At 47.3% G+C, this 141,486-nt stretch overlaps 5 protein-coding genes across 8 annotated transcripts; 3 read left to right on the forward strand and 2 right to left on the reverse strand.

Annotated features, from left to right (window-relative positions):
• Positions 1–19,535: 19,535 nt before the first annotated feature.
• On the forward strand, positions 19,536–53,283 carry ZNF185 (zinc finger protein 185 with LIM domain; the record flags this gene model as incomplete). The annotated part of the gene is made up of 30 exons (XM_080352527.1): positions 19,536–19,560; positions 22,089–22,227; positions 22,803–22,862; positions 24,718–24,756; positions 26,210–26,284; positions 27,066–27,140; positions 27,755–27,835; positions 29,325–29,408; positions 30,418–30,456; positions 31,241–31,324; positions 32,877–32,951; positions 33,600–33,680; positions 34,129–34,197; positions 35,296–35,379; positions 37,691–37,735; positions 38,126–38,212; positions 39,064–39,147; positions 39,642–39,740; positions 41,582–41,680; positions 42,329–42,442; positions 43,358–43,438; positions 43,649–43,750; positions 44,720–44,881; positions 46,158–46,271; positions 46,535–46,624; positions 47,796–47,897; positions 49,322–49,390; positions 52,060–52,134; positions 52,494–52,596; positions 53,185–53,283. The coding sequence occupies 30 exons, from the start codon at positions 19,536–19,538 to the stop codon at positions 53,281–53,283; spliced, it is 2,535 nt and encodes an 844-aa protein (XP_080208653.1).
• A 4,558-nt stretch (positions 53,284–57,841) lies between these two features.
• On the forward strand, positions 57,842–84,135 carry LOC308045236 (SLAIN motif-containing protein-like; the record flags this gene model as incomplete). The annotated part of the gene is made up of 9 exons (XM_080352403.1): positions 57,842–57,903; positions 60,437–61,158; positions 72,374–72,510; positions 75,597–75,746; positions 79,004–79,144; positions 81,297–81,614; positions 81,806–81,943; positions 82,062–82,380; positions 84,069–84,135. The coding sequence occupies exons 2-9, from the start codon at positions 60,458–60,460 to the stop codon at positions 84,133–84,135; spliced, it is 1,971 nt and encodes a 656-aa protein (XP_080208529.1). The 5' UTR covers positions 57,842–57,903; positions 60,437–60,457.
• Positions 84,136–88,856: 4,721 nt separating this feature from the next.
• Positions 88,857–107,568, reverse strand: VAMP7 (vesicle associated membrane protein 7). Of its 4 annotated transcripts, none has more exons than XM_080352404.1 (8): positions 107,495–107,568; positions 100,744–100,902; positions 97,647–97,704; positions 96,945–97,082; positions 92,910–93,000; positions 91,622–91,689; positions 90,271–90,363; positions 88,857–89,132 (listed from the first exon to the last, which is right to left on the reverse strand). In XM_080352404.1, the coding sequence occupies exons 2-8, from the start codon at positions 100,887–100,889 to the stop codon at positions 89,064–89,066; spliced, it is 663 nt and encodes a 220-aa protein (XP_080208530.1). In that variant the 5' UTR covers positions 100,890–100,902; positions 107,495–107,568; the 3' UTR covers positions 88,857–89,063. The 4 variants fall into 4 exon arrangements, with proteins under 4 accessions (XP_080208530.1, XP_080208532.1, XP_080208531.1 ...); XM_080352406.1 differs by lacking the exon at positions 107,495–107,568 and adding an exon at positions 107,432–107,472; XM_080352405.1 differs by lacking the exon at positions 107,495–107,568 and adding an exon at positions 107,172–107,264.
• Positions 107,569–107,585: 17 nt separating this feature from the next.
• On the forward strand, positions 107,586–116,518 carry LOC308045238 (DNA-directed RNA polymerases I and III subunit RPAC2-like). Its single transcript, XM_080352408.1, has 5 exons — positions 107,586–107,698; positions 112,291–112,388; positions 114,253–114,329; positions 115,903–115,985; positions 116,314–116,518. The coding sequence occupies exons 1-5, from the start codon at positions 107,660–107,662 to the stop codon at positions 116,359–116,361; spliced, it is 345 nt and encodes a 114-aa protein (XP_080208534.1). The 5' UTR covers positions 107,586–107,659; the 3' UTR covers positions 116,362–116,518.
• Positions 116,519–122,811: 6,293 nt separating this feature from the next.
• Positions 122,812–130,855, reverse strand: LOC308045305 (endothelin receptor type B-like; the record flags this gene model as incomplete). The annotated part of the gene is made up of 7 exons (XM_080352528.1): positions 130,341–130,855; positions 127,025–127,137; positions 126,350–126,554; positions 125,526–125,675; positions 124,649–124,782; positions 123,914–124,022; positions 122,812–122,961 (listed from the first exon to the last, which is right to left on the reverse strand). Exons 1-7 carry the CDS (start codon positions 130,788–130,790, stop codon positions 122,812–122,814), a joined length of 1,311 nt encoding a protein of 436 aa, XP_080208654.1. The 5' UTR covers positions 130,791–130,855.
• Positions 130,856–141,486: the final 10,631 nt, after the last annotated feature.

The following is a 141,486-nucleotide window of genomic DNA, read 5'->3' on the forward strand; positions in this document are numbered from 1 at the left end:
GTATGTACTGCCCCTCTGGAAAGGAATGTCCTGTAGAGTTATGTAAACTGGTTTTAACATGGTTGTTTCTGGAAATGGTGGCAGTCTGGCCATGGCAGAAGAGAGGTTGGGGCAAGCTGATTTACCCTGGCAAGAAGAGACTACGGTACAAGCATAACTGCAGTTCACAGCTGGCCAAACCTGCTAGCCTGACCTGCTAGCCCAACCTTCGGCGTCACTAGCCATGAGCTTTCCTGCACTTGCGTCTGTACAGCTCATCTGCTGCAGGAGTTGGGACTCTTGAGCTTGGAGAAGAGGAGACTGAGGGGTGACTCATTCATGGGGATCAATATGGAAAGGAGGAGTGTCAGGAGGATGGAGCCAGGCTCTTCTGGGTGACAACCAGTGATAGGACAAGGGGCAATGGGTGCAAACTGGAACACAGGAGGTTCCACTTAAATTTGAGAAGAAACTTCTCAGTGAGGGTGGCAGAGCCTGGCCCAGGCTGCCCAGGGAGGTTGTGGAGTCTCCTTCTCTGCAGACATTCCAACCCGCCTGGACACCTTCCTGTGTAACCTCATCTGGGTGTTCCTGCTCCATGGAGGGATTGCACTGGATGAGCTTTCCAGGTCCGTTCCAACCCCTGACATTCTGGGATTCTGTGATCTGCTGGGGTTTGGCTGAGGGATCCCCTCTGCGACAGCTTCTGGACTTGAAGAACTGGAGAGCTCATCTGCTGATGTTTTAGAGTGCTGGCAATGTTAAATGTCCATTGCCCTTCTAAGAAAACCCAAACCAGCCCCCCCTCAAACACAAAAACTCTCATTGGAAAGTGCCCAGTTTGCAGCTCAGTCCTCAGTTTTTCTGCTTTTATTTCTTGGATGTGAATGCACCTCGTACATACTCTCCTGGATAGTTCTCCTACACTATGGTCAAACCATTTATGTTTCTTTTTTAAAATCACTTCTTGATTTTTTTTATTTTTTAAAAAAAAATTTTGTTTTTTAACCTAAACAGTCGGAGTCCTTTAAATCTTCTGTTGTCAGGCATTCTCTCCAGCCTGTGAGTGATTTCTGTGCCTGCAGCTTCCTTGTGTGATGTAATTCTCACGGCTCGCTGATCCCGATGATCTGCTCTGCAGTGCCCTAAGAATACAAGAGAGACAGATAAAGAGCAGTGAAACAAGCGTCGACCAGCGCTAACTGTGAAACATCTTTATCAGAGGTGGAAAAGAGATTCAGGACAATCCATTTCCTGGTAAAGTCAGACACTCCAGGCTGAAATTTACCTATAGATTTTACAAAATAATATCATTTCCTAACTGGAGGTGGGGGAAAAAAGGCTCTTCTGACCTGCTCCTCCCTCCGGCCCTGCTGCAGGAATGAGTGTGTGTCTCTGGGCAGGCTGTGTTGCTGAAATGGAGCAAACAGGACGTTCCTCCTGCCTTGGGCTGGGCTGGTTTCTCCAGCACTCCTGGGTGGCAGCTGTAATGGCACCTTTGGCTTGTAGCCCCAGGAAGAGTCCAGATCTGCAGTGGGGTGGGGGCATTTCAAACCAGACCCTCTTGGTTTTAAGCCAGGACAGAGGAAAACATGCCCCTTTTGGATTCTGCTTGTGGACTGATGAAGATAAGGGATGTTTTGTTGTTGATTTTCGTACATGCAGGGTTTGCTCCAGAGGTATGCAGGTTAGCTGTACTCCTTCCAGATGGGGCTGGGCTTGCCAGCAGCACTGAGTTTGGCAGCTTTCTCCTTGAAGCATCATAAGTTTGTCAGTATTTAACCTGTAGCTGCTAGCTTGGAAAAGCTGCTGCTTCTTGCAGTGCTAAAAGTTATAATTTTGTTAGCCTCAGAGTAGTATTGGACTGTAGTTGTTGCTATATATGTTAAGAAAATATCCAGTTTCACTCTCCCTATGTGCACACACACTCATATTGAGTGGATTCCTAACACAAATCTGTAGTCTTTATCCCTAAGCCTCTCCTAGAAGCTAGAGAGCTGATGCTCCTGATCTGATTGACTCGGTTAAGTTCCTACAGTGCAGTAAATTGACTTTCCCTGCAGACTTACTGGACATTCTTTTAGGCTCTGGTCTGGAGTGAGCCGGTGGTGCTGCATTTCAGTGGCCCTGTGACATGTTGCTCTTCAGATGTCACACAGCCCTGCCGCTTGCCGGCAAAAATACTCCTGCCTCTGGCCACCGCTGTGATTTTGAAATCATACCATGTCATTAAAAACTGAATATGCTCCTCTAATTATGAAGAAGAAAAACACCCATCAGGGTTTCTGTGCCTGCTGGTGTGACTGACAACCAGCTATATTTTGGAAAGAGTGGTTTATCTAAGAGCTTAAATGGGATAAAACCACAAGGACTTGCTAGGGACTGATTGTCCATAACTGTTGGAGCTGCTGAGCACCACAGATGTACGTACTGAGCTTTATTTGTTGTGTGGGAGTCCTGTGAACTGGGGTGACACGGCAGCCCTGGAAATGTCCTGTTCAACGTGAGTTGTCTGTGTGGTTGCCCATGGTTATTTTCACAGAATCCCAGAATGTCAGGGGTTGGAAGGGACCCGGAAAGCTCATCCAGTGCAATCCACCCATGGAGCAGGAACACCCAGATGAGGTTACACAGGAAGGTGTCCAGGCGGGTTGGAATGTCTGCACAGAAGGAGACTCCACAACCTCCCTGGGCAGCCTGGGCCAGGCTCTGCCACCCTCACCATCAAGAAGTTTCTTCTCATATTTAAGTGGAACCTCTTGTGTTCCAGTTTGAACCCATTGCCCCTTGTCCTATCACTGGTTGTCACCAGAAGAGCCTGGCTCCATCCTCCTGACACTCCCCCTTTCCATATTGATCCCCAGGAATGAGTCCCCCCTCAGTGTCCTCTTGTCCAGCTCCAGAGCCCCAGCTCCCTCAGCCTTTCCTCACACGGGAGATGCTCCACTCCCTTCAGCATCTTGGTGGCTGCGCTGGACTCTCTCCAGCAGTTCCCTGTCCTGCTGGAACTGAGGGGCCACAACTGGACACAAGATTCCAGGTGTGGTCTCCCCAGGGCAGAGCAGAGGGGCAGGAGAACCTCTCTGACCTACTGACCACTCCCTTCTAACCCACCCCAGGTACCATTGGCTTCCTGGCCACAAGGGCCCAGTGCTGGCTCATGGTCATCCTGCTGTCCCCAGGACCCCCAGGTCCCTTTCCCCTACACTGCTCGACTGAACCAAGAGTATGAAAAGCCTTTTCTAGAGGGGGAAGAAAAAGAAAAATGAAAAAAAGGAAGTGTGTTCCTATCCTGCTCTCCTCAATGGGAAATAAAAGACAAAGTTGTGTTTTAGAGTAGAATACCTGTATATTAACACATTTATACATATATAGTACATTTCCCATGGTATCTAATGTCTCTGGTGTTGTCCTAGTCCATGTGAGAAAGACAGAAGGTTCCTTTCCGTGTTTTGCCAGTCCTGGAAGACAACTGTTGTTGACATTTCCTTCTTTCCAGACTTTTTCAAGTGCTCTCTCTCTCTCTCTCTCACTGTTAACTGGGGAGCCCGCTCCCTGAGGGGGCCTTGGAGCATCTACTTCTTTGCTCCTCTTCAGCAAAAACTGTGGCTAGAAGAATTTCCCTGCTTTACTCTTTCTCCAGGAAAAGTGATGGTGTTTAGCAGCCGTGTGCTAAACTGTGACGGGGATGCAGTGTTTTAGGGATGTGACGTTGCCCTTGGTGATCCTCCCATGCAGACCGTGAGTCTCTGAAATGCATGAGCTTGATTCTCCTTGCAATTACATCAGTGGAAATGAAAGTGACTTCCCTGAAGTGAAGGGCTTCAAAACAGCTGGGAAAAAGACAACTGGAGCTGCTGGAAAGGGCTCGGGTTTAATTGCAATGATAAGCAATTAATTACCTTTCATACAAGGCACCAGCAGAAGCACAGGTGTTGCCACGACGGAGCAATGCTCTTGGGTAGAAGTAGCTATAGCAGAATACAGTCCATTTTATTCTGGTGCAAGCTGTCCCTGTGTGGCAGTTGTAACACTATCATAGTTCTCCCTTGGCTTTCCCAGACCAGCCTGAACTCTCCACTTGCTTTACTCCCCAGAAGCTGCATGTGGCCGGTGTGATGTAAAGCAGCAAGGAGGCAAACACTCCTTCCCTCAACAAGTGCTGCTGTGCAGCAGCTTTTTTCCTCTCAACTGCATTAGTCAGCAGCTGAAACTATGTAGGTAGTGTTTGCACCAGAAAACCGTGGCTAAATTGAATGAAATCAAATGTCTCCTTCTGTCCCTTCTCTCAGGAGTGTTGCGGCAGGATTAGTGGAGCGTGGAAAACCTTGGGTGGGACCAGTACAGATTTCAGACTGGAGCAGTGAGGGAACTGACTCCTGAACCGAGGAAGGCTGCGAAAGGTCAGTGCTGAATCAGTGGGGCTTTGGGTGACGTGGCAGCAAGTGGCTGAGCACAGAGGCTGGAGGTTGAGCAGACTTTAGAGTCAAGTTTGATGGGGATGGAATGGTAGTTCATGTGGAGAAGTGTCCTGCGTGGCATTTCTTCCTGTCTCACCAGGCTACGTGCTGTGTGGTGTCTTTCACTAACAACTTGCGCACCCAAGTTGTTGTGATGAAGGTGCCAGCTCGGAAATACATTCTCTGCTGTTCTACCCTGCCACCACACCCCTGACTTTAAGACTTGTCTTTGAAAGTTTTATACGTTTGCTCAGACCTGTACTTTCAAGCTAATAACAAAACTTTACTTAATACTGCGCGTATCTCCTCTTGGTTAATTAGAAAAGGGATTCTTCACTGTGTTCCTCTTCTCTGAGGAAGGGAGCGATGCTAATGGACAACTAATGTTTTAGCCTGCATATGTGCCTGTTCAACAAAAAGGTTGTCTGCATCTAGTAAAGCAACACTCAGCTTCTCTGTGTATTGTTTTAGGATGTCCTAATCCATTTATTTTGATTTTTAATATTAAGGTGCTTATAATATGTGCTTTTTTTCTTTTTGTTTGAACATTCATAGTGGAACATTGTGTTCACACTGGAAAAAAAGCGTAGTCCTTAGACCCTGGGGTGTCCCATCTGCTTGCTTGGCAGAGGACCTATTGTACCCGAAAGGCTGGCCAGGCTATTAGTCACTATTATTTCAGGAAGGAACCTTAACGAACCTTCAGCAAATGATGGGATGACTCAGGGGTTACTGAAAATAAAGCTGCACTGTCAGCTGGAGCCCCGAAACAGAGGATGCTTTACTGAGGTGGAGACCAGACTGCATTTTAAACAGCCCGCTTCAAACATTTTCAGTTTTCCTGAGTTGGACACCCCTCTGTGCCCACTCCAAGCTCAGGGTGCAGCTTTGTGACCGTTACATTTTCTGTGCTTTATCTCAGCCTCTGGGGAATGAAGCTCAGCTGAGCCTGCGCTGCTGCTGGTGTTGCAGCGTGAGTAGATCTGAGAGAACGATCTGGGATCGGAATAACAACGTTGACATCAGGGCTTTTCAGACGTTATCTTTGCTGTGCTGCTGGGAGCCAGGGATGGGTTATTGGCCCTGTTAGAGCACAGCCCAGCCCGCTGGTGGTTTGCTCACCGTCCTACAGCAGATCCATCGCAGAGCTGCAAGGAGAGTGCGGGAGCCCTTCTCTCCAGCATCTCAACTACAGACTGGACAGGGAAAGTGTGTGCTGGTGGGTGCAGAGGTGGGGATGGATACCTGGTTGGGGTTTCATCACCTTCTTACCAAGCTGGGGCAGTGCCAGGCTGAGGCTCTGTCCTCTCAAAACTGCTCTAAACTCACGTACCCAACCACCCATCTTTAGGAACTGGCAAAAAGTGGATCCAAGAGTGTTTGCTCTGTCCACTCAACAAAGCTGCGCCTCGAGGATCTCGGGGTGACCAGAGCAATTAGAAGGTGAAATAAACTGAAGCAGATGAGAGTACCCGGCAATTTCCTCTGCAGTGAGTAGCGATAATCACAGCTGTGTACCTCATTTAATTAGTTAGGACTAGACAATCACTGTTGAGTGCTACTTGCAGTGCGAGTTCCTGATGCTACCCTGGGTACCACCACTGCAAGCGGCTCTCTTGGACTCAAGGGCACCCTGCTACCTGCGTAGCAGGGGTTGTCTATGCCCATTCCTGTGGGACAAGCCTGTTTGAGAAGAAATTCCATGGGGTGAGAGCTGGGGGGCTGCTTTTTGCTGTCCCACTGCAGCAGGGGCTGGGGAACACCGTATGCGCTGGAGAATGCGAGGAATGCAGAGGAGAGCTTACAGGGAGGGGAGGCCGTGCAGTCCGAATGGAGAAACCTGTTTGATTCCCCTGAAGGGCAGAACACACCCAAGTCTCCTCCTCAAAACAAGGCTTGGCTTCCAGGAGCCAGCCCTCTCAGGTAAGCGCTCAGCCTCGCCCACAGCCACCTTTGCTGCCAGGGAGAAGCGGAGATACCGCTGTGAGCCCTGGGAGGGCAGAAGCGCTGGGAGATAGCTGGCAGGCTGCTCCGCGTTGGTATTTTTTGGGGAAGCCACAGCTGAGGAGCCTCCGCAGGTAGGGCTGGGCAGGGGGTTAGTGCTCTGTGCCTTGGGGAGGGTAGCTGCGGGACTGCGTGCCCCCTGCTTCACCTGCTCCCTCTGTCTTGGGGGGAGGAGGAAGAGGAGAGCTGTCCTTCCCTAACCTGCTGATGCAGGGCTCTGATGGGGATGAGGGAGACTTGAACCTTAAATCCTCCTCCTGCATGTGGAAATGAAGCTCTTTTCTGAAGGATGTTGGACCAAAGCGTGGATCTGAAATGGTACTTGAGTACCGCAGGGATGGTGTTAGTACCAGTGCACAAATGAGGCAGGAGAAGGGAGGTTTAGGTACGGGTCTTTGCTTGCCCCTGGCTGATGACTGAGTTCCCACCCTGCCCATCGCCCCATCTTTCTAAAATCTGTCCCCCTCTTAATTTACTGGGTAAAGCAGGGGGCAGGGCAGCAAGGTAACTGGGGAGAAGTCTGTGTGTGGGCAGGAGTGAACAGAGTCTGGACAACACAGGTAAAATTGGAGCCTCTGACCCTTGGAGGCTTGGGATAAGCTGCACCACGTTCTGCCTCTCCAAGCCAGGACCTGTGTGGGATGGCCAGGGCTGGAGACAGAGATTTTCCTCTCTCTCCTGCTCTGCCTTGTTTTGTTTCTCTCTGAATTTGTATGAAATCAGGACCCTGGAAATGAAGGGATGGGAGTGGTAAAGCTGGTACAGAGGTGACGAGCACCTCCCTCAGTCCTTGCTTCATCCTACCTCCAAGCTTGGTGAATGTCTTTTCCATTTCCCCATCCCCACCCCTCTGCTCAGCCCTTGGCTGCTCCAGGACAGGTCCCAAACAGGAGGACAAGCTGGGTTCAGCTGGACAGGTTGTTCCACCACAAGCTGGGGAGCAGAGCTTTCCTCCCTCATCAGACTGATCAGGACATTGTTCTTAGGCTTATTTATTTGAGCCATCCAGCCAAAGAAAAAGCATTAAATTTGTTCCCCCAAATTTATCATGTTTCAATTGGAAGTCCAAATTTCCACAAATGACAGATTTTAGTTTTCTTTTACCCAACCATTGGCTTTTCTCGGCAAAACTTTCCGACGTCAAGAAGCTTCAGTGAGATTTTCTGTCCTGCTCTGTTTGTGGGTCTGTGATGCAAATGCTAAGCTTGGCCTTTGCAAGCAAAACAATTTTTGTCCTTCCTTCTTGCTTTCATCTTTAGACATCAAGGCTTAAGGTCAATGGCATGTGGGTGCGGTAAACACCCTTTACATCCTTCCTTTTCAAATACAGAAATTAGTTGAGCAATTAGGAATTAATGCCTTGTAATTAGAGTAATGAACTGTATACCCAGTATAGTGAAAAATGATGTAGTAATTTTTGGCAGTAACAGTTTTTGTGTTTAGGGGTGGTCAAGCTGTGTAGCTCCCAGCATAACAGAGCCCCAAGATGATTTCGGGATAGGTTGGTTTGCATGCTGCTCTAATTAAGTTTATGCCATATTTTCCTGACTTTAATAGCCCACGTCTTTGCCAGCTTCATCTGGTCGGACTGAAATTTCGCTTTTGTGGGGTATGTGGTTGCAAGTGAATGAAAAGAAATTACAATTGTGCATTTTTAGCTTCACAGATGTTGTCTAGGACACGGCTGAAACGTGTTGCTGATGTTAGTGAGTTCTGTGCGGGTTTCCCCATGGCAGTCGCAGGTTTTCAACTCTCTTTTCCCTCTGCTTGGGGAAGAAGAGGTGTTCAGTGTCCCCAGGCAGTGGTGACCAGGATCCTGAGGAACCGTGGTGCTGGGCTGAGGCTCTTCGCAGAGATCCTGCACAGCTCTGCTGCAGCTGCAAGGGCTTGATGCTTCTGTTGTTCGTATTCATATTGTGTTGCACACCCTGAAAAAAGTGGATGCACAGTTTGGTGACAGTGATGCAGTTTAAATTACTTGACTAGCATCACGGCAAAGGCACAAAAGGTCACCTGAAGCAGAGTAACTGCCCGTCCTCTCCAGCTGACTCCTCAAACACCTCTAGCAGGGGTTTGTGGTGAAAAGAGCCTCTTGTAGCCTGGCTTCTCCTTAGAGCATCTCTGCATGCACCGAACAGGGCAGTGATGAGCTATGGTGTTGCACGAGGCTGGAAGTGTTGAGTTAAGTTTGCCTGGTCTGCTTCAACTATTGCATTCCTGATCGTTCGCGAGCTTGACTTTCGAAATCTCCTGGTGCTTCTAAAACATCACCAAATGTGTGACAGTGTCAGTGTCAGATAGCTACTGCATGGCAAAGGGGGAAGGCAAGAGTAAAAAGCTGGTCCTTCCGAGAAGCTAAGTGTTGTCTAAAATATGAGGACTCATCACTCTGCCTGTATGGATGCCCATTCCATTGGGGTTTAGCATTATAAACCTTTCCGCTGCTCAGGGGTGGTTACGTACGAGTTAATCTCCATTTGAAAGCTCCCAGCCATTCAGTCACTCCTAACACTGAGCCAATATCGGAACGCTATGAGCCAAGATGAGGACAATACCTGTTATTTTCCATTGAGGCTCAGCCCATGTCCCAGAGTGCGCCCCAGGCTGTGAGTCTGGCCTTTCAGAGTCTGACAACCTCCCGCTTCAAACGCATTCAGCCACCTGCGTGCACAAAGTGGGATGAGACCCTAAATTGCAGGTTGTGAGTTCACAGAGTGAAGCCTCAAGTGTATTCCCTGTTGCTGCTCACTTCCCCATGTGCAGACAGTGGGACGGAAGCGTCCATCCTTCCCAGGCACGGGACATCATTCAAGTTGGAGTTCAAAGGTGAAATAAATCTAGTTTTAAGAACACTGGCTCAAAATTGTCACAGCGACTGGACACAAAGTGCTGATCCAGCATAAATTTTCTTTCCTTACTGAAATGGATTTCAAGGGTTAACTTTGTCCTGGCAGGGTTTATGCTAGATCAGGTACAGTCTATCCATGCTGCTCTCGCTTCACAGCAGATCAGGTAACAGCTGACATAAAAGCACAACATGGGCACAACGTCTGCATTGTGTGCTCTGGCTAATGCAAGAGAAATGCAAGGATGCACCCACGCCTAATCCAGATCACTGGAGGGCAGTCTGACAGCGCACAGATCTGGATTAGCAATCCTGCAACCTGAATATGGCCTTTTTGGGGCAGGCTATCTTGTGGTGCATGTAACCTACGTGGAGAAGCTTCTCCTCCCTGGCTTTCCTTCCTGTGGGTTTGTAAAAGTTGGGCTTGATCTGCTGAGTGTTAAACCAAGGTCTCACCCTTCACCATAAGGGCTGGAGAGTAGGGACTTGGACCCTGATTTGAGTCTAGATGACAAAATTCTCAGCAGAGTTTAGGAGGCTCAAATGAAAAAGGTTGAAACCTTTTGCAAGCATTAAAATACATTTTAATTTGAGGACTGTGAAGGTCAGAACAGGCACCAATTATTGTTAGACCAGGATATTCTTCCTCATGACTGACCTCAGCCGTGTTTGTGACTGAGGGCCAGCACTCAGGTCACTGGCCAAGGACTTCATTAGGACACAAGTTCCCACCCGGTCAAATGAGTTTTGTGCTTTTACCAAGAACAGGAGGAGCAGCGTCACAGCACGGGTGGTCGCTGCTACAATAGCAGAGCCCAGAGCTGCGTCACTGTGCGCAGGACTTTGGGCTGAAGGAAAGTTCAGGACACAGTTTGTTGTCTGTTAATGCCCTTTTTGTTGAAGCGCCAAGAGTTTAAGTCCCCGCTGCACAAAGCGGGAAAGGCAGCAGTGCCTGGGTCAGCTGTGCGGTGCCCGTCCAGAAAGGGTCTGATGCAGGGTTTCCTGGCACACAGCATCTCCCCGTGCACTGTAGGGTGAGCCCAGTGCCCCGGACATCGAAGGGAGATCCCGTCCTAAGTGCGGGGAAGGAGGCACCGGGAACAGAGTGGCTATAACATGAACTCAGTGGCTGGCCTGGGCTGTGTGGACAGGAGCCTAAAGGTGCCCTTTGGCGCTCCCCAGGAAAACAGTATTTATGGGATCAAAGCAGCTCTGCTTCCTTTCCCAGGGCATTCATTTAGTCCTCAGAACTAGGTCCAACGTCAGGTCCAGCTCATCACCAAGATGAACAGAGGGCAGGGTGGCTATTAGGCGCAAAGAGGCTATTACCGCAAGTGCCCTACAAACTCCTGACAACAGCAGGCTAAAAAATTGTTATTAACATTTTAAAGTTCCAGTTGAGCCATCAAAAAGGAGGATGGCTGGCAGGTTTTTTTCTTTTCTGTGCATTTGCAGGTAATAGGAGCTGCAGTCAGCTTTTAAAGAATAGTAAGTGTTTCATCTCCTGGGGTATAATTACATCTTTTTAAGTGGCTTACATGGAAAGCAGAATCATTCTCAATTAAGTGATGGGCTGCTGATTGCAGGTACTTGGAGAATTCATTAGCAGAGTGCTGGTCTGGCTCTACATCAGCTCCTTCACAGAGGGCTGTATGAGTGGGCAAGGACATATAATCCGATCCCTCTACCAGTTGCATCTTCCACGGCCATGAGGACAGCAGTGACCATGGGGACAGACACGGAGATGGCTGTAGTGACTCCCCCATTCAGCCCACAGGCTGTAATCCATAGGGATCGCTCCCTGCGAAGGGTGATGGAGTTTGTGGTGCCTGAGTCACCTCTCGGCTCCTCTGCTGGCATCACCAAGGATGGTGCCCACTGTGGTGGTTGTGTGGGGATGTCACCTGCTCCCAGGCAGACAAACTGGGCTTGTCAGCTCATTTCAGGTAGCACAGCTGCTGGCTCGCCTGGCGGGGTGAGGGTTTTCACCCGGAGCTGCTCTCTGAAGCGCTGCTGAGACGCAGAGACTCTACCCATGGGCAGCAGTGCCAAACCTGGGAGCTGCCTTAAAAATTCAAAGGGGATTGAAATGCCCGAGGCGGGCAGGGGACACTGCAGCACCCAGCTGAGCTGGCTGCCTGCCTGCAGACAGGCGCACCCTGAAGATTGGAATCTAGAAAAGGTTTCAGCTCCCCTTTCCTTATTAAATAGCTTGTAATTGCTTTCATTCACGTGATGAGGCTCTTTGGAGTTAGTGCCTTCAGTGTAGTTAGTGGCAGACACTGTGCCCATCCTGCCTGCACTCTGCAGATTGACCCCAAAGTGGGGGCTCTGTCTGTCTAGCTCTGTAGCAAAGCTGCTCATGCACCCCAGGGGTTCCCAGACATAGACCTGCATGTGATTTCGAGGACCATGTTTGGTCAAGGGCCTTGGTGGTGCCTTTCAAAATCAGGGCTTTTGAATCAGTAGTTAGCACAGATTCAGCTGGCAGCTCCATTTGAAGCATGCAAATGAACACGATCTAATAGGATTTCAGTCCTGCACAGACAGAACTTTTATTTGTTATGCTGGGTGCTCATGTTGGGTGCTTTGTCAGCAGGAATTTAGCCATCGTGACACCCATTTTTATGTGTCTCTGGTTGCCTGGGACATCCCAGCGGCTGCTGTTTGAAAGCAGAGCACTAGTTACAACCAGCCAGTGTATAGGTTGAGGAACTTGCGGTGAGAGTGTTCTGGTTGTGTTGTACTAGAAACACGAGGCTGAGTTGGGCTGTAAATCACAGATGATTTCAAATATCTACCTATAGCTGTCATGTATTCATATTGCCTAGGGACGGCCAGCCAGTTTCCTATATCTTGATGCTACTTATAGGGAAGGGCTGGAGAGCAAAGCAGGAGGGGCTGAGAGGGACTGGCGTGGAGATCCCTCTGGCTTGTAAAATGCTCTACAGAGTTAAGAAATTATAAGCTGTCATAACCAGGCCAAATTCATCCTTGCTGCTCTCTGAAATCAGCCCTGCATAGCTGATAGAGAAGGAAAACCCAACTTATCACCAGAGGTTCTCCCAGTAATATCACTCAGATGATCAACCTCACCTTCTCTAGCACAGCCGGCACGTAGCTCCACCTGTGCTACATACCTGAGACCAGCTATCGCAGGGAGGGGAGAGGCAATTCGGGTTTAATTGCCTGGAAGCTGGTCAGATCCTGACTCATAAAGGGCTCATGAGAACCTGGGGAGAGGAGATGAATTTAAAAATCACTTTGTCCAGTGGCCCACATGTCACTTCTCCCCCATGTAGGACCATGGACCAAAGGAGGCTGAGGGGAAACCTTATCGCTGTCTACAACTACCTGAAAGGATGTTGTATGGACGGTCTTGGTCTCTTCTCCCAAGTTGCAAGTGATAGGATGAGAGGAAATGGCTTCAAGTTGCGCCAGGGGAGGCTGAGGTTGGATCTGGGGAACAATTTCTTCCCCAAAGGGCTGTTGGGCATTGGAACAGGCTGCCCAGTGCAGTGCTGGAGTCACCATCCCTGGAGGGATTTAAAAGGCATTTAGATGAGGTTCTTAGGGACATGGTTTAGTGCCAGAGTGAGGTTATGGTTGGACTCAATGATCCTGAGGGTCTCTTCCAACCAAAATGATTCTGTGATTCTATGATTTCTTATGGATACACCTTCACGTCTTGGGGACTAAACATCCTGGCTGTCGCCTTTCCAGACCTATTTTCAGTAAGGGCTTGTTCTTGCAGGCTGTGCGCAGGACCCTGCGGGTTTTAAGGATGAGAAGATGGAAACTCCTGCAGGCATTGATCCTGGGAAACAGAAGAAATTTGATTCTATTACCACCCATTAAGCCTTGTTACACAGATGAGCTTTTGTGAAGTTATTTATTCAGAAATTCAGTAGCTGGCTTGATTCAGCCTACGAGGCATCTTTTGCAGTGAGGTGCGTTTGCTCTCCAGGTTTGGGGTTTGTTCCTTATGGCTGTGGGTGTTGATAACCCCTGTGTCCCACGCCACTGGGCTTGGGGCTTACTGGGACAGCTCTTAGAGGTTCCCCTCATTCCCTTGGTGATCCCAGCAACAGGTTTCTCACAGAGAAACTCCTGCAAGAAAAGCACGTCTTCATTTTGTTTCAAGGTAAAAAGTGTGGTGAAATTGGCACATATTTGCCAGTCTATTTTTTTTTCTTTTATTTTTGGAGAAAAAAACAACAAAACCAAAACTCTCTCCAAATATTATTCTTAAGGCTTGCTGGAAAAACACAAGTGCCAGTGTTGTGTACCATTTGAAACATTCATTCAGAGCTGTGTGTGCAGAAATCCCAACCTGCAGTGACTCTTCTGAGTCCAAAGGAAAAGGAAGTATGTAGAATAGAAAAAGTATAATGTATTTATGCCTAACAGAAAGGATCCAGCATATACATTCTTGGTCTAGGTGTTTGTGCTCTGCCTTTGCTGGGGTGTTTGTGCCCCACAGACGTTACTGTGAACTATTGAGAAGGTATTAGAGGTTATATTTGAATTTGCACCTTGTTGTGCCCTGCATGGACAGCACACATGACTCTATGAGTCACAGACCTTTTAAAACAGATGAAAACTAAATTATTGTGGCTCAGGAGAAGCCTGTGAGAAGGTGCAGGAGGAAGTGAATTCTGTCCTTCGTGCTACCTAGATATTTTCCATAGACTTTGCATTTGACAGGCAGATCATGGATGGATGTACCCGTGTCTTCAGTACTGCCTATAGCGATGCCCAGCGGACCCTCCTGAGGAAGAAGTCACTCTGATAGGCAGGTTTTGGCACTGTGGTCAGTCTAGGAGGTTTTTTTAATTCCTTTTTTGATGTCTCTCTAGCATGTCACGCTCACAAGTTCATGTCGGTCATGTCTCTCTCACTGCCCAGGTGAGATCCCAACTGCTGTACACCACAGCTGCCTGTCTGCCCAAGTGCCAGGGCTCTGTCCATGTGGAAATCAGTGTATAACTGGGAAGGAATATAACTGCGAAGGAGTATAGTGCTTGTGCTGATTTTGCCCCAGTACAGAGTCAGGGCATGGCAGGAGCAGACCTGGGAAGTCCAGCACAGGGCAACAAAGATGCTGAAGGGAGTGGAGCATCTCCCATGTGAGGAAAGGCTGAGGGAGCTGGGGCTCTGGAGCTGGACAAGAGGAGACTGAGGGGGGACTCATTCCTGGGGATCAATATGGAAAGGGGGAGTGTCAGGAGGATGGAGCCAGGCTCTTCTGGGTGACAACCAGTGACAGGACAAGGGGCAATGGGTTCAAACTGGAACACAGGAGGTTCCACTTAAATTTGAGAAGAAACTTGTTGGGGGTGAGGGTGGCAGAGCCTGGCCCAGGCTGCCCAGGGAGGTTGTGGAGTCTCCTTCTGTGCAGACATTCCAACCCGCCTGGACACCTTCCTGTGTAACCTCATCTGGGTGTTCCTGCTCCATGGGGGGATTGCACTGGGTGAGCTTTCCAGGTCCCATCCCATCCCTGACATTCTGGGATTCTGTGAAGCCCCGTGGTGCATGCGCAGCCTCACGCTGCTCAGCAGCTCAAGAGATCAATGGGTATCTGCCTGGTGCAACTCCTGACTTGCTGGGACTTTTCAGAGGGAGATCACCTCTCTGAGCTGGTGTTTTGTGAGCCAATCTTGTATTAATTTCAAGATCACACTTTGTAAACATCAGGCCTGAGGCAGCTCTGTAGGGTTGTCCAGGGAAAGTGTGTTAAGGGAATGGTCCTTCAAAGCGCAGCCGTTTTGGAGTAAACCCAGCAATGCTTAATGGTGCGACAGAGCCCATGATAACTGTTTGGATCAGGAAGTGAAGAAGGATTATTGCTCATTTACATAACATACAGCTCTGTTTGGTATCTAAAGCAGAGTGACTTGGTGGCTGACTGTATGTCCTTCTAACAGAGATGTTCCTAGTCACACAGTAAAAGCACTTTGTATTAAGTGATGAATAAATAGAGGACAAAAAGGTGTGTCCAGCCTAGAAGAGCTTATTTTCTAACTACAAGAGGGAAGGGATGGATGTGGTTTGAGGCAGAAGAGGTTTTGGTCTCCATAAGAAGTGGAGATCTCCTCATTTTGTAAGCAAGGTGCATGTGTGTTTGGAAACAAGTGATTACAGAGTTGGGGAAGTCAGGGTGGATAGGGTTAAAAACAAAGAGAAAATGGGATTCTGCAGTGGTGGAGAGATGGAGAGAGGACTGTGGGACAATGAGAGACAGAAATGGTTTGGGGCTGGGTGGAGGACAGGAGCGGGAAAGGTCACAAATTATTCAGCTGTACCTGCTTGTCTTTCATCCAGTGCCTCAAAATCTGAGACCTGCCTGTTGGTGACTGGAGATATAAGGATCCCCGGGGTTTTGGGGGGGTGGCCACCTTTGTAAAAGTAAAAGAGGAAGGTTTGCTGTCGTGCTCATCTCAATGTTGTGTGCATTTCTGTGGTGCTACAGGTCTGGAGGTTTTTTGAGAATTTGTCCTGAAATGACAGCTGCAGTGGCGTATAGCTGGAGAATTTGCCCACAGGCAGCTCCAGAGATTTACAGATATCCCTCGGTGCTGCCAGCAGAGAGGTTTTTCTCTGCTCCCAAACTCATGGGCCATGCTCCCAGTTACTAAATGACCCTCACAAGGTGGAATGCTACTTTAGGATCCTAAAACCTCCAGAAATATTACCCACTCTGATGAAGCCTGGGGGCGCCGGGGACAGCAGGATGACCATGAGCCAGCACTGGGCCCTTATGGCCAGGAAGGCCAATGGTACCTGGGGTGGATGAGAAAGGGGTGGTCAGTAGGTCAGAGAGGTTCTCCTGCCCCTCTGCTCTGCCTTGGGGAGACCACACCTGGAATATTGTGTCCAGTTGTGGCCCCTCAGTTCCAGCAGGACAAGGAACTGCTGGAGAGAGTCTAGCGCAGCCACCAAGATGCTGAAGGGAGTGGAGCATCTCCCGTGTGAGGAAAGGCTGAGGGAGCTGGGGCTCTGGAGCTGGACAAGACGAGACTGAGGGGTGATTCATTCCTGGGGATCAATATGGAAAGGGGGAGTGTCAGGAGGATGGAGCCAGGCTCTTCTCAGTGACAACCAGCAATAGAACAAAGGGCAATGGGTTCAAACTGGAACAGAGGAGGTTCCACTTAAATTTGAGAAGAAACTTGTTGGGGGTGAGGGTGGCAGAGCCTGGCCCAGGCTGCCCAGGAAGGTTGTGGAGTCTCCTTCTGTGCAGACATTCCAACCCGCCTGGACACCTTCCTGTGTAACCTCATCTGGGTGTTCCTGCTCCATGGGGGGATTGCACTGGATGAGCTTTCCAGGGCCCTTCCAATCCCTGACATTCTGGGATTCTGTGTGACCATCAGGACTCTTTGTTCCAGTAATTGCCAGTGCAAGAGTTGAATCATCTGAAAGGAAAAATCTACCTGCTTGTGTGCAAAATACGACCTTTCAGGTTTAATTGCTTTTGATGGCTGAGGCTTAAAATGTCTCAGTTCTTGTTGAAATGTTGGAGTTGTTGTCTCAGGGTTCTTTATGTAAAATGAGGAGCAGGGAGTGTGACCTAGGTGCTGGGTGCCTCTGTGTGATTCTGTGGACTCCTTTGTTCCCGTGTGGGGCAGAGAACAGCAGCTCCAACCCCAGAAGTTTCTGCCAGTCGAGACGTCCTTGTTGTTCCCACTGGGTAGGTACAACATCCAGCAGCCAGGCCCGGAGCGTGATTCATCACTAGAAAAAACAGCTGGCGGAAAACATTTCCCAGTCCCCTAAAGCCAAGCCCAGCGAGCAGCACCAGCATGTTCCAGTGGCTGTTTGTCAAGCCAGAAATATCAGTGGAGTTCGATGGTGTTTGCTGCGGTCCCTCCCAGGGTGATGTGGGCCGGTTAGAGGGAAGGCAGCGCCAGAGGAAAAGGCTTGGCCAACACGTAGGTTCTGCCACATTTTTGTACACATGCTGAGTGCCACCCTTCATGGCTTCCCTTCCTCTTGGGTGCATTTGTTAGGGGAACTGCACGAGTAAGAAGGGCAGTTTCTGCATCAGCAATACACAGCGATGTAGTTTCTCGCAGGGCTGGCGTGCAGTGCTGTCACGGTCCACGCGGTGATGGACTGACTCTTACAGGTGCCCGCAGTACGTGCCAGGCAGACCTGTGGTGCGTGACTGGGAGCAGAGTTCAGTCCTGCACCTCCATGAGCTCCAGACCTGCCCGAGAATCTCTCCTACGCGTTCCTAAACCTCTGCTTATGCCTCTAAAAGATCTGTGCTGGGAGGTTAATCACCTCTCAGTTACGCTGCTAGATAGGTAACAGCTCTCCAGCTTCCAAATATCTGTTATATGACAGTGTGTAGCCTGTACCTACTTCTGCTCCTGATTTCGTAGAATCATAGAAGCATTTTGGTTGGAAGAGACCATCAAGATCATCAAGTCCAACCGTACCCTAAATCTGGCACTAAACCGTGTCCCATGTCCCATTTGCCCTGGATCGGGGCTGTACCAAACTCTTGGGGTAGTTCCTTTCCACCTCTTCCCATCCTCTGCTTGCTTCAGCTTTATTATGTCCTGGAATAGGAAAGAATTTAAGAAGTGTGGGGGCATCATGTGCACCTCTGAATTGCAGTTAGCAAGGTGGCTGTGGTCCGAACCCGCCTCGCTCAGATTCTGTAGGTAATGAAGCCGCATGGCTTCTCTGTGTGCAGGTCCAAGGTGCTGTGATTTCTTTTCAACCCAAAGTTGCCAGATTCCAGGTCTGTCAGCTGTGCTCCTGCAGGCTGCAGCCGCGTCTCCCACCTTTAGTATAAAGATACCCACGAAGAGCTTGTAAATACTTAAGTATCTGGGACAACACTACCCTTTTCATTTCTCTCTAAATAGCAGTGAATTCGCATGGGAAGGGGGATCTGGGAAGGAGGAGGAAAGAGGTGGGCTGTCTGCTGATGGTGAAAGCTGAATTAATGTTTGTGAGCGTTTGCAAAAGGAAGAGGGAGACTTGGGGTAATAGCAGAGAGCTTGCTTACAACCTCGGTGCAAACCGGAGGAGCGGATACACAATAGGTGGATCTTCAGCTGAGACAAGCCAAGGGCTTTGCCAAGAAGCGACGCTGTGAGATCAGTGCTCGGCATTCCCAATGGGCGTGTGGCTTCGCAGCAATATTGCAGGGACAAGCCCACCAGCAGATAATAACAGCCTAATTTTAGATTCACAGACTCCCAAATAGGGTTGGGTGGTTTTATTAATGAATAGCATAGTCCCTGAAGAATCCAGGTTCAGCAGATAGTTTTGGCAAGGAGAGAACAGGGGGTTGTAAAAGCCAGCCTTGATTTTCTCATCCCACATACCAGAAAAACTGTAGTGAAAAAAGAAAATAAACACTTCTGATAAAAATGTCATCAGATGCTGACTCCATCAGGTGCTGGATCCATTTTGAGGGGTTTTGCTCTCTTTTGTTTGTTTGTTTGTTTACAAATTATGTATATATAAAAAAAGTCTTGGCAGAATCTGAAACAATGGATTTCTTTTCCTGACTTTTAGTTTGTGGTTGGTTTTGATTCAACTACATCACCAAACAACCAACACTCTGCAAATCCCTCGTCTCAGATCATCTCCAAAGCTGCACACCCAGGAGTTTCTCCTTGCTGCTTTACCATGGTCATTTGAAGAAGGGGACCGTCTGCCTTGAGAAGCAAGAACTAACTTATTATTCTGAGACAGGCAGTAAGACATTCTCTCTGCTGTGTCTTGGGGGAATAACCAATGTCTCTGCCAACTGAAATTTCTCAAGAGCCTTTATGTTCTACTCCCGCTTAACAAAACCACTGAGGTTCACCCAAGCAGCCTCAGCTTCTCTGATTTACACAGATCCCAGGTCTGTCCCACCTGAGTGGCTCTGGGCACTTTTGCTAAGGTTTCTACCACTTTCCTCCCAGACCTGGAAGGATGGATCTGTCACGGCCAATCTGAAGACTCGGTAGTATGGGGAACACACCCTTTTGAGTTTTCCTCTCCTTGACACTGAAGGTACATGGCGAGGGGAGAAATCACAGCTCTGGTGTACATGCCGCAGTCTCCCCACCCTCCAGGCTCTGTGGCTGTGACACTGTTGTGATGATCTCGCTTCCACATAACTTCAAAGTTCTTTATATCAGAAGTACTAATCTGCTTTTTTGCTTTTTCGTTTCTTCCAGGGGCTTGTTGTCTCCAAACAATAACTGAAGGGGAAGGTGCTTCTGAGAACCATGTTGTCCCTGGGTGTCAGTAAAGGTAATTCCTTTCCATCCCAAGCTGCTGGGGATCTGTCTGCTGTCATGGCTTTCCTTTGCCCTCTTTGCTCAGTTGTATCTATCTGCTCTAACGTCTGCTCAACTCCCCTAGTGCAGTGTGTCCAAGGGTAGAGGACACCTCTTCTTTCTCTGGCACCCTCTCCAACCTGCAGCTCCAAAATTAGGTGCATTTGGCTGTAATTTCAGTATCCATGAAGGTATGGAGAGCATGTAGCCTGGCTGAGGTTTTGAGATGAGCTCAAGCCTAATAAACTCCCATATTATTATCTTTTCGAGACTCTCCTTAAAATTCTCTGTCTTTGAAACGTCTACTGAAAGTACAACAGCAACCAGCAGCCAGCGTAGCAGCTGACCAGGGTGGCTTCCCTGTACCTCTGTCTTACCCACACCCTCTAGAGATAAACCCCAAAAATCTGTGGGCTGGAGACCACCCCTGTGCAGTGTGCAATGTCCATACAGTAAAAAGAAGTCTGCCTTTATTATTAATAAACTCCTAATCATGTCTTATTATCAAAGAAGTGTGGAAAACATCATACTGGAGCTACAAGTTGCTCTGAGTTGTCCCAGGAACAAGACCAAGCTGTAGAAATCTGTGGCAGATTCTAAGGTTTAGTTTTTAAGCAGTGGATGCTCACAGGAACTTTAGATGTGAACAGATAGGATGGTGCTTCCAAATCCATAGGTAACCTGAAACAGTGATGCGGAGAAGAGTGGAAATGCCTTATTCATCCATTAGGCAGTAGATTTAATTCTTTATTTCAGTACTAAGAGAAGCAGCCCTTCTCTTTCCAGGTGCTCCCCATGAAGAGTGTTAGTGCTAGTCCCTAAACTGCACCTTGACATACACATGGCCCTGCATTCACTGTGCCTTTTAACTGCTAATTCCATGTGAGGAAGGACATGCTCTTCATTGCTATAGCTATGTTTTCCTTAGAGACGATCCAATATGACCAGTTGTTTAAAAAAATTAAAAATCCTACCTCTACTACATAACATATACTTGAAACACCTGACTGCGTTTCAGAGATTAATGAATTTACTGCAGGTCAGCTACTCGGTGACAACTATTTCTGGGCAGCCTTCTAGTCCATCACAAGCACAAGATATAGAGACTTAGCTGACCCTCCTTTCCTGGTAGCTAAATTGGATTATTTCATGTTTGCCACAGGCTCCGAGTGTGTAGGCAGGCAGTTCTCTTGGCTCGAATGATAAGATGTTGTAAAGCTGCAATAACTTGTTGATGTTGCTAAACCCAGGAGCTGTGTTGGTCCAAGTGTGATGAGGAGAGTGGTCTTGATGTTTTCAGTCTTTACCAGTCATTTCCAAAATGGCAAAAGATGGAAGATAGCCAGAAGTACATAGAAAAGATTTCCTTATCTGGTCTTCATCTTAAAATTTCCCCATGGGAGAAGAACTATTTCACACGGCATCACAGAATGTTAGAATGATTGGAAGGGACCTCGAAAGATCATCCAGTCCAATCCCCCTGCTGGAGCAGGAACACCTACAAAAATGCTGAATGGAGAATTTCCCAGTAAAAATGCCTTTTTAAAAAAAAAAATTTAAATAATATCCATCTACAATCAATTTGATCCAGTAGGATTTTGATACTCAAGGATGACCAGAACCCTTCACATCAGTCACCTGCACATTTTTTTCCACTGTGAGAGACTGTTCCCCTTTCCCCAGCCTCCCATCTCCACCCCTGCCCACTCCCAATATTTTCAGCTTTAATACTCTTCCCCATTAATCTGTGACCCTCTGCAATTTCCCACATTTTAATTTGATGTTTTAAGTGGCCATTCCTGGCTTCTCAACCAGAGAATGCAGTTGTGTTTCATCACCTCAACCAGAGACAAGTTGCAGAACGAGGATGGTGGCAGAGCTGCCGTAGGACAGCAAAAGAGAGACCATACAGGACAGAACTTTTCCAGATTTGAGCCAGAACCGCCTCGTTAGGGAGACATGGTTTGAGAATATGGTTTTGAAACAGAACTTTGGAATGGAAATAAGGAACCAAAGGATGTGTCTCCTCCAAGTCTGACAAGCCACCAGAGAAAGCTGGCATGCCTTACTTCTAACCCCCAACTCTGGGCTCGGCTTCATGTCCCAGATGAATCATCCTCTCCCACAAACCAGAAAAGCCTTACGCTAGAGCTGATATGATGGGAAATACTAGAGGAAACTCACGGCTCTGTAAATATGAGATCAGGCCACCCACTGAATGTCTTTGGTCTTCCTGAGAGAAAAATACTCATTAAACAGCATTCTGACAGGAAAGAAAAAATGTACAAATCTCTGTAGAGGGGTTATCAGAGTAAATTGATCCTGAAGTTTGGATGACAGCTTCTTCCCATCTTTCATCAGAAGGCTCATTCCGTGTTTGAATCTTTGATGGAAAGGAGACCAGGTGCCCCCTGCTCTCTGAGATCCACCTGCTGACACTGCAAATTCTCACCCTTTCTCAGCAGCCCATCATCTCCTCTCTCCTTCCTTTCCCTCTCCTAGGAGGTGTCATTCCACCCACGGATGAAGACCGCAGGAGGATCATTAAGCAGATGAAGGTTCGCACCACCCTGAAAGGAGATAAGAGCTGGATCCACCACCATAACTCAGACTCTGAGGACGAGAAGAAGAGCAGTTCGCTGTAAGTGTGGCCACCAAGGAATGCTCTTCTTCCCCTCTTCCCTGTGTACACTGTTCTCTAGCCTGCAAAACAAGCACATGTGGTGCTAGGATGTTTTGAGGCCTGTACGGTGCCAGGAAAAGATACTGCCAAAGGAAAGCAGTGCTCCTGTTTATTTATTATATAAAAGCAGGCTGGGGACAAGCTCTGAGAACTGGCCCTTCCTGGGAGCTGTGAATCCAGCTGCACAGGCAGATCTGAAGCCTCAGGAAAGCTACAAAGATATTTTGAAGCCAGATTGTGTTTCTCCATCTCTGGAGTGACAAACGAAGGGGCAGATCTTGATGGGAGGAAGTTTAAGGGATGAAACAGCCGGGTCTGCATCTCCCCCTGCAGCTCACAGGGCTGTGTCACACACCCACCCCTGAGCCAGGGAACACCACCATCTGCACCAGCTTCTCTTTAATTAGTAACAAAACCAAGCCCAAATCAGTCCTCTCTTAGCAACTCTCTCTGAAAACATCACTGCCATGTTCTGCAAGGCAGTTCAGCAAGAACAGAAGTTAATTATGTCATTGTGTTTTTTCTTTACTCAGGTCTGGACGTGTGGGTGGAGGATCCCCAGCCTCAACACCTGTTGCTCCCCAGAGTGACAGGTAATTGTGGGGACACATCCTGTTGCTTCCTTTCTCTGTTATCTGGTGGGGTCAGTGCTTGCTTTCACTGGTTCTCAAAAACATCTGCTCTTTCTTCACCTCCTTTCTTCTCCTCATAACCACTCACTGCTGTGCTTGTGCTGAAAAACCAAGTCCTTGAGGAGAGCCGGCATTGTCCAGCATAAAGTCCTACATAGTGTCACCTTGTAGACAGTGTGGCTTATTTCCTGCAAAGTCCAGATGCATGAATGGATGGATTGATACCTTTCATGCCTTCAAGCCCAAGATTCCTGGTGCACACCAGCTCCTCTGCTGGTGCAGTAGGTGTTTGCTCTAAGCCTGTGGGCTCCTCAGAGCAAGCAAAGCCCTGTGTGGGAGCTGCATTTGCTTCAGGGCCAGAGCATGAGGGCTTTTCAGGAGCCTGTAGGACTGGTGTCCTAAAATATGCAATCGTTGGAAAGGCCTTATTCGTATGTGAGAGCTCTTTGCTAGCTGCCGTGCCATTGCTGGGAGAGCATTTCCCTGTCCCTTTTTCTGTGCCAGCTCTTGTCACTTCTTGTTGCGATTAAAAAGGATGGTTCCTTGCTGCGCCTGCCTCTTTCTGCCTCCCTCTGCAGCACAGCGCTTTATCAGGTACAGGATAAGTCCAACCAGGGACATTTGTGACATTGGAAATGTGGCCTCAGAAGAGGCATCTTCACACAAATATGTGAGCGCCTCCAGTTGACAGAAGTTCAGTGACAGGGAGTCCAGGACATTCAGGATCTACTTATGCTTTCAAGTGACGACAGACATTCTGAATGCCAAGCTGGACATCTTCTCAGCTTCCCTGCAGCTCTTGTTGAAAGCTGAGTTCTCAGGGAAGAGCTGGGCAATGGGGCTGAGATGGGCTCCAGCCTGCTGGTCCCTGCTCCAAGGACCCTGCAGAAACAAGAGCCTGAGGCTGTGCTCATCACTCCTTGTCCTCCGTCTCATCCCATCCAGAGAGCTCCAGAGCCAGGCTAAGCCTGCAGTGAGTTTCCATTTCTGTGTCTGTAAAGGCAACTGGGTAAATCTGAGCTTGGCAGCTACCTCAAGCATGTAGTGATGGGCAGCATAAATCCACCTTCCTGTTGGTTTGCTCAGACCTGCTGGCAAACCCTGCTTGGAGCAGGAGGTTAGACCACAGACCTGCTGAGTTTTCTTCCTGAATTATCTTCTGATCCTAAGGGCACCTGGACAGGCAGGAAAAGAGGGGTTGGTATACGAGCAGGGGTGAAGGCAGCCAGTCTGAGCTCATTTAATGGGACCCAGGTCCTTGAGGCCCATCTTGGTCCCCACTGTGCTCTCAGGAAGACATCTCCAAGACAGCTCTAAGCAGGTTCCAGGGATGCTTCCTCCTGCCCTGGCGCAAGGGGCCAGATCCCCACCTGCTGGTGTCCCTTCGCTTTCCCTCCTGGGAGCTATGAGCACTCCCTTCCTGAGAATGGATCCTCAGACAAGTTAGTGTGATGATGATGCTTTCCTGCGATAAAACAACCAGGATCTCTACTATACCAAATCCCCCCTCTATCTGCCATCAATTGATGGACATAATTTTGAGCCAGAAAACACTGTCAGCCTGGCTAATTTTAGTTGGCTAACTCTAAAATTCACTTTTCTTATGAAAGTATTTTATAAAGCTCGTTCTGATGATTACTGATTTTTAAAGAACCCTCCCAAGGTTAATTTTGGTGCAGCAGCTGAGGTATCACCCAAGGCCCATTTAGCCAGATTTTGGCTTGACAGCTATATGGACAATTTCCTTTAATACTGGTGCTGCTGCTGTTGCTTTTCCACATGATTCTTAATTTACTAATGTCTGTTCTTTGCACAGGTCTTCTGCCTCCAAGCCTCCATCTGGTTACCTCATCAGGTTGGTATAGAGTGGCATATATTAATATTTGGGCTTTAGGGGAAGGAGAACGAGATCAGAAGCAACAAGCATAAAAAACATGGCTATCTCTTAGGTTCTCTGATTAGTTAGGAACATGACAATGCTGAGGGAGTACCTTGGTGAAGAGAGAGTCCTGAATATTTTGTTTAACAGGTAGTTTGATGGTGATTTTAACAGCAAATCTGTTCCCTGTACGATACAGTGATCACACATGGGAAGATTATCATGCTATAAAAATATTCCACTGTCCTTGTCATCAACACCAGTTATGGGACTTTTCTCAGGATGACTCTTTCAAGGAAGGACCTTCTGATTCTTGGTGTCGCAGAATCCCAGAATGTCAGGGATTGGAAGGGACCTGGAAAGCTCATCCAGTGCAATCCCCCCATGGAGCAGGAACACCCAGATGAGGTTACACAGGAAGGTGTCCAGGCGGGTTGGAATGTCTGCACAGAAGGAGACTCCACAACCTCCCTGGGCAGCCTGGGCCAGGCTCTGCCATCCTCACCGGGAACAAGTTTCTTCTCAAATTTAAGTGGAACCTCCTGTGTTCCAGTTTGCACCCATTGCCCCTTGTCCTATCACTGGTTGTCACCGAGAAGAGCCTGGCTCCATCCTCCTGACACTCCCCCTTTCCATATTGATCCCCAGGAATGAGTCACCCCTCAGTGTCCTCTTGTCCAGCTCCAGAGCCCCAGCTCCCTCAGCCTTTCCTCACACGGGAGATGCTCCACTCCCTTCAGCATCTTGGTGGCTGCGCTGGACTCTCTCCAGCAGTTCCCTGTCCTGCTGGAACTGAGAGGCCACAACTGGACACAATATTCCAGGTGTGGTCTCCCCAGGGCAGAGCAGAGGGGCAGGAGAACCTCTCTGACCTACTGACCACCCCCTTCTAATCCACTCCAGGTACCATTGGCCTTCCTGGCCACAAGGGCCCAGTGCTGGCTCATGCTCATCCTGGTGTCCCCAGGACTCCCAGGTCCCTTTCACCTACACTGCTCTCCAACAGGTTGTTCCCCAACTTATACTGGAACCTGGGGTTGTTCCTGCCCAGATTCAAGACTCTACACTTGCCCTTGTTATATTTCATTCAATTTTTCCCTGCCCAGCTCTCCAGCCTGTCCAGGTCTCTGGATGGCAGCACAGCTTCCAGTGTCAGCCACTCCTCCCAGCTTGGTGTCATCAGCAAACTTGCTGACAGTCACTCTATTCCCTCGCCCAAATCATTGATGAATATATTGAATAATGCAGGCCCCAGTACTGACCCCTGAGGCACTGCACTAGATCCAGGCCTCCAACTAGCAGTCCTGAGCCATCACCTTCCTCCTCACAGGACACACAGACACTGTTAGGCCAAAGAATAGCTGCAGGTCTCTTAATATGAATTCCAAACTCTGTCCTGCAAAAGATTTAACATCTCTTTTCTCCCCAGAGGGGTGTTCACAAGAACCATTGATAAGACCTCTTCTGTGCCAGATTCTTCATCTTCTAATGCAGCGCAAAAAAGGTATGTGTGTGTCTTCTTCCTGAAAACAAGATTTTAAACATTGTATGTGTATGTAGTCATCCTTTTACTTTGGCAATTGCTTCTGCTGAGCTCCACTAAATCCCTACTGAATGCTGTAAGACATGGCTGTTCATCTAACAGCTCCGCTCAGCACATGTGTGAAAAAGGCATCAAACTCCATATTTTCTTCACCATGGGATGGCAGTTGGCTGTGAAAGCACTGAAGGATTTGGGGTTAATTTGGCAAATAATTTTGAGCAGGGAACAAATCACAAGGGGACAAATCACAATGCTGTAATGGTTCATTTTTATGTTTTTTGAAACCTGCCTTGTGAGAAGCACTTAGTAAATAAGACCTAAGCATGGCTCTGATCTAAGCAGATGCCTTGTTGTGCCTCAAGTGAAACCCGTTGAAACCCCGTTTTTCCCTCTGTTTTGATTGATCTGGGGAGAAAGATGATGCCACAAGGTGTCTTCTTCCTCCTCGCTATCTGATCCTGGGATGGGGCAGCACTGTCCCATGGAGGGCTGTGCCCATATCAGCTCTGACAACTCACAGTGGCCCTGGGGAAGCCAAGCAGACCTCAAATCCCAGTCCAAGGCTGTGAAAATAAGGGAAGTGCTGCCTTTCCATTAAATATAACAGCATTCCCTAAATTCAGAGAGCGGATCTTTGGGATCACCCTGCTTTCCTCCATCATGCAGAGCATGAGCTCACCTGGGGAAGAGGGTGGCAAAGGGTGAGGGTCACGATAACAGCTGTGATTTGTGCTGTCTGCAGCTCTGCCGCAAAGGGCCACAGCCTGAGCCGTCCCCTCTCTGGCTACAGGATGACCACGGAGGATTACAAGAAACTGTGAGTGTGCCAAGGGAGCAGCACTTTCTGTCCGTGCGCAGGCTCAGCAGCGCCTGAGCCCCAGAGATGGATGCCTGGCCAGGCAGGGCTTACTCGGCTGAGCCCTGCAGAGCTTTCCCTGGAAACTGAGGCACTTCCCAGTGCTACCTCCAGGCTGGTGTGAGCCATAAAGTATTCCCTCAAGTGGTAACAGCCTCTATATGGCATGAATTTTATCCCTTGGTAGCAATGAAGGCAGAAAGTGGAGGATGCAGCCTGGGGATGTGGTCTGCAGCATCTCTGGCCTTTCTGAAGCCACGACAAAGGAGGGTCCTTGTGGCAGAACAGCACTGCTGACATTTCCTACGCTGCTTTTCACGTCAAAGTCCATGGCTTTATTCTGAAAAGCTGAGCATTTATCATGAAATAGCCTCTGGGCTTAACCCCTCTATTAAGAAAACAAAATCCTATGGGGACACATGTACCCCACTGTGCATGAAAAACACAAGTGTTTTCCACACTTGTGTGCAACACTTCAAGGGTCTGAACATGTTTCCCTTGCATTTACCTTCAGTTTTTATGATTCTGCCTCTGCAACAGTCTACCCTGGCTCTGCCCTTCCCTTTCTGTTTCAGAGCTCCATATAATGTCAAGCAAAAATCAGTGGACTTGGATGAGGAGGATGTGCCTTTTTCTCCAGATGAACACAAAAAGAGGTATGCCCTCCAGGTAACCACCTTTTTCTTGCAGGGACAGTGACAAGTGGACCTACTTTAGTTTAACTGTTCCTTACTGAGAGGGTCAGTTCAATGGTGATTACAGCTGAGCCATTAGGGCTGATTGCAATAAAATAATAATAAGCAGATATTTCTACAAGAGCGCATCTATGCCCACAGGCGACTATGCTCCCAACAAAATATAATTGAAAGCCTGACATGATTCAACCTGACAGCATACCCCAATTAATTTGGCAGCTGGAAATGGGTTGTGGAATCCATCCACTGCGTAGTGTCTATGTGAAAGGAAAGAGACGCACTGACGTGCTGGCAGTGAAGGGAGGAGCCACCTCCCAGAGCCTACGAGTGCATCTCTGAGTCTGGACCACTTGGGGACTACATCTGTGTCCAGATCCAGATGGGTCTCTCATTCTCATACCAGGAGCAGAATGTATTTTGTCCATGTGGTACATCTGCATCTGATGCAGCTGCCGTTCTTGTTGCTTTCACTCGAGTTTCTGAAGATACTTTTGACAGAATCTCAGAATGTCAGGGGTTGGAAGGGACCTGGAAAGCTCATCTAGTGCAATCCCCGCATGGAGCAGGAACACCCAGATGAGGTTACACAGGAAGGTGTCCAGGCGGGTTGGAATGTCTGCACAGAAGGAGACTCCACAACCTCCCTGGGCAGCCTGGGCCAGGCTCTGCCACCCTCACCATCAAGAAGTTTCTTCTCAGATTTAAGTGGAACCTCCTGTGTTCCAGTTTGCACCCATTGCCCCTTGTCCTGTCACTGGTTGTCACCCAGAAGAGCCTGGCTCCATCCTCCTGACACTCCCCCTTTCCATATTGATCCCCATGAATGAATCACCCCTCAGTCTCCTCTTGTCCAGCTCCAGAGCCCCAGCTCCCTCAGCCTTTCCTCACATGGGAGGTGCTCCACTCCCTTCAGCATCTTGGTGGCTGCGCTGGACTCTCTCCAGCAGTTCCTTGTCCTTGAACTGAAGCGCAAGATACAAGATACAAGACTTTTACAAATGAAAACTTGGTAATTTGCCCCCTGGGGACGACCAATAAAAGTTCTTTCAGAGATCTGTCCTTCTCCCGTGGTGCATCTGGTGGTACTGATGTCTGTATAGACACAAGCAGTCCATGTATGGTGTCAGCCACAAAGCCTGTGTCCCATTTTTTTTGTCCCATGTTATGAAATGTTGCAAACGTCCAGGTCTTAACTCTCCTGGATGAGGTGGGATTTTTCTTTTTGCCTCGTGCTTTACATCCATGTGAAAGTGCCATGTCCCAGCATGAATGATACTAAACAAAAAGATCAGACATCATTTCTCCTCTGGCTTTCTGCTACCCAGAGCCTAGGAGCTCTGTCAGGGTTAGCACAAGCCTCCCCTGGTTTGTTCGCCTGTCGCCTCTTCAAGGCTACAGCCGGCAGCAACCAACAGCACGAGCAGAATGTGACCCTTTCCCTCCCTTCCAGGACGGAGGCAGCCAACAGTGTCCTGAGGCGCACTGCCAGCAGGGAACGTGCTTACGTCCTCTCAGCGGCCAAGAAAAGCAACGGGTGAGTCTTCAGCGTGCAAGTGTGAGGCAGGTGACGGGGAAAAGGCTGTTGAAGGTGGTCCCACGGGGCTGGTGGCCTGACCCAAGGCTCTCTGAAGGTGATGGGTTCCTGTCCAGTGAGTGGAGAAGGCTTAGCTGCTATCTCTCCAGAAGTGCCCAAGATATCTGCAGGTTTCTGCCGATTTGGGGAAATCCTCCAGGAGTCTCAGGAAGTCTTTGTTACTGGGAGGGATGAAATTTCAGGAAGAGAAAAAACATGATAATCCCTAATTCCCTGGGGCCCAAAATCCAGACTTCAGTGTTCAGACTCAGTTCTTAATACCGCTCTCTCCAGTTTTGTTGCATGTAAGGGGGAAATCAGAAATAAACAACATAAACTTAATCCAATATGGATCATTCTTTTGCAACAGAGTTTGCCTTTATGTTGTGGTTGAAGAATAGCTAGATTTACAAGATCCTGATCTTTTGCAGTTCCCTTTCACTATAAATCCCTTTCCTCTTGACATAACTCAGGGTGACACAATGAGGCACCGGGAGATTGCTGGTGCGGGAGGATGCAGGGAGAGGATGCGCCAGCAGCACTCAGCTGTGCCCAGAATGAGAGAATCTCTCGGACAGGATTTGTGAAGGTGTTAAGGGTGTTTGCACTGGCTGGTAGTTTTTCCAGAGCTCTGAGCGTCATGTGGGCTGGAGGGAGGCAGGTCTGCAGGCAGGAAGAAAAACACCCATCGGGAAGGTGTAAAATGAAAAACACCCTTTGGGGAAGCTTCTTCACATGTTATAACTAGTTGCTCTTCCTATTTTTATTTCCTCTGCTCTGTAATTTGCAGAGGTTTAACATGGCTGGGCACTGGCAGCTCTGCCCAAACGGTGTTATGTGACCCTTAACGCGTTGCACCATATGGGTCAAGTATGGGTCAAGTATGGGTCAGAGGCTTGGGAGCTGCCCCAGCCCAAGGTGTGTCTTTACCTCCAACCTTCCAACTGTTGCCTTTATGCTTCCTTTACAGCAGCCCAACACAAGAATTTCCACCCTTGTTCGCCAAGAGGTAGGTTACTGACCCTCTGGAAGCACCGCTGCAGTTGTGCATTGTGTACTGCACCCAGGCTGCTGTTAAATGCTGGGACAGGAGATCCCAAGGTGTTTCAAAGCAGAGCAGGAACACTTCCCGTAAAGGGATGCTCTGGGTTGAATCATGCTGGCTTTTGAGAGCCCACAGTGTTGTAAACACCAAGAACTTCCTGCCCAAGGCAGTGGTGGAGTCACCATCCCTAAAGGAGTTTAAAACAGGCATAGATGAGGCTCTTAGGGACATGGTTTAGTGTTAGATTTAGGTTATGGTTGGACTCGATGATCTTAAGGGTCTCTTCCAACCAAAATGATTCTATGAGTCTATGAATATGGTACTGATGATGCTTTGGATTATGGGCAACCTGAAACAAGGAGAGACTCGTTCACTGTCTTTCTTCTTCCAGGGAAGGCTGGTTCTGGCCAATAGGGTGAATACTCTTCAGGCATTTAACTTCTAAAGCAGTCAGTATGATGGGGAAATGATGCCTAGGGTGCTCTCTGGAATGCAGGCATTCAGCTGAGGTTGTTCATAAACTGATTGTGACAGCAAAATGCCCCTGGTTTGGGCTGAAGGTCTCACTTCATTCAGCCAGTTGAGGTGCTCACCAGCAGCAGAGCACAGGGAGTGTGAGGAGAGGGAAAAATCTGCCTCAAGGGGAAATAGAGAAAACATAGCTTAAGGGAAAACAAGAGTACACTGCCTGAATTAGTGGGGAATAGGAAACAGTGTGATATTTGTTTCTGTTTTTGCCTTTTGAAAGAATTGAGATAGAAGAAGAGGAAGGACAGCAGAGGAGGAGTCCAACTGTGTCTGGATCATACAGGTGTACACCAGATGACAACAGGTATTTACCTCATCCTCAAGTAGTGTGTTGACTGTCTGATTTCAGGGAACACTGATTTGCCATCTTTACAGATAACAGCATTTATCTGCCAGCTAGCAGCTGTCTGAACACAACTAGAGATGAAGGTTTTTCAAAAGAGACTGCAGAAAATCCCAATTGCCCCTTTCTTGCAAGAAGGGAAACATCCCAAACGAAAAATGAGGTCAGCTAACTTAGTGAGACAAATGGGCAGGCACGGGAACCAGGCCAGAGTGTCATAAAGTACCCAACGGACAGTCCTGGAGGGTGACAAACTGCATTTAACAATGCGCCAACTCTAATGCGAGTTGTGTGGTGTAAACCTGCCACTGATTGCACTCCACAGCCCAACCGGTCCTGTTTCCACAAGGTGCTCCTGTGCCACAGGAAGGAGCCTGGCGGCACTTCTGGAAGGGCAGCTCGCAGGAGGTGTCAGCGCAGGTTTTGATGAGCTCACCTGCCCACCAGGCAGCCATCAAATTGTCATGATTTTCTTTTACTAGCTGTGCGAACTGACCCCATCACCTAGACACAAAATACTCAATATCTCATTATTTCCAGTCCCCTGAGCCAGCTCTCTGCTTTTGTTAGACTTTAGATTTAATTATTCTACCATGATAGCAACAGATAGGTGTGACCGGAGAGGTCTGAGAGGTTCATTATCTTTAAATTGATCTTTGGGAAATGTCAGTCTCGTTTTGAGCCCTCAGCTCCTTTCACAGGCTATGGAGCCCTGACAGACGGGCTGGAGTGTTCTGGCTGTGGTATGTGACACCTTGGGACAGGCCATCTCTGGTGGGAAGGAGCAGCAGTGACACTCTCTGCACTAGTCAGGAGCAGCTGGCGCATGGTGTGGGACTGAGTGGGACCAGGAACATTTGGCTGAAATGGAAATGTTTGCCCTAGGAGGAAGAATCCTTCTTTGTTTTCAGGCTGATTAATTTGAGATTCAACTTGCTGTTCCTTCTCAAAGGGGTTGCTTGGGGGCAGGCAGCAGTGTTATTAGCTTCTCTGCCACTCTGGTCCTTAGCGAGCCCAGAAGAGAGTCCAACACATGAGGCCTTTCAGCCCCAAATGTTTTCTCTTCAGGATGAAGGAGCTGCCTCATGAATTTTGGTAGCGTTGTGGTGCATGTTTGAGGTGGGGCTGGGAAGCATTTACCCTCCTTTCCTCACATAGTGCACATAGTGAAATCAGTTTTCTGAATGTGCTGAGCTTTAATCTATACATCCGGGGAAGCTGATTTTTAGTGCAAACTTAAACATTGGGGATAGAAATAGCTCCAGCTGCATTAAAAAGGAAAAGGCAGTTTCTAAAGACCAAGTATTTCAGCAGAAAGGCAGATACTCATCAGTGCAACAGCGCACAGGGACATCTGTGTGTGTGAGTCCCTGCACAGTGGGGTTTGGCCAGGGAGCAGATACAAGAGCTGTGGGCCAAAAAGTAGGATGGGTCCCCCACAAGGAGCAGACACCTAAAAAATCTGCTGTGTTTAATGCTTTGTTACTTTCTTTTTTCTTTGTTTTCTCCCCAGTACTAATGGGCTAAGAAAAACCAGTGTTGGGTCTTCCTGGAATGAGCCAAAGGCAACAGCAGTGTCTCCCTCCAGGTAAATGGCACAGCACAGCCAGGATTTCATGGATGTCTTTTGCAGCTGTACCAGCCCACATATAGCTGTAGGTCAGAGACTTCTCTGGGCACTTCTCTGGGAAGTGAAATGAAGCAAATTTGTCAGCCTTGACCATGGGAGACTTTTCTTAGATGCAGGCAGCTGTTTTAGAAAGGTTTTACGTCTGAAATCCATGTTATGTCCTGCAAGGATCTGACAACATCCTGATAGAAGTGCTCAAAACCTGGAAGATAAAAACCCAAACATGCTGAACTCTTTCTCACCAAATATGTGTAGTGGAATAATTTTCAGTTGCTTTCAACTTTGATTGATTGAATTCATGAGTATAGTATAAAAAATGTTGGAATGGTTTTCCACAGCACTGCAAACAGTGCTTTGGTTACTGACCTTGTTCTGTTATTCTTATTCTTTGTGTATCATTGGCAGAAGGTAATAGCAGTGTTTTTAATTTAAAAATTGCTTCTCAAAGATAACTTTGTAAGTGAATGTATTGGAAACGGTGATATTTGTTTTCCATTTTATTTATTCACAGAAAGGAACACTTCAACGCAGGCAAATTGTGGCTGGCTGCAGTGGGGAGCTGGTTTGTTCAGGAGTGACAGCTTTTTTCTTTGTCTTCTCTTGCAGCCCTGAAACAGGCAGTAAGAGACAAACAACCACGTCCTTGAGTGAAATTTCAGAGAGAATCTCTACTTCTACTGAAATCAGGTAGGTTTGTCAGCCCTGTGTCATCCTAAAGCTCCGCTAAGGACAGTGAGGGGCAGGATGCACTGGTGAGTTTGGCTCTGCTGGGTGGTATCTTCCCAGATATATGATAATTCTGGACATGGTGCGGTCATGGAACAATAAATACTATGGCACAGAGAATCTAAAAAAAGCAACACTATACAAAAGCATTAGCAATCTGGGAGGAAATTATCCAGATGGAAGCTGTGGGCCTCCCACAGACTGAACATTACCCAGTTCTTTGTGATAAGAATATGAGCCAAAAAACTGCAGACCTTTCTGTCTCCTAAACTCATCAGGCTTTCATTTTAATCCAATCCCTACACTGTACATAGAACACTTCCAACAAATAGCTTGCCCCACAGTTCTTATGCCTCACCTTGTGTCCCCTCACCTCCCTACCTAATTGTTCTTGCTATTTTGCTTGCAGAAATGTTGAAAACAGACAGGCCCCTAATGGGAAATCCTCATCTGAAACTGTGTCACAGCGTGGGGATGGGTAAGAAATTGAGAAAGGCTGATCTGTGCTGCTGAACCTAAGGCGTAACTCTGCTCAGCGATAGCGTATACCTGCTGGTGGTCTCAGACAGATGGGATCTCTCCAGTCATGGTCCTGGGCTGCTCTCCAAGAGCATTATCTGCTGGCTGAGCTGCAACTTGTCACTTTTCTGGACTCTTCCTTTGCCTCCCTCAAGGATTCTCCTCTCTGGCTCAGTCCATAAAGAGTCTACTTCATGCATCCTGGGGTGGATTAGAAGTGGGGTGGTCAGTAAGTCAGAGAGGTTCTCCTGCCCCTCTGCTCTGCCCTGAGGAGACCACACCTGGAATCTTGTGTCCAGTTGTGGCCCCTCAGTTCCAGCAGGACAGGGAACTGCTGGAGAGAGTCCAGCGCAGCCACCAAGATGCTGAAGGGAGTAGAGCATAGGAGAATTTCAGATTTTTCAAATATACCCCATATTAGCCGGGCTCTTTTTGTTCTCAGTGTTACCACTCTGAATTTTGGGCTGTATCTAGACTGAAGTAGGCAGAGTTGTACATATGGCCTCACCTTTTGCTCTGTTGTGCTTAAGCAGCTGTAGAAGGCTCAGATTCACCAAAGGGGTTTCTGTGGCACATATAGTTAATTGCAACTCAACCTCCAACTCCATCAGTGAAGATACAGCTGGAAATGTTCCCAAACCAATATCTCAGGCTGAAGCAAAGTCTAGGGTGCTTGAGAAAAGGTAAAGGCTGGACCTCTGTCATGGTCATTCAACTGAGGGCCATAAATATATCCTATATGTCATTGCAGAGCTGGCCTGGTTACAATGCACTTGTTGTGCTTGGGGTCACTTGGGTCACGTAGCTGCTCCTAATTGTGAGTCAGTCTCCCAGAGAAATTAGAGGATGCCTCATTACTTAAACCACCTAGAACTGGAGAGAGATTAATTGGCAGGGAAGGCAAGAGATGGACGCACCGTTAACAGCTCCGTAGGAGGGAGAGCTGGGTGTAGGGTCCGGCTGGTGCTTCTCCTAACTAAATGTTTGTAGGCTGGTCTAGGATGATACAATATAAACACCATCAGGTCATATCTCACTAGCATTTTCCTTTTTCTAGTGAGAAACCTCTGAAGGAAAAGTCTGAGTCGTTCCCATGGGATGAACCGGGGCCCAGAGAAACTGCGGTTTCCACGAACGGAAGGTAGAGTTAGTGTGAAATTCCTGCTGGCAAAATGTGGTTCAATCTGTGCTTTGCAGAACTGCAGCTCTTTCTCTAAAATTTTATTTAAGGAAGGGGACAAAAAGAAAATGCTACCCTCTTCCATACAATTGGTTGATATTTTGTTCCAGTTTTGTTTGTTTTTTGTTTTTTTTTTAGTTTCTATGATACAAAAAACCCCACAAGAAAAACAAACCTACAACCAAAACCAACAGCAAAAACCCCCACCCAACCAACCAAAGCAACTTTTATGGTTCACTTCTGCATTTTCCAGGGTTATTCCCAAATGTAAACCAATTCTGGAATGTAATTGTTAATTATTTAGGTTAGGGTTTTTTTACAGGATAGAGAGATTACACTCAATGTCTCTCTAGGCCTCCAACCTCCACCTACCTATTTACTTTTGCAACAAGAGACCCCCCTAAAAAAGAAAATCAACCAAAAACCAAAACACAAAAGGAAATTGCGCATCTTGTGTGGCAAACTAAATTTTCAGTGACAAGGAACAGTTGTGTCCTAACTCTAATATATTGTGGAAAGCAGAGGAAGATCCCCAGATCACAGTGGATCTCCTTCGCTTGGGCTCCACGCTGTGCTGCTCTCACTGCTGTCAGGCACATCTCCCTCTCTAGAAAAACCTGGTTTCATTTCAACTTCTGTGAATCTTAAGCGACTTCTCAGTGATTCACTGAAGGTGACTAAACCAGCTCCTGCCTGTTCCACGGCAACACGTGGCAGTCCCTACAGTCCATTTCACAGCTTTTCACAGGATTTCACAGGTTTACAGAATGTCAGGGGTTGGAAGGGACCTGGAAAGCTCATCCAGTGTAATCCCCCCATGGAGCAGGAACACCCAGATGAGGTTACACAGGAAGGTGTCCAGGCGGGTTGGAATGTCTGCACAGAAGGAGACTCCACAACCTCCCTGAGCAGCCTGGGCCAGGCTCTGCCACCCTCACCAGGAACAACTTTCTTCTCAAATTTAAGTGGAACCTCCTGTGTTCCAGTTTGCACCCATTGGCCCTTGTCCTGTCACTGGTTGTCACCAAGAAGAGCCTGGCTCCATCCTCCTGACACTCCCCCTTTCCATATTGATCCCCAGGAATGAGTCACCCCTCAGTGTCCTCTTGTCCAGCTCCAGAGCCCCAGCTCCCTCAGCCTTTCCTCACACGGGAGATGCTCCACTCCCTTCAGCATCTTGGTGGCTGCGCTGGACTCTCTCCAGCAGTTCCCTGTCCTGCTGGAACTGAGGGGCCACAACTGGACACAAGATTCCAGGTGTGGTCTCCCCAGGGCAGAGCAGAGGGGCAGGAGAACCTCTCTGACCTACTGACCACCCCCTTCTAACCCACCCCAGGTACCATTGGCCTTCCTGGCCACAAGGGCCCAGTGCTGGCTCATGGTCATCCTGCTGTCCCCAGGACCCCCAGGTCCCTTTCCCCTACACTGCTGTCCAACAGGTCATTCCCCAACTTATACTGGAACCTGGGGTTGTTCCTGCCCAGATACAAGACTCTACACTTGCCCTTGTTCTATTTCATTAAATTTTTCCCTGCCCAACTCTGGCCTGTCCAGGTCTCTGGATGGCAGCACAGCCTTCTGGCGTGTCAGCCACTCCTCCCAGCTTGGTGTCATCAGCAAACTTGCTGATAGTGCACTCTATTCCCTCATCCAAATAGTTTTCTAGGGTGTTTGCACCCTCACTGGAAAAAATTCTGAGTTTCACAAATCAAGAAAGGTTGCAAACTGCAAAGAGTGGTGGCTGTGCTCCTGTCCAGCCTGAGAAAGTGGAAGTGAGGGAGGAAAGGCAGAAGGTCAGTGAGAGCTATTTACATGCATGCTGTTGGCCACCCGCAGCCTGGAAAGAACAGAAACATATGGTTATGGATCAAACACCTGAAGTTCCCCATTTTGTCAGCTCCTGGGGGACATCAGGGCTGCTTCTTCCCTTCTGTGCGTGCAGATGGAGGTGCTGGTGTTGCAGCTGTGGGCTGTAGGACATCCCGCTGGGTTTGGAAGAGTCCTGGCTTGAATTTCCAGATGACTCCGTACCGCCGGCACCTGTCATATGTTGATGATGTTCAGAGTTACTAAATGCTCCTTTGTATCATACTTCAGGCACGCTGAATTGCCTCGAAGTTTCTCACCATTTTTCCTGTAGAAAAATACTGAGGAACAGCTCTGAGAAATTTTATGGATTTCCTCCTCTTTTTTATTAACTGCGCTAGAAAATAATTGTAGGACATTACACAAACCAAAGATGCTTTCTGAAGTTGCTGTCTCTCCTTTTCAGCTATCCTGAACACACAGAAGCCAACAATGGATTTCACCCACCAAAGTAAGTGTAAACCTATTAACAGTGAAAGATTTACTTTTCCTTCTTGATTTTAGAGTGAGTCTTTTCCTGACCTAATACTGCTCTAACAAATGTGTTCTGGGAGTGCACTTGCAAAGAGGGGGTAGACCTGATCCACCAGCTCCAAATGGACTAAGATCTTACAGTTCCTTCCCTTGTGCTGGTGTGAGCTGGTTGAACTTACATCTCTGCCCTTCAGGTCTGCTGCAGAAAATTTACTGAGCTAAGCAGGAAGGAGGAAAAAGTGTCATGTTTAGGACATGAAAATCTCATGTTTGATATTTTTGCTTCTTGCTGTGTTCTCTAACTTGCTAAGCTACCTTCCAAGACCCACAAAATGTTCTCTTTAACCAAGTCCAACTCTGGTTGCAGGGACAGACCTGCAGATGCTACAGATGAGCTGCACCATCAGTATGAGACCTCTCACTGCCTGGATGATGCAAAGTCTGAACATGCAAGGTCAGGGCTTGGTGCTGCTGCTCACGGTGCTGCTCACAGAGGGCACATGTGAGGTGGAGAATAAGTAACTTGTCCAGAGTAGAGCTGGAAGCAGAATCCAAACTGGGCAACAAAGCAAAGGGAGCCAGAAAACCCTAGGGTGCTAAACAGTGGGAATAGCATTCTGTATATTCACTGTTACACGTCGACATCTTTCTACAGAAGCAGCCTGGGAGTGGATTCAGCGGCTTTATCATTGCTTTTAGCATTGATATCAAAAGCACCTCCATTCCACATGCTTTTTAAAGCGTGCTTGCTTCCCTAACAATGTTGAAAGCGCAGAATCAGGCAAAAGTTGCTGCTGTTGACATCAAACACACTAGGCTTCCTGAAGCTGCTTTCTTCGCTTACTTTAGTCCATTATTTTGGGACCTGACTCCATGTATTGGCTTATTTGAGGTGAGCAAATGAAGTCTTCAGACCTGCTAGCTGAGGTGAGGAGGATCACAAGGCTCCCAGTAGGATGGTGTAAATTCCAAGACCTAGAGTTGCTGCTAGTAATGTAGGAAGGTCTTCCCCAAAGTTATTCATATTGTACTTTTTGCATGATCCTGTGACAGGCCAGAAAAGTCTTGTATCCAGCCAAGACATGTGAATTGAGGCCAAGTAACTGTGTTAGTTCCACTAACAGCCTCTGTTCTTCATGATTAGAGATAGTGAAAATGCTTTTTCTGAAGGAAAATCAGTTATCTGAGAAAATTACTTTCTGTTTCCTGGTCTCATATAAAGTGCAGTGTTGTTATTTCATACAGGTCTCCCATGAAGCCTTTTGGCAAGCTACCAAGCTGTAGGTTCCTTCCTTCTTTTCACAGGTCAAGCCTTCAATCTGAAGCCCTTTTTCCTCCTACTGAGAGAGCCCCTGTGCACCTAGAGGAGACAGAATATTCCTTTAAGAGGTAAGAGTGGGATAAATTTAGTGGGCGTATGAGTAATACTGAGGATTAAGGAAAATCTGAATGGGCAGGCACAGAAAGAGGCTTCGTTTCACAGCTTTTGTTCCAAGGACAAAGGCAACTGTGCTGAGGTTTAAAGCGCAGCTTGCAAAATAAACCAAGGGGTTTGCATTGCATCCCTCCTCGCTCTTCTTTGACATGAGCCAAGCACCCCAGCTTTTTTTTTCTCCTCTTGGTGCTTGTGTGCTTGATGGGGTTCAGTCACTGCCTTCTCACCCACTGACAATCCAGTGAAACGCTACAGCAATACCAGAGTGGCAGATGAACTACAATGAAATACAACTGTCATCTAAATGTGGTCCCTAGAGAAAAAACCTGGTGTAGGACAATAAATGGTACAGGTTGACACAAGCCTTGCCTGGTGCATAGATAGTACTTGCTAGTGCAATGATTCATGTGCCAGTTAAAGACGTAACAGGCCTTTCTTTGATTATCAGATCTGTCCTGGGCTACGAGGAGAGAAGCAGCCCCCAAGAGAGCAGGTACACCAGTCCCGATGTCCCAGCGTACAGCAAGCCTTACTGGAATGAAGCAACGTAAGGACCTGGGCTGCTAACCCCATGCCTGCTAATATGCTCTTTCTCATTGTTGAAAGCCTCAGAAATACCAGTTGCTCCGGAAATACCAACCACAAGAAGAAGAGCATAATAAGGGCCATTTGTCCAAGGTCTAGCCTCCTCCTCTCTCCAACAGCCATTGGAATAGTAAATTGCCTACTGCGTTCGCTGAAGGCTGTAACCACACAGCAAATGCATTTAACATTTCCCCGTTTTTTCCCCTGGCCTGGCTGCAGGTGGCACCGTTCAGCTCTGATCTCCTTTCAGCTCCACCTGTGCTGTGCTTATGAGCCTGGACAAAGATGTTTGCCACATCCTGTCTCAGTCCTGGGGTGGGATATGAGCATCACCCGCTTCTCCTCCTTTGCCCCCCCACAGGGAGAAGCCCGAGGTGTGGAGCGGGATAGGAGCTGGGGCAGTAGGACAATCAGGGTGCACTTCTGGGAGTCCCTTTGTGTGGACTGGAACAGCTTTTGAGTACTTTGGGTTTTGCACCCTAGTGCAGAGATGGCAAACATCTCTAAAAACTCACAGGAAAACCAGCCAAACAACTGTCATCGTCATCATCATCACTTCTACAGCACTGTGTGTCCTAAAACCTTAGTGGAGGCAGCCACAGTGCTCTCCCGAAAGGGTTCCTATCCCATTACATCAGCAAACAGAAACCCAAAGAGCTAAAGAAGTGTTTTGCCAAAAGACTTGCAGTGAGGGAGGAGTCACTTGACTCCCCCATCAGGAGTCAGCTGAAGAAAGCGGTGTTTCGCTCTGCAGTGGTTGTTCAGACTCCCTCTGTTGCTACGGGTGAGAAAAGAAAAGGATTTTTCTAGAAATGGTGAAAACTTCACCCCACCCCTTTTCGACACCTCTGTTGAAGGCCTGTTTCAGATGCCAACTGTACGTGGATGGCTGAATCTCATCGTGAATTAGCAGCAGGACTAGGAATAGGCCACATTTCTCCTCAGTCCAACATTCTTTGGACATCCATGTCTTTACCATTCTTCCTTGCAGGCATGACTTAGGTTTCCTTGGCTAATACTCCTCTCCTGGAACAGTATTGTCAGACAGAGTGGCCCCTGCTGTCCCGGGGGAAAAGGCAGAGCTCAACGGAGCTGCTGAGTCTCACGAATCACAGCTCCAACACAGCCATTTCCCAAGCAATTCTCTCAGATCCACCTTTGTACTTAGCATGCTAGAATAACTCCTTCTCCAGTAGATCCAGCTCTTCTCTGAGCAACAGCAGCGTTGCTGCTCCAGAGAGCCAGCGCAAAGTCAAAAAGCATCCTGAGAAAAGGGAGTCTGAGCTAGAAAGGCATGGGGAGTTGCAGCTGTGCTGAGTGGTATTGGATACGCTGAATGAGCAAGTCTGGCTACAGAGAAACTGCAGAATATTGGACAGAGAGGAACATTTCAAATTCAGCCTCAGGTGTTATCAGACACTGGATAAGATGTGATGTCTGTCCTGGCACACACATTCTGATGTACTATATAGCCTCAATAAATAATGCGATATCCTGCAGGTCTGCTTTCATGCTAAAAAGTAGCGTATTTGTATAGACAAAACACGGTTTGGACCGGTATTTTAAAGAGCTAATTTCAGCATGTGAAAATGCTGCTGCTTGACCCATCCATTGAATTCCAAGCAGCTAATCGGTGCTTCGTGCCATGCTGAGGTCAGCGCTTCATTGTGCTGGTTACAGCTTAACCCTTGGATTATCCTCCTCCAAAGCCTTGTGACTTTCTTTCTTCTCAGTGTGCATTGAACTGAGCTTTCAGGTGTTTGTGTTTGACAGCCACGAGTGGGGTTTCTTTTCCTTTGCCAGGTCTTCCCAAGATTTCAAAGAGGGGAACACCCCTAGAGAAAGGGGGCACGAGAGCACACGGGCCTCAGATGGCTATAAACCAGAGCTGATCCAGGGAGGGTAAGTGGTCAGTAGGACTTACCAACAGTCTCTATTCTCTTCATAATTCTTCATGTCTTACTCATTCCCAATGTAACTGAGACCAGAGAACAGCTCCTTTGCTTTGCACCCAGGAGTGAGCACTTTATGACCGCACGTTACACAGGGACTCCCACCCGCGCTGGTGGGAAAAGCCATGGGATGAGACAGAATCACACAGTGTGTGAAGAGACAGTTTCCGCACTGACAGCACATTACGTGGGTCCTTGGGCATCAGCGTGATTCTCTTGGTACTGCAGTAGCTTCTGCTGCCTGGAGATCTCAGCAAGTACTATCCAAGCATTTACAAATGCTGCAAAATCATGTGTGAGTGTGTCCTGAGGTGTCAGAAGCATCTGTCAGTCTGAGAAATTCTGAGTGCTTTCTCCTATGCCTAATGTTTTCCTTCTGCGACAATCTCAGATGAAAGGCCTCTAGTGGTGACCCTGCAAGCTAGAGTGGGATTTGTATGCATGATACCCATCAGACTGGTACCCGGGCAGTTTAGAATAGCTCTGGCCAAACAGTGTCTCCTGCTCCCTGCCTGCGGGCTCTTGTCCAGGGAATGGATGTCTACCCACCCTAGAATGTTGTTTTCTTCAAAGCCTTAAGCAAAGATCTTTATTTTAGGTTTAGAGGCTCAAATGACCGTACTGAGAAGGGACAAGAACCTCCTGACCATGATGTCCGCCCAGAGCCTCCCAGGTCCAAGGAACATACTGAACATGAGCCCAGCATGACTCAGTAAGGAATCAGATAATGACCCCCCCTGCCTTTTCCTGTAGGATGAGTGTTAATTTCTTGTGTGTCTTCCCCCACACATATACACCGATCAAATTTTCTCCCAGGCTCCCCTTTTGTGCCTGATTCTAGTGCTACTGAGTGAACCCCTTACCATGGTTTTATATGAAAGCCTAGGAGAAAACAACCTAATTAGTTGGAAGCATCAGTCCAGCTGGACTGCCAGGAGTTGCTGTCTAGACCTTACATTTGGAAGCAGAGACGTTGCAATAAGTATATAATAAATGCATCAAGAATAGTGTGGCCAGCAGGACCAAGGCAGTGACTGTCCCCTGCAGTGGGCACTAGTGAGGCCAAACCGCAAATCCTTGGGTCAGTTTTGGGCCCCTCACAACAAGAAAGGCCTTGAGGTGCTGGAGTGAGTTGAGAGAAGGGAATGGAGCTGGTGAGGGGCTGGAGCACAAGTGTGATGGGAGCGGCTGAGGGACCTGGGGGGTTCAGCTGGAGAACAGGAGCTGAGGAGAGACCTTCTGATCTCTGAACTGCCTGAAAGGAGCTTGGAGCCAGGGGGATCGGGCTCTGCTCCCCAGGAACAAGTGCCAGGATGAGAGGAAACGGCCTCAAGCTGTGTCAAGGGAGGTTTAGATTGGAAATTGGAACAATTTCTTCCCAGAAAGGGCTGTCGGGCATTAGAACAGGCTGCCGAGGGCAGTGCTGGAGTCACCACCCCTGAGGGGGTTTAAAAGGCACACAGATGGGGTTCTTAGGGACATGGTTTAGTGCCAGAGTGAAGTTAAGGTTGGACTCGATGATCCTGAGGGTCTCTTCCAACTGCAATGATTCTATGATTCTATGATCCTACAGTAATTCTATGTGCAGTGGCACTTCCACAGACTATAATGGTCTCTGTCTTGGCAGGTCCAGTTCTCTGCCTAGAGAAAGCAGCATTGCTCCTCCAGAGACCAGATGTGCAAGTGAATCTGACCCCTCCTGGGAAAGGTACGGAGCCAGAGGACCAGGCATGTCTTTACTGTAGTCTCAAACATCTTGTGTTCTCCCTGTTGCCCTGTTCTGGCAACTACTGCTCATTTCTTGGCTACTGAACTCAGAAACCAACATCATTGTGATATTACTGCATTTACTCACCGCAGTGGGCAGGTTTAGACACAAGCACTAAAGCTGCTAACAGGGTTTTTCCTTCCTGGCCAGGATCACTCCAGGTTATGAAGAACAAACCCACCCCACCACAGAGAGTTACCGTGACAGCCCAGGAGACTGGAGACACAACGAGCCCAACCCAGTGGCAGCCAGGTACAGTGGGACTGTCTCTTTGTTCCTCCCCATCATTGGCTCCCAAATCCTCATCCTTTGCCATTCCTGCTTCTTGATACAACCCTGGCTGAAGTTCTGGACCTGTGTAAATTTGCCCACCCAGGGTATGCTAATCAAATTATATTGACAAAAAGAATATTAGGTTTAGGATCCCACCCTACTGTGTCCAGCTCTGGGGTCCTCAGCACAGGACAGACATGGACCTGTTGCAGAGGGGCCAGAGGAGCAACGGAAATGATCCAAGGCTGGAACAGCTCTGCTGGGAGGACAGGCTGAGAGAGCTGGGGTATTCAGCTGGAGAAAAGAAGCTCTGGGGAGACCTTGTTGCAGCCTTTCCATACTTAAAAGAGCCCAAAAGAAAGATGGGGACAGATTTTTTAGCAGGGTGTGTTGTGACACGACAAGGGATGATGGTTTTAAACTGAAGGAGGGGAGATTCAGTCCAGATGTGAGGAAGAAAATGTTGCCCCTGAGGGTGGTGAGAGCCTGTCCCAGGTTCCCAGAGAGGTGGTGGATGAACCGTCCCTGGAGACATCCCAGGCCAGGCTGGACGGGGCTCTGTGCAACCTGAGCTGGTGAAGATGTCCCTGCTCATGGCAGGGGGGGCACTGGGGGAGCTGGGAAGGGTCCTGCCAACCCAAACTATTCTATGACTCTCTATGGTTGTTCATATTTCATTTCAGTTAGCAAATTAACTCAGAGAACTGCTGAATCTTGCAGTGTTTCATTGTGCTGGGAGTTCAGCTCATGCAGGTGAGGGGAAGGAGTGCAGTCCTCTGCCATTCCCTCTGACCCTAAGAACATATTAACACCATGGTGCCCCACGTTTTTCTTCTTGCCAGTAGAAAGAGGCACAATTCAGCCTCTGCAAATTCTGAACACACATGTGAGCTGGTCATAGCAAATACAGTCATTTGCTTTATGGTCAAATTGGCTCTAATTCTTTAGCAGATCTAACTTCAGCTCAAAAGAGAGCGCACTCAGTGCATATGAGACCCAGCATCCCACGCCACTGCGCATGGAGCACCAGCCCTTTCACACCGGCGTGTCAGCACCCAGTCACAGGATACCGTCCTATGTAGACAGCCAAGTATTCAGCAGCAGCAGAAGGTAATGGCTTGGGATGGGAGGTAGAGACAGGGAAAGCTGCTGGCATCAAAGTATTTGACAGAAACTCTGGTCCAGGTTGTACAATCACTGCGTCAAGAAGTCAGAACAGGATTTTGTTCCCAGAGGGAGTGACAGTATTGCCAGGTCTCACAATGCATGGAACAAGATAATTTTTTGGACATGAAGGGCTGAAGCTCATTATTGCTCCGTAACACTGCAGACTTCTTGGTAGGTTGTAGTCAAACCACCTGCATGCTGCCCAGAAACCTGACAGATGTGTAGAGACCACATCTGCTTCTCCTCTGTAGCTGCAGAAACGATGATTCAGAAACAGTCTGTTCTTTATTTCTCATGACCCCGAATGACATAAGAGACAAGTTGTATTATTATATGTATGATATACATATCTCCATTCATGTGATCTGAATGTAGCCTTCACCCTTTTAGCTTTTTTTTCAGAAAGTTGGTGTCACAAAGCTCTAATTTGCTTTTGGAGGCATTTGCAGACTAGGACTAGAAAAAACGGGACAGACATTTATTGTACTTCATAGCCTGTTATCACCCGCCCAGCACTGCGTGATGCTGACACGTCTCTCTGCAGTGCAAGAAACTCACACTCCATTCCTGCCCTTGGGTTTATATCATAGACTGAATGCAGTTCTTGCCCAGAGCAGGGTTTTTCTCGTCTTAAGATGAGCTTAGTCTGTCCCTCTTTCTCTCTTTAATGCAGCATTGATTTGCAGTGTTTTTCAGCATTGTTTAACATAAAGTTGCCTGAAGCTTTAATCAGGATCAAAGCGCTGATATACAATGTAAACATAATCTGTGTCCCAAGGCACTTGCAAGAAAAGAATGACCATAAACTATAAGCTCATTTTCCCTATTGAAAGAGCCTGAGCTCTGCCCACAGGTTAAAGCCATTCCAATAATGAATCTGTCTTAGAAAAGTAAAACCCTGCAGGTCTGACACCCCGATGGGCCAGTGGGTCAGCAGTTCACCCGTGCAGATGGTGCAGTGGTGGTTTTGGTGAGAGGGGATGGAAACAATATTGAAGCTATATCCATTTCTGAACTGCTTTGGTGTTACTCTTGAGTGTTAGATTTCGAGTCAGAGCTTTGTGTGCATCGTGCGGCTGCAGAACCAGCACAGGTGAAAGGGTCAGAGCAGGACACTGCACCGTGGTAGTGATCGCTGAGAAAAAACATTCCTTAGGCAACATGAGGACTCCAGTGACTCCTGGTACAACGTAATCAGGGCTTTCTGCTTCCTTGCCAGACCTACCACAGATGACAAAGGGAGAATTTATGATGGGAGAAGCAGCCCCAAGAATAGCAGATATGACAGTGCTAGTGCCAGGGGGCACTGTGAATTTAGCTCCATAGCTGGACGGTAAGGAGTCAAAGGGAATCCAGGCCTGTTAACCCAAAGAACAACCCTACTGCTACATTTATTCCATATCTGGAGTGTCCCGACTCACTTCTTAATAATTCCATGAGTCTAAGTGTGTGCGGTGAGGTGTGGTTTGCACGGATGGCTGTGGTGCATGGGTGATTTTGATGCTAAGCAGGGAAACAGCCGAGATTCTCACCACTAGTGAGAATCCCTCATGTGCACAAGTTCAGTGCTTGAGATTGTGTCACTTCCTTTCATAGCTACGACTCCCTTCCCAGAGACACCACCACTCCCCAGAGAAGCCACAGGGTGCCGTTCTACATGGACAGCTTAAACTATAACAGCACCAGGTAAATGGGTAGCCTTGACGGCTGTGAGGGAAACCTCCACAAAACTGCCGAGGAAGAGAAGCTAGGAAGCAAAGCCAAGAGCTGAAGGAGAGATGAAATGTTTACAGAGAGTGGGTGTGTGATCTAGAGGCACAGAGCTACTCTTGAACCATTCCTAGCAAAAGCTGCCCAGCACAGGGTCTGCGATACATCCATCTCTGGGGATTTTTCATCATGCAGGTGCCAGAACAGAGTGACAGAAGAATGAAGGGCTGGTTCCTGGCTGCCCTGACTTGACGAGAAATCAGCCTTTGCAGAGGCTACAGAAAACCAGAGCGCTAAAAGCGAAGAGAGGTGTCGAGAGAGATGATCATTATCTCCAGAATGTCAATGGTTAAATGACTGAACTGGTCCCAGAACAAGGCTGTTGGAATGGGTGGGAGGTATCCAATAAGGAATACCATTACCCTGGGTGTTCTGCAGCCCTTCACGGCAGCGTCAGTCCATCCACGTGTGGCCTGGCACTGTATGGAGACACCAGTGCAGGTCTGAGTGTTGGCTCTGTAAAGGGGAATATGTTGTGGGTGTGAACAGGAGGCACAAGATCCTTGGGTAAGCCTAGGACTGGCTCCAGGCAAGATCAGCTTCATCCTTGCAAGGCGAACTTAACAGGTCTCGCTGCTGAGTGAGTGGGCAGAGCTGTTTTCCGATGACATTTTAGTAGCCATAGATCTGCTGTCTTCTTCCTTCCGCAGCTTCTGAAATTATTTAGTTGGGGATGGTGATGCTGTGGATAGTTATGTTGGACTTTGGCCAACGTGTCCCACATCTCCTCCTCCCCTGCAATATGTTGTGTGCCGTTTTCTCTGTAGCTGCTCTCGTTCAGGCTATGTGATTCACTTAAAGTCTGTACTTACTTGAAGATCTTGCTTGATCTTTTCTCCCATGGCCCTATAAATGAGATTTTTCCAAATTACTTCTCCAGGGAAGTAGTGCAGTTATGTGGCAGATGTAAAAAGAGAGAGGAGCATTTCTGGTCCATGATAAAGATGAATTAATCTCTATGTTTAAGGGCCTTAATATTGCACCCTCCCAAACTACTCTTCTAGCAGTAGCGGCAGGTCTTGGTTACCAGCTTGGATCATCTCATGGCTCACGTTTCTTGTGCCCATGGACTCCTCTCTCTCAACAGGCTTCTCTCAGGGTCGAATGAGAGGATCTGCAGCCCAATTGCCACCTTACCGCACAGCATCCCATCCGCCTCTGGGTACCAGCCTGATTCCAGCACTGCCGGGTAAAGAGCAAAGGGTGGTCATGATCCTCCCACTGCAATACAGGTTTTGCATGCAGCCATCCTGTTTGGTGAAGATAAGCTAGGCTTTTCTGCTTGGCATCTGGGCCACGGGACATTTCTCAGCCACAGATGTTGCCATGGTGGCCAGAGCCACCCAAATGAGAGCTGGGCTGGGTACTTTTCTCCAGGTGCCCATTTTTAGAGATTGGGATGTAGCTTACTGTGTGAGTTGTGTTATTTCTCTTTAGTGTGGCAAAATTCTGAATATTCCATAACACACGGTAACTGGAGGGACACAAAGAGCTCCTCAAGCTGTACACACTCAGCGCAGACTCTTTGCCTTGTTGTCAGTCATAGCATGTGAGCAGTTTCCAGCAAGTGTATCCAATTTCGGTGGGCCTGGCACAGGACCCTGATCTCTTATGTACTACAGAAGACAGTGTCCCGTCACAGTGCAGCTATCAGGTCAGAGCTGTATTCTGGGATTTCTGGTTTCCACAGGCTCCACCTGAAAGGTGAAAACTACTGCAGTCTTTTATGCAATTTAGGGAGTGGATTCAAAGTCAGCGTGGTCAATATTTGTGTCCTCCTGGCCTTGCTACATCCTGGTTATCACACCACATGCCCAAGTAGGAGACTCATCTGAAATGCCTGGCATGGGAAGTGTCTATGCTAAGTTAAAAAAAAAGCTTTTCTTTTCTTTCCTTTGCTGTGACATGGCTTAGTTTGCTCATGTACAAGGGAGGATTAACCATAGCTTACAGGCAGCAATGAAAATGCACCATGGAGAAACAGCCTGATTAGTTCATGTCATGGCTGTGGGAAGAGAGCCGGTGGGCACAGCATCTCCCCTCGGTCTGTGACAGAGCTGGAGACAGACGGACAGATGGGGGCATGTCATTTTGAAATCAACATTGTAAAGAGGGAGGAATAGGCAAGAAAGGTCGGCTCTGGAGGCAAAAACATCCTCAAAACAAAACAGCAGGAGTTCATAATGGGTGAAAACGCTGGAGATATTCCAGTGACAAAACAGGCGCTGTGTGCTGTGCCAATAGGATTTTGATGTTAATGGGCAGAACCACAAGCTCTCTAAATACTTATTGTGTGCATAATCCTGACATGATTTTGAAAAAGACTTATCCTTGCAAAACAGGGGATAACTAGATGAAAGAGTTATATTATCCATCCCGTTCTTTTTAATTAACTTGATTTGTTTTGGTGGGTTAATTAGAGGGGTACATTAGGTCTTATTAGCAACAATGCTTGATATTTAGTATTTATTCAAGAACAACAGCATCTCACTCTGTCTTTTCACGCATACGTTACAAATCCAAGCGCACACATGTGGTCCCTCATGCTGTCTCTCATGAGCTCCAGCCTTTTCTAATGCAAATGCTTCTCGTTCTGTTTCCATCCCTTCCTAGAAAAGGGGTCCTCTTTGTGAAGGAGTACGTGAACAGCAGCGAGTTATCAGCCTCCCCACGCTACGGCAGGTACGAGGAGCGTCCAGACGCAGTCGTGTGTCTACATACGTGTGCAAAGCAACAACGTGTGGCCTTGCCAGCCAACATGCACCGCGCAAGCTCCAAGCTGGAGCCGTTAGCACTGTGTCAGCATGCTGTTGTGCTTGAGCTAATTAGCCCTGGAGGGATTATTACATTGGCTGGGCAGAGAGTTTTGCTAAGGCAGCAGCGCTGCTTTGGGGACCTGGACGGATATCACTGCAGTCCCATTGCGGCGACAGGAGAATTTCTGTCCCACAGCCCTTGGTGGAGGGGTGAACTTCCCCTCTGAGTGGGTTGGCAGGATGAAAACACTAAGCTGCAAGTTTTTAGGCTGCATATTTGGTAGTCAGGCTTCACTGTGCATTTGCACAGGGAGGTTATTGGAATTGGTGAGAAAAATGTGGAGGTTGAAGGTTCTCACTCAAAAAAAGTTACTTGTGTGTTAGAAAAAGCTAAAAGATGTCCTTTTCAAGCTTAAATCTTCAGGCTTTTTCATTCTGCTATGTAAACTAAGTAAAGCTACTCCAGGTTGACACCAATGTAACTGCAAGCAGAATTTGACCCAATGTGCCTTGTATTTACACTGATGGGGCAGCCAGTTAACACCCAGTTTGATGCCTCCCTTCTGGCATTTGTCCTCCCTCAGTGCTGTGTTGGCATGACAGGGGTAGCTGATTACACACCCCATAAATCTCCAGCCTTTTCTGTAGGTCAGCAAAGCAGATGTCAGCAACCAAAGATAAGTGTAGCGCTGCATCGTCTAAAAAACCACAGGCAAACAGAAGGCAGAGAGGGAACACTCAGCTGGGTGAGACCAAGGATGTGCTCTGTGCCTTTTCCTGCATAATAGTTCAGGATTTGGGAGGTTAGTAAGGCATGAAAATAGCTGCTATTTATAGGGTCCATATGTAAGCATCAGGACCCCAGTGAGGCCAGAGAAGTTTTACTAATGTGGTTTACTATTGTGTGTTTACTATTGGGGGCAGGATTTCACAGGTTCACAGAATCCCAGAATATCAAGGGTTGGAAGGGACCTGGAAAGCTCATCCAGTGCAATCCCCCCATGGAGCAGGAACACCCAGATGAGGTTACACAGGAAGGTGTCCAGGCGGGTTGGAATGTCTGCAGAGAAGGAGACTCCACAACCTCCCTGGGCAGCCTGGGCCAGGCTCTGCCACCCTCACCATCAAGAAGTTTCTTCTCAGATTTAAGTGGAACCTCCTGTGTTCCAGTTTGAACCCATTGCCCCTTGTCCTGTCACTGGTTGTCACCAGAAGAGCCTGGCTCCATCCTCCTGACACTCCCCCTTTCCATATTGATCCCCAGGAATGAGTCCCCCCTCAGTGTCCTCTTGTCCAGCTCCAGAGCCCCAGCTCCCTCAGCCTTTCCTCACACGGGAGATGCTCCACTCCCTTCAGCATCTTGGTGGCTGCGCTGGACTCTCTCCAGCAGTTCCCTGTCCTGCTGGAACTGAGGGGCCACAACTGGACACAATATTCCAGGTGTGGTCTCACCAGGGCAGAGTAGAGGTTCCCAGTCCAGCAGCCAGTGCAGGTTTGCCAGTCATGTCTCACAGCCAGTGGAAAATACATTGGTCCCCATGGTCTGGGCCACAGCCTGTGCCTCTCCCAGCTCCAGACCTGCTGATGGGACACAGTGAACCCCTGGGCAGCACAGCCGAGGCAGCCATGGCGCTCGCTGACAGAGGAGCCCTTGCTCCCCGTTCTCCTCTCCTGCTTCCCCGCTATTTATCCCTGCTCCCAGCTGACTCAGTCTTGCTTTTTCAGCTGTTTTGATGAGACAACCTGGCTCACAAAGGGGTCTGATGGCCGGCAAGGAGTAAGGTGGTGGGAGCATGTTGTCGGGAACATACCGGAGGAGGGAGAGAGCAGGAGGCAGCAGTGTCTTTCCCTTTGCTTTGACAAAGTAGTTAGGTTTTCTCATCCCCCTCCTGAGCTGCAGCTCACAGACCCTTCTGTGGGACTGACATCCCCTGTCCTCCTGGCACAGAGGGTGACAGGGTGGCAGAGCTGCTGTGTGCCTGTGCCAGCTCATTTCAGGGTGTGTATCCCCATTTCCCAGCCATGCTGCCCACATTCCACTTCTCCCCATGGGGACAGCAGCAGCCAGAGACGTTCTTCAGTGCTCTGAAGTCAGGTGCTGGGGCCACCAGCTCTTTGCTTGCTCCTTGCAAACGTTCTCTGCCAGGCTGAGCCCAGAGCAGGCTCTAGGTACAGACCTGAGGTACAGAAGACTGTGGTGTGGGGCAGGGAGCAGGATATTGCTGCCTCTATGGAGAACATGCAGTGTGAATACAGGATCATAGTCACAGAATGTTAGAGATGGGAAGGGACCTCAAAAGATCATCTAGTCCAATCCCCCCGCCAAAGCAGGAACACCTAGATGATGTTATACATAAATACAGCAAAGATGTAGATAGTGCTGCTGACAGCCCTGCTCTGTCCATCAGGGCAGCCCTCTCCATTAGGGAAATGCCTTTTCAGAGCTGGTTAGGAAGGACCAACCTTCTCTCCAAGGAACAGGCAACTGGGATGTTGCAGTTAGGACTTTAGGTTGGTGCTTAGTGATTCCATCTGAGATGCTCTTCCCATATATCACTGCCAAGTGCTGATATTTCCTTCTGTCTCTAGTGGCAGCCTTGTAGATTTCACCGATTCGGAGAGAGCACCCTATAGCTACCACAGCTACCTGTCTGGCGCTCCCCTGCAGAGGTAGGACAGTTTGGGGCTGCCTTGGGGGTTTCAGCAAACTGTTAAGCAGAAATGACTTTAAGGTTTTGCTTTTCTACAATATTGGTGTGTGTTTGGCGAAATAACAGCATGAACTGTAAATGGTCTTTGGAAAATACAGTGATATGGACTTAAAGATCTGTACTGCCCCACTGTTGTGGTCTCTGCATCCCTGGGATAACATGTGTCCCTCTGTGCTGTCAGTGGACACAGTCAAACACATGCAAAAGCAGGTTGCTCATAGAGAGCAGTGCTGGTGTTAGGTAAGAAACCTCTGGTACCAGCACTGAGACTGGAACCAGTTTGTGTTAAGAGGAATTCACTCTCCTGTTCCTTCACAGGTCCAGTGAACCTGTTTGCAGTTACTGCAGCCGCGAGATCCGAGACTGCCCCAAGATCATAATAGAGCATCTAAACATCTGCTGCCACGAATACTGTTTCAGGGTAAAAAAAACACCCTTAACTACTGACTGCCCTCTGTGTGCTGCTGTGAAATGGAGTGGTGGGAGGAGGAATCCTGGTGCGAATTCCATCCTCAGACTTTCAGAGTAACGTATATAGTGTGTGCCAAATCCTTGCGTCCACATCGGGACGAAACAAAAAGTCATGCAGCCATAGGTGTTGGTTGTGTACCCAAAAGTTTTTTCAGCTCCTCAAATAAATGTGTATTAGAACAAGAAGAATTCTTTATTGTCAGCGGGGAGAATAGCACCCACCCTCTTTCCTCATGTCCCTGTCCTTGTGGCAGACTTGCTGCTTTTTGGCCTTTATGCCCCACTGCAGGTCTTGCTGAATCTCTCAAGCTTTGCAACGTTTACAATAAAAGTCTGTGGAAATGGTGAGTGTGGGAGGAGGAAGCCTGCAGGGGCATTTGTCTGCTGTAGAAAAGTTTAGCCTCAAACTTGGTCACACTTTGGCACCCTCACATCTTTATAAAATAATAGAGACTGTTCATTTCTCAGCCTCTTCCGTGCTGTCATTATTGTGTGGTGCTTTGGTCACTGTCCAACCACCCTGTTTTCCCTTTGGCAGTGTGGAATTTGCCACAAAGCAATGGGAGACCTTCTGGATAAAATATTCATCCACCGGGACATTGTCCACTGTGACAAGTGCTATGAGAAACTCTTCTAGGTGAGTGCCCCTTCACGGTGTCAGCATAAATGGCTGGATGAGAGAACCCTCATGGAGTTTACTGAATGAAGAGCATTTAACCCGCACATTTACTGAGTGATGCATACAGGGATTTTCCTGTGGCTTTTCAGTGGGAAGCAGTGACCCTTGTTGCAGAATTAGCTGGTCCCAGGGGTCTCAGTTAGAACCAGAATCTCTGCCCATAATGTGATAAAGAGGCTGTGTTAGCTTCACGTGGGGGAGACAAGCAGAGGCCTGGCTTGAGCGGTGAGAGGAATGTCCCCTAGAGCTTGGGAGTCCTCTCTGAAGGTAATTAAGAGTTCCTCCTAGCAGGTAATTAATAGTTCTTCCTGTGTCTGAGCTCAGCTGCTGTAGGGGCAGCATGTCAGTGGCAGGTGTGGTTACTGCTCTGCATAAAGATCCTTTGAAGTGCAAACCACTGGGCAAACTAAAGAGTTGTATGTTCTGTTAACAAATCAACAAGGAAGTAGGTTGCATATGGTTTTGTCTGGTTATCTGGATGGGGCAGGAGTCACCACAGAAGCAACCAGAAACCCTCTTGCTGCACTGGGGCCAGGGATCACGACAGAGAGAAGGAGGGAAAGGGGCACCTGCCCCACTGCATGCGCGGCTGCTTTCTTTGCCTCTTAATGCAATGTGACTGCTCAGTCTTTTTTGTCTCATTCCTGCACATTCACCTGCTCCACTGACCTGTGTAACACTGTGTTTTGTGTGGTACCCAGCTCCTGCCTTCACCTTCTCTTTGTTTGCTTGCAGGGTTTTGCAAAGCTGGAGAAGGCAGCCAGGGGAACGTCCTCAGCAGCACGTGTCGGAATGTATCTGGTGGTTCCCGACTGGCTAAGAAAGCAGAATTCCTGCTATTCCTCTTTTCCTCAAGTTATTTTCCCTCATGTTGCCTCATCACAATGAATGAGTTTATCATCCGCTGGTTTGTGCTGCCAGCTGGGTACAAGTGCCAATGTTAACAGGAGCAGGCAGTGGCATCTACAAAGATAAGGGGGCTGATTTTCCAAAGGTGTCGAGTCCCTCTGCCTGGCTTTAACTTCATTAAGATTCCAGAGTGCTCCCTGTGTTGGAAGTCAGGCAGAACTCCTTAGGTCTATTTAAGCTATTACGAGAAACCTTTTCTGTTTTGTTGGGTTTTTTTTTCCCTTTCATTTCTGCAATTGGACTGCAGCTTAGTGTGTGTGAGCTGGCACAAAACAAGTAGATATGAGAAGTGTTAAACACTAAATCTGGATTCTTGGGAGGGTTTGAATTTAGTTCTTAGCAAAAGCCTATTTCTGCTCCTCTCACCCCCAAATTCTGCCTGGAAATAGTGTCTGCCTGATTTCCATTTGCTTTCCATGGGCTTTCAGGAGCACTTGCAGACTCACTTTACTCTAATTGTGTGTCAGCTTCAATTTCCCCTTCCTGCCTACTCCCCAGTGGGCTGCTGCGGCAGCACGTGTGTGTGCTGGCTGTTTGGGCAGATAACACTCTCCTTCACCTGATATTTTAATGTGGCCTCTGATGGCTGACATCCCATGGCCATACAAAACGTGCCAGAGAATGGGTATCTCAATTGCCTCTCCTGACAAGGAGCACTGCTGGACTGAAATCTGAGTTTCCCCCCACCTCGCCAAGGCTTGCTATAGTGCCTCTCTTCTCGCTGGAAATTATGTATATTGCAAAAGCTCACTCACAAAATCAAACTTCTAGCAGATGCTGTACTTACTAAAAGTCAGAATCACATAATTTTAGCCCTTAGTTCAGATGCTGAGAAAGCTCAATACTGAAACCTGAAAGTCAGGCTCTATGCCTTAACAGAACAGCTCTGAATGTAGCCAGAGAGTTACTGCTTTGAAAGCCCCAGGAATGTCCACAAAGCACCCAAGTCAGTTCTATAGCAGCTCTTACATGGAAATAGGTGATGGCAAAAGCGCTAATGCAGACTATTGTTAGCTAGATAATTCTTCCTGCACTTAGTCATGGAAGCTGGCACACACGCAAAAGCTTAGCAAGTGTTTTACGGTACGAGTGCTACTTTGCTTTTTTTAGGCTACTGTACCATACCTACATTTCTAAGTGACCAAGATGTTAAAGAGCGTCACAAAGCATCTCTTCCCCCCTAATTGCTCATTTCTGGTAAACCACAGCCAGTGGTTTCTTTCTGGTACCTGTGTCTGTGGTGGAGAACGACTGGTACAGCGGTGTTACACGTCTCATTATGCCACAGTTGAAGGGCAATTGTTTAAAATACCAAAACAGATGGGCCTGTAACTACAGGTGCACTTTGAGAAGATGATCTGCAGAAATAACTTGCAGAGTCCAGAGTTCCTGATGGGTGTGTGGCCTTGCGGGGAGCAGGATTTGTCCATCACACATTTTGCACTGTCTCTCCTCAGCATCGCGTTTCCCTGTAGCAAATGTTTAACCTCAGCATACAGCTCTAATAAACCGTCTTTGCTCACGTGAAGCTTCCTCACTGTTTCACGCGTTCCTGTTGCGTGCCCTTTGATCTGATGGTTAGTGTCGGTTTTTTGCTTCTCAGTGGCCTGTGGGCATGACTGTCAGTAAAAGTCACCAAACGCTTTGTTGGAAGATGCGGCAATGAGAGAGGAGAAACGGTACCAACAAGGGTGTTCTCAAAGGAAGGGATGGGTTCAGCAAACTGGCTCAGCAAATACACCATCTGATACTTCAAAAATCATGCAGAGGGCTGGACTGCTGCTCTGAGGCCCTGCCTATCCCTTCCTCACACGTTTCCTAGGAGCAGGCTGAGAACTGCTGTCCTGTTGGCACCAGGGTGTAGCATCATCACAAAAGGTTCAACAGCATTTTTTTCCCCCACATACACATGTATCACCCAAAAGGAACCTGCAGCTATTCTAAAAACAATGTGCTTTGTTTTGGCCTGAACTCTTAAAAATTGCTGAGCTACCCCCCCCCCGGCTCCACGCTCCTGAACAAAAAAAGTAATTAAAAATATAAATCTTCCTGATTCCTGGTATCCCCATGTATTTGTGGAGGAAGGGTCATCTGAATGCAGATTTCTCCAGTATCATGGATGAGGTCATGCTATTTTCTACAGACACGAAAGATCTTATTTCTGGGGACAGACCTCGACCAGGTTATTTCACATGAAATCACACAAATGTAGCAAAGGCTACGTGGTGGGTGCTGGTGAGGGAGCAGAGGTGGAGGCAAACCCAGCATCTCTGCACAGACCAAACCTTCCTGGAACAACTCTCAGGAGGGTCAGCGCCAGACTGGATGTTCCAGCCGACTCATAACAAAAAACATTGTTTATAGCACTTGTCCTTGACGACGGCAAGAAAACAGCTCACACTTATCACAAGACGCCAGCGGGTGTTATTTGGGTCCAACATACACATTTTGGAGGAGCATGTGAAAAGAATGATGACAACTTTATCTGGAATCTTGTGTCCAGTTGTGGTCCCTCAGTTCCAGCAGGACAGGGAACTGCTGGAGAGAGTCCAGCGCAGCCACCAAGATGCTGAAGGGAGTGGAGCATCTCCCGTGTGAGGAAAGGCTGAGGGAGCTGGGGCTCTGGAGCTGGACAAGAGGACACTGAGGGGGGACTCATTCCTGGGGATCAATATGGAAAGGGGGAGTGTCAGGAGGATGGAGCCAGGCTCTTCTGGGTGACAACCAGTGACAGGACAAGGGGCAATGGGTGCAAACTGAACACAGGAGGTTCCACTGAAAGAGGAGAAGAAACTTATTGATGGTGAGGGTGGCAGAGCCTGGCCCAGCCTGCCCAGGGAGGTTGTGGAGTCTCCTTCTCTGCAGACATTCAAACTGGATGAGCTTTCCAGGTCCCTTCCAACCCCTGACATTCTGTGATTTTGTGATTTATTGTCACCTGCTGAAATTATGGCCTGAAGAGATGTTTTATGCTTACCAGAGCTTCGGGATATCCCTGCTCATTTCTATTCTGCACATTTAATTTCAGGACCGTTTGCACAAGGAAAGATGCCTTTTCCCCTCACTCACCAACCCTGCCTGTCTGGGCTCATTCCCAGAGAGTAAAATCACAGAATCCCAGAGTGTCAGGGGTTGAAGGGCCCTGGAAAGCTCATCCAGTGCAATCCCGCCATGGAGCAGGAACACCCAGATGAGGTTACACAGGAAGGTGTCCAGGCGGGTTGGAATGTCTGCACAGAAGGAGACTCCACAACCTCCCTGGGCAGCCTAGTCTAGTGCTCTCAGTAAAGGCTTAGGAAGCCCCAGCAAACGCCCGCAGCCCCTCGCGGTGCACGCAGGGCCGGGCCATGAGGGGAGCGGCAGCCCGCACGCCCTGAAGCCCCCGGCTGTGACCGGCCCGGCCGCGCTCGCCCTCCCGGGACCCGCCGTCGCTCCACGTCTCCGCGCGCATGCGCAGAAGCGCGAGCCTCCCTTCACACTTTCCTTTAACCGGCCACGGGCGCGCGCGCGGCAGCGTCGCGCGCGCGCGAGGAGGCGGGGCCCGAATGCGCGCGCGGCGGCGGTTCCCTCCCGCCGTTACTGAGCGGGGCGGTAGCGGCGCCGGAGAAAGGAGGAGGTGGCGGCGGCGCCGCCGAACGGGCGCCCAGCGGCCATCGGTGGTCGCCGCAGGTACCGTGAGACGGGAAGGGAGGGGAGCTGAAGGGAAGGGAGAGGTTCCAGGTGACTGGAGCCCTCGGCTCGGCGGACACCGGCCGCGCCCGAGCCCCCCTGTGAGGGTCGCGACCGACCCTCTCCGGCCCCTCACAGCCCCGCCGCCCCGCTCCTCACGCAGCGCAGCCCCGCCACCGGGCCGCAGCGTCCTCCCGGCGGCCCCGCTCTCCACACAGCACCCGCTGCGACCCTCTCCCCGCCCTCACCCTCCTCCTCCTCCCCCGGTTCCTCCCTCAGCGCGGCCGTGCCCGCGCACCGGGAGCTGTCCAGGCGGGAACCTCCACGCCGCCCTGGGGAAGGAGGTTCGCCGCCCGCCCGCGGCGGAAGGGGGGTCCGTGGCCGCGCGGGTGTTCGCCCCCCAGCCGCATCTCCGCCGTGCTGAGGGGAGCCCGTTAACCGGCCGTTAGAAACCCGGATGTCTTTCTGAAAAAGTCCAAATTATTGTCTCCGACACAGGAATGGCTTGAAATGCGGCTTCCTTCTTTTTTTTCCTTTTTTTTTTTTTTTTTTCAGCCCATTATACAATGAAACTAACTCTTGCAGATTTGTATATTTTTTTTTTTCCCCCTCCTGCATCCTTGGAGCTTTATTTAGATTTTTTTAAGACTTACCAGTCGTGGGAAGGAAAATGCAGTTTTTGCTGCTTCTCAGTCTTGCAGGGGAACTGATTTTTCGGGTGAGCGATCTCATTATTTCCCCCTTCCTTGGGTCATTGTCTTTTGCTTTACCAGGAGAACTCTTAAACACTCCAGCGGTGCATCCTCAGCGAGTTACTGAGCATTTGTTTTGAAATATCTTTGGAAATCATGCTAGTTTGGTTGCTCATCCAGAGATCGGATGATTTAATAAGAGCGAGAATGCATGCAAGGAGATTTTTCCAAGTGGGCTTATGAGTAGGAATCGGGTTGCTTGGTAATTACAAATTCATCTTATTTTCCCCAAGTCAGAATGACTTCAGTGATGCTTTTTACAGGCATGATTTTGAAATCTGTGTTTAAAGTGCGATGCGGTCAGCTCTGCTCACCTGTAGCTCTTCTTAAGTGCTGTCCGTGTTCATTATTAATTCAGATATGTCTTAAAATTTTCATCTTGTGTGTAGAGAACCAAAATTAAAAAAGCTGTCAAGTAAATCCAAACAAACAACAAAAACAGGCAAACAAAACCGTATTTTTTTTAGGAAATTTACTCAGTGCTGTTATAATAGGGAGATGCTGAGGTGTGTATGCGGGGGTGTCTGTATTATTAACCTTCCTTGCTTTGTGTGCTTTACGTGACATTTATTTTTTGTGGTTTCCTCTATCTGCTGGCAGTTAGGCCTTAAAAACAGGAGAAATTTTCAGACAGCAAAGGGAGGAAGGAAGAACATGTAGAGCTGTGAAAAATCAGGGTTCAAATGCAGTTGCAAAGCCTGCATCAAATCTTTTAAATTTTGAATTGGCTGTGTTGTCTGTCTCCCTCTTCTGTCTGTCAGTCTGTTTGCCCTCCTTCTGCAAAATAGGAAGGATTTCTTTTAAGGGAAATCTGTTTTACTTTCTCTGTAGGACATCAGTCTCATCTTAGGGGCTTTTCAGTGAAGAGTCAATTCAGAAATGAATGTACACACTGAAACTGAAAACTCGGGTAAATCACTAGTGCAGGGAGAAATCAGTGTTTGCTTAATTATCTGTAAGTGCTGTAAAAGTGTGTGTTAAATGCACCAGCATTATTTTGTGGCTTTGGGGAAGCCTGAACACCCGGGCACTTTAAATCTGCCTGACCATGCTCTGTGGGCTCTCCCTTGGTCAACACAACCACAGGTTGCACTTAAGACAGGAAAAGCAGAGATGGCTTCATTTTATGAAGCTTATTGGAAGATGTAATCTATGGTGTGATGTATTTATCTATTTTCTTTCTGTTTTTCACTGTATTTGCATCAGAGAGCTTGCCTTTTTTTTTTTAGCTGTAATAGGAAAATATACCAGTAAAGACACCAGTTATGTGCATTTTCGTGTACACAGTAACTGCAGTTCCTGTCATTAATCTTTGGTATAAATTGATACAGAAATGTTTTCAAGTTTTTTCTGGTTTTGCAGGATAAACCTGGTAAGGAACAAAGGATGTTTTTACCATTTTCTTAATGCTGTCATTGTCTGACGTCAACACCTTGCTAATTATGTTTCCTGACTTTGCTCAATCAGTCATTTTCTCATGTATTTTGTTTGTAAACAGATGGAAACTAAACTATTGTGCATGATTAAATCAGCTTCCTTTTATACAGTGTCATTTGTAGCATAATAGTTGCACATCCTAGCTGTTTAAAATGAGTAATTTGTGCTTGAAATGCTTCATACTAATTTCAGTTGTTCTTTTTCAATAGATTTTGATTATATTTAACCACCTTGTACCCCAGTGTTAATGCTCACAAAAATCAGAAATTTTGGTGTTTAATTCGTGTTTGCTTAAAAAATCATGTATCTTTGTGGAGCTTTCATATGTTTTTCGTGTCTCGCAGTGAAGCCGTGTGTTTTGGGTGATGGTGGTTCCCGGAAATGCCCCAGTTATCCATCACGATCGTGCTCTGGAGCCTGACTTAGGACGAGACTCAACGGCGAACTCTGCCATGGGCCCTGACGCGGAGCCAGCGGCCGAGGAGGTTGGAGCGGAGCTGGAGGAGGTGCGGAAGCTGCGGGAGCTGGTGAGGAGGCTGGAGATGGAGAATCAGCACCCAAGAATGAAGAGCAGCAGGAGCATGCTCGGGACAAACCCGCAGAGCGACATCCACGCTGCTGTGGATAACCCTGGGCTCAACGGGATGGAAATCAATAACAGCATCAACGCCATAACCGAGAAGCAGGAATTGCAAATCATGGCAGATCTGCACAACCAATTAAGCAAAATAAGGAAAGAGGAAGGAGAGAACAACTGCTTAAAAAAAGACATAGATGCCCAAATGCGATACGGTTGCAACAGTGCCACTGAGGAATTGTCTTCCAACGTGTGTAAGGTGGAAATGAAGAGTGATGATAAAATCAGATGTTCCTCACTTGTGGATACAAGCGACAGCTCAGAGCTTATGGGAAGCCTGGTCATTGCGGGTGTTGATTCCTCAGTTAAAATAAATGAACCAAATCCCAAAGAGAAATGTGGAGATCTAGAAAGTCTTTCAAATAACACAGATCTGGATGAAGTGACAGTGTTAGAACTTGAAAATTGCACTGAAGAAGAAGATTGCTGGTATGTATCTCAAAACTTCAGTAATATCTGGAACTTAGGCTACTGCTGTTGGGAGTTTCTATGTTTAGGTGTGCATTAATTTTTAAGGGTATAAGGTGATTTCTTGATAGTGTTTTGACTTTTAGCAGCAAGAATGCAGTTCTCATTATCGTCTGTTCTTATTTTAAGACCATTTAGCCAGAGTATTATGGATTTTTTAAAAAATCATCTCAACTATAAGGCTTGTCTTTCCTCTTTTCTTCCTGACACTGCTGTAGCAAGCACGGAAAACTTTCCATCTGTGTTACTTTATTTGGACTCGATGATCTTGAAGGTCTTTTCAAAGCAAAACAATTCTATGATTTATGTGTAATGAGTGAATAATGCAGTTTTTAAACTTTGTACATAACTGTCAAGTACTATATTTGGAGAAGAGTTTTGTAAAACACAAACTGAAACCTTAGACTGTTTAGAATTTGTGGCTTTCACTCCTATTTAAGGAGGCACATCATTTCGATTTCCTGAAACCTGTTTCTCTGCAGTTAACCTGTTTCTTTTGTTCAGAGACATGAACTGAAACAGTTCAGTGATGTCGTCCTTAACTGACCTGACTGTAGGACTCTCTACCAGCAGCCTTGTTCAGAACTTGTTTTATAAATCAGCAGATTAATTTCCCTTGCCCTTCCAGAGGTGGTTAAAGTTCGAAGCTACTTCCAGCTCCTGCAATGGCTGTGACTTGAGATTTTTACCTGGAGTTCTCAATTACGAGACATTGTAGGATAGCCTCAGGGATCTGTACATTGTGGTTTGAAATTGTGTAGCTAGAGATTAATCTGGCGGCAAAAATAGCATTGCAGAATGGTTGCTGAATACAAAACAAATCTTAAACTCTAAAAATTCATTAGCCGTTATAAGTGAAGGTAAATGTTTGCTAATGCAATGGAGTTCAGCAATGTAGTGATGTCAGCTCAAGGAGAAATCAAGGTTATATTGAAAACAGGGTAAAGTATTTTTGAGATTACAATTGAGAGAAGACTGACTTTGCAGTGTTCGTTTTGGAAAGGAATGTATAAAGTTAGAAGTGTTCTTCCAATTTGAGTTTCTTCTTATGTGTTCTTTTTCTGGGCATTCAGAAGGTTCATTTGCACACCTCTGCTGGCTGCACATGGTACAAGTGGCTTCTCGTTTGTTTTTAACTTCTGCTGCCAGTCGTGATTTTTTTTTTATTTGCAAGCTTTCATGTAAAACCCAAATACTGTCTCTGACTTGATCACTGAAACTCTTTAGCATACCTAAACAGCATTTTGAAGATTTCTTTTTAGAGAAAAAGCCTCAAACCAGATAAGAGCATATTTTAACAGGTTGAATTTGAAAGACATGCTCCATTATTTCCATGTTAATGAAAACAGCTTGGTTTATCTTCATGTTTATATAGCCTGTGCCATGAGAGGTTCTTCAAACTATATTGACTTGATAAAGAGGCTGAGATTTCCATGGGCAGTGAACAGTGTTCAGTGCAGTCGGGAGAGATTCTGCACACAGAGGCTCGGTTTATTAACCTCCCCTCGAGCTGGTGGCTGATAAGGTTGTTCCTCTTTACCAGGTGCCCTTCTCACTAGGCCTTGTAGGATCTTCATGTTTTCAATACCTCTCTCTTCTTGGCAAATTTGGTTAATACAGGCTAACAGATTAAAAAGAGACACCTCAAGGAGATTAAATAACGGTGGTATTATGGAGGTCTTGTGCAAGTTGTGTTATCATAAATTCCCTTTGATCGTGTTGCATTGCTTCTGTCTGGTTTGTTTTTCTTTTGTCGAGCAAACCTGGTAAAAAAAGAAGCTGTTTTTACAATGTCTTCTTGTTCTAGACTTCTCCAGCTAAACCTCAAGTGGGGAACAAATAATGATCAATCCAGTCAGTAGTGCATGGCTGTGCTTATTGCCAAATATCCTAAATTCTCTTTGTAAGCATATCTCACATCCTGTCTGTGCAGATATTCTTGCATTCATTGGGCTTTTTTAAAAAACAAACAAAATAACCCAACAAAAGCCCCCGTTAGTGCTGTATGGAGTTACGATCAACTTTAATAAGGTGGCTTTGCTGACTGAAGGAATTTTGTATTGCCTGGATGGAAGTAATATCTAAATGTGTCAAGCAGTGTGTTAGTCAAAGTGAATAGCTTACTATATTGTTATATTTGCAATCCTTTTTTTTTAATATTATACACTGGGGGGGGGGGGGGGGTAAAACCGCAGCTAATTTTGGAACATTTTACTTGTACTTTGATACTTCTGATTTTTGGTAATTTCTGTGAAATTGACAGTGGCTTTGTTTTTTCCTGTCACTGCTGAATTGATACATTTTAACAGCCTGGTCTTTTTGGTTCACTGACCTTTTCTTTAATGTTATCTAGTAGAGGGGATGATGGTTTATACCTTAAAGAAAACAAAGAACTCATTTTGTATTTTAATGTATGAAAGAGTTTAAAATAGGGAGTGGAGAGTGGGAAACTTTCAAAAAGAGAGGCTTTAGTTCTTGTTCCTTCATGTCACTCTTGTTTTCAGAAGAGGCCCAAACTTTATGGTAATTTCTATAGTGGTATTGTGCTTGTGCCCATGACTTAGTAGGCTTGAAACCTGTAGTTAATTCTGCTGGGTGGATTTTGCTATTTGAACTGAGGTGTTTGCAGCAAAAAACTATTGCCCTGAAGCATGAGGGAGTGGGTCAGATGAATTGGTACATTCCTCTGCAGGTGCAGAGTCTTCGTTTCTGCACTGTTTTTGAATTATCGGTTTTATTCAGATCAAACTTGCAAACGTTTCTGTGCAGCTTCCCTCGGCTTCAGCAATATTCATGTGGTCCAAGGTTTTGTTTTGAAAAACAACCTTGCAACGACTGAACTCCTGTGAAACATGAGGTACCTGTAACTCTACTTCTTTGGTGTCTGTCCCTTGACTTGCTTTCTTGGGTCACTTTCTCAAATAGCTGTTCAAAATTGTAAATATCCTGGAGACCCAGCCAGGGGAAAGTCGGCTTCCCGTGCTGGTGAGCTCAGCACGAAGCTTCGCTCAGACTTCATGGCCATTTGCCCGTTCCTGGTCACTGGTTCATTCCCTTATGTTACAGGGCAGCTCCTGAGCTGTTTATGGAAAGGCTGTTACCTCTACAGAAGGGAAAAAACAAGATATGCCTTCAATAGCGGTACCTTGTTTGGCTTCCTGTTTGTTTTCTTAGGTACTCCCTGTACATAAGAACTAAGTTGTGGTCTTTTGTATGTTTAGTTAATTGTTCTTTGTGCAGTGATTTGTGGTCATCATTTTGTTGTGCGTTCTCATGCTACTCATTTGGTGTTTTGTCAGATTTTTTTCCTGGTAAGACTTCAGAGAGAGAATTTTGACTTGGAATTATGATTAAATGATTCAAATTCCGATCCTGTCTACACTGTTCTTATTAATGCGTCATTGGATGAAAGAGAGAGAAATAAATGGCGGAGGTGAAAAGCCTTACACTTTGTAATGCTCTTTATCCTTTTTTACTGGATTAGGCTGGTTTTGCCTCTATCTCCATTGATGGAAGGAGCACCAAACTCTCTGTTCATGCCTTACCTTGCGCAACTTTAGGTTTCCTTCTTGTTGGAAGGAAAGAGGCCCTTGAACGTGGCTCTCTGGAGTTGCTACTGCTGTTGATCTTGAGCCAAGTGGCAAAACTGCTAGTGGATTAACACAGGGCTTCAGATAAGCTTTCATGTATGATGTTCTGCTTGTCTTTCAGCTGAAAACAGGTTGCACTGCCTTCACCTGAGTGTTGTGTTGTCTCCTGCTTGAATCCAAGAGTTCAACTCAGCAAGTAGCACACCCTTGGAATAGTCTTTGTAGGAAGAAGGAGCATTGTTTGCTCAAATTAGTTACTATTTAGGAGTTTCCTGGGTATGTGTGTTTTTACCCACATCCCCTGGCCCTCTATATTAATGTCTCAAGGCTTTTAATTCAACATGCTGCAGGTTATCAACATCATTAGCTTGTTGTACCATCAGAGATAGGACAAAAAATTCTGGAGAAGTTTTGTTAAATGAGGATGTGATTCTGCACAAAAATATGCCATCTTGTGCTTCTGATTTCGGGGGAACTTTTAATTCCCTGCTCTCTATATAATCAGTTTGTACATTTCCACAGCCATGCAGTAGTTTGCCTGTGATGTTTCCTTGCCAGCAAAACTCTACATGACTTAAAACCAGTAATTTGCAAATTGCTTTCCCAGACTGATTGTCTTATGAAAACCTTCCAGAGGTATTTTTAACAATAGGTCAGTTAGCTCTGTTGCATTATTTAACATACAGATGACTTAGCAAAACCATTTCCTGACTAGCTTGTTTGCATAGCGTGTTACCTGCCTGTCCCAGCTGCAGGTATGATGCTCTGTGTGGTGTCTGGGTTGATGAGCTCCTTCCAAACCCTCTGTGCAGCTCTAGGATGATGTGTCCTTTGAGACCACACCTGGAATATTGTGTCCAGTTGTGGCCCCTCAGTTCCAGCAGGACAGGGAACTGCTGGAGAGAGTCCAGGATGCTGAAGGGAGTGGAGCATCTCCCGTGTGAGGAAAGGCTGAGGGAGCTGGGGCTCTGGAGCTGGACAAGAGGAGACTGAGGGGTGACTCATTCATGGGGATCAATATGGAAAGAGGGAGTGTCAGGAGGATGGAGCCAGGCTCTTCTGGGTGACAACCAGTGATAGGACAAGGGGCAATGGGTGCAAACTGGAACACAGGAGGTTCCACTGAAAGAGGAGAAGAAACTTCTTGATGGTGAGGGTGGCAGAGCCTGGCCCAGGCTGCCCAGGGAGGTTGTGGAGTCTCCTTCTCTGCAGACATTCCAACCCGCCTGGACACCTTCCTATGTAACCTCATCTGGGTGTTCCTGCTCCATGGGGGGATTGCACTGGATGAGCTTTCCAGGTCCCTTCCAACCCCTGACATTCTGGGATTCTGTGTGACCATCAGGACTCCTGGTTCCAGTAATTGCCAGTGCCAGAGCTGAATCATCTGAAAGGAAAAGTCGACCTGCTTGTGTGCAAAATACGACCTTTCAGGTTTAATTACTTTTGACGGCTGAGGCTTAAAATGTCCAATTTCTTGTTGAAATGTTGGAGGTGTTGGCTCAGGGTTCTTTGTGTAAAATGAGGAGCAGGGATGGTAGCCTGGGTGCTGGGTGCCTCTGCCCTTGCTGCAGCAGGATTGCTGCCAGAGCTGCTCAACACCCCTCTGCAGGCTACGGATAATATAATACAACTCCTAAGTTGTCCCATAAGGTGCCTTTTGATAATTTTATAGATGCTTTGCTCTGTCATGAGCTTAAGCTAATGAGATATTTAGAGCTTCTGTGACTTTGTGATGAGATTTTTGGTATGTTGTTCAGCAGGATTAGTCACTAGATAGACGTGAAAAAGTGTGCTGCCTCTTCTGGGCTCTGCAGTGTAGGTTTTTTTTTCTCTCTTTCTAATTTCTGTGTCTTGGGAATAAAGGCTCAAACCTCTACTTGAGCTAATGCTATAATTTTTTTGTGTAGAGTGTTTTCCACAGGATTTTCCCCCTTGTTTCCTTTTATGTTTCTATAATTTCAAGACCTCTTTCCACTCTACAACGCTGTTGTTGGTGTTGGTATTTCTGTTCAACAGTAGTGTTTAAATTTGACACTAGAGCAGCATAAGCACAGTAATAAATCTAAAAAATCAACTCTTCGAATCTGATACATAAAAGAAAATGAAAAATCTGTTTGAAATACACACTTTATAGCATAATTTAGCTGCCTTCTTAGTGTTTTCTGGGGTTGTATTTTAGAAACCTAATTTGTTCTAAACATATTTAGCTACCTCGTGTCTCTCTGTCCTTTCACTGATGTATACAACTCAAAGGTTTGAAAATGGGTGTAACATCTGCCCTTTTTGGTACTGCTGTAGCTATTGGTGCTCAGAGCCGTGGAAGATGTATAATAAACCTAGCACTTGTCTTATAAACACTTTCATTTTACTTTCAGTTCAATTTATTAATGTGCCTAGTTATACATCTTTCTGCAGCCTGAATTATCTTCTTATGATCTATATATTTACTAGTGCAAATATTCTTCATGGGTAGGATCTTAAATTCTCAGGCAATACTGACTTGTACTCCTACGACTGATGTGATGTGTTGCTAAATTGCGAAGATGCTGGTTTTTGGTACAGTTTGCAAGTTGAGAAAGTTGTTATATGTTTTCTAGATTCTTGGGCTTTTTATTTAAAGCAGCATTTTCAAAATCAAACAATAGTGGCCGTTAACTCCCATTAATCCTCCTGTGACGTTGGCCCCAAAAGAAAAATAGTATCTTTAGAAGATGCTGTGTTTTTACTAGATTGGAACATGTCAGAATAAAGTGCAAAGAATTCCACAAATTTATTTTTGAGTGCATATCTTCTTAATGGAAGAAAAAAATCTCGTGCTTGCTGCATGACTAAAACCACTTGTCTGTTAACAGAGGAGTATTTTATAAAGTATTTTGTAGGGGAAAGGGAAACACATAGTAAGCAGAAACTACAGATGCTTTATGTAAGGGTTTCCCCACAGAAGCTGAAGAAAATCTCATTCATGTTTAATAAGTTACGCATCAAAACCCTATACAGAAAATTGAGAATATATGCCCAAATGTTTGCTTTCTATATTTTGCATTAGGCCTTGTATCTATCTAAATAACTCCTTAATTGTCATTTGCAATTTGACAAAAGAAAATATTCAAAGCATAACCTTTTGCTGTTGAAACAGAACACTCTTCACATCCAAACTGCTGAGCTGTAGGAACAGAATGTGAGGTAAAGCTTATTCAGTAATCGGGTGTTTGTTAAACCCAAAAGACTTTGGCTGACTCATAAATTGGCAGCCGTGTGCATAGTTAATGACATGCCCGAGTACATTTTTTCCAGCGCTTATTGGATTAAGTTAACCTGACAAATCAAACAGCCTTAGAGGATAAAACTACCAGAAATAACATTCTGCATCTTTTTAAACAGAGCAGAGTGAGTTTAGCTTATCACATAAAGCTCTTTCGGAAGAAAGCCTGGTTTAGTTCCGCTGGAAATGTGACACTGTGTTAACCTGGTGGTTTTGGTTTCTCAGCTGATGATGTGCAGTGCTGCAGAAGAACAAGCTATGCCAGCACATTTGGAGAAGTTAGCAATCAAACAAGCGTTCCTCTTTTCAGCTGATACGGTCCTGAGGAGAAGCACAGTTAAAAGCATGGAAGGTGCTGGTAGAACAGCTACTAGCTGAAGTAGAGCAGGATTTTCTCCCTTAACCTAAAATATGTGAAGAACAGCGTGACCTGCCCTAAGGAGGCTGTTGGCCTCTTTTTTGTTTGATGGTTTTATTGCTTCTTTTTTGGTCTGAACTGTAAAATAAATCCAGAGTGAGCGAGTGCTTTGCTTTCTCTGTTGTATTGGATCGGAGCGGTTGTAATGCTCATTTACCCGTGCAGAAAAGCAGCAGCAGATGCTTGTGGGCTCTTTCATAAAAGATAACATTGCACATTCACATATTTATATTCACATTTCTCAGCGTTATTTTGTCAACAGCAAATTACCTTTTGGATCTTTTTTATTTGCGTGTGGTTTTGTGTAAAGCTTGGTATGAAAAAGTTTCTGTATGAGACACTACTAAAGAAAGTGAATTCTCTCCTGAAAAAGATGGGCCTGGCCAGGGATATTATTAAGATATGTGAATTGGGGACAGTTTTTGGATTAATTGTTTCTGTGCTTATCCTTACCTCGATATGGGTAAGTAGACAGGGTAATAGGTTAGAGGGAAATTTTGATTCCAGTACAATATTTTAAATATCCGAGTTCTCCATATGTTTTATTTTAGTCAAACTTTGCTTTCCCAGATAGGACACTTAACAACTGAGAGTCATGTATTATGTTTCTATATATATTTTTTTTTTAGAAATTAATGGGATAATTGCTAAAATAGCTGATGATTTATACTGGTTTTGTTAGGGAAAGGAGTATTTTATGAATTTCTTGAAAATGAGGTGTCTGTGTGAGAACGAGTAACTGGAGCAGAAAGACGATGCATCTTGCAGGAGTGTCACAAGTTATTGCTAGAAGAGAGAGTGGGAAGCAGCTGAAGCGTGTGCAGGCGTCCCTTGAAATCTTAAAACCATCGTCGTGATCATTTTATGCTCAAATCCTGGATTTTACACTGAGGAAGGTGAAATATTATCAGTGTGAGGACAGCTATTGGGAGCAGTGTAAATGATGGAGTGTGGCTGTAGCTGGTTTGCTGGTGACCAAGAGGGTTTTGCATCAATTTGAGCAGTTCACAGGGTGAAGTGGTGCCGGGCTGGTACTTGCAAAGAAGGTGATGGTGGAAAAAAATACCAGTTGTGTGCACAGAAGAACTCCCTTGCTGGAGCTTAGGACCCGTGAAGCCTGTTGATGTGAATTTTCTTGGTACAGAGTTGTGCTCGCTGAAGGCCACAGGAGCAGTTTGTCAGAGCCTGGTGACACAGATGGGCTTGAGAGCTGGACTTCATGTCTGCAGACGACAGCGAAACTTCTCCATCAGGTTCTGGGACATTCATAGAATCACAGAACAGTTTGGGTTGAAGAAACCTTAAAATCTCCCCTAGTGCCACCCCTGCCATCTTCACCAGCTCAGGTTGCTCAGAGCCCCGTCCAGCCTGGCCTGGGATGTCTCCAGGGATGGGGCATTTGCCACCTCATTCATCCCCCAGAATTTAGTCTCAAAGCATATCCCTTCTAGAAAGATATTCAATACCTCCACTATTTCAAAGGCTTGGAAGTTTTCTTCTTCTAGCACACTTAATTCTAAGAAATTATATTGTGGACACCTTCAGTAGTTTGAAACTTAAACGGAAGAACCTCATAGTCTTGTGAACAAGACCAAAAAGAGCTGGTGCTTTCAGAAATTCTGTCTCTGCTTTTTCATTGAGAGGTGATCACTTCACACGCTTTTCCAGAAATTGCAGAGACGCGGGTCCTTAAGTTCATCATCACAGAGCTTAGTTTCTTACCTGTGAATTCTATTTATGGTGCTTTGAATGACTTCAGCAGACTAATGTATTAAATATGTTTTTGTAGCAATGCATTCATAGTAAATATGCATGTTAAGATTACTTTGATGGAAGTCTAATGTTAAAGTAAGGTACATATTATTATATACAGGGAATTTGCTGTATCTGTGGGCAGATTCTGTTAATGACGACACTTCTTGTTTCTATTCCTGCCTCTCTGGTGCTATTGAGTAATTGAGATCTCTATACCCTCTACCTGAGGGTGTTCTGCTCCAAGTCACATGCAAGAATTAAAAACCATTTACCTTTTATATGTACACAATACTGTGTTTCATTTTGTTTCCTCACATGGAAGTTGTAAGTGAGGTGCTAAATAGCAAAGATGTTAAATACAGGGTGCTTTTCTTTGTTGGGATTTTTTGACTTTAAAATTGCAAATGTGGGGTATGTAAGTAAAGTACTTGACTTGCTTTTCAGTCTGGCTCCTGTACCGTTTGACATGTCTTGAGAGAAATTTTCTACTTACAAAATAATTAAGAAGCTACTTTACACAAGATCAGTTGTAAATAATCCAATACTATAAGTTGATTAAATCTGCCTGTACATAAGGCTAATCCTCTGTGTTTATGTAGAACAATGCTAGGTGTATTAGAACTGTCAAAAATTTAGGCTTTAGGAGAACTTATTTAACATTACAATAAAAAGGAAGACACTGCGTCAAAGGCATTTGACACAGTCTCCCACAGAATCCTTACAGCTAAACTGAGGGAGTGTGGTCTGGATGAGGTGGACTGCGAACTGGCTGAAGGGAAGAAGCCAGAGAGTCGTGGTCAGTGGGGCAGAGTCTGGTTGGAGGCCTGGATCTAGTGCAGTGCCTCAGGGGGCAGTGCTGGGATGAGTACTGTTCAATATATTCATCAGTGATTTGGACGAGGGAATAGAGTGACTGTCAGCAAGTTTGCTGATGACACCAAGCTGGGAGGAGTGGCTGACACTGGAAGCTGTGCTGCCATCAGAGACCTGGACAGGCTGGAGAGTTAGGTGGGAAAAAATGTAATGAAATATAACAAGGGAAAGCGTAGAGTCTTGAATCTGGGCAGGAACAACCCCAGGTTCCAGTATAAGTTGGGGAGTGACCTGGTGGACAGCAGCATAGAGGAAAGGGACCTGGGGGTCCTGGTGGACAGCAGGATGACCATGAGCCAGCACTGGGCCCTTGTGGCCAGAAAGGCCAATGGTACCTGGAGTGGATTAGAAAGGGGGCTGGTCAGTAGGTCAGGGAGGTTCTCCTGCCCCTCTGCTCTGCCCTGGGGAGACCACACCTGGAATATTGTGTCCAGTTGTGGCCCCTCAGTTCCAGCAGGACAGGGAACTGCTGGAGAGAGTCCAGCGCAGCCACCAAGATGCTGAAGGGAGTGGAGCATCTCCCGTGTGAGGAAAGGCTGAGGGAGCTGGGGCTCTGGAGCTGGACAAGAGGACACTGAGGGGGGACTCATTCCTGGGGATCAATATGGAATGGGGGAGTGTCAGGAGGATGGAGCCAGGCTCTTCTGGGTGACAACCAGTGACAGGACAAGGGGCAATGGGTGCAAACTGGAACACAGGAGGTTCTGCTTAAATGTGAGAAGAAAGTTGTTCCCGGTGAGGGCAGCAGAGCCTGGCCCAGGCTGCCCAGGGAGGTTGTGGAGTCTCCTTCTGTGCAGACATTCCAACCCACCTGGACACCTTCCTGTGTAACCTCATCTGGGTGTTCCTGCTCCATGGGGGGATTGCACTGGATGAGCTTTCCAGGTCCCTTCCAACCCCTGGTGTTCTGGGATTCTGCGATTCTGTGAAAAAGGAAAACTTGGATGCGGCCATACTTCCTAAATGACTGAAAATTTCTAAATCTTCTGATTAAATTATTTATCCCTGAAATCCACGAGGAGACCGTGTGCTGTTCATTCAGTGTCTCAGAGCTGCTGCGAGAAGATCAGAGACAACCGTGGCCTGCAGTGCAATACAGGTGGAACATCCAGAGCTGGGGGGTTTTAATGAAAAATACAACAGTCAGACTTGAGAAAGTAGATCTTTGGATAACTTTTCTATTGCTTACTGTTATGTGTACCTTAGTCAATGCTACTTTGGCTGTAAGCTTTGAGTTAATGAGCATTTTTTACTCTCCTTTCAATCCTTGCAAAGGCTCTATGTGTCGCCGAGAAAATCTACGACAGATCAGAAAACAGACTCACCTTTAAAATGGTGCCGACAGGTGTTGGACAATCCCAGTCCTGAAACAGAAGCAGCCTGCCGAACTCTTATCACCAGACTCGACCAAGGTATGTACTCTACAATAATTTGTTGCTTCATGTGTCTTTTATTACCACTTGGGTACTTTATGTTACTGAGAAACAGTAAAGCAAAGGAGACATGAAGTTTGTGGTTGCTGAAGTGGAGAATATCTGCAGAGATAACAAATGTTTGTGTAAATGTCTTTGTCATTATATAAAAACCTCCCTGCTTTTGGTTTACATTGGTAATGCTCAACTGCTGAAGATAAGAGATCATTCTGTAAATGTTAAGAAAACTGCTGGTTATAAGTAATAGACGAAACAAACCGAACTACAATGTTTTGACTCTTTTTTTAAGACATAAATACAGTCATTTCAAATGAATTGCCAAATTGACTACCTTATTTTGGTTTTTTTTAATATGTTCAGAGCCTAAAAGCTAAAATATATTTAATGTTTTCAGACTCTAATTTAATGTTTAAATATTTTTAAGGTAAAAATATGTAGAGGAAGAAATGTGCTTGTGGGGAGAGAATCATATGAAACTATTATGGCAGCTTTTTGCTCTATAAGAACACTTAGTGTTGCTGATTGTTTCTTATTCATACCAATCTTACCATTAGTATTATTACCTCAGCAAAATAGTTTTCTGATACTAAACACTTACAATACCAAAACATTAAAACCTGTAACTTGAAGAAATGCTGTCACTTTTGGAAACCTAGTTTTTCTTCCACCTTTATCATTCCCTCAAAGCACTTCATGGTGACGTTCAGCTGTGTTATTGAACCACTGAGAGAAAACCCCATAATTAATCTGCCTGAAACAAAAATGCTCCAGATGGTTCTGTTCACTAGTCGCATAGTCAATATTCTGGGGCTGTAGGGTTGTTTTTTTCTTCTCTCTTTTCTGAGCGCAGAAGGACCAATCCCATATTAGCTTTTCACTGACCAAGAGCCATTAGAATAGGTGCAGAGTTGACTTCTTTACAAAACCAGGAGGTTATTCTATTTCTCCATACCTGTAGTGCATCATCTGAGCCCGTCTGGTTGATCTCCTGCCTTTGTGTTCTCAAATGTACTCCGGGTTTGTATGTAAAATATGTGAGTTCTGGGCTAAACTTCTTATAACCAAGACACTGAGGGGTTTGAAGTGAATAAATAATAATTTGCTATATTTTACACCACATAGCTTTACGTTGCAGCTGGAGGATGATTAGTTTTATTAACATTATTTTCTTCTAACAACTTGTAATTTAAAAGCATCGCCGAGCAGGACACGTTGCAACCTCAGCTGTCTGGTTTGACTGATGGACATGTAGACACAAAAGTTGGGGTCAGCAGGGTTGGAAAAAGGGAAGTTTCTGAGAGAATTAATGTTTTGAAGTTCAGCGATGGTCTCAACTGCTAAAATATAAGCCCCAGTTTGGTACCAAAGTTGTTGTCTGGCTGGCTTTGTCTTCCATGTGAATGCAATAATTTCGATTTCAGTTTGACCAGTAGTTTGACCTCAGTGATTTTTAAATTTACATATAATGTAGATGTATACAATATAATGTATACAATGTACATTACAATGTCTTGCACTACTTGTAATCAGGCTTATTTTGAATTTAGTCTTGAAATTCCTGATTCGAGAGAACTGAATGAGTTTGAGAACAAATTTCATTTACTTTTATAAACCATCTGCACTTAAAAATTTGAATGAAGATTCATTTGATTAACTCTTTGCTTTGTATCTGGAATGCATCAGGCTTTATTTGTACTCTGTCGCTCCTTTTTAATGAAAAATAGTCCGGATTTATATTTGTGGGAGAAACCAAAAGTAAAACTCTTCACATAATGAATCTTCATTATTTTCTTAGCTCCTTTCCCTGCAATGCTTAGGGTTTGGTGGGCAATTCTGCAGCCCCCTGAATATCTACAGACAATAGACAGAGTCATTTCCTTAGCATAGTAGCTGCTTATTTCCATTAAATCACTAAGCATGGATGCAATTAATTTTGCTACCTGGCTTATTTTGGATCATTTCACCAACTCATGTGAGTCTGTGTGCTGAATAAGTATTTCAGAATGTTGGTTTTCATATTAATTTGCTCTCCTTTTATGAGTATTCAAAATAATGTGTAAACATGAAGTTCAATGGAGTTGTTTCAAATGAAGATGGGGTGTTGACGTGACAGATATTTAAGACAACAGTCATCTTTGAAGATGTCGAGGGTTTATGATTGCGGGGTGACGACAAAACCCTGGCAGATGTATTGTTAACCTCCTCTCCCCCCTTCCTCTCCCCCATTCCCACTCAGCACAGGCGATCGGGAGGGAAAGAAGGACAGAGAGAAGAGAGTTGGAAAAATTAAAAATGTTTTACTAATGCTACTGATAAAATAGAGAAAATAATACAAAATACACAAAACCAATCTTGAAAGTCTCAGCAACTGCAGAGCCGGCAGCCAAAGTCCTGGACTGGACTCTGCAGCTAACCGGAGCTGGATTCATTCTGTCACTGGCCTCAGTTCGCAGGGATGACTTGCAGGGTCCTCTCCTAATGTCGGCCATAAGGAAAAGGGAAAAAGGGACGAGATCCTCATGATCTCCCACTTTTATATGAAGTATCACGTGAATGGGATGTTATACTCGGTTGGTCAGTTTCTTGGTCACCTGTGTCTGGTTGCCCCTCTCACGAGATGTCCATCCGTGCTTATCAATAACCTCACATTCCATTGCTGTGTTTACCAAAACATGTGTCTGGTTCTCCTGGAAAATGCAGCTCATATGAAGCTTTAGCTGACAGGCAAATTCACTAAAAGAGAAACTTGTTTATAACAAAACTAGGACAGAAGACAAGCACCGAAACTTTTCAGAAATGTATGGCTTCTTTAAAGCCACGTTTGTCCGTAGTTATTCTTGGAATTCTTCAGAAGTGACAAAACAAGTTAAAGGGGAGAGTGCGCAAGGGAACAGGCGCTGCTTTGCCTCCTACGTCTTGTAATTGCCGCCATCGATGTCTGATTTGAAGTACATCTGTCACAATAGTTAATCTTGTTTGATCTGTTCCTTTATCTTACGCTCTTCGCTTTTAAAAATAATTTAATAACCTTTATGGCTTTTTCTTTGTATTTTTTTCCCTTCTAGCCAGTAGATGGAAAAACCTATATTGCAGTCCGTTGGCATCACCCAGCGCACATAACTTGAATACAGAGCCAGGCTCCTGTAGCAATGCACTAAACTCTCCTGGGCATCTCAAATCGACTAACAAAGCACTACTAACCTGTGGCAGCTCAGGTATGGCATGTGTAGAGCAGCACAAACCCGTGGTGTTTAAAATGCAAGGAGTAGTACTAATTGACACAGGGAAAAGTTGCCAAGGGACGTGAATCTCCCGATGGGGTTTTCTCCTTTTAATTTGCTCACTTACTGCCCCAGGTCTCATTTGTTACGTGGGAGAAAACATCCTTGCATTCTAAATGTCTTGTAGTTATTTCATGGGTTTGCTTTTATAACTTTCAATGTAAGTTGCACTAATTTTAAGTGACTTAAAATAGAAAACGCCTGTTGGGGCAAAGGAAATATTGCTCTTGAATCGTGTTATCATATGTAGGCGTTAACTTCATAAAGTTACTTGGATTCAGTTTTATGGCTTGAGAGTTTGTGAAGTTTCTTTTGAAAGTATTAACGCAGGCAACAGAAAGGAGCCTCGTGCTTCGAGAGAAAAGGCACATTCTCCACGATAAGCCTTTAAACTGGCCGAGCGGGCAGCGAAACGCAAAGTAACAAAAGCTTTCCATTAGACTTAATTGTGTTTGGAGTAAGATTTCCTACCTTGGAGGCAACTTATAGAAGATTCTTATTAGAAGCTTGTATTTGTGGGTACAATAATGAGGCTTCTCCTAAATGGCTCAGCCTCAGGGCTGCCTTTGCATTCAACTACTGCCTGAGGACCCCGTGTAGGCTCTTCCAGGAGCTTCGTTTATCCTTGATGCATTTCATGCTCACTCTTCTAGGACAAATGTTTGGCCTCTTGGCTTTATTATCAACAGTTCCTTGATTTTTATTTTTTTTATTTTTTTTTTTGGTGGAAATTGCTATATCCTAATCTGCATGTTTGAAAACATAAAGCACGTTTAACCATTTCTGCCTTGAAACTTGATATTAAATGAACCTTTGTTTTTTTAAGATCAAAAAGGGTTGCATGTGGATGTTGTCAAAGCTGCAGGTTGCTTTTGAGATCTACTGCTTTCCTGCTATACATAGAAATTAACACTTATCTCTGTTTTGCAACCAAAAGGATGCATGTAGGACTGATTATTTTTGCAACAGGGAAAAATCCCTAAATCCATTTATTGGTTTTAATATGAGGTTGATTTGCAGTCTAAGCACCTTTTTGCACAGAAACTGTTCCCAATGTGTAAAACCAAAGTGTCTGTGCAACTTATAGGCTTCTTCATTTGCTCTGCAAATCTGAAGTTGTCAAGGGTATCAGATAAAAAGCCAAGTGTAGAACAGGCTTTGTCCGGGTAGAATGATGAGAATTCGCTTCAGCTGGTTGGTGGCTCTTCCCTTGGGACTTGTGTACATGCTAAGAGGAGTTTAAAGTTTAAATTGACTCAAATCTAGAATGTTTTTCTTTCCCTTCTTGACTGTTTCTAAGTAAACCTGCAATTTGAGGTGCAAGAGCCAAACTAAACGCACACAATGGAATTGGGAACTTGGCTTTTTAAAAAGCTGCGTTCAAGATACAGCTGCATTAAAATACAGCTTTTAGTACTAAAGAAGGTGCTGGTTACAGCAGGAAACCTGTGCTCCATGCTCTCTTGTGATTTCAACTGCTTATAATATCTTTTCCTGTTACTGGATTATATTACGCAGCTGCTCGGACTTGATACTGGAGTGTCTTGACTTGGGGTGTGAATCTGTGTAACACACGTGCACAGACACACCCTTTGCGCTACGGTCGCACTTCTTGCTCTGTTATGCGAGCATCTTGAAACCGGAATAACTTGCTGCCTTTTCAAATGGAGAATTTGAGGCTTGCTGGTACGAAACAGTGGTTTTGGTGTCATCTGGCACTGCTCTTCAGAACGGGTTGAGGAAATAACATTGGGTACCTGCTGCTTTTTCCTACCTGAAGGGAATTAAGTGTTGTTTGCAAGGGTTGCTCAGGAATGTTTTAGAGATGTGTGGCTGAGAACAGAAAAAATGTTGTGTTTCTAGCATCATTGTTGAGAATTATCTGGTAGGTGCACGGCCTTTAAGACTTCTTCTTAGAACACAGCCATCAAAACTGTGCGAGCTGAGGTAAAGTCAGTGGTTAATGACATCCTATAGATGCTTTGGGAGGCTGACTTGCATTCTTGATTTGTCGGCTGGTGTGCTACAGCCTACTTGTTGCTTTTCATTTAAGTTATGATCTTGATTCCCTGCTTGAGTAGGATTTGTATTTCTTAAGTCCACTCTAGTTGAAAGTGATGTTAATTGTTCGGAGGCTCTTGCATATCTAATCTTTATCTGATCTTCTGTCAGATCATGGCTTTTAATATTCTTTTCTTTTGGTGGGTCTAAATCTATATAGTACTAATCGCAAGCTTGTCTTTACGGTATGATGTACCCTCTCCTAAAATAGCTCTGTGAGTTACATGGTGTTACGTGTCTAAAAAATATATGTGTGTGTATATATATATATATATACACGAAGCCATATGGTAGTTATAAATTTCTGTGCACTGGGCTACTCCCACATCTGAAGGACAAGTCCCTGTGTAACCCCCTAGTTCCACAGCTCGTTCTCATCTCCCTAGTTCAGTGGCAAGTAGTGGTGCTCTTGTGCCATGGAAAGTACTGACTCGCCTAAGAAAAAGTGCTAACAGGTAAAAGTTTGCACTTAATTATGATTATGATGATACTTTTATTATTATTCTTCAATACTCTTCTCTAATGCCTGATGTATGGGATGATCCCTCCAGTTTGTTTTTCATGACCTTCTTCCCCACAAGAGAGTTTGGTTTATGATGAGAGGAAAAAAGTGGATAAACCTCAGGAATAAGGAGGAGGAAATCTAGTATAAACTCTACTTTGCATAAGCAGATTGCATGATGGATTTTTGAGGTACTGCACTCTGAAAGCCATTTGGGTCCTTTTATTCCTATGACTGCTCACCGATGCCCTAGCAAGCACTTTGTATATTAATACATAATAATAATTTTGCTACTTAATATCTAGATCAGTAGTTGCCTCCTTCTCCAAATAGGCAGGAATAAGATTGATCTTTTATAGGATGTTTCTATGTTCAAAATTACCAGGCATCCCTTTGCCACCTTTTGGACAGAAGTCCACAATTTTTTCCCCACACACTCTGCCTTCTGAAGATCACAGGTGAAAATGCTGAGCATTGCGTTCTCAAGTAATTTCTAACTTCTTAATTATTTTTCTAGCACCCCTACCTCAGCTTCACAACTGCACTCATTTTATTAGCGGAATACTCTTTCTTGTTTTGTGCGGGGATACCAATGCTTTTTCTGTCTGTCTGTCCTTCCCTGCTGCAGGTTATCTGAGCATGCATTCTGCACTGAGCTCTCAGTCGTCGGTGGACAGTGAGCTGAGCACCTCTGACGACTCCATCTCTATGGGATATAAACTGCAGGACCTGACGGACGTCCAGGTTATGGCACGTCTTCAGGAAGAAAGTACGTGAGAGCTATCTCCCTTGTGTTGCGGCTTTAGAATTGTAGAGGAATGTAGGTGGATTCCAACTGTCTTTCTCTCCCCAATTAAAAAATTATTTAGTAGATCACTTGAAATGTTTGTAATTTGCAGGGGCTTCCTTTAAACATCTACAGACCCAAACTGCCACTTAAACTTAGCAGTTGTGTAACATTACACATAAAGTATTCTCCAAAAGCCACTTTGTTAAATACTTAAGTGCCCTTTAATTACAGAATCCCAGAATGTCAGGGGTTGGAAGGGACCTGGAAAGCTCATCCAGTGCAATCCCCCCATGGAGCAGGAACACCCAGATGAGGTTACACAGGAAGGTGTCCAGGCGGGTTGGAATGTCTGCACAGAAGGAGACTCCACAACTTCCCTGGGCAGCCTGGGCCAGGCTCTGCCGCCCTCACTGGGAACAAGTTTCTTCTCAAATTTAAGTGGAACCTCCTGTGTTCCAGTTTGAACCCATTGCCCCTTGTCCTGTCACTGGTTGTCACCCAGAAGAGCCTGGCTCCATCCTGATGACACTCCCCCATTCCATATTGATCCCCAGGAATGAGTCCCCCCTCAGTCTCCTCTTGTCCAGCTCCAGAGCCCCAGCTCCCTCAGCCTTTCCCCTACACTGCTCTCCAACAGGTTGTTGCCCAACTTATACTGGAACCTGGGGTTGTTCCTGCCTCGACTTTACACTTGTCACTCTAAAATACTCCAGCCCAGATTGTCTCTGAAGTACAGATGAAGTTTCATAATAGCAACAGTTTAAACAGCAGCAGCTCCCAATTGCCCATCTGGTTGCTGCCCCTCACCGGAGCAAACATGAGCACCTGGGTGATCGCACTGTGCATTGGTTTGGGGAACCGAACCAGCTGAAAAAATAACCCAGCAACATTTTTTGCTTGTAAATTTTTGCTTTTCTGAGTAGAAATCTGAAATCAGATTAGAAGCTGTCATAGGGGGCTCCACTTGACAAATTCTTTATTTTGCAGAAAGTGCAAGTAGTATTCCACTGCTCTGTTGAGTAAAACCAGGAGCACTAAAACAGAAAGAGCTGAAGTGACAGTATCAGTTTTGCTCTGTTAAAGTGCTCAGAGACAGCTCTGCAAATTTAACTTAAGCATGAAACACGTTTGTGTCCCAGTGTGTGGGGATTTCAGGGCCCTGATCCAGTTCCCATTAAACCTTCAGTAAACTTTCTATTGACTTCAGTGTGATTTGGATGGGGGCCTAATTGAAGATCCAGGTGAGAAAACGTGGTTGGCTCTGTTGGTCTGTGCAAATGAATCATTAATTTGATTTACAGGAAATAGAGAATGAAGTTCTCTGTTTTTCTTTTGGAGAACATTTGCTTACTGTGCCTTTATAAATCAAAAAAATAGTACGATCTATGAATTGGAATGAGACACCAAAGAGAGCAAAAGATGTTAATATCTTCTTAGCACTTTATTACACCTGAGCACAGCTGAGGAAACATTGTAATAGAGTGAATAAAGCAAATAAGGGCATTTTTTTATATAAACTTGAATATTTCCTTATGCTTTATGACCACTTAAAAAAACTGAACTCCCTTCACCTGGTTTGGTAAATCAGTTCTTGGCAAGAAGTTGCTTGTATTTGGTTATGCAGGAAGATTTAAAGGCATCATTTGGGGGAGAACCTGTGAATAAACCAACCAGATATGCTGTAAGTGTCAATTAAAAGCAGGTGTTTTTTCACTTGGAAGCAGAAGTTCAAATCTTTATTTTAACATGTGAAATGCTGGTGAGTGCATAATTAATGGAACTAAAACACTCATACTGTCAATTAGACTCCTGTACCTAGCTAACAAAACAGAGCCTGCATGGCAATATATAGTCCACAACCACAGCTGCCTGTGGATGTGACATAAGGAGTAATTCAGGTCAATTTGAATATTAACTCTTTCTCTAATTAAACAGTACAGTGGGTGACACTGCTCCAGTTTAGAGATTCTGTAAGCTGTGAGTGTCTTCAGTAGAGTTATTAACTTGACTCTCCTTCCAAGGTGAAATGAACCACCGATTAAATCATTGCTCGTCAATTAGTGTTGCAACTGGGTAAGGAATTTCTGTCTTAAAGCATGGTGAGTTTGAGCCACGTTCCCTCCCTCTCCAGGCCTCCGGCAGGACTGTGCCTCCAGCTCCGCTTCGGTCTCGCGCCGCAGCTCCAGCGCCTCCCTGCACTCCCTGCGAAGAGGCACCTACAGCGACCAGGAGTTCGACACGTACAGCCTCGAGGACGAGGACGATTACGATTGTTCCCTGTCGTACCGCAGCGCTCACAGATATTCGCCATCTCCGCTCAGTTCCCCCCGGTGCCAGTCGCCTTCTTCCAGTGCAGATTACGGCAGGTCCTCGACTTCCCGGATCCGTCCCCCGCGGAGGTCGGTGCAAAGCCCGATGCAAGACCGGCTCAAGTATGCAAGCAGCGAAGGTAAGCTGGTTGTGTACTTTTGAGATGAGTCTGTGAAAATAATTTCGACATATGCATTTCAAAAAGGCTGTTGTTTATTGGAATTAGTGACACACTTGGCTGCTTTTAAGTGCATATGTTTATCAAGACATAGTATAAACCATTATGCATCTCTGGAAGCAGCAAAAAAGATAATTTGCTCTTGATTTCAGAGGAGATGCGCCACAGCATGCCCAACCTGGCCAGGACGAGCCTTCGAACGCTGGAGTCTGTCCGGAGCAGTCGGAGCCTGGAGTCAGATCTGCAGGTGCCGAGCAGTCGAATTCCAAGAACTCAGCAGCGGTCGGCAGGTCAGCGCTGTGTCTCTGTACACACAGTTGGTTTCCTTTTGCCTGTTTAACCGGTACCCTGAAGTGTTCTTAAAATACTGTTAATGCATTAGTCTTCCTTCTGTCATTCCATTTCTAGGTCTGGCTCCCAGTAAGCTCAGGTATTCCTCCACTGCCGGGCAGTCTCCCCTCACTGTGCGACAACCGATGAAAGCAGCGGCGTGCACAAACTCTCTCTTAACACCCAGGCAGCCAGTAAAAGCCTGTGGTTACACAAGTGCTGTCAGCGGAGTTCGAAAACCACAGGCGGCTTTGCTTAGTCCGGGCTCTTCCAGCAGCAGTTGCACTACCAGGAGCAGTAACATGGTCACTGTGGCAAAAAATTCGCCCCTTAAAGCGCGCACGTCTGTCGGAGGAACCTCAGTGCCCAAGAGCAAGGCAACACCACCATCCAAGAGGTAAGTGTGAGACTTCAGCCTCACGGACTGCAGATTAGGAGCTTTTTTATAAAGTGACGTTCATCTCGGATTGTCAAGTGCGACGTGGGCGTAGAGTTGGGTCAGAGCTACTGATTGAGATGTGGGGTTGTGGTTGCGGAGCCTTAAAGAAAGGGCAGGACTTAACTGGAAGACTCATGGGTCCCCAGTCAAGAAGGAAGGTGTTGCAGTTGATTTCAGTACTGCTAAAATTAAATTATGTGAACATATGTGTGAGCTGACAGGCTGGGACTCATCAGCTTCTGGGTGAGATGCCCCGTTTTACCATGTAATCTGTGACCGAACCATTCATGGTTCAGTATTCCATCTTTTTAAACAAGTGCTTTTTTTTTAAAAAAAACAAAGCTAATTATCCAAGAAGATGAAGAGCCATAGGCTCAAACTTATTTCTCTAAAAAAACAAACATTATGGCACATATTTATTTGGTGCATACATCTATTTTTGGGAAGGGGAAAGACTCTACTACTAATATAATAATCTTCTCAGGTGATCTACTTTGGTGCCTCTGTAACTTCGCTGCTGGTAAAATAAGTCTGGTGTGGTTTTTAATTCCTTTAGTCCTTAGGTAGGACTCTAGGTGGGTATTGTCCAAGGCATAATGGCTTTTAGAAGTGTTTGAAAAGTAGGACAAAATAAGGCTTGTCTTAATCATGATTCTGTATCATTGTAGTGTTTTCATACAACAAAGTGAAAGCAGGGCCTATATAATTCCAAAAACTTAGCATTTTGGTTCTTTTTGCACAAGGCTGAAGTGATTTAGGGGCCACGTGTTAATCCAGAAAGATGCAATGGGTCTTTGGACTTCTTTTTTTTTGACATTTATTTCTAGCTTTTAGCTTTTATTATTAGCTTCCTAAACATTTAGGCAGTGGATAGCTGAAGGTTGTGGATAGTCTAAAGCAACAGCTGTTTAGTTAAAACATATTCAGTGTCTTTAAAGAGTAAGGCCTCTAAAATGCTTCTAACAATGATGTGCTTTTGTGTTTGCTAAATCTGGTAAATCCACTACCAAATTGTCAAAAGAGATTTTTTTTTTTTAATAGCTATTTGTAGTACAATTGTAGCATAAAATTATGATAGAGGGAAGTCAAGTTGATTCAGTGTCAGACTAATAAGCCATAAGAACTTGTTGATTTTTAATGTCACACACAACCCCAGAATGTCAGGGATTGGAAGGGACCTCAAAAGCTCATCCAGTGCAATCCCCCCCATTGTAACCTTCAATAAACTGAACTGTATCTACTTATTAAAAAACCAAACCCTCAAAAGGGAATTTTTAATTTCTTAATTTGTAGTAGTACTCTATATCCAACCTGAGTATCTTTCACCTGTTTAGACATGCTTGTAAGTAAAAATATTTCTCTTGGGGGAGATGCCCGCAACAGTGTTAATAACTGAGCAGAGCAGGATCAACGTGGCAGTGTTTAAGCAGCCCTTAATAGTCACTATAGTCCCTTCATCTCTCTGAACTGCGGTGCCTGTCCTGGTGCATGGGACATGGAGCTGCAGCAGACAGATGTTCACTGTGCCAAAAACCAGATGTTGCAGAAGAACTAAACCCTCTATCGAGCATTCCTGTGCACATCAACAGTTTACTGGGCGCTGCTGCTCGTTGCCGTTAGTGACTTGTTTTTGTCTCTCAAAGCAGATTTCTCCAGTCAGCGCAGACTGCGCAGGCCCCAGATGATGACTCCTGGAAGGACGGGTGTTACTGACACTGCCAAACACACAGCGCTGTGACACTGACCCCAGCTGGCTGGGTGACAAAACCTCACTGGGAAATGACGAGAGACCCATCACAGTGCAGGCCGGTGTATATAGTCCCTATCCTCACCTTCTGCCGAGAGCCCAACCTCCTCCTGGCAGAGCAGCTATGTTTCCACCGTTCAAAACGTTGCTGAAATCCGAGTCTTCCTGTGAAGACTGAAAAGAGCCTTATTTCACATAAACCTCTACTTGCAGCCCTTTGGAAGGTTTGTCACACAAGAACTTGGTAGGTGTCCTGCTCCTGAGGACACTTGCCCCTCGTCCTGTTTGTGCCAGAAAGCAGCTTAGAGCCGTTGCTGCAGCGCATTGCACAGCAGTGTCTTGGGGAGACTAGAAATAGTTACATAGGTGTTAGAAACAAGACTTTTTAAATTCAACCTGTTGTACTTTGTCTGAAACTCAACTGGTTTTGTTTTTGTTTTTTTTTTACGTCTGTATAGAATGTATTTCTGCTACTTTTTATTGTTTGTTCTAGAAGATGAAGCAGGTTTTTATAACTGTAGTACACTTTGAGCTGTTGTGTTCAAGTGTGTGCAGCACAGGCCCCGGGTGAAGGAGCAGTACACAATATTTGTGTAGGGTTGTGAACAGGTGATGCTACTTGAAAACTGTTGATCAGCATCTTCCTATCTCAGACACAGAACTAACAACCACCGGTTAAAAGTGAACTTTTAACCAATAACCCCCCCTGACTGATTTGACTTGAAATGTTTCCCTTCACTCTCTTCCAACTGCCCTTGTTTTTGTAGAAGAGTTTTCTACTGTCTCTTTGGCTGTGAAGGATTCTCAGTGTCCTTTTTCCTCAGCAAGTGCTGGATGCTATGAATACAGTCTTAGTACAGAAAATATGCACTGATAGCAACATTCTCCCTGCCATCAATGTGATTTTGATAGTGTAGTTTAATAAAACTGTTATGGTGCTGAAATAGATCTGCTTTATTCAGCTGATGTGCCTGATGTCTGAGTGGTTTTTGTGCTAGGAATGAGGCTTTTCATGACCAACTGCTTCTGCATTTCAACTCTTAAGGCTCTCCGTAGGTAAATGGGGGAAGTGTATGGTCCCAGTCTTGATATTTACCTTACATCTTGGATTTCATGAGTGAGGTGAGTGTTAGCGAAGGAGAACTTAATTCACACCAGCTGAGTGTCAGGAGGATGCAGCCAGGCTCTTCTCGGTGACAACCAGTGACAGGACAGTGGGTGCAAACTGGAACACAGGAGGTTCCACTGAAAGAGGAGAAGAAACTTGTTCGGGGTGAGGGTGGCAGAGCCTGGCCCAGGCTGCCCAGGGAGGTTGTGGAGTCTCCTTCTCTGCAGACATTCCAACCCGCCTGGACACCTTCCTGTGTAACCTCATCTGGGTGTTCCTGCTCCATGGGGGGATTGCACTGGATGAGCTTTCCAGGGCCCTTCCAACCCCTGACACTCTGGGATTCTGTGTTCACGTCTTTTCTAGGTGACCATCCACAAGCAGCTGAAGCAAAACAAAATAGAGGGAAAAAAACCCTGCAAACAGGCAGCCCTGCAGGCTGCTTTACAGCAGAGGTCACTTTGTGCATCAGGTTTGTATTAGAAAGAAAAAGAAAGGGAAGAATGTTGGTATCAAACTGCTGTTCCTGTGTTACCCACTCACCTCTTGAGATGCATCTGTAAGCAAGTAACCGAAAAGGGTTTCTTTCTCCTGTTCCATTTGCTCATTCAAATGAGTAATGTTGTACTGTCAAGTACCATTATTTTCCTGAAGTTGAAATAACCCTCTTCTACTTGAGAGCAGCTTTGTAAAGCTCAGAGCCAGTTCCACCTTGGTGGGAGAGCACAAAGGTTCTGAGCAATGTTACAGCTGAGAGAAGAGGCAGAGGAGACTGAAGTAGAGCTATTGCTCATTCTCAGGATCCAAACATCTCCCTTCCACATGTGTCAGAGACAACTGGTTTTACAAAGAGCCTTCTTGCTCTCCCTGATAAAGCCCGGCAGGTTTACAGCACTGTCCTTGATGGCAAACGTTCTTTTCTAATACTTGTGCCTGGTAGAAAAGCTGGAACCTGGTCACAATGAACTTATTTACCTTCCCACTGCACAGAAAGATAAAACCCAGCAGCACAGCACTTTGATTTCTGTTTGAGAGTTCTCCTTTTGCTGTTGAAGTGGTTTACATCCCAAAGGCAGCTGCTGTGCCATTTAATAGTTACTTAACAGATACTTAATGCTAGGTAAAGAAAACCTTTCTGGACAAGTAACCTCTTTAAATAGGTTTAAGCTTATAGTCTAGTTAAAGCTTAGACATATGATATTGTTTCCGTGAAGAATCGCAGAATGGATGTCTACAGAGATACAGATTTGGATACACATTTCTAGGCAGACCAGAAGCTAAAAAGAAGTAAAACTGTTAACCAGGGCCATATTCTGAGTTGAGCTTCTGCCTGAATTCACAGGCATTTAAAATACAAATTAATACTGATGGCAAACTGGTTGTTTGCTCTTCCTCCATATATCACAAACATTAAACACAAAACCCAGCTCTGTAAGAGCTATCACACTAATTAGATATTAATCTAAGCTGTTCTCGCACAAAGTGGTTTTCCTTCAGATTTTTATATTCCAGATCATCCTGAGGCCTGGCAGGTAGCACTAGAATGTAACTTGGCCTCAAACCAAGATAACAATCAACTGAACTCCAAGTTTCTGCAAGTTTAAGAGGAAATCCAACTCCCTCATAGTGATGCATGAGCTGCTTCCAAAACAACCCTGCAGCAGCACTGAAACATCCCGAGGTAGGATGTACAATAAACTCCATGAGAAAGTGGCTTCTTTGCAGCTGTGGCTCGAGAAGAGGAAAGGAGCCATGGCTGGGGATTTCCCTCAGGACAGTGGGGTTTTAGAACGCTGAAAATTGCCCTAAAAAGAGCGTTTACACAACCTTTCCGAGTCCTTGTCATCACCTAATCCAAGTCAGACCCCTGCCCAAGCTGGCAGGTTTTAAAGCCACCACAGAACCGATCTCCCGGAGTAGTTTCCACCACCAGCCAACATCTGGTCCCAGCTTGCACAAAAGAACTCTGCTTTCTGTACAGGAATTTTATTTAAATCAAGTTAACTTTGTTTTTACACTAATGCCTCAGTGCATCCTTTAAAAGGCAAGGAAGTAACTTTCTTTAAAAAGTATTTGTACATAAGACAACAAATCATAGAAATTAACACAGTAACATCAACAATCCCTAAAACATGCACAGTTGTACACGGAACTGTGGGTGGCTGCAAGAGCAGGAGGTCAGAGGAAGGGAATCTTTCAGTTTTACATTCGAGTCACACAAATGGAAAGAGATGCCAGTGACCGCAGTGCTGAGCAGAACCGCTGACACCTGGATATCCACATCTGATTACCCTTAGTTAAATTGCAGCTGAAAATCCAAATAAGCACACAATTTATAGAACTCTCTTATCTGCTGGAAAGCTCTGTGGTCAGTTAACATACACCAAGAGAAGCAGGTGGAGGAGCAGCACTTCCACGTTCAGCCTGTGTTGCAGGGAGCCCACGGCACCAAGCAAGCGCTTGAGTTTAGTCCCAGGTTAAGCCTCCCCTTCCTCTACATCAAGAGCTTCCAGCCACCAGTAGAAGCCACTTCCCTGGGCCAAAAAGATGCATCTTTATAGATCATCTGATGCTTTTATGCAATTTCTGTTGTTTCTGTTTTTTTCTCTTAGAAACAAGCCTGTAAGATCCAAGAAAAGTCCCTCCACCCCTCACCCTAGGCAACAACAGCTTAGCTCCATAAGCCAGGCCTGGCCTGCCAGCTTGGATGTCCAGCTGGGACAGATGGACACGCAGCCCCTGAGCTGCACAGCCTCAGCAAACCTGCCCCTACATTTGGTTATTAGCCTTGGGTTTGGTTTTGTTTTCTTTGCCTGTCACTGCATCCTCTGAAAGGGCCTTTCTTCTTCCAACCATACAGCCCGGCCACCAGCCCCAACCTTCTGTCCGTCCTCCGTCCCGATTTTAGCACACACCTTCAGAGTGGAAGCACAAGCAGCAGACACCTGACACCTCACTGGCCCCCAGTTTCACTTTAACAAGTGATAACATTAGTAATTCCTTTTAGTCCGCCCTCAAAAGAAGAACAGGAGAAATAACGTGAGAAAGCAGATACATTACTGCAACCTTAACTATATGCAACCATCTCCTTTACTGTTTAAGCCACAAATTAAGGGGGAGGAGATGAGGAAGAAGTGAGGATGAAGAGGCAGCCGTTTCAAAATGCTGAGGTGACCCAACACCCTTACTGCCACCTGCAGAAAACCCTCCAGGAAACAGGGGTTTCATACAGAAGCGGCGCTCGCACCTCACAGCGTGTAAAGCCCCGGCTCAAAAGCCGTTCTTTTTGTTACCACAAGTGTTACACCGACAACCCAGACGTGTTGAAACCACAAGAGGCTGGAGGTGTAGGGAGCTGTAAAAAGTGGAAATTCACGTACAGCCATCTCGTCCTCCCCCCGCCAGGACAGTTTCCAGCAGCGCTGCTCTGCCCTCGCACGCTCGCACCCAAGTGCAAAGCTACACGGACACAAGGCCAGCATGCACGGAACCCTCCGGAGCAGGACATAGCGCCCACCCAGCTGAGAAGGTTGTAGTTGGGACAGAAAAAGGAACAAACAAACAAAAAATCCCTTCAAGTAATTTAAACCAGCCCGTTCTTGAGGTTCCAGCTGCACAGTGACCAGCTGGGCCTGGTTGGGGTGGTAAGGCAAACAAGTCTGAAGTCCTGGAGGGATGGAAGAATGAGAAGGTGTCAGTAGTGAAAGGTTAAGAGTTATTCTGTAGGTTGCTTCTTCAGACTCCTGTGATTCTCATCTCCAAGTGACCAGCACCAGCCGCCTCCAGTTACTTCTGCACGCAGCTCGGCCACGCCAGCCCACCGCAGGCGGCCGACAGGACGATGTACATGATCACCTGGAGAAAGAAAACAGCCCTTCAGCACTGCCGCCCTTCGGCCGAGTGCTGACACGGCCTGGCAACCAAAACACGAGCCTGGACACCCTGGGTAACAAAACCCTTTGACTGGGGTTATGTATATTGTCATCCAAGGGCTGGGCATAGCTGGCTCCAGGCTGGAGGAGCGGCGATAAATATATCAGACTGAAAGAAATCCGGTCACTCTTACTTCTGGGTCTTCCTTTCACCTGTGCACAATCATACACCCATGGCAATTTTGTGGTCAAGACTGCTCTCAGCTTCTCTTTTGAAGTGACAATTAAATCTTCTTGCTATAAGTATATAACACAAATAATGATGATAGCAATTTTTGCTGTACCCTTTCTGGAGAGGGAATGGCAGAAGATGTGCCGGGGAGGGGCAGTGGGACATCATGAGGAAAAGGTTCTTCACCCAGAGGTGCTGGACACTGAACAGGCTCCCCAGGGAGGTGTCAGAGCCCCAGCCTGACAGTGTTCAAGAAGAGACTGGGCAACGTCCTCAGACACACGGGGTGACCTGTGGGGTGTCCTGTGCAGGGACAGGAGCTGGACTCCATGATCCTGTGGGTCCTTCCAACTCAGGACATTCTATGATCTATGAAATAACTTGTCAAATGCCCTCCAGGACTTGGCGTTGGTGCCTCTTCCTCCACAACCTTGCGGCAACATGGGGATCAGAACTGCCCTCTTGCACAACACAAACCCTGCAGTCACACCTCAGCATCCTCACGTTAGCACTGGCTGCAGTTACTACCAGCTGGAGTCACATGAGCATATCGAAAAAAGCTACTTAGAAGTTAAATAACAGGATAAGAACAGGACTAAGGCCTAAAAAGCCCCTAGAGCAGCTGTACACTCAACAGCTCAGCTTCTAACAGAGCAGCAAGGCAGCTGTCAATGACAGAACAGTCTGGAAAGCTTTTCCTATTGCCTTGCCAAGAAAACTGCCTGGCACGATGCTCCTCTCCTCCCACACCACCATCAAAGCACTTGTTCTGCAGCCAGGACCCTTCCAGGCACAGAGCTGGGTACACGTGGGTCTAAAGACAATAATACGCTATTGGCATTTTCCAGTAATTAGGCTTGACTTAAAGGTTATTGTGCTCCATACTTACAATTGATACAATGATGAGGACGATGGTCAGCTTGAGGTTCTTCATACACATGGCTCTAGCAAGGTTCCTGCTGGTAGTTTTGAATGTGACTGACTACAAGAGAAATTAAAACAACTAATTAATTCCCTGCTGCAAGAAGATGCTGCATCCCAAGGAGCCAAATGAAGAGGCTTTTTCCAGCTACTGCATCCCCAATAACCCAAACCACTGTAGTTATCTCTTCCAGAGCCATTTAACTCCTGCACTTCAATACAAAACTGAACAGGCATGAAGGCAAAACTCTCCCAGATTATTTCAGGGGCGAGATAAAGTGTGAGGTTAAGTCTAGTAGCAGCTCGGGGTTGTGCCTACCCAGGCTCAGCTTGTGCAATTAAACACAGAGCCTCACTAGGGCCTTAGGCTGCCCACAAGGATTAGTTTACCTAAGAGTACTGCTGGTTGGGTTCTTGCTTGACTTCTCACCTTTTGGGAACTGAAATGCTCCAAAGCCTTTACGGAACTACTGTTCTCATCACCAACATATTACACGCAACTTTCTTACACCTGCCAACACGAGACAAGCCACATTGCTGCTACTGACTGCAGTTCCACAGGTGCCTTTGGTGCCAGAACATTCCTCCAGCATTCGGGCTTCCCGCATTTTATGGAAAGCTTGTGGTTGTTCTGTTCCAAGTCTCCCCTCTGAACCCCAATTCCACCCATTCTAAACACACCACACGACCACAAACACCCACCGGGCTGTTTCAGCGCAACTATTTTCACGCTCTCCCTGAACGGCTCATGCAAGGAGCCGCCTGCCCAGACAAAGGCTGAACAACCAGAACAAGGCAACTCACCAGCACACTCTGCTGGTTACTGTTGTTTTCCTGACAAACCACCCCCAAAGCTTTTCGGATAAGTGTCATTTTGACTCCGAGTGGATTTCCACGCTCAGCTTTGCGAGTGTTTCTCTTGCTGAGCTGTGCAGTCTCTACGGGTGGATGCGAACTGCTGGGTACCAACGCACCTCAGCCCACACATGTTCTCTGGAGGACAGGACTACACTGACCACCAGCTTCCTCAGACTCCCTCCCAAAACAGGGCCCTAGAACCCATAGGAGGGTTCTAACACGTCTGGTTTATCTACAATACTCTGGTGGTGAAGGCTCCTACAGGAGTGGTAAAACACAGACCATTACTGAAGGTGGAGGACTTCAGTTCTGGATCTCCTGCGACATTCACCACACCAGAGGCGTATCCCACTCTTTCATTTTCCGCTCTAGATGCTGGTCATCACCTCCATTGCTCCCCGACAAGCACACCGGCTGCAGTAACACCATTTCCCCATTTCTAAGTTCTTCCCCAGACTCACCGAATCCACAAGATTCTCTGTTTTATCGATCAGCAACTCCAGCTTCTCTCCTCTTTGTGCCACAAGGTCTGGAGAATGAAACAAAAATCCAAATCTGTAGGTGGAATCTCAGTGCAAAAAGCTGCTTCCAATTCCCAAGTCCAACTGCAAGCCAGGAGCTCTTGGCAGTGGCTTCTCAGCCATCAAGTATTTCTCAGCCTTTCAGAGATTACCATGCAATGGGACTTAAGGAACAGTGTGGCAGAATGCAGACTCCCCTGTCTCCCCTCCCTCCTTCGATATGGAAGGCACAGACACATCTCCCTCTCTCTGCTGCTTGAGGCCAACAGCTCCTTTTGTTTGACCCCGGAGCCCCTGGCCAGGGCCCTGTATAAATTATTTCCTCGCATAATCGCAAGTGTATTTTCCTCCCGTGCTTCCACATAAGCACGTGTAATATTCTGTGCACATTTGCACGTGTATTTCTCCTCGCAGGATTGCGAGTGTATTATAAATTTACCCTCGTAGAATCGCGAGTGTACACTTCCCATCCTCAATATGAGTACATGTATCCCTATAAAATAACCCCACACCGTGTTCAGGCAAGTGTGGACTCCTCCCGGACTCAGGGGCGGCTCTGGCATTGTTTTGGTGAAGCCACATGCATGCTCTCTGTGGGCCTCCGGTTGTATTAGTTGCTGCCCCTTAATAGTTTTTCTCAACTGATATCCGAACCTGTATTCAAGTCACTTTGGAGAGCTAAAACCCCATCTTCCACCAGTCAATCTGCTGTACCTTTTTTTTACCAAATAAAAGTTTGTTTTGGACCCTGTTGTCCCCTAACCAACCTCAGGGTGCCTCCGTGACAAACAGTCTCACATCACACAGGCTATGTTTTCAGACTGACCCGGCTCAATTATGATCAATTCCAGATCTAACCCTCTACTTTTAAGGAGTCAGACTTGTCAAAAACCAAACCAGAGTCTGACACACAAACACACACACACACACAAAATACAAGCTACTGAGGAGGATTTTCATCACGGCAGCTGCAGGAATACCACAGTGACAAACAGGCCAAACCCTGAGCTTCACCCCATGGCAAGTTCATCTCCAACAGTGCTCCTCATGCCCATGGGCCACCTCAGCCACGCTCAACACAAGCTACAAACTCCGTGCTTCTCCAGCCCCTTGTTCATCAGCTCGTTCTGTCACAAATGCCCACCCCACCATCAGCTTCGCTCTCGGTGGCTCCTGCAGAACCGCCCGGGGGACCTGTGCACACGAGGCACCACGGGAAGGTACGTACCTATGTTTCGAACCATGATTCCTTTAAGTTCGTCGATTTGAGCTTGCGTCTCTGCCACCTGGTCAGTGCCCTTGCTCTCCGAGTGGTATTTCTGTAACAAAGGAATAGTAAAAGCAGATTAAAGGAGTCCCACAGTGTTTGCAGAACCAAAGGAGGGAAACTGAGGTGAAGTCAGCATTGGACAGATCAGTTCTGCTGTTTCTGTATCAGTCTGAAGTCCCTGCTCTCATCACAGCTCCTCTGCAATCAAACTGTCAGCCACGGCTCTTGTCCCACTCCCTGTAGGTCACCTCTGCCCAGGGAAACAGGTCTCTATAGCAAAAATCACAGATAAACTGTTGCTTTCCTCTCAACTTGTAGCCATTTCACTCACATCTAGAGACCTTCACAAAAAAAATGTCTATTATTTTAGATTTTAGATAGAGACCATGTAAGGAGACTGACAGCAGAGGCCAGGACTCGACCACGATTGCTCTGCTTCATGACCACTCACGTGGCTACGTAAACTCCAGTTTTCTTCTGAATGAGTGTTTGATTTGCATCCATTTCTGACAACAGGAGAAGCAAGAGTCTCCACCATTAACAGCATCCACACGCTCAGGTGATAATTAATGGCTATAGCACTGAATGCGGCAGCTCCTTTGCATCCTCTCAGGGTTTAGTCTTCTAGAAGAAGGGTGCAGAACAGTCCTGCCCTCGCACCACAGGGAGGGTTTGATCCATGGGGTGCTCAGCTCGGCCAGTTTTAGAGCCACGTGAGGGAAGAGCTTTCCGTCCTCACTGAGCTGCTATTAGTTGATGCCTGGGTTTCTATCAGTAGGCAGCTCCTCTCACGCTTCAGAGAAACGGAAAGGCTGGGATTTGGAGAGGAATATCCGAAGACAGCCTGGCTATTCCGATAAGGCGACTCACTAAGCTTATTCCAGCCATGAACAGCTTACAATTTGACGAGTCATCACTTGATACAGTTCCATTCTCCGAAGGAAAAACTCAGTGTCATCACGTGTAGGAAGTCAATCTAATTTATTACGCACAACGCACTGGGAACTTCTGAAGCCACACCAGCATTATTACCCGTTGCTTCCCATCTGCTGCATAAGCCAAGGAACAGTTTCTGCAATGAACTTTGTGCCAGTCTCCATGCTCCACATCAACTCTGCCCGTCACCAAAGGCACAAGCGGCTCCTTTAACTCCTACACAAACGTCAGGCAGCAAGAGTGCAAGTGCAAATCACAGAGTCCCAGAATGTCAAGGGTTGGAAGGGACCTGGAAAGCTCATCCAGTGCAATCCCCCCATGGAGCAGGAACACCCAGATGAGGTTACACAGGAAGGTGTCCAGGCGGGTTGGAATGTCTGCACAGAAGGAGACTCCACAACCTCCCTGGGCAGCCTGGGCCAGGCTCTGCCGCCCTCACCGGGAACAACTTTCTTCTCATATTTAAGTGGAACCTCCTGTGTTCCAGTTTGCAGCCATTGCTCCTTGTCCTGTCACTGGTTGTCACCCAGAAGAGCCTGGCTCCATCCTCCTGACACTCCCCCTTTCCATATTGATCCCCAGCAATGAGTCACCCCTCAGTCTCCTCTTGTCCAACTCCAGAGCCCCAGCTCCCTCAGCCTTTCCTCACACGGGAGATGCTCCACTCCCTTCAGCATCTTGGTGGCTGCGCTGGACTCTCTCCAGCAGTTCCCTGTCCTGCTGGAACTGAGGGGCCACAACTGGACACAAGATTCCAGGTGTGGTCTCACTAGGGCAGAGCAGAGGGGCAGGAGAACCTCTCTGACCTACTGACCACCCCCTTCTAACCCACCCCAGGTACCATTGGCTTCCTGGCCACAGGGGCCCAGTGCTGGCTCATGGTCATCCTGCTGTCCCCAGGACCCCCAGGTCCCTTTCCCCTACGCTGCTCTCTAATAGGTCATTCCCCAACTTATACTGGAACCTGGGGTTGTTCCTGCCCAGATGCAAGACTCTACACTTGCCCTTGTTATATTTTATTAAATTTCATTCATTCATTTAATTAAATCCTCGCTTCACCTTCACCCTGCACCTCAACACACCACCACGACTGCTGGAGAGCATTATAAAGCTCGCCCAGTTTCTATACATGCAAACAAGAGCTGTTCTCCTGGGTCACCAGCAAAGCACCTCTCCTCCTGCACCGTAACACCACCAATCCTGACATTTTCAGTAGATCAGCCAGAAGAATCCAAGTCCTTCATGGAGAACAGCAGCAGCACTACCTGCTCACCAGCCAGAGCAAATGGAGAACTTCCTGCAGCACGTGTACAGCACCAGTTATAGTCGTCCCAGATACAGACTGTGTACAAGCTCTGAAAGGCAATATTCCAAGGACATCTCATCTTTAATTTGAGGGAGGTCTCAAAAAAAAAAAAAAAAAACAACCCCAAACCAACATTGCTCGGGTTATGAACTTGTTTGTAGTCAAATAAGGACTCTTAAGAGTCTTCAACAGAAGATTTGAAACACTTTCCTGGCAGGAGAACATACAGCCTGGGGTTTTGTGCACTAATAGGGCTATTGATCATATGAGTCACAGGGCAGTCGTTTATTCCTTCTCTATTCTCCATCTGACTTCGTTCATTTAATTTGATATTCCATCTAGCACAGGGCTGTGTCTTCCCCAGACCCATTTTCTCCGCACATGCTGGACGTGCAGACCAAACACCAGGCAGGAGTGGAACTCCAACATTCCCACTACATTAACAGCTCATATTTTTAAGAGCAGCCCAATCCTCCACCTTTTTCTGCTCATCTCTCCCATAAACCACCCCCTGAAGCACAGCAGGGTGCTGTTTGCAAACCCAGGTTACGCATCAAGCCAGCACTGTGTTAAGAAAAAGTGTCCTGTGAAATGCATCTCATTCCATAGATGGTTGAAGGGAAATGCAAACATTATGCTGTGCACTTCAACGTCATAGAAATTTGATCCACATACTACTGTGAATCAAACAGATAAAGCAATACAACTACTTCAGCTCTTCCTGGCAGCTGTGGGCTTTGCCACATCTCAAATACAACACACAAAACACTTCTGTAAAACGGGACGGTGGCATCAAGGCTGTGTCAGATTCCTGGGGTGAGCAAAACGAGCATCTAACTCATCTGCGCTCCAAGAGGGAAGCGGATTCCAGCCCAACATTTCCCTTCAGGAGTCTAAGAACAGAGCCAGAGTAGCTTCTGAAACCTGGAAATTCCTCAAAAAAAAGGAGACCGACAGTGTTCTGTATGTTCCCTAACAACATCTGGAACGTGGCTTTAGTGTTGGAGAAACTGCTTTTGCAAGGACTGCAGTGCAAACAGTCCCTAGACCTGGAATCCAGCATCGCCCTGAACATCACTACAGCCTCTGCCGAGAAGTGCAAGTTGAGGGTGAAATAGATACCCCCTCTCTCTTTTGTAACACCCTGACACTTTTAATTTGAGGGCTGGAAAGGTCTCGAGGCAAATCTCAACTGAAGAGAACATGGGACCTCTGACAAGTCATTTATCCTGCTCTTGAACCTCCTGTCTGTGTTGGGAATCAGGTCATTGGAGCTCTGTGCAAGATTCTGTGTATAAAACTCGACTGTAATCCATAAGCAAATGCCCCATCTCGCTCCAGCACTGTGACACCAACACACCATGAAGACGAGGGAAGTGAGAGGCAGTCAGGGATGACTAGATACTCAAGTTCTGAAGTTTAGTTTAGGAGAAACAGAGTAACGTGTTTGTCTCACTTTCAGTGGAAGTGATGTCAGCTTGCACTGGGTTTGCCATTTCAAATATTACCATTAAGATCTAATCTCCAGTGCAGCTATGTGGTACAAACAGTTAAAGCATCACTATTATCCCACTTTTTACCACTCAGTGAAGTAACCCAGCTGCAGAGCAAGCACAGGGAGAACAAACAGCTCCCCTGGCTTCGCACCCAGGCTCAGCACGGCGCTTCAGCTCCCAGTGAGAAAACACAAGGAGAATTTCTGGGGAGAAGTTGGGCTTGGTAGGGAAAGCCCATTTAGCAACAGATCTTACCAGCTGCGCGGCTAGGACACTGGAGAACTCGCTGTTCATTGCATAGGGAAGGGCTGTCTGTGCTCTTGAGCCATACGTGGTCTGAAACCTCTTCTTGATTTCATTCAGGAAGCTGAAGGCTCTGGATCGTTCGAAGTCCTGGAAGGAAGAGAGCAGACCATGTCCAGACTTGTGGCGCGGTGGGAACAATGAAGTCTATGGTGCACGTAGCCAGTGGCATAGAAACTAATTATGAGTTCTTAACAGGCTGCATGTAACACAGTGGGATTTGACTGGTTATCCTGGGGTTTGAATAGCAGCCGAATTTCAGTCTCGGCTTCTTGGTTGGCAGCAGACTTGATCGGGGTATCCATAGTTCTAATTCTACGCCTGGTACCTTTTCCCAGTGAGAGAGAAGTTTTTGCTTCAATACTTCCAGAATTGAGGACTATGATGCGTATTTCACTGACAAGTAAGGGCTGGATTCTACTGCACTGGGGATGCTCAGAGGGAAACTGGGCAAACCCAAGAACTTAACCTCAAAACTAACTATTGAAATGCATTAGAGTTCCAGGCTGTAACTGATGTGGATGAGAACACAAGCTGTAGCTCCAATGGGAAAAAAAGGCATCTCAGATTGATGTTTTCTGACATACAGATACAAAAAATGAGACAAAACCTGCAAAAAGCCTGTCTGGCAATAGCTGTAACCGAAATACTCACATCATCTGTGATGCAGAGGTATATGATCCTGTCTTGGCAGATGTAATGGAACAGATAACTGCAGAGAAGAAAAAGGAAAAAGGTCAATTTTGGAGCTACCACCGGACCAATCTTCTAGAAGACGCTAGTGCCTGCAGGGCCTCCCAGGGCTGGAGAAGTAGAAGAACAAATTCCAGTTACTCTGCAGGAAATCGCACAGATTCCAACATATCCCAGACACCTTTGTCAAGGTACGTGTGTCTCCATTCCTATAAGCTACGTTGAATTTGAAACCGTCTACATGTTAAAGAATCCCTGGCCTCACACACTTCACAGCACTCCCATGCCTGGCAAGAACTTCGTGGGATATTTAGTTCCAAAACAACTTCAGTTCCACATTCTACAAGTAGTTACTTGTAAAAACAAAACCTTGACAGGATACCCAGGGGGAAGATTTATGTCTAATGCGCATACAAGCATCCATGCACTAGTTCACATGTGATGACACAGTGACTTGCTTCTTTTCTTTAGCCTTGTTTGTATGACCATTGGGTCATGCTGCCTTTGGTTTTCATCGTGAAGGCTGAGACAAAAGCAACCGCAGCAGAAAATGAATTAGATAGAACAATAATCAGGCTAAACAGGCTTGAATCATGTGGCGATGTTAACTACTCATGAAAAGACGCCTTCGGTGGTGCGAAGAAAACACAGATGTCAGTTAAATACAACCCTTGACATACTGAAAAACAGTGCAAACCAATTCAAAGCAATATTTTCCTATCGAAATTAAACCAAGCTGTTATTTTAGGCCCACCAGAAAAAAAGCCCCTTAGCCTGTGCACAGCTAAACCCAAACCAGAACTGATCAGAGTGTTCTAGTCCAACTCACTGGCTTCAGCTGTTGCTTTTATATTACATTGCCCCCACACCACCAACTGGTGTTCCATTAGGTGTCGTTTTCTTCTGATGAGTATAGCAGGAGAAAATAGGAACAGAGCTGCAAAAAGGCCACATGAATACTTCTTCTTTTCTAATTAAAAACTCCATATCACTTTGATATCTGTATTTCCAAAGGTTTCCCCACTAAGCTTGTACAAACTCCAGAATAAAAGAAGTTAATGCACATAGAGCTCTTGTACAGCTCTAAGGGCACAGCTCAGTCGCTTTCAAACTCAGGTTTTGTATTATATAAATAAGATGACACTGAAATAAACTTTTGTGGTGGGCTAGAGGTATAGTTCACTGTCCTGAAGGTCTCTTCTCATTAAAAAAATAATAATCCCTGCATAGCGACACCTATTGTGAGATAAAGCTTGTCCGGTACAAACCTGGAAGCTCCCCAGTGGCTTCTAGTATCTTAACAGCAGAGACAGAATAACCCCAAGAACACCTGATGCTCGAGGGCTGTTTTTGCTTAGAGATTGTGTAAAAGACATGCAAATTCTTCTTAAAAACAGAAAGAATTCATTAAGTGAGTTTAAGAAGTTCAAAGTTAAAAGCAGCTCAATTTTTTTTGCTCTTTCAAAAGAGGAGAAATGATGCCAGACAGACAGACACCAGGACAATTCTCCCTTGCCAGGCAGAGGGGTCCCCAAAAACTCTACAGCCAGGAAGGACGATAACTCCTTGGGCTCCTTCAGCTTCACAGCTTTAATGTTCTGCCCGTTTATTGTGGCCTAGGAAAAAAAGAGGCTATTCTGTATCACCACAAACCAAAAGCCTTGATTTTGACAGGAGGAAGAAGTTGCCAGCTCTGAGCATGTGTGTGTGAAAATATTGAATCCCACCGCAAACAGAGGGCTGGAAACTCTTCCTTCCCCTCTCCCAGAGGGCCGGCAGGTTTGGGAGATGCTGACTGAAGACGTGGTTGTCCAAATCACAGAAAAAAGCCAATGTAAGACTTGTCAGAAGGAACTAAACTCAGCAAAGACGCCCAGAGCTGCAGAATGACACCTGTGTGTTTTAACAGCACAATGCAAAGCAAAACAAGCACAAAATGCAGTGATCTTCTGCCACGTTTGTTAAATCCTAGTTAAGGAAACAGTGAGTAACGAGCAAAAGACGACACTTTGCTTCACAAGTGCGGATCCATTGGTCACCTATCAGGGCTCCCCAGCAAAGAGCAAACCCATCTCTACCACAATTCAAGTGTTCATTTATAAAAATGCACCACGACACTCCTAAAACTCAACTTTGTGCTTGGTTGAACAGCACTCACAGCAAAGTTAAAACAAAAGAACGGGACTGTACCCTTAAAATTACAGTAGTAAAAGAAAATAATAATAAAAAGAATATTCAGGATCCAAAGCACTTCAGAGCACAGTGCAGGCAGGTTCTACTCACAAGCCAGGGAAAGATGTGGGAAGACTACCCCAATTCTTCTCTCTTGAATCCTCATGCAGCTAAAACAGCTTTAACACAACAGCTTGGGCAATATTGAGAATCCAGCCATGCTGTCAAGTCCAAAGACAGAGCTGATATGGGGTCCAACACTTCTAAATTCGCTTTGCCCACAGTTCTTCCTTTAGTTTGCACACTAGCACATTGATCTCCCTAATTTATTAGTGCAATAAATCAGCATAGTTCCAACTGATGCAACATCTAATCCCTCTGTCTTGTCTATACTGACCAAGGGCTGTTCTGAGACCTGTACAAGTCTGAGACTGGATTTGTCGTAGCTCAGGATGACTCTACAAAATCTGCCAGCACAACTTACCTTAAAGCAACCAGGGTCCACAAGTGATCTGCGAAGGGTGACACTTTTACCTAAAGCCACGTTCAAGCCTGAGAAAAGCCAGCAAAAGGCTTCACAAGTCAAACACCAAAGACTCCAACAGTTTGATATCCACAGCTGTGCACCCTGCAGCTCACTTTGGAGTTGTAGGAAAACAGAAAACTTCATTTCGTAGCAGCTGCCTCGGTACTTATTGCTTAAGCTACATTCAAATCGTGGTTACGCTGCAAAGTTCTGGGGAAAGAAAGTAGCTATTGAGCTGACTGCGTATGCAGCAGCACACAAACACATCCAAGTATGAGTTTGGCTCCACACCATTTATTCCCATCCTCATGCATGTTCGCTGCTCTCTCCTCCCATACCCAGAAGAGAAGCATTACTCACTTCCCATGTGAATAGGTCAGCTTGTTGTTTTCAGACGGTATTTTCGCCAGGATCTGCTCTGTCACCTCCAGGAAGTTTCCCCCACACCAGGCGTGCTTGGCAAGGATGGTTGTGCCCCTCGCCACCACAGCGAACAGGATAGCCATGGCTCCGCGCTACCTGCGAATAAACACACCGCCGAATTAGCCTCGCGTTCTCTGGCACATAAAGTATCATCATCTAAACTGTGTTCTCTCAGCCCTCAACAGCACGGGAGGCATAAACTCGTTTGATACTTCGACAGGATACTCTTATCAGAAAGCTGCTCTCATTTCCCCTTTTAGGTTCTGTTCATCATGACAACAATAACCTCCAGAAGGCTTTTCTTATTGCAACTGCGTGGTCTCCTACAGTCAAGTCACTGCATAAAGAGTTTTGCCTGCCTTGTTTCCACCTAGATTTCTAGCTATTACTACTCTTTTATTTTGCTCTTCAACTGACCCTTAAGGTTTTTCTTGCTTGTGATTGAAAGAACAGCCTGTGGGCAGCAAGCTCCAGTTCCGAATAGAAGTCACTGTCTTGCAGCTTCGTTAACAGCAGCTGATTATACAGACCAAGCCCACCATCTCAACACATGACTGCTTGGGGTGAGGCCTTGGCTCTGATTGCTCTCGAACCGAAGCAGAAAAACTGCCCCTTGTTACAGTCACATCACACATGTTCCCTTTTATAGTCCAGGGACACTTACTGAGCATATGTTGTCCCCAGACTTCTGTAAAAGCAAATAATCTGTGCTTCTCAAAGCAAGACGGTGCATTTGCAAACCGATTATCCTCAGCTACACACCCTTTCTACAAATCAACCTTCTTGCCTATGTATCAAATCGGACAGGTTACAGTGTGCAAGGGTTTGAGGGCCAGACTTCTGTAAAGTCTCCAGAGCTGGAAAAATGTGCCTGCTGTCATATAAAGGGACATACTTAATCAGCTCAAGTATCATCACATTAACCTACTGACAGACCCAAGATTTAACATGTGAGACCACAGCTGTGACATCTGCTCAGCTGATCCAGTACATCCATAAGCCTCTTTTCTGCTTGGGAAAGACTTAGGAAGACTTTTGACCCTGCAAAAATCAAAAAATCTTATTTTTCACTTTGCACTTAACTGCCCTTAATATTGCCTGTGTCTAGAAACATCTGCATTCCAGCTGGAAATATCCCACATCTACGTCAATGCAACCAAGTAGCTTGGAGATCTCTGTAGAAATAGGTACAAGAGCAGAGAAGAAGTGGTTTAGCTTCAGGATCTGAAGACTAAACATAAGCTATGAACAGCCAGACTTTCCACCCCTCTGGCACTGACCGAAGTGACGTATTGATCTCTTTTGTATTATGGGTTGGTCCTGCTGGATACCACGCAGACAGATTTGCCCTGAAGAGCTGCTGTTTCCATTTGAACTGATGCACAAACGGTCACGCAGCAGTGGAAGAGGTGGCGGAGGAGGCAGAGCTGTTAACACGCTGATACAATCATTGCCCCATCGCGTCAGGGCTCACTTGGTGTCCTGGTTTTGTTAAAAAACCAGGTTTTACTTTTAGTGAATTTGCCTGTCAACTAAAGCTTCATATGAGCTGCATTTTCCTGGAGAAACAGATACATGTTCTGGTAAACACAGCAATGGAATGTGAGGTTATTGATGTGCATCTCGCCAGAGGGGCAACGAGAAACAGGTGACCAAGAAAGTGACCAACAGAGTACAACATCCCATTCACATGAATAAAAGTGGGAGATCACGAGGATCTCGTCCCTTTTCCCTATGGCCGACATTAGGAGAGGACCTTGCGAGTCATCCCTGCGAACTGAGGCCAGTGACAGACTGAATCCAGCTCCGGTTGGCTGCAGAGTCCAGTTCAGGACTTCGGCTGCCGGCTCTGCAGTTGCTGAGACTTTCAAGATTGGTTTTGTATATTTTGTATTATTTTCTCTATTTTATCAGTAGCATTAGTAAAACATTTTTAATTTTTCCAACTCTCTTGTCTCTGTCCTTCTTTCCCTCCCGATCGCCTGTGCTGAGTGGGAAGTGGGGAGAGGGGAGAATGGAAGCGGGGGGAGGGGGTTAACAATACATCTGCTACGGTTTTATTGTCACCCTGCAATCAGAACCTCGACACTTGGTCAGTCAGAGCTCAACAGGCTTGGCCAGCAACACTCAGGTCATATCCCAAACCTCCCACAGGTCTAAGGGCTCAACACCAGAGCAGGAAAAAGAATAAAACAGTGGATTTATTCAGAGAATACACAACTGCCCAGGAGCACTGAGGGATTCAGAGCTGAAGGGAATAGAGGTAACAGACTTCACCGGTGAAGAAACTGGGGTTTGTCCCCCCTCTTCCAGACTGAAGCCAGCTCTGGTTTATTTATAAATATCAGTGCAAAGAGACAACAGGCAGCAAAGTTTGGGTTTGTTGCCTCCCACAGACACAGGTGTGCTGGCTTGCAGGCTCACAACTGTCCTCTAACATCAAATCTGTCAGCATTGCAGAAACAAACATAAAATTTACACCTAAGAGGAGATGATCATTAAACATAAGGACAGGTGGTGCTTATTACACTCAATTAAGTAGTGTCCATGTCCACCTGAAGAACATCATGAAAGTTACAGAATACAGGAAGCAAGGGTAACAGTTTTTCACCTAACACACTTTCTAGGGAAATTCCTCAGCGCAAAGATACCCAGGGAGAAAGAACATAAAGCAGAGAAGAAAGTCATGATCACTCACTATCTGTACCATAAAAGTGAACGTAAAGTTCCAGAACAGGTTCTTCACACAATGCGCCCTCTGAAGTTCATTCCCACATGTTATTGTGGAGGAAAAGAGTTCACATGAGTTCAGAAAGTAATTGGCAAGTTGACAGAGGAAAATAATTACTATTAAACAAATATCACTAAGCAGCCGCTCGCTGGATCATAAGAATTTATCATGGGCTGCTTCTGCTCTTGCACTCTTCCCCAGGCAGCCCAGCAGCCACCACGGAGCTGGACCCTCCTTGGGCCTCAGTGCAGCCACAACACACAACCACTTACTTCAGGATTTTATTGTTATCCAGGGAGATATACTATGAAGAACAAGTATTATCTTCAAGCAGCAGAGCAGGTGGCCCAAGTCAGATCCACAGTCCAGCCCAGGTTATGGGTTCAGCTTTAGGGCTGCTCTTGCCCACCAAACTGTGCCTCTCTACAGAACAATTCACACTTACACAAAGCCCAGTTTAGCCCATAAAGCAGTTTAAAAACACGCTTCCATCGTCTCTTGCAACACTTGAACTACCAAGAACATCACATGACGAGCAGAGAGCCAAGTCATTTGCAAAGCCTCTTAGAAGCCCGACCACAACCTTTTCCTTTCCAGCATCGCCGACCCGGCCTGCCAGATCACATCGTGGCATTTTAGAGCCCTCCCACTACAGAAAACCCAAACTTCCTTCCAGAAAGTTGCATCTAGAAGAGTCCACAGGCTGGTCAGCCTGCTAACTAGCAGAGCTTGCTTTTATATATATTTATTTTGTTTTAAAGCCAGCCTTAAATTGTAGCATCAACCAGATGTCTTCCTGCTTTAGAGCAGAAAAGTAGCCACAGATTCAAGTGATATTTCGCTGCCTCTGGCCTCAAAAAGCCGCTCGCAGCTCTTCAAAGCACAGCGCTACAGAGGTGCGAGTCTGAGGGTTACAATGTGGGACTCTAGTGCTCTAAGTCGAGACTTGCCTACGTCTCGTTAAACACAACCTGAGTAAGTTACTAATCAGTAAGTCTCCCCTCCACAGACCTGAAGAGACCAAAAGTTTAGCCTGATGCTCACAGCATCACTTAAGATAGAAGTACCTGGACATGAGATCAAGCAGAAATGGGGATTCCTCAGAGCTAAAACATAAAGGAATGAGTAACTCCTTGGAACCTTCCTGCAGGAGCCACCACCTTCACCTGCAGGAGCTGAAGCAGAAGAGAAGCCAAGCAAAAAACACAGACCCAACGTATTTATAGACAAAGACGAAACAAAGCTAAACCTCAGATAACTCAATTTACCTGCTTATCACACCATGGCCAACAGCAGCCACACGGCTGATTCTGATCTTGTAAAAATAAATCATTAACTACGTGCAACTGTTCCCAGTTTCTCCTGATCAAAGAGCCAGCAGCTCTTTTTCAATTAAAAAAATTGAACTGTCCAGTCCTTCACAAGTGATTCTCTACAAGCTTAGACTCACCCCCTGTCCTACACCTAAGCTTTGACTAATTTAGCAAGAAGATGCAAACTACACAAACTGCACTTGATTCTGCTTTCTACTCACTCCTGGTCTCCTCAGGTGTTCCCAATCCTAGTTTTCCGAACAATGAGGAACTGCTGAGCGGCACAAATCAAGGAATTTGCGAACAGTCACAACAGCACACTGATCTGCAACAACAGGAACTAAAGCAAGATCCACTCGGATCCACCGACATACAGTTGTCTGCAGTGTCGGTGCACAGTACAACACCAGGTCGCAGTCAACAATAAACACAATTAAGCCTCTTGAGCAATCAGGTGACTGTCAAGCATCAAGAAGCCAATCTCTCCTCATTGCAGTCACTCAGTGAACAGGACCAGTATAAAGGAACAGTTGTAAAAGAAAAACCACCCACAAACCCTCTCCCTGCCAAAGACCAGCAGCCTGCGAGGCAGCGAGCGACTAAGCTCAGAACTACAAAGCCCACACAAGCAAAGAAACGCCTTAATTCCCAGAGCAGGTGAACTCCAGGTTCAAACTGAGGATTATAAAGTGGTTTAGACAACTTCTCAAAGTCTCAGTTCTTTTAATCTTGGGTATTTGCAGAACTCGTGTCAGTGAGGTGAGAGGAGGTGAGAGTTCAATAGTGCCCCAAGGAAGGTGACACCATAGGACCCCACAGTCCTGTGACAGGAGGAAATCAACTCACTGAATTCACAGCCCTCTAACTTAGGAGACAACAGCCACACACTTGCCTCCAGCAGAATGGATTAAATGAAGTAAAACAGCTTAACAAGGAGCATATTTGTCTCTCTAAGCAGTGTTTCATGCAGTCCTGTAGAATCCATGTATTATTTTTGTCGGTAATACAAATCTATTAAACTGCTAGAGAACATCCCACCTCAGAAGTTACGAGAGAATCAGGAGCTAAACCCATTAAAATCAACCTCTTTGTACAATTGAGAGACCACAATAGTTTTCTATCTAAGCTTACAAAATTGAATGGCTGGAAGTAGCAACGACCAAAGCTTTCTAAAAGAAAAACTCACACAGAGATATCAGGCAGGCCTTGCCTGGAAAGGCTCCAGATCAGGAGGGACGGGGGGAGAAGGCTGCATCCCTCAGCCACCCCAAACACACCATGGATCCCAAGAGCTCCTCAAGCAGTGCCAGCAGCATTTGGCAGCTAATGGAGATGAAGCGCAAAGGTGAGCCGAGTATTGCATTTGCGTCGCAATGACTATTTACCCATTGCAAGTCACGCTGCAAGATGCATTCTGCTGCTGTCTGCAAGGCCTTGTGCTGACAGATGGGCACAGAAAAACCTGCAGCATCTTAAAGAGAAACGGAGACACAGATTCAAACTCCAATGCGATATATAAAATTTCAGGAAGGATGATGTGTTATTTTCCAGCAAGACACAAAATGACCTGTTTGTTACTCTGACTTCACTGAAGATCTAGAATAAACTGCCAGATGGCAGTTGGGACAGCTGGAGCAAGAAGTGAACCCAGAAAGCTGCACCCATCGTCTGTCAGCAGCACTGCCCTTACCAGCCAAGGGTAGCTCGTCAGTCCTTCTTCTCCACAAGATTCACAGCCTCAGCACCAAGGAGCAATGCAAGAAGATACTGCTTATATTTAAAGCAATTCTCTTTACAGAAAACAAGGGGCATCACACTGTTACTGGCTTTAAATTAGAAACTAGTGCAGATGTTGCAACCCTGCAAGTTGCAAACTGCCCAAGTGCAATAAGAAGATCGTTTAAGCATGGTGACTTCAACAGAAAGTCGCCCAGACTTCCCTTTTCCTCTCCTTGGCATCTGCAAGTTACTATTGCTTTAAAGGATATTCCAACATTCAGCCCTGTGGTTTATTTGTTCATTTCAAGCTGGAGAAGGATATTTGTGCACCAACTTCGCAGAAGTTCAGCTGCGTCTCTGCCTGCACAGCTTAATTCAGGTGTCCCTGCTCCATCATTACAGAAACAAACAACCAGATAAAATTAACCCAGTTTCTCCGCCAGGCCCAACAGTTTTCTGGAGGACGGTATAATATGTTTTAGGAGAGGTGTAAAGAAACAGAACACGGCAGTTACTGAATAAGCACCTGTCTGGAGGTAACACGCACAGCCCAAAGCACGACCACAGCATCCCCCTCAACAAGCGCAACTGGAATTACTCACCACTAAAATCCACACAAGCCCTCACCCCGCGTTACACCGGCAACACGACGCCCCGGGGTTCCCCACAGCACCGCAGCCACGGCCTTTCCCCCGTAACCCGCTCCCGGGCCCTCAGGCCCAGCCCCACACCGGTATCGATACCGGCCAAGGCCTCCCCGCACCGCAGCGGCCTTGCGGGCCCGGCCCCATCGCCCCCCGGTCCGCTCAGCCCGCCCCGGCCCTCTGCCCGCCCCGGGGGAACCGGAGACATCGCCACTTGCTTAAGGGCAACAAGCGGCTCCCCGAGGGGCCCGGCCGGCCCGCAGCGCCCCGCCGCCGCTCACCGGCCGCCGCGGCAGGAGGGAGCGCCCGCTGAGCGCAGCCGCGCTCGGTACCGCGCAGGTACCGCCCCGGCACCGGCCGCCGCGACGCTTCCGGCGGGACCGCGGCGGGGCCGCTGGGAGCTGTAGTGCCGCCGCGCGGGGCCCGCCGGGAGCTGCGGGCCGGCCATGGCGGAGGAGGGCGAGAGGAAGGCGGCGCTGGAGACGGTGCGTGCGGGCGGCGGAGGGGGCCGGCGAGTCGCTGCTCCCCCCGGGCAGCGGCAGCCGGGGCCCGCTGAGTGCGATGGGGGGCGGGGGGAGGGTTGGCGTCGTGATAAATCGTGACATCGAGGACAGATGCATGGGAAAGCTGCCCCAGCGGGTCGTCCCCCGCCGCATCCCCGCGGTGGAGCTTTGTCCCGGCGGCAGGAAGCGGCGAAGAGCCCGCTGAGCCCGGCGGGGAGCTCCGGTCCCGGGCTGGGCCCTCAGAGCCGCCGGGCCCGTTCCGACCCGTGAAGCCGTGCGGGTTTCCTGGCTGGAGCAGCCGCTCTGCTCCGTGTCTGCGAGCAGCAGAGGCTGGAAGGAGCTCAGCAAGCGAGCGGTGTCCCTGGAACAGAGGGGAGGCACCTTTTAGTCGAATTTCTTGAGGTTTAGGTGTTTGAGGTTGTCCTGGGGGGAGCAGAAGCAGCCACAGGCCAGGACTAACTTATTTTAAAGCTAGTTAGAGCTAACGCTTTCTAAAACAAACCTTGCCTTTTGAAGATTGATTACTCAGCCCTGTGTAACCAGGGGCCTGGGGTGGCTTTAACCATCAGCCGCAGCCAGCAGCGTGTCCTGTCTCCACCTTCGCCCGTTTCACGTTGCTGGGCTCTGTGGCAGGAGTTCCTGCACCCGCTCTCCATGCCCAGCACCCGCTCTCCATGCCCAGCACCTTTCTCTCCATGCCCAGCACCCGCTCTCCATGCCCAGCACCTTTCTCTCCATGCCCAGCACCCGCTGCCGGCGGCCGAAGGCAGTAGATGGCACTGCACTTCAGGCTAACAGGGCTGCGGGCTCCCAGCCAGCAGGTACACCGTGTCCCGGCGACAGGGAGAGCTGATATCGCATCTGGAAGACCACATCTGGAATTGAGACCACACCTGGAATATTGTGTCCAGTTGTGGCCCCTCAGTTCCAGCAGGACAGGGAACTGCTGGAGAGAGTCCAGCGCAGCCACCAAGATGCTGAAGGGAGTGGAGCATCTCCCATGTGAGGAAAGGCTGAGGGAGCTGGGGCTCTGGAGCTGGACAAGAGGACACTGAGGGGGGACTCATTCCTGGGGATCAGTATGGAAAGGGGGAGTGTCAGGAGGATGGAGCCAGGCTCTTCTGGTGACAACCAGTGACAGGACAAGGGGCAATGGGTTCAAACTGGAACACAGGAGGTTCCCCTTAAATCTGAGAAGAAACTTGTTCGGAGTGAGGGTGTCAGAGCCTGGCCCAGGCTGCCCAGGGAGGTTGTGGAGTCTCCTTCTCTGCAGACATTCCAACCCGCCTGGACACCTTCCTGTGTAACCTCATCTGGGTGTTCCTGCTCCATGGGGGGATTGCACTGGATGAGCTTTCCAGGTCCCTTCCAACCCCTGACACTCTGGGATTCTGTGACACAGGATCATCGGGTGCTCTGTGCACTGGTCTGTCTGTCTGTCAGTGGGAGGTGGAGAGAGCTGAGCACCAGGACAGCTGTACAGGAGAAACAAGTGGGCTCTGTAAGTTGCCTTGTTTTACAAGTTGCCTTTAGGGAAGGCTTAATACAATGGTTTTCCATAGTCTTTAAATCTATAGCCCCTAAACTTTTCCTAACAGCACAACAGACCCTAGAGTCTCTTAGCAATAGTCTGGCTCCTGCTAGTTACTTTTTTCAGGCTCTGTCGAGCCTTATTCTTCTCTACAGTTGTGTGGGGCACAGGCTGAAAGTCATGATTGTAGCAGGCAGCCCAATCCTAATCCTGCAAGTCTGATGTGATGAATGAAGTGGATCTTTGAAGAGCTGCAGTTGGCAACAAACCAGCAGATTCCCCAACGAGGAATGCAGTACGTGACAAAAGAGGAGGACACGTAGAAAGCAACACTGGCTCACAAAGACCAGCAAAGGGCTGTATATTCTGACGTAAAAGATAAGATATGCATAAACCGCAGTGAGTATAGGAACAAGGGAGTTGTAGAACTGTTCCCCACCCACTTCATGTCCGGCTGATCCCATCTGTCGCAGTGTTGTGCTAATTTATCTGCTTCAGCACCAAATACAACATTAAATAGTTCACCTATGTAAATCACAGCCCCTCCAAGCAGGAGAGCTTGGTGATGTGAGATTGCACCTCTTAGTCTTGCATAGCCTCGAGATCTCAGCAGCTTTTCCTTCTGCCTCTATCGTAATCCAAGAACACAGACAATTTGGTAAAAAGCAAATCATTGTGTACCCAAAGAAGAAAAACACCAGGTAAGCAGAAGGCCTTCTTTCCAGGGCATCAGGGCTTTCGGCTCACATGAAAACAAGTTTTCTTGTGAGGAAGTTTGATACCTGGACACCTCTTATCTAAGACTCAGAAACACCCTGAGAGCTGCCTGCTTCAGAGCACAGACCTGATTGCTACAGGGACTGGGGAGGAATCTGTCCTTCAGGGGAATGTGTTGGTTTTCCTTGGAAGCATCGGGCAGCACCTGCTCCAGGGGTGACATACCTGACCAGGTGGGCTTGTTGAGAAGCAGCGAAGCTTATGGTCCTGCTGAGATCCAGAATTGTATCTGAGGACTCTCCACAGGAAAGAGGCATTGAGTCCCTGTGAAGCCAACAGGTTCAACACAACGTGTTCCTTATGGCTTTCATCTGCCGGATCAATGTGCTGGGTACTTGCGCTGCCCTAAGGAGACAGAGGCAGCTTAAATGCAGCGGGTTGCTGCTCTGAGGCACTTGCTGCAGCCCCACAAGCTGGCCCAGCCATGTGAGAGAAGCATCCTGTCCCTTCCTTCCTTCCCACGCCCACGTGTTCCTTCAGCTCTGCAAAGCAGTTTGAAGTCAGTGCAACCCTCAGCACCGTGCGTTAAACTCCTGGTTATCCTATTTTCCAAATCGTTTTTATGCAATATTTGTAACTTAGCTGTAAATATTTGATAAAGCATCTTTTTGCCTCCAAGTGTGCAGAGCTACACCAGAGCTACAGTTTTACTCCCCTAGCGTGACCAAATTGCAAGAGTGTCACTGTTCCAGTGAACAGAGCTGTCTCATGGGGGTGAGAGGGGCACTTGGGATTGTGGCACCTGGGCACCCTCCCAACCCTGTGCCTGGATGCAGGGAGCAAAGTGGGGCCAGGTGACCTGTGCTGGCACACGCGTGCCTCCCGAATTAGTCTGCTCTCATTTGAGCCTGTAGTCTTTGGACAAAACAAGCTCTTGGGTATGACTGGTGCTAATAAATTTAATAAATATTTCCTTGCAAGGCCTCACAGTGGGAGAAACTGAGGCCTGTAGCTGTTTCTGGGAAGGTGGAGGAGGGTGCTGGGTCAAACAGGCAGGAGAGCAAACAAGGCATCTCACTTGTGCTGCTGGTTGCCCGAGTGACCTGCATCAAATCTCCCATTTTCATTCCAAGCCAAGGGAAGGTGTTGTTTTGGTTTTGTTTTGTTTTCCTTTTTTTTTTGGTCTTATTTTAATCACCAGCGAGACCCACCGCTTTGGTTGTGGATTGTGAGATGCTGGGAGGCGAGTCAGACCCTGTCAGTCCAGCATCCCCCATGTTGATGTGATGTTGCTGTGTCACACCTGCCCTTGAATCGTTCTGCGGGTCTGGGCAATCTCCGCAGAAATCAGTCCGCATCTCCCTTCTGAGCTGCTGAGTCAATTCCCCGTGGCGACCGTGCCTGCAGAAAGAGGGACAGGACTGCTAGGGGACAACTGCTACCCCAGGGAAATGTGAGGGCTTATAAAACCCCTGGAGTGCTTGGGGATTTGGCCACAGGCAGGATGCGAAGAGATCAGCGCTTGTCTTAGCCTGGCTCCGCACTTCACCTCGAAACCTCTCTCTGCTGCCAGCAGAGGAAGCGGTTTGGGGGTGTCTGGGCACGACAGGCTCCATGGTGGCTACATTGAGCCCGGGGAGAGGTCAGAGGCTCAGCAGCCCTCTGACAGCTAAGTGATTAAGTAGCTTGTTGGCTTTGGAGGGGATCCCAAACCAGTCTTCTCAGGAAGCGTTAGCTGGTAAAGCTCTTTTCAGGCGCCTGAGCCTAAAGCAGCAGGAGGATGAGGGGCTGGCTGCCAGCATTGCAGGGTTCATTACATGTGGGGCTCATTGTGAGCATGTGTATTTGGGCTTAGAGCTCCTTTTGGTTTTGAGCTGGGATAAGATTTCCCTGCTGACAGGCAGAATTTCTCCCTGGGGATTTTTTGGCTGTCCTTCCCTCTCATTCCTGTCTAGCCACAGGCTGGTGGTGGGACGTGGGGCAACACCAACCTGAACTGTCACTCCCAGCTTCTTTCCACCATGGGTGCGGAAGCCACAGCTTGCTTTGGGCTCCTCTCCTGTGAAGAGAAGGGGTGCACAGGCACTTTGATAACTGGGGAGAGGTTTCTCTGAGGTCTGTAATTTTTGCACCTTTCCCTCTGTTGCAATGGTGCTTTTGCTCACACTGCAGCAGCTGAGATGTGAGACACAGAGGTGGCCCAGCTAGACCTACCAGCCTCCCCATTGCTCTAGTGAAGCTGAGCACAACACTGTATTCACCCTGGGGCTGGTGTTCCTTACCTCAGAGGGCCTTACGGCATTTCTTCTTTCCCCATTTGTGACAGGTCCAGGCAGACGGGACAGACGGAAACTGCGTCACATTTGTGTTGCATGATGAGGACCACACGCTCGGCAACTCCCTCCGATACATGGTCATGAAGAAGTAAGTGGAGCCTCTGTGGTGCCTGGCATCGCTGAGGGTACCTCTGTCTCCTTACTTTAACCTTCTCCTTACTCATCTGCATCTTAGTTGTTGCTGGAACAAGGCAAATAATCAGCAATTACCTCTGTGCACCTGTTAGGGTCTTTATACCAGACATGGTGCCAAAGACTCCTTACCTACCACCTCTCTTCACAGGATTATCTTTTCCCTTCTGCTGTTAGCTGCTGACCAGCCACACCTGGGGCCTCCACCCACACCCTGCCCATGGGTTCCAGAGCCCCATTTGAGCTCAGCTCAGAGCTTGCAGTCCCTCCTGAGCTACGTTCAAGGAGTATGGATCTCTAGCTCAGCCTGTACTGGGCTTTAGACTCCATTTACCTGATGCTGATGCACAGACTGACTTCCTGACCTGATCTCAGCCCTTCTTCATCATCCAACCCCAGGCAATGCTACAGGCTCAGGGAAGAGCGGCTGGAAAGCTGCCTGGCAGAAAAGGCCCTGGGGGTGTGGGTCAACAGCGGCTGAACATGAGCCAGCGTGTGCCCTGGTGGCCAAAAGGCCACCAGCATCCTGGCTTGTATGAGCACTGGTATGGCCAGCAGGCCCAAGGCAGTGACCGTCCCCTGCACTGGGGAGGCCAAACCTCAAATCCTGGGCTCGGTTTTAGTCCCCTCATGACGTGACAGACCTTGAGGTGCTGGAGCGAGTGGAGAGAAGAGAACGGAGCTGATGAGGGGCTGGGGCACAAGTGTGATGGGAGCGGCTGAGGGACCTGGGGGTTCAGCTGGAGAACAGGAGCTGAGGGGAGACCTTCTGATCTCTGAACTGCCTGAAAGGAGCTTGGAGCCACGGGTGGTCGGGCTCTGCTCCCCAGGAACAAGCGCCGGGAGCAGAGGAAACGGCCTCAAGCCATCTCCACTGTCTTACTATCCATGGCTCCCGGCTCCCCAGCCCTTAGGGAACAGCCAGCCCTTGCTGCTCCTTAATGGTTAGTTATGAAGGAAGTGTAATGTCTGACATGTGAAAGACTTCTGAATGTCTTATTTGGCCCTGGGTAAAATGATGTGCATCTCCTTTCAAATACATGTGATCAGGCACACATGTGTCTCCTTCTGAGACAAGCACAGTCAGAAAAGAGGGTAGGAACAGCCTGTATTAAGTGGGAATTGATTCTGGGAATTATCCTGCTGCCCCCATAAAAATATACAAATAGGTTTACCCTGGTTGCACAGTTTCATCGAACTGGGCAGCGCTGAGGGCTTGTGAAGATCTGCTGGTAAGCCTCAGAAGAATTACAGCAGGAAGTTCAATGCATCATCTCAAATGACAGTTGCGTTGCAAATGTTGTGTGAATTCCACTGAGAAATCACCATGACAAGAAGAACAGCAGCCTTCCTGCCACTGTTCTTTCTGCTGGGTGCACAAAGGTTCTACCAGTTGCCTCAGCTTATGAAGGCAAATGCCGTGCAGCCTGCAGACCATCTCCCTAAATCGCTACAGTGCCCTGGACCCATCAGCATCTTTCGCCCAACAGAACTGCAGCAGGTTTGTGTGCAGGGAGGTTTCCAAGCAGCCAGGATCCCCTGTTCAGACTCTGCAGGTGCCAGGATGGTGCCTGTGGTCCTGCCAGCCACGTCCTTCCCCTGGGAAGCTCCAGCTGCAGCTCAGAGACAGACAAGGGTGTGTGAATAAGGTTACACAGGTAGTTTCCCTTCAGCATATCCCTTCCATGAGACCCTCAGTCATTTTAGGAATATCCTAAGCCCCAGCAGGTCTGGGGTGGCCTCAGCCTCTGACTTTCCTGAGATTTGCTGTGGACTGGCCTGAGTTTCACTGCTCTCTTCTTCTCTCTCCCTTTCTGCAGCCCTGATGTGGAGTTCTGTGGCTACTGCATCACGCACCCCTCTGAAAGCAAGATCAACTTCCGCATCCAGACCAGAGGTGTGTGCGTTTCCTTTGTGTGATTCCCCCTGCTCCTGTCAGATTTCCACCATGAGTCATTTAAATAAAGAAAAGTGCTTTTCTCCTCCTTCTCTGCTGGCTCCCTGCAGCTGCTGGGCCCTGCTGCTCAGCTGGAGAGGCTGCTCTGAGCCATTATGCTACAGATCTGTTTCCCAACAGTAGCGCTGAGCCAGTGGAGGCTGGAGGAGACCACAACATCTTCTGGTCCTGGGTACCTGGGTTGACTGGCAGCAAGCACTGAACTGCAGTGCTGGGATGGAGCTGTCAGACGTGATAGGTACTCCATCTGCCCCTAAATCAGCCACAGGGATAGGAAAACAAAGCCAAAGTGCACTGGCATACATATATATATATATATATATCTGCAATGAGACAATTTGTTTCTGCTTCTTCTCAGCTGTATTGCAGCTTTGCTTATCAGCCTATGAGCCGCAGCTCTTTTGAAGAGTCTCGAAAGTCTGTGCTGTCTTTTGACTTGCCTCCCAAAGAGGACTTTGTTCCCTGATCTTAGACACTGGCAACTCTGAGCCTCTTGCAGTCACTCACTCCCCCCAGCATACCATCCTTGAGCTCAGTGTCCTGCCCTCCGTCCAGGCTCCACAGCTTTGTCTGCTGCCCAGGGAGATGGTGTTATTACGTTCCTTCCTCCTGGGGCTGTTCGCTTGAGCATCAGATATGTAGAAGCTGCTTTCTGGAAGCAAGGATCTAGTTTATCACAGAATCACAGAATCCCAGAACGCCAGGGCCTGTAAGGGACCTGGAAAGCTCATCCAGTGCAATCCCCCCATGGAGCAGGAACACCCAGATGAGGTTACACAGGAAGGTGTCCAGGCGGGTTGGAATGTCTGCAGAGAAGGAGACTCCACAACCTCCTTGGGCAGCCTGGGACAGGCTCACTGGGAACAAGTTTCTTCTCAAATTTAAGTGGAACCTCCTGTGTTCCATTTTATACCCATTGCCCCTTGTCCTGTCACTGGTTGTCACCAGAAGAGCCTGGCTGCATCCTCCTGACACTCCCCCTTTCCATATGGATCCCCAGGAATGAGTCTCCCCTCAGTCTCCTCTTGTCCAGCTCCAGAGCCCCAGGTCCCTCAGCCTTTCCTCACACGGGAGATGCTCCACTCCCTTCAGCATCTTGGTGGCTGCGCTGGACTCTCTCCAGCAGTTCCCTGTCCTGCTGGAACTGAGGGGCCGCAACTGGACACAATATTCCAGGTGTGGTCTCCGCAGGGCAGAGCAGAGGGGCAGGAGAACCTCTCTGACCTACTGACCACCCTCTTCTAATCCACCCCAGGTACCATTGGCCTTCCTGGCCAAAAGGGCCCAGTGCTGGCTTGCTGCCTCTTTAATTCCATAAAAAGAATTAGTGCTCAAGCCGTCTGCTCTAGCCTGGCCCACCACACTGAGCTCAGCTTGCGGGCTGCTGCTGATGGGCTGAGAGAAGGGAAATGTGTGGGCACATATGGGGTGTAAGAGCCTCTATCACAGGGACTGCCCTTGGGCATGGTGGTAACAGCTACCAACCCATTTCACTAACACATCTTTCCCCCAGGGAACCTTCCTGCTGTTGAGCCGTTCCGGAAAGGGCTGAATGACCTGATGGGTGTTTGCCAACACGTCCTCAATACCTTTGAGGTGAGACTGTTCCTGAAGAGCTCAGGGGCCTTTTGTATCTTTTGGTCTCAGAGCAGAGAAGAGTGGCCTGAGACCTGTGTTGTGGGTATTTTGACGTGAAAAACCTGGCAGTATTTTCAGACATTCTCTGGCTGCCCTGTGGCGTGGCCTGACTTTTTTTCCCTTGGAGCGACCATCAAGCTCAGTCACTTCTGAAACTACCTGGAGCTTCTCAGGTCCCTCAGCCTTTCCAGGCACTGGACAGAGAAGACCAGGGTGGTTGCACTGTGGTATGTGAGTCACTCAGATATATATGCCATTAACATTTGTCCTTTGGTCTTGTTTGCAGAGGAGCATGAAAGAATTCAGGGCCCAGAGGGAAGAAGAGATGCAATAGCATTTGGGGATGAGAGTCCCTGTGGATGTGTGTAACGTCTGTGTGTTGGATTCCCTGTGTCAAGAGTTTTTTTTTGTTTGGTTGGTTGGTTTTTAATAACTGCTTTGATGCAAACCTCTATTTTCTGAGATAATAAAGTTTATGAAGTTTGATGCCACAGAGGTGAGTGACACTGTGTCCAGCTCAACATGGGTTTGCAAAGTGGTATCTAAGAGGCAGCTTTTTTGCCCTTCCCTCCTCCCTTCCTTCCTCCCTTCCTTCTTCCCTTCCTTCCTCCCCCTTCCTCTTCTCCTCCCCCTCCTCCTTTTCCCTCCCTTCCTCCCTCCCTCTTTTCTTTCCTTCCTCTCTCCTTCTCCTCCCTTCTCCTCCCTTCTCCTCCCTTCTCCTCCCTTCTCCTCCCCTGTGTTGTTGCTGTTTCCTGCCTGGGTTTTTCAGATCACAGCTTTTGCAGGTAGTCTGGTGCACAGAATTGCTCTGCCCCAGAGTCCACACAGAGCAAAGGGGTTCAGTGCTGTGTGACTTCAAGCTTTTAGAGAGACAGCACCCTCTCCTGACTTTAATCTTTGTGCCACTGGCACTGTTGACTTCAACAGATACAGCCAACCTTCCTTTTTAAACAGATCATTATAAAATGATACTCTGCTCATTTGGGGGCGAGATGAGTAAAAAACCGCTTGCCTTTTTTAACTCTCTGAAGAACGCAGACAAAGGCAAGTGCAGACCCCAACGCTGAAGCCCTGGCCTTGCTGGGATCCGCTGGCGGAAAGCCAAGAGAAAGCCTTTTGTTGAGCGTAATGTGGCATGAAATTGCAGGAGTTTTTCTGCTCCGTGCAGATTGCGAACCTTTCTGGTTTGCTCTGCACAGGGGGGACGCCGCTGGTCTCTTTGGTGGAGGTCTGCAGCTACCAAAGGAACCTGCTGACACCCAATTAAGTATTTAGCGGATTTTGCAGCCCCCCTGCTGCTTAATAAGAAACACCCAGGGCTTTTCATTTCAGACACTGACATGTTTTATTAACATACAGCGGAATAAGAGAGAGGATGTAAAATGTCAGGTTTTCTCTATAAAATTCATTCTTTCAAATACGAATTGACAGATCCGGTGTCTCTGACAGGCTGGCGGTGGGTTTGTGTTCACAGGGATTAGGCCAAGAAGGCAGCTGAACCCTACATTTCTTTGCCTCTCAGTTTGCCACAATGGATCCATCGTGCCCGTGGTCCCACATCCGTAGTGGGCAGCTCTGTGGCTTTGCTTTTGGTGAATCCTGTGTGGCCTGGTTGCTGCGTGCTGGAACCCGTGAGTGGTTAAAGCGCAATTTCACACAGGGCACGTGGGGAAGCGGGGACTGAGCCTGGTGGCTGCTTCACCCCTCTATGTGGGTGCAAGCATAGGCCTGGGGACCTTCTGGTTGGAAAATCCCCCAGCCTAAGCAAGAGGGAGACATCAAAAAGGACGGAAGCAGTTTCCCTGGTCAGGGGGTGTTGAAGCCAGGAACTGGGTCGGCCCAGCTGTCATGGAGAATATTTATCATGTCTTGAAACCCAACTGGTCATTGACCTGCTGGTCACTGCCTTCGACACCCAAGGTACCGTAGGATCATTTTGGTTGGAAGAGACTCTCAGGATCTTCAAGTCCAACCATAACCCAACTCTAGCACTAAACCATGTCCCTAAGAACCTTATCTAAACACCTTTTAATCTGCTCCAGGGATGGTGACTCCAGCACTGCCCTGGGCAGCCTGTTCCAATGTCCGACAGCCCTTTCCAGGAATAAATTTTTCCCAAGATCCAACCTCAGCCTCCCCTGGTGCAACTTAAGGCCATTTCCTCTTGTCCTGTCACTTAATACTTGGGAGAAGAGACCAACCCCCTCCATGCTCCAAGCTCCTTTCAGGCAGTTCAGAGATCAGAAGGTCTCCCCTCAGCTCCTGTTCTCCAGCTGAACCCCCCAGGTCCCTCAGCCGCTCCCATCACACTTGTGCTCCAGCCCCTCACCAGCTCTGTTCCCTTCTCTCCACTCGCTCCACCACCTCAAGGCCTTTCTTGGCGTGAGGGGCCCAAAACTGCCCCCAGGATTCAGTGTGGGTCATCTCCATGTTCCCTGAGCTGAGCTGCAAGGATTACTCTGCTTCTGGATGTGCTCTGCCTGAGAAAGCAAAGAAAGAGGGAGCCCATAACTATACGGCTCTTCCCCAGGAATGGTCAATAAGAGCTGGTCCTGGTCTTGGTGGTAGCCTAAGGGAGACCTTTTAGGGCTTCAAAAGTGCTATTTGGATGCCAACACAATGTAAGAGATTTTAAATGTGCAGTTTCTAGCTGGTATCTCAGCTCTCTAATCTCCCTCCCCTCTCACGCTTGGTCAAATTTTATGACATTGGTTTTAACAGGAAACATCTGGGAGGAAAACACAAGGGGAAAGCAATACTGAAGGAGGCTGGAGTCACTGTTAACCAGACGTGCAGCAAGTGATAGCAATGGGATGAATTCATGGCAGTCTGTTTGTTGCAATATTAATAAAGTGCAGATCTGAGCCTGGTTGGTTTTGAACCATTTAAGGCTAAATTGTTGATCTAAGTGTAGCTGCTAATGTAGATATGATTAAATCTGCTCTTGGAGCATAAAAAGAGATGTTAGCCACTTAGGGCCCAGAAGGTTAAGTAAGGTAAAGGGATTCCCCTGTGTGCTTGTAATTGGCATCTCTCTTGTGAATATTAGCAGGTCCTGGCTGTTCTGCCTGTCCTTAGGAGAGGATTGTGGCTCTTTGGTGCTTGAGATCCTGCTCCTTATGGCATTACCAAAGGTCACTTTGATTGTCAAGATGCTTCAGTCTTCACAGAGATGAATGGGTGCTGTGCATTTAAATATACTCGTTCCCACTCACTGTGCAAGGAAAAGGCAGAACAACCCTTGCCTGGCTGCTGGTAGGCACTAAACCGAATGACTGCGTGTTTTGCTCATGTTTTAACATGATAAGACTGACTTCTACCAGTTGGGACTGACTTTTTTTTGCAGCAAGGAGGGTGGCAGGAGCCAGGGACAGGTCTCTAGCTGTAAACTCCTAAGCTTCTCTTTTTTTCTTTGCTATTTCATCTTTTGGGCACTTGTGGCTTCTCTACCAGGAGGACATGCAGAGCTTGATGCTCTCTTGTGCTTCTCTGAGGCACTGAGTGCATTTTAGCTTACTCCTGTGTCCTCAAGGTAATCCAGTCCTCTGGAGAATGGTATCTCCTTCCCCCATGTCCTGGTCAGCAATGAGCTGGTGTCCACACTTCTCCTGGGTCTGGAACGATCTTGTTTTTAAAGAAAGCTGCTTCTCCTGCCTCTCTGCCCAAGGGATCCTGTCTTCTGGCACCTCCGGTTCATTTGTCATTATTTCTTTTTAATTAAGGGCAACCATGTGACAGGGTCAGGTTGGAACGAGCTGCCTGAAAACTGGCACCTGGGCTAGCAGAGGGGCAACGTGTGTGCCAGGAGGCAGAGATGGGCAGGACAGAGGAAGCCACGTTCCTTGCATGTGTGTGTGCTCATCAGCCTGTCTCTGGTGCTGATTTGGGGCTGGAGCTGGCCCTGCTCAACGCACCTATTGGCCTTGAATTACCTACTGTGATCCAGACTTACCAGCTTCGCCTGACAGATCTCCAGACCTGACCCACAGCATCCTCTGCTTGCTGGAGTTGTCAGTCTTACAGAATTCACAGAAACATAGAATGTCCTGAATTGGAGGGAACCACAAGGATCACGGAGTCCAGCTCCTGTCCCTGCACAGGACACCCCACAGGTCACCCCGTGTGTCTGAGGACGTTGTCCAGTCTCTTCTTGAACACTGTCAGGATGAGGCTGTGACACCTCCCTGGGGAGTCTGTTCAGTGTCCAGCACCTCTGGGTGAAGAACCTTCACCAGGTTGTCCGGGCTGTAAGGGCACTGACCGAATCAGTCCCCAGCAAGCAGGTCCCCTGCTCACACAGTGTCTGTCATCTGTGTGACTCCCACAGGGGGGTCCCCACAAGCCAGGGCTACACCCCAGGCCTGTGTAACCCAGTGAAGATCCCAAGGGAGGAAGATGTTGGCTCAACACATGACCAAAGCACCAGCCATTTCAGATGTGTGCGGGGAAACCATAGCCACAAGGTCAGAGCATCCCGGTTAGCTGTTAGCATCCAAAGTCCTGCATGTTATGGGACTTCTTGCCCTGACAACTGATCTGCCACCTCCGTGGTATGTGGCCCCACAAGCAGTTTGAAGTAATGAGAGGTTTGTAATTAGTGACACCTCCAGTGAGTACATGGATTTTAGGGAGAATCAACAGAGATGCAGTGGTGGAGATGTTAACCTGAAGCAGATCCCTCCATACCAGCTGCTTGCAACCTGGGAGAGCAGGCTCTGGTGGGTAGAACACAAGCTTCATTCAAGACAACCAAGCAGCTGGACCATCTGGAACTGAATTTGCCACAATTTGGGGTAGGGCAGGATTTGAGTGGGACATTGCGTTAGGCTTGATGTACCACTGGCTTACGCACCGCCACATACTTGGAGTGGTATGAAGTGTTGGAGTCACAGAATCTATTTGCCTGTAAATGTGGACAAATATAGAAATACACAGAGTTCAGATTGCTTTTGTAAGAGCAACAGCGCTGCAAAGTCGATACAGACAAATCTGCTCTAGCGGGTAGGTACGTTCATAGAAAATGTGCTGCTCTGGATATTCCTCAGTCTTTCTGTTTTCGTTGAAACCCTTTTGTCTTTCAGAGATGTGGTTTGTTTGTAAAACATTTGCACTTAAGTGAAAGCCAAACTAAAAAAAACCCAACACCTCGAAAATGTTTTGCTTTATTTGCAGGTCTTTTTTCTTCTCCCTTTTTCCTCTCTTTTTTTTTCTTTTTTTCATCCATGAGAAGATGAAAAGGGGAAAGAAGAAAGAGAAGTAAGAGAAGAAGTAAAAAAAGAAAAATCATTTAAAAAGTAGTAACTAAAACTTTCTCATACAGGTTTTCTTTAAGTTTTGCCAAGAGACGCAAGCACAATTTTTTACAAAACATACTGGAAAAGCACCTGGGGATTAATTATTTGAAACAGTAAATTTGTGAAAGCTCTTTGCCATGTTTCAGTTGGCTCTAGCAGCTCTTTCAGCTGGGATTGGACCTTCCCCATTGCCTTTTCCACCTCAGTTTTACCACGAGGATGAGCATCTCTGTCCCCCTTACAAATGGCATGGACCTTGGTTTGGTGCTGTGGCGAAGGCACATTGGGGACCAGCCCCACTGCCCCATTGGAGCTCAGCCTTGTGGGCAGCAGGAAGATCAACTATAGGTACCAAAATGCAGAACACCCTTTTTTCCCTTCAAAGTCGTGGCCTTGCAGGTGATCCGCCTCCCAGGAGCCGGTGGCTGAAGGATGCTGAGGACTTCCCAGCTGCCAAAGACCACAGATCAAGGCTGGATGCTCTTCAGGAATGGCACATCTGGATCTTCTCCCTTGTGTCAGGGAGAGGATTAGCTGCTCCCAGATTATGTGGGGGGTTGGAAAGATGAGGGCTGGTTCCTTGGTCCCAGACTTATCTGGGTTTGAGCCACCTCTGCCTTCCCTTGCCTGGCCTTACAGATTTTCCCTGGAAGAACAGCCCTTTGGGCCAGCAGTGGCACTTGGCTATCCAGGAGCTCACCTGTCCCTGGTGGGGACAAAGCTGGAGCCAATGGCTTGGCTGGATGCTCCTGCCAAGGTCGCCTAAGCCGCAGTCACACACAATCATTTTCTTGTGCCATACACAGGAGGGATGAACATCATCTCCAAACGGGAAGCCTGGGGTGGGTTTCCCAGGAAAAGGTGAAGAGAAGGAGTGGATTTTAGGGCTCCCCAGGTTATGTTGGTCACACAATGAAGCCAAATTACTGCCCATCTCTTACTACCATGAACAGAACGAGATTTCAGGCCATTTATGATCTATGAGACCTACATGGTGCCTGGATCTTACCCTGGCTCTCTGCCCAGGGACAAACTGTCCCAGCAACAGAAGGAGAAGATACGGGATGTTATCAAAGATCTTCTTTGGCTTTTTGAGCTGGAAATTGTCACTTAGGGTCCTCTCCCTCTCCTCCTCATCTGATATTGATCTCAAAATGACCACATCTCAACTTTTCCTTCCCTTTTCATATATATCTCCCCACCCTACACTTCCACCCAAGACAAATGGCTGTAAGTCACTTGGTTTTCCTGCAAGGAAATGAAAAGTCCTATAAGGATCTGGATCGCCTTCCCCCCCTGACCAGAGGACAGATCGACGTGGTTCAGAGGCAGTCCCAGGGGTCCATGAGATGCTGCAGCTCCTTCCAGGTGGGTTACGACATGAAGGCAAAAATGATTCAGGCCCAGCCAGGAAACGGCCGGGCGAGAGAAATGGAGGGGTCCTGCCGTCTTGGCACAGCACCTTCTCTCACCCCGCGGGTGGCATCGCTTTAGGAGGAACTGTACTTGTTACTCAAGCGGGAGCTGCTCCGGTCCAGCCCAAACTCCTGCCCATTGGCTTTCCACTTCCCAACAGAGCCCTTCTCATCTGTCGGTGTGATGCTCAGAGCTGGCCTCTGGCACCAGCAGCACAGGCAGGACTGCAAGGAAACAAGAAGATGGAGAGAGGGTTTACAAGTGTGGGCTACAGAGTAATAGAGGAGGAAACATTCCCTTCCTGAGGTTGGCAAGTCAACCTGCACAGTGCCAGAGGCACAGCCTGCACTTCTGAGCCTTGCTGTCCTACGGACCTGCTGGGAGCAGGTTTTCTGAGATAGGGATGGTGTGGATTGGGAATGAAGATACCAAAATCTTTGGTACCTTTTGCAGTTGTGCTTCCTTGTCCTTGAGGGACAGAAAATACGGGTAATGCTTAGCTGGGCTCAACTTTTTGCCACAGCAGCTGGGAGGTGACTCCCATTCCACTCCACCCCATCCCATCCCATCCCATCCCATCCCATCCCATCCCATCCCATCCCATCCCATCCCATCCCATCCTCTTCCTTTCTCAAGGCTTTACTGCTCCTGAAAGTTATCTCCAAATAACTTCTGCTTGAAGTTTAAAGCAGGCTCAGTCCCTGGTTTGTGGGGATACTTCTGATTCAGAATAACAGGGACTTTTTTGGCTTGTCCTAGGTCCTGCATGGGCAAAAGCCTCCTCATAGCAGGGCAGCAAGCTCTAGTGTACTTGAAGCTGGGAAGAGAAGCACCTGGCTGGGGAAAAATTTAGGAGGAGAAATATTATCAGTATATGAGGAAATAGGGGAAGGCTGTGGGCTGCTGGCAGCCCCTGCATGTCCCTGATGGGGCATTTGTGTGGCAGCCAGGAACTGCAAGGTCCAGACCCATCTCTGCTTCTCTGCTGCTGCTTGCTGGGTGTGTTTGCCAAACCACTGTCCACCTTTCTCCTCATCTCATAAGCATGGAAGTCCACAGAGGTGCGATGGAGGTGCCTCTGGCTGTGCCGTGCCTGATCTGTGAGAGCTCGTGCCCGTGGGACCAACATCTGGGAATGGTCACCACAGCCAGGAGCTCTGGAGGGGTCAACCCTACCTGGAAGCAGTTCTTGAATTTCCGACTGACGAAGTAGAGAGCCACAGGGTTGATGCAGGAGTTGAGGGAGGCCATGTTGATCCCAAAGTAATCCATCACTAGGAGGAAACTGAGGAGGGAGGGGAGAGAAGAGGGTGGATGTGTTGGAAGCTCACGGAGAACTGAGGGAGGGTTTCCAAAATGCTGCTGACTCCCTGGCCTGGGAACCTGTTTCCATGGAGGGGCAGTGACTGACACCATAGAGGTGAACACAAAGCAGCCCCTCCTGTGATTGGGCAATTGTGCAATATTTTCTTTAGAAGAGCATTTCCTGAGGAAACCCAGAGGATGAGATCTGATGACCCTGATGTTCTCAAACTCAAGCACAGCAGTGCTGTCTGGCCTGAACTGGATTTTGGCATGACAGCGAAAGACAAGAGAGGAAGACAGGCAGTCTCCAAGTGTGCACAGCCCTCAGGTGTGCGGCAGTCCCTTCAGCCCTGCAGGGAAGGTTTCTCTGCCCAGCAGACCTCTTTAAACCATAGCTTTATAGAGACATATCAAAATCTAATTTCTTCTCTTCTTACGGTCCCCCACGCCCTTTCTCTGTGCCCCTCAGGAGAGCAATGCCACCTAGAAAGGAACTATTGAAAGGTGTTTGTAAGGCAACTCCACCAGCCCACGATGAGCCCAGCAGAACCTCTGCTGGTGCCCGCGGGGGCTCCCAGCACTGTGCCCCCCTGTTGCTGCCCCTACCTGAGCAGTTCACATCTGTTGGGGTCCGTCTGGTCATAGATGGTCTTTTTGAGGATGCGGCTGAGGTGGAGCGGCAGCCAGCAGAGCGCAAAGATCACCACAAGGCAGAACACGGTCTTGGCCACCTCCCGGCGCTGCAAGGTGGGCAGGAGAGAAGGGATGGTCTGGCTGAGTGTTGGAGAGCGGGTGGAACAAAGCACCATCTCCCCGTGCTGAGCAAAAGCCCTTCAAGCAATTTCTGTAATCCAATGTGGGCTGGGCACCCACCCCTTTTGAGTCCAAAGCACAACCTGCAGCTCTCAAATCCTTCATCATGTGGAGGACTCTGAGATCCAGGCTGTAAAAAGGGGTAGGGTACCAGCAGCACAACATGGACCAGATGCCTTCGCACCCCTTCCCACCAGTGCTCCTAGTGACTTTGCTGGGGTGATACTCCCTGGGACATGGGAGCCTCATCCATCCATCCTTCACACTGTATTATTATTACAACTGGCTGGTCTGCCTCAAGGGATTGTTCTGCACAGTGTGGGAGGGGACAATGAACTATTCTTTTCCCTGCACCCCTTCTCTGTGGTGTGGCATATTCAGCATTTGGTCCAGTTTGTTTTGATCTGGGCTGGCATAGCACAGCCAGAGATAAGTGACCATAAGGATTTGAAAATCGAGCTGGCCTGTGGCCAGAAGGCCGGTGGTTTGGGTTGTCCCTGAGACTGGAGATCGTAGAGCTGAAGGCCCATCTCCCTGCTTTAATCCATGAGTCTACATCCACATGCCAATATCCACTGACCACTGTCAGCCTGTGTCAGCTTGTATGTGTTCTCTCCTTCAACAACATCCCTCCTGTTTGGGAGAAAAAAAGCCTTCCTGGTTTTCTTACCCGTTTCATGTGGTCATTCAGAGCAATTCTCATGCCGTTTCTCTTGCTCAACATCTCGCATGACATGAGGGTATAGAAGATGCCAGTGCATACCAAGGGGAGGCAGAAATAGAAGCCGAAAAGCCACCAGTCCTTCACATCACGGTAGAACTGCATGTGAAAGAAAAAGCAACTGGAAGCTGGAGAAGGAGAGGGGTAACTGGGGCATGAACTGACCCAGTCCCTGATGCTGATGCTGATCTGTATCAGACTCTTCTGATGTTTGAAGGTGTAACATGCTAAGGGCACACGGGATTATATTGCCCCAAGGCTGATACACATGTTTAACCTAAAGAATTAAAGGCTGATTTACATCTGGCTACCAGCCCAATCTAGCACTCTTGGGCAAGAGACAGTTGCAAGGAGCTTATTTGGTAGACATGGTGGGATAAGTTATGATGCTTTGTAAGGGTCTTCATTCCCTTGCTCACCCTTAGCTGACCCTGTGATAAAGGTTACCCATGCAGACTGTTTGTGGAGATGCTCTTTGACCTTCTGGGACAGTGTGGCAGGTTCTGAAACTTCCCAAGATGTGTCATGACCTTCCATTGTGGATGGTGAAGACAAGATACAGCCTAAGGACCAGCTGCCTGTTTTCTGGCCCCATATTCAAAGCAAGTCTGCCCCATGTCACTACAATGCTGAGTATTCTGTGCTTCGTCTGATGTTGCTCTCCCTGTGTTCACCCTGATGATTAGGAGAAGCCACCTACAGAAGCAGAACACCCTGGTTGCCCTTGTCTCCCTCTCCCTTGCACTGCAGCTGCGGTGGGACAGAGTACCTACCATCATGAAGCTGGATTTCTGTTCGGAGGCCAGCATGCACACCCACAGGTGCTGTTCCCAGTAGCTGAGCTCCACCATGTCAAAGGCGATAGCTTCGGGGACTGCAAGCACAATGGCCACTGCCCAGATCAACACCACCTCCACTGCTTTCCACATGGGGATTCCTATCCCCTGGATCCGACTCCAGGACGCTACTGCTCGGTACCTGCCCAACACATGGGAATACAACAGGAGCAGATTGGAGTGAGGAAGGAAACCATCAGGAAGGGGCTGAGAATGTGCAGATCAGAATTGACCCCAAAGGCCCTTTCCCTTACACCTTCCTCCTCCACCCCTGAACCTTCCCCTTCAGTGGAATGGGAAAGACAAGAGACAGGGTCTCAATGGATGGATGTGATGGTAGGCTACCCTTGGCCAATGTCTGCTTGCCGTTGGGGAGGTGTCACCATCACCCACCACCTCAGCAATTATCCCAGCACGTCATGATCCTCCCCTCAACCTTTTCCCACAGTATTTACTCTGTCACCAGAGTCAGTTCCTTTTGGATTTCAGCTCTGCATGACAGCACCCTGTCGCCATCTCTGAATCTGGCCTGGGACAAAGCCACCCTGCAGTCTGCCTTTTGGTTTGGTTACAAAGAAGGGATGTGCTATAGCTGTAGAAGTTGTTTCTTACCTGTCGATGCTGAGAGCACAAAGGCTGAGGACCGTGATGCCCACCGAGGCTTTCTGGATGAAGGGGACCAGCTTGCACACCTGCACACCAAAGGGCCAGTTCTTTGCCAAGAGCTGGGGAAGAACCGCAGGGTTAACAGCCTGATTCGGCAAAGCATGTCTGGCTTCCCATGATAGCAGGTGGTTACCCACAAGGTGCGAGAAGCCCACAAAGAGCAGCTGAAAGCACTCCATTGGGATTACACCGTGTGCACTCTCCAGTATTCTGTGTTGTACTGGGAACCACTTGTTTCCCAAAGGGCTCATGGTGAGAGGAGTTGTCACACAGATGGAAGGATGGTCTAGACACCAGGTTCTGAATCCATACCCTGAGTGTTTTTGGATGAATCTGAACCCTAAATGCCACAATGGACTTTGGGTTGCTTTCAGAGGGAAAATGGGTTGATTTCCTGAAAGAGCCAAAATCCAGGAAGGACAGCTTCTTTCAGGTGGCTTTCAAAGCTGTGTATAATAGTCTTAAGCCCTTATCATACTCTGACCCTCTACCACACTTAGATTCTTTATAGAACACATACTCTGTGACCCCAAGCTCAGCTGGGGCAAGCAGAGAGTATCAGTGGGGACAAAATATCCCGAAGGCAGCAAAAATCCAGGTCACTCACTTATAAGAATGGGACTGAGCCAGGGTTCACAACCCTTATGCCCCCATGACACCTGGAGCCTATCCTAAGCTTACTCCTACTCAGAACCATCCACCCGTATAAGCTCTTGAGTCTGGTCTCAGAAAGAAGACAAATCAATCCAGAAGCTTTCCTGGAAATCAGAGTCTCAGGCAAAGGCAACCAGCCAACCCTCCCCTTTCCTTTGGTCTGCAAACTTGGGTAGTCCACCCATCTCATCTGTCACCATGTCATGAGGAAGACACAGCACGAAGGAACTGGGCTACCCTTAGAACCAGGTTGCTCAAAGTCAGTTTGGCCTTCTTAAACAAGCAACAATTTCTCCTCCAGGAGGTGGTTGGAAGCAAGAGAGGCAGAAGGGAGAGGGGTGGCTCAGGTGGCCTAGGGAAATCCTGAACCTCACTTAGGAACTATCAATATAGATGTAGTCAGAGCAGGGAGTCCCAGCCCTGGAGATTTGACCCAGTTTTCCTGTTACAAGGCAGGCAACACCAATGCAAGATGCTATCCTTAGCCTGGACAAAATGTCTTGACTCTTCTTTGTGTTGGCTGCAAGCTGTGCTAGTTGCAGCTCCAAGAGACGACCAAGTGTGTCTCCAAGCCAGCAGCTTGTGTGAACAGGAGGTGTGCTGTAGATGAGGTCTTTGGTCTAAGCCATGAACTCTGCACAAAGCTCAGTGCAACCCCAGTTCTTGGCTGGCCAGGATGCAGAGCTGGGTATAGAGCCCGTGACTCATTTATCTGCTAGATTTCCTCTGTGGGGTCATTCCTACAGCCTCCACCTGCTCCCACATGCCCCCTTGTTTTTTTAATATGTAGGATCTTCCTACAACAGAGACTTGTGAAATTTGTCAGAATGGGGCAAACATCTCCTGAAGGGATGGGCTGTCAGACCCATGTTCTCACAGTCCCATTGTACAAGCCTTCTTTCTTTGGGAACGCAGGCTAAAACCAACCCAACTGCCCCGATATTGTGGGCGATGTAACCATGACAGATGGACTTTGCAGTCCAGTTTCCCCAAAGCTGAGGAGCATTTATGTCCCGTGGAGGCAGGCCTGACATATATTTTGCTGTTACTCTGTTCTTGCTAAATGTACATTGCACGACCCAAATTCTTTCCCTGGCCAGATGGTGCATTTCCCATCAAGCGTGGCAAAGGCAGAATTAAAATGTGTATCTTCCCTCCCTTTGTTTTGACAGGAGACAAATACTGGAGGGGCTTTGCTGTTCAGGTTTTTGGGGGGCTCAGCTGTGACCATGTTTGTTCAGCTGCCTCCACAGCCTCTGCCTGTGCAATGCACGCAAGGCAGACGTGATCCCTGGGAAAGCTGCTGGCACTGCAGCCACATTCCGCAGAGTGTGTCTCCCCTCTTGGGCAGAACAAATCATGCCTTATTCAAAGCAAAGGGTACCCATGGGGTGAAAACGGAGATGTGCTGCATCCCATGGGGTGAAACCTTCCCCTGGGTCTGTGCTACTGGCCCCAAGCTACTCTGTTTTATTGCATATGAGTGAAACAGTGAAACCCTCTGCATGGTTCCATATTCTTGTAACAGTGGGCATTATCCGGTCCATGGAGAACCTGTTTGTTTTGAGCTAAAAAACCTTCATAGTTTTCAATCCATTTTCACTTGAAGAGTGTCTGCTCACAGTGATCTGAGACTCTCTGCCGGCCACATCTGGTTGTTCTCACTGTCAAATTATATGCACCTTCTACCCACTGCAAATTTCCCTGCCCTCTTCCCCTGCCACCCAGCCTGCTCCATCCAGGACCCTTCTGCTACTCAAATTCCACTTTTCAGGCTAAAACTTCCCTTTGACAAGCAAATCTGTCCAAGTTCCAAATCCTTCACCCCATGGCATCCCTACCAACACTTCATAGTAACCTCTGGCTCCAGCCCACCAAAACCTGTGTCAAATAGGCGAGAAAGAGCTGCGATAGCCCAGACACATCTCACAGATCTGACACATCTTCTGCTCTTAGCTGGGGTCTCAGGCCCACTGCCCACATCTGCCCCATCCTTTCTGCCTTCACGCACCATGCAGAGCTCAGGTTCCCCTGAGTATTTGTTGTGCCTCTTCTCTCTAGTTTAGGGTCTCCTTTCTAGTTTAGGGGTCAGTGTCTCTGAAAAAAGCCCCTGTTTCATAACACAGTCATCTTCCTTGTTCCTGGATGAGTCTTCTCATTTAACTAAAATAAAAAAGATATTTGCTTGAGGCTGATTGACTGAACTGTGCTGGGAGAAGTGTCCCCAGTGCACAAGAACAATGATTTTTGCTCAGCTGAAACAAACATTGGATTGTAATGTCAGGAGACTGCAAGTGATAGCTTTTTTTTATTCTAAATGTGGTTTAAAAGATCTGGGAGGCTGTGTGCTTGTGTGTGTGTGTGTGCGCGCACAAGACAGCTGTAGCTGAGAACACCTCTGCTTTCCTAGTAATGTGCTCTCAGCTTTTTGTCTGTTTAGGTTTTTCTCTTCCTTTGGAGAACAGGAACACCTTCCCCCTCTCCCTTGCAAAAACGGAGCCTACAGTAAAGAGTAGAGGATAGATATTCCCCAGAGCACTGAGGCAGGTGGGAGCAGCACCACCCCTGTGATTGCCAGGCTTCCACGGCACTTTCTCATGGAACCTACCTTATACACGTTGATGGGCAGAGCAATGAGGATGTAGAGAAGGTCTCCGAGTGCCAAGCTAGCAATGAGGACATTTGGCCCATTCCTCATGCACTTGTTCTTGTAGATGATCCTTAGGAGTGTGGAGTTCCCGATGATTCCCACTATGAAGATGGTGCAGGACACAATGGTATTGATGTACTTGAAGATGTGTCTGATATCTGCAGGCTTCAGGCACACGGGCAGCAGGGGCGGCTCAGAGCTGGTGCTCCTGGGGAGGCTCTCTGAGATGTTTGATAGCTTGGCATCCTGGAACAGGCTTGACTGGACCAGACTATAAGTCTGCTCCTGGCTAAGCACCTCAAAGGGGATGGTGCTCTCCTGGAACGCCTCTGGGGTCTGGCTGTGGGCCCTGGAGAAGAGGCAAGTCAGGAGAATCGCAAGAGTCATGGGAGTTGGGATTCTTGCCATTGAGGACCAAATGGCAAAGCTGGGTGCAGAAGTCCTCGCAACGCTTATGGGATGTCCTTGGTTGGGTCTTGGTTGGGTCTGCAGGTGGAGAAAGGAACAAGGGAGAGAGCTTGGTCAGCAGAGGAAGGAGGGACAAGACAAGACTAAATGAAAGCAACGGATGGACAAAGTCTGTCATCACAGCAATCAGAAATAATACTAGATTAGATCTCATCTGGTCAAAGCACCTGACTGCTGTGGGTGGGAATCTTTGCTGCTAAAAATTAAACATGCCTGTTCAGTAAAACAAACTAAAAGGAAAACAAACAGTATCTTATACCTTTTACACAGCATTTCAGCAAATGAGGGCACTTGCTTTTTGTCAAATAGGTGTGCTGAAGGAGCTGTTGCACCTTCTAAACTTGCTATTGCTGCTCACATGGCAAATGGGACTTTTCTTTCATGCCCACACCACACTTCTCGTTTAGTTACGAGACGTTTCGAGCAGCAGTTTTGGGGCACCTGCCCTATTGATGCCTGCACACCTGGGCGATTCTGCAAACCCCGTCTCAGCGTCCACAGAACAAGTGGACCTTTATTTCCAGTTCATGACATGGGAAAACTGGAGCAACGCTACCATCCCACTCTGCAGCAGATCCTGTGGGCTGCTGTACACCAGCTTTCGTTGCAAAGTGAAGATTCAGGACAGCCTTGCTGGGAACTATGATGGGAAAATACTACAAGGGTTTTTCCAGAAATGCCGTATTGATACCTGATATCTTATTCCAATTTATGTGCAAGCAGTACAGCCCCACCTTCCCCATCCTTATTGTCGTTAATTGAACCACTTCCTTTCTAAATCCGCTGTGCCCATTCAGCTCAATACTCAGGCATATAAATCTCCCTGTACTGTTTGCAGTTTTGACTGCTGAGCACAGTAAAAGGTCTCTCAAGCTCACCAAGGTTGGAGAACTACTACTAAGTATCACCTGAGTGAGTTTTGCTTTGCAAATCTTAGGCAATGCCTTCAGGCAGGACTAGCTATGCTGCTGCTCTACAACCACACAAGAAAGCTGAAGATGGCTGTAGCAGTGTCCTGGCATGATGTGAATCTGTGCAGGGGGCTTCTGGATGATCCAGATATGGCCACCAGTGGGAAGAGAGCCCAGAGAAGGGGTGGAAGAAGTCAGCACCCTGCCAGTGTGTGTTCCAGCACTGTCTGTGCCACTGACTAACAGATCTTGGGTCTCCTGATCAGAGTGGGTGAAGAAGATGTTTCTCAGAGAAGAATATGTTTCTCAAACTATGAAACTTTACAGCTTTGAAGGGAGGAAAGATTGCTGTGCCTAGACCAAGGGCTTCCCTGGGACTTGCTCTGCTCCAGGGAGACCAGTTAGGCAGGGATTGGGGTGTCTGCCTGGGGTGGCACTTCATTCTGCACTCTGACTCCACCAGGCTGAGTTGGGATCTGAGCCTAAACCAGCTGCACCCCGGGGATCTGCTCCCCAGGACCCTTCAGCCACAACACGCCTGGGTTGTAGCACAGTTCCCCCTGCCCAGGACCAGGGGGACCCCAGGACCAGCAATGCATATATGGTGGGAGCACGCTGTTCCCACTGGGAAAGCATGGCCAAGCCAACCACGAGTCCCACCAGGGACAGCCACATCTTCTTCAGATACAGCTGTGCATTCCTCATGTGTCATAGGCTCAGACCAGGCTTTGTAGAAATGTCTGTGCCTTTCTGCTTGCTTGGAAGACTCCAAGCATAATGAGCATGAAGTTGAACTCTTTCTCAACAAACCAGCTTAGCCAGACCTACCCTTTTCTCAGTTTCACCCTACTGCTCTTGCCAGAAATTCTAAATCAGGCTTAGTCCTTCCTGACCCTCTTATGTCCTTTCTCAGTACTTTAAACTGTAAATAAGCAATGGCAGGAGGAAGCTTCAAATTTATTCCCAGTTATTTTTCAAATATAGGCAATAAAATAACAAAATCCCTTCAGCCACAGTTTAGAATTCATGAAATATAGAGTTAACAGTTAACAAACAGTTAACAGTTTTGTTAAAACAACTGTGTTTTAAAGATATTTCATTTCTGGTTTGAATCCTTTTAACAGCACCTTGGATACAGTTTAATCACAAGAAAGTTAAGGATCCCATCGCTTTTCAGGCCACTATAATCATAATCTGATAAAATATTCACGCCTGGTGCTTAGCAGTCTTGTGTGTTCTCTGTGCCTTTTGTCTGTGCAGACTCAAATAGCTTTGCAAATTTATCTTGCAGATAAGCTGCATTGGTGTGAGCCAGAACAGGCATTATGAAGTTATCAGCCCGCCTCTGACTGAAAAAAATTAAAAAAAAAAGAAAAAGAAAAAGAAAAAGAAAAAAAAAAGAGCAGTTTCCAATGACTTGAAGAGCATTTAGAGAAGAGTCTACATATGACAGTTAGGAAACAACCCATATGTGGCCTGTAAAAGCCCTGCTCTGGGAGGCACATGGGTATCCCATCACTGGGGGATACTTCCTGGTACTGTCCCACCTGCTGATTTCCTAAGGATGGTGGGATGCCAGCTTGTCACCTTGGATAACCAGTATAAAAATGCTATGGGAAGGGACTAAGCTGTGCAGCAGAACAGCTGGTTATTAAGGAGCCTGGACAAGGGGGAACCTCCTTCCACAAAAGACCCTTTGGAGATGCACTGGTCAAAGCTGAGAACTCACAAAGTTGTCACCAGTCAGCGTGTGGAGAGGAATCTTACCACCTGCTCGCTGAAACAATCTTGGTCCTCGGTGGCTACAAAAGTCCTCGTATCCTCCCTTGTCTCAGCACATCCCTAATCAGCTGATTCCCAAATCTGGGACCTTATGACCAGACAAACTTCTCATACACCACCTTCTACCTGATATTTACTTGAGCATCTGCTCCATCTGCTCTCCTGGAGACAGATGATCCAGGTGGACTTTGCTCTGACCTCTTTTGATGTTGTTCTCAGCTGTGACTCCTGCTCAGGTGCTGGGCACCCAACTGTGTTGGGAAGTGGGAGAAGATGGGAAGAGAGAGAATGGATAAATAATCTGAAGGAGCACAAACCGGACTCATTGGAGACCTGGGTGCAAATCTCTGCTCTGGCTTGGTGCAGACACTCTAGTTTGCACCCTTGCTAAGGTCCTTGGCTCTCTGTCCTGCCCTAGGCTACAGCAGGGGCAGTTATCCCATGGGTGGGTGCCCTGACCAGTGCCCTCCTCACCTTCCCATTATGCCCATAGGATGGCAGCTCACAGGCGAGGGCAGACCCAGCTCAGAATTCCTGCCTGGGGTGTTTGAGGGTCTGAACGGCTCACATGGAGCAGCTTTGGGTGGCACAGACAAGTGTCTGCCCCGCAGGGCTGCCTGGGGGCTTGGAGAAAGACAGATGGTACCACAGCATCCCTGGAAAGATGTGTCCTGTGCCCTCTGCAGCAATGGGCTGATCTTATCTGCTCTCCCCAATGCAGGAGTACAGAGCCTGGTGTGGGCTGTTCAGCCCCTGGGTGTTTGGCAGAAGAACTCATGTGAGGAAGGATCACAGGACACGGCTCACTGGATCCTGCCCGTCCCCTCCACAGAGCAGCTGCAAAGCACTGAAGAAACAAACCTCACTTCTCTTTATCTTGCCTAAAAATCCAGCAATTCAGTAAAAGAGAAGCATTGTTTTCTCTTGTTGAACAGCTCATTTACTTCTTGCCCTCCATGCTGCCTCTCACATCTCAGAGTGCTTGAAAGCATAACCCTTTTGCACTTGTAGGGGAAAGCGAGGCATGGGAGAGCCAAGAAGCTCATGCAGTGCTCAGCAGGTGTGAAGCCAAAGCCAGCATTGCTTGACTGCAAATCCTTTGAGCTTTGATCACGTTGCTGATTATCTGGGCAAATGACTTGGTGCCTGAAGGGACCATCCTCATCCCACCTGCCTGGCTGGGGCTCTTCTGTTTGCAAATAGCATGGATGCATGAAAGTGGAAATGCCCTTTATACGATGCTGAGTCCAAATCACAACTGAAACCATTGGAGTAATGATGTGGACATCGAAGAGTGATTCTCAGAGAGGAGACAAGACAGAAAAGCATTGCTATAACCCTGCACAGCCTGCTCCCGACTGAAAGGTGCCAGGGGGCTTGGGACTCCTCTTGCCCAGGAGAACCCACCACATCCCAGTTGGTATCCTCATCTCAAGCCAACCTTTCCCACCACCACATGCTGCCTGCTGTCCTGCCTGTAGCAGGGCAGGCTGCCTCCAAGAGCAGCTCCGCTTGCGTTCTTCCACCAAGTGCAAAACAGACCTTTTCTGCAGATAAACATCTCTTGCAACAAAAATGCCATGGGTAGGGGAAAGGAGGGAGAAAGACAGATGATAACACCACATCCCCAGCTGCTTCTCTGACCTGAACCCACCCTGGTCCATAGCAGAGGCACCTTCCCCCAGAGGTGTGTCGGATTTCTTCTCATGCACCCTCTCCCTGCCCATCGGTTATAACTCCTCAGGCACCATCATCCCCTCAATGCCTCCCCCAGAATGTTGGCTGGTGGGGGGGATCTAAAAAACGTGCAAAAACTCACCCTGAAGCAAGAAATCATATTGTTTGCAAATTAGCGCACAGATCAACAAAGCTTTTAATTGGAGTTAAGTTACCTTCTTTGTGACCATGAACTTCAGATGCTCCTGAGATCAGTTTCTTTCCCTCTCACAGCTCCTTCCCACTGCCTGGGCAGCCGGGTATGTCCTGCAGGCCCTGGGAGAACTGCAGCGTTGTAGATCCTGGAGTTTGCTTTTGTGTCTGGGCTCGTGCTCAGGGGAATGTTTCTTCCCTCTTGTGACTTGCTGAGGTCTCTGTGAATGGAGTGGTTGGTTATATAGAAAATCACAGGGCTCCCTCTGAGCACAGCCCCTGCAACCAATAGGCGAAGCGCGGGACAGGAGTGGAGGAGGAGAGCAAAGCAGGAGGAACACAGGACAGCTCTGAGAAGGAGATGAAAATAATAAACAAATAGAGCTGGAGGGGGAGGAAGGAAGCTGGGGAAGCTGCTGACCTTAGAGCTGCGTGCCTGCTCAGCATGTTGTAGTGAAGGGCTCGAAGCAGCCCCATGGCTGTGCTCTGGTGAAGGAAGCTGAAGCTCCAACCACATTTGGGGAAAAGAGTCCTCAAAGCCTTCTCTGCCCAGGCTGTGCAAAGCCAGCTCCACCAGGAGCTTCGGAGGAAATGTTCAGGAGCAGGATGAGTACAAGGCAGAGGGGACCTGTGGTTTCCTTTCCAGCGGAGAGGACAGACTATAAGAAGCCCTCACTGAGGTGCTGGGGAAGGACAAACCCCACTTTTCCCTCTAATGCAGTCTCCCTGAGCCCTGCTCTAGGTGAAGCAGGCTGGGAACAGGTTTCAGACAAGAAGTTGAACTGGTGCCTTTTCACATGCCAGCGCTGTTTTTATTTTGCTGTGGTTTCTGAGCTGCCTGAGAAGCAGCATCTGATTGCTCAAGACACAGAGCAGAACACTCCATGGTTGAGCTGCCTTAGGGTCACACCTGCCTCCCCCATCAGCCACACATCCAGTCCGGTCTCTGGACATGCTCCTGGCTCAAAGACTCCCACCTGCTCTCCACCTGCCTTTGAGCATAAGTTCACAAGCAATGTTTTCATTAGACTCCTCCTGTCTTTCTCCAGACTGTATGAACCTGTAGACAATTTGTGCTGTTGCACAGTCTCTTTCCCTGTGGACAAAGCCTCTCACAGCCTTCTTGGCTCATCCATTTAGAGAGGAGAGTTTCTTTCCTCACTACGCTGTGAACCTCACTATTCTCAGGAATGGGAGGTGTATTTGGTATGTGGCAGGCTATTTATTTAAAATAATGCCAAACCACCTTGCTCTGGGGTCCGTGATGGCTCAGAAACCTGTTGTCATGGTGCAACTCTACTAAATCAAAGCAACTTCACTTCAATGCTGTCCCTGTGCCGTTTTAAGCCCAAAACAGGGACAGAAAGAATAGGTTCAGACTCCTTCCCAAATTGAAGTAATTTCAAGTGGAATGAGATCATGTTTCTCAGATACTTTAGGAGGTTGTGCTGCTATCCATAGGGTTCTCAACAGCCTGGAGAAATGGGCTGACAGGAACCTCCTGAATTTTAGCAGACATAAGTGCCAAGTCCTGCCCCTGGCTGGAAATAATGTAGATCTCTTGTAGGCAGCCACCTCACAGCCTTGCTCATCCTCATTGTCCATCTCTGAACTTTTCCTTCTTGCATCGTATTATTTGTATATTGTTTCCTCTTCAAGCCATGATCTTGTCTAATTGCTTTTCTTACTGTGTCTTTCATTACCAATCTTCAAAATGTACCTGCCAATTAAATATGCCTGATATTGGAAATGTCAGGTGAAATGTTTATTCTTTTCTACTCTGTTCTTCTTTTTCCTTACCCCTGGCTGAAAGTTTTAACCTTTGGAGCATATACAGTAAGTCATTAAAGAAAAAAAGAGTCACTTTTTTACAATAACCTAGTAAGTTTGAAAACCAACAAAGTCATGCAAAGGTACTCCTATGTCCTTGATTATCCTGTAGAAGGATTTTTGTAGCAAATCTGCTGCAATCCACTTCTGGAGACAGACTTCTATGCTATATGCTCATTTTGTCTGAACATCTACAGACCACTTAGGCTTGTGTGACATGACAACAACAAACACAAAACTGCCAAATAATTTAGATTCACCAAAACTCAGAGGCAAACGAGTGACTGCCATCGCCCTGAGGCTGGGGGACACTGGGGCTGGCTGCATAGCTGCACACGGGGAGCTACATTTGCTTTGATTTACAATTTATTCCAACACATTCCAATTTGTGACTATCCTTTTTCAGCCCTTTTTATGGGGATCATGGGTGAACTCGTGCAGAATCTCTGCTGCCTGTGGGAAAACTGCAGAAGCTCACAATAAAATACTGTTTGATGTATACCCCATTACAGCCTTTTTCCTGAGCGGATCCAGGCACAACAACGGATTAGACTCCCTCTCAACGTGAGATTGGGCCAAAGAGAATTTGGCCAGCCTAGGTGTTCTCAGTGGTCAAGATGTGTAAATAGGGTGGGGATAATCTGTATTGCTTGTTTGGGAAGTTTCTTTCTTCTTTGTGTGAAAGCAGGTTATCTGTGTTTCTCCAATGAACCATTTCCGTGATTCCTTGAAGATTTGATGAATTGGAGCTGTGGATAATCCATGGAACACCTATGTCTTTATTTACTGCGTACCCTTATTTATAAGAGACAACTCCTCACTCAGAAGAGCAGAGGATAAAACCTCTGTTCAGACTCTTCTCTCTTCATCCTACTAAGCATCCGAAATTGGAGAGTCCGTCTTAGGGATCTGTCACCCTTCTGCCTCTTCGTGGCTTCTGAAATCCTGGCACACGCTTGCTCTGTAGACAGAGATGTGATAGCATGTAGACAGACATGTCGACAACAGCACTTTGGTCTAACCAGCTCAGGTGCCAGAAGCAACACATGTGATAGGCAGGTGTTGAGGGATCTGATTTCTTTTTTTTTGAGTTGAATGTTTTATTTGTAATTGTCACGCTTTTTTTCAGAGTGGGGTTGGGAGGGGTGGGTAGAAGGCTGCTTATGGAGTCTGCTTGAGGATCCTGTTTCTTGCTTTCTTTGCTGATGTTGCCGTGTAGTGATTAGCCTTGGCCATTTTCTTTCTTTTCTCCAGCTTCAATCTTCATTGCCTGTCACATCTCAGCAAGTGACAGACCACATGAGCCTCTGAGGATGGAAACGTAGGGTAGAGCCAGCTAGTGGTCTGGACTGGATGGGTACACCCCATCTCTGGCCTTGCTTCAGGGTCAGTCAGCTGGTACCCACTCTGTTTTGGTCAGTAATGCTTGTAGATGTCTCCAACTTGCAAGCATGTGTCCTGGAGTTAACTCTGGACTGCAATGAAGCATTTCTATACCTTGGTGGATGCCTGTGACATGGAGGCTGGGACTTTGGTCTGGAGCGAACAAGTTCATGACCGGGTGGTGTCTTTGAAGGGCATCAGGAGGTGACCTCCGTCTTTCACCAAGTCCGCCCCTCTGCACACTCACACTCCCCACACGTACCAGGAACCGCACACCCCAAATAGCTCACTTGCCCCAAGGGCAGAAGTCGCGGCGTATCGGTTGATGCCTCCTTTAACCCTTTGGCCTGTTTGGAGGGCCGTGGCTTTTCCTTGGCTCCCTTCCCAGAGCACACGAGCCCACATGGCACCTCTCCTCTTGACCCCACTGGGGAGGTATCCTGCAGCCCTATTCTGGGACAGTCATGTTTCTGCATGTGACAGTGGGACTGAATGGGCCTTTCTGTTCTGCTGGAGACAAAGGATGGCTCCAGCCCCCTTCAGAGACCCCCAGGAAAACAGCAATCTTATTGTACAGTCAACTAGTGTCCTCGAAACACAATTCACTTTCAAGGCTGATGTTAAGGGTCACTTAAATTATCAGAATGAAGAAACTACATCTGAATTAAACCATGGTACAATCCAACAGCAATGCAGTACTGTGCAGGAAAAGAACAGCTTCATGGCATCCATTTTGCACAGGCTGCCCTTCCCTTTTAGAGATGACATGTCCAGTGCAATTTATTTGGCCTTCTGCTGCCACTTGTTCTTAACTGATTCCCATGCAAGCAGCACAGAAATTGACTTGGCAAGATTGGCTAGTGCTGTGCATGGCAAACTGAGAAAAACACCAATTCCTCGCTGATATTTTAGATGTGAAGGAGACTGATACTTTGTCTTCATGCTGCCTTTAAGCCTGGTCAATTGACTTGCAGCCTAGAGCTAAGATTTCATTTGGAAATCAGACATACTCTCAAGTCCTTGGGAGAGCATCTGCCTGAGATCCTGTTAAAGACCATCATCTGTTAGTGTTCCTACTAATGCTTCAATCGTATTTGTTGAGAAGAAAGACAGATCTGTGTTGAAATGAAATAAATGCCACAGCCTTATTGTATCACAAGAAAGAGTACATACCTTTTGCTTTTAACTTAGCTGCTGGAAGGATGTGCTCTGAAAACTCACTTCTGCAGCTAAACTTTAAACACTTTTACAATTTATTTTCTATGCAGGAAGCTAAGGTGTGGAAAAATCACATTTTTGCACTAAGTGTAGATGTCTCGAGTACCTGATTTGTGTCTTTGATTTGGCAAATGTTCATCCTCTTACATCTCCTTGTTCCTCTTAGCACAGGCTTTGGATCAGCCAGTGGCCACCTACCTCATCAGCCTCCTACTCTTTTCTATTCCTACCTGACCTATTCCTGTCCATACGGTACTTGAATATCACAAGACAAAAGGCCTAATAGGTAAAACCTAAGGAGCATGAATGTCTTAGATCATAGCAAAGGTCTTGTGAGTTTAACCAAAGGAGTGCTACTATTATAGAAGAAGCAAGCCCAAGATAAAGTGAATGGCAACCAAGTATTGGGTTGTTTGTGCACTCTGGGACTGTCTTTGACCAGTAACTTTAGGTCTAGCATTCCCAGTTTGAGATACTCACAGGAAGTAGTTCTCCAGAGCTCTGGTCTAAAATGGAGTTTGTTCCTGGCCTTTGATCTGCAGCTGTCCTGCTCATCTTGGAGTCAGTCATCCCAGTGCATGGCCTTGCCTGGGAGCTAACTTTCAACTGTTTAAAGCTGCAACATGGAAGTAAAGCCAAGTCCCATGATATTGTGTCACAGCAAGAAATTGTCTTACTGGTGTGATCAGCATATCTTTGTAGTTTGTAGAGAGGCGCAGATTAGGGCATCCATCCTGCATAGCTTTGCCAACTATGGGAACATGTTGATGGTGTTCTAGTCAAAGCCACTGGAACAGCAGTCCTTAAAGCATTAGTAAAGAACAATAATCACTTCTGCTTTGAGCCTGAATCACTGGATTTAACCTGCAGATAAATAAGTTTGGAACTGTCCCTCAAAGGGTCAGTTGTGCTCTCATTTTTTGTGTGTGATCATATGGGAGTGATCAGATCATACAGGTATGGTCATACAGCAGAGAAATATCTGAAAATATCATTAAGACATTCCTCTTGCACCCACCTAACATATGGAGACAAACACACCCTTTAGCTGCCTGCAAAATGAATGCAGCTGTTCACCCTAAAATATATTCAGGCCTGAGGTGGAGGTGGTTGTCAGGACCATTAGGGCACTAATTGGTCTTACTGGCCCTGAACAGGCTCACCTGAGACCTCCATCCCCACCTATGGGCTCTGGAGCCCTATTTCAGTCCAGCTGTAGGAGCCCTAATCTCCAGCTCAGTCCTAGCTATGCCTGTGCTTAGCTATGGGCTCTGTTGAGCCGTACCCTGACCTGTGAGTGACTTGATCTCAAACTGTGTCTTGTCATCACAAGCTTACCCAATGATTTCAACTCTTGGTTGAACCTGGCTGCCTTCTCCAGCCCTGCTACACTCACTTTGCTCAGGTGCTGTGGGATAGTCCCTGGGTGGTGAGGCTCTGCCTTGCTGGCTGGGGTATTCCCTTGGCTCTCTCTCTTTGAGGGCCCTGCTGGTCTTTGTGGTTCCCTGGTGATGGGATGATGCCCTGTGGACCTCTAGGAGCAGGGATGGAGAAGAGGACTTTGTGGGGAGTGGGGAAATTTATCTCTAGAGAAAGAAGCTACATCCAAGTTGGCCTCCTGAGCTCGCCTTGAGGAAGCAATG

The sequence above is a fragment of the Nesoenas mayeri genome (assembly GCF_963082525.1).
Source record: "Nesoenas mayeri genome assembly, chromosome: 13".
Lineage (NCBI taxonomy): Eukaryota > Metazoa > Chordata > Aves > Columbiformes > Columbidae > Nesoenas > Nesoenas mayeri.

Bases quoted from the DNA above. Each gene is read 5' to 3' on its own strand.
- VAMP7 (XM_080352404.1), bottom strand. From the start codon at position 100,889: ATGGCTATCCTGTTCGCTGTGGTGGCGAGGGGCACAACCATCCTTGCC. The intron at 97,083-97,646 runs GTGAGTATTTCG...TCTTCCTTCCAG, and splicing joins ACCTCTGCATCACAGATGAT to GACTTCGAACGATCCAGAGC. The intron at 91,690-92,909 runs GTACGTACCTTC...TTCATTCTCCAG, and splicing joins AATCATGGTTCGAAACATAG to ACCTTGTGGCACAAAGAGGA.
- LOC308045238 (XM_080352408.1), top strand. From the start codon at position 107,660: ATGGCGGAGGAGGGCGAGAGGAAGGCGGCGCTGGAGACG. The intron at 112,389-114,252 runs GTAAGTGGAGCC...CCCTTTCTGCAG, and splicing joins CGATACATGGTCATGAAGAA to CCCTGATGTGGAGTTCTGTG. The intron at 114,330-115,902 runs GTGTGTGCGTTT...TCTTTCCCCCAG, and splicing joins CTTCCGCATCCAGACCAGAG to GGAACCTTCCTGCTGTTGAG.